The 144,179-nt window shown below is 39.0% G+C and overlaps 5 protein-coding genes across 9 annotated transcripts; 3 read left to right on the forward strand and 2 right to left on the reverse strand.

Moving 5' to 3' along the window:
• Window positions 1-5,455: 5,455 nt before the first annotated feature.
• On the forward strand, window positions 5,456-30,755 carry cry2 (cryptochrome circadian regulator 2). 3 transcript variants are annotated; one of them, XM_053318686.1, is made up of 13 exons: window positions 5,456-5,724; window positions 12,355-12,463; window positions 16,924-17,066; window positions 20,821-21,005; window positions 21,452-21,540; window positions 22,053-22,193; window positions 22,319-22,444; window positions 23,836-24,021; window positions 24,131-24,282; window positions 24,399-24,601; window positions 25,766-25,846; window positions 25,984-26,573; window positions 28,054-30,755. In XM_053318686.1, the coding sequence occupies exons 1-12, from the start codon at window positions 5,567-5,569 to the stop codon at window positions 26,553-26,555; spliced, it is 2,145 nt and encodes a 714-aa protein (XP_053174661.1). In that variant the 5' UTR covers window positions 5,456-5,566; the 3' UTR covers window positions 26,556-26,573; window positions 28,054-30,755. The 3 variants fall into 3 exon arrangements, with proteins under 3 accessions (XP_053174661.1, XP_053174659.1, XP_053174660.1); XM_053318684.1 differs by having other exon boundaries at window positions 25,984-26,561; window positions 28,040-30,755; XM_053318685.1 differs by having other exon boundaries at window positions 25,984-26,561; window positions 28,043-30,755.
• A 7,997-nt stretch (window positions 30,756-38,752) lies between these two features.
• Window positions 38,753-64,387, forward strand: LOC128359023 (C-Jun-amino-terminal kinase-interacting protein 1-like). The gene is made up of 12 exons (XM_053319437.1): window positions 38,753-38,824; window positions 51,341-51,416; window positions 53,002-53,598; window positions 54,771-55,355; window positions 57,988-58,245; window positions 59,950-60,025; window positions 60,122-60,288; window positions 60,372-60,475; window positions 62,017-62,127; window positions 62,461-62,531; window positions 62,738-62,836; window positions 64,244-64,387. Exons 1-12 carry the CDS (start codon window positions 38,753-38,755, stop codon window positions 64,314-64,316), a joined length of 2,289 nt encoding a protein of 762 aa, XP_053175412.1. The 3' UTR covers window positions 64,317-64,387.
• Window positions 64,388-69,966: 5,579 nt separating this feature from the next.
• Window positions 69,967-77,354, reverse strand: cstpp1 (centriolar satellite-associated tubulin polyglutamylase complex regulator 1). The gene is given in 10 exon segments (XM_053319269.1): window positions 69,967-70,645; window positions 70,918-70,981; window positions 71,802-71,902; window positions 71,904-71,909; window positions 72,216-72,423; window positions 72,671-72,756; window positions 73,418-73,502; window positions 74,815-74,945; window positions 76,215-76,317; window positions 77,138-77,354. Coding segments are annotated over 10 exon segments (1,029 nt in total). The 5' UTR covers window positions 77,214-77,354; the 3' UTR covers window positions 69,967-70,476.
• A 1,864-nt stretch (window positions 77,355-79,218) lies between these two features.
• On the forward strand, window positions 79,219-115,280 carry ckap5 (cytoskeleton associated protein 5). Of its 3 annotated transcripts, none has more exons than XM_053319141.1 (44): window positions 79,219-79,291; window positions 82,230-82,326; window positions 83,822-84,015; window positions 88,484-88,690; window positions 89,077-89,248; window positions 89,340-89,469; window positions 89,666-89,766; window positions 89,856-89,969; window positions 90,122-90,226; window positions 91,102-91,191; window positions 91,887-92,051; window positions 92,192-92,320; window positions 92,424-92,594; window positions 92,688-92,783; window positions 94,081-94,191; window positions 94,458-94,550; window positions 94,718-94,903; window positions 95,010-95,104; window positions 95,194-95,377; window positions 95,477-95,631; window positions 95,995-96,169; window positions 96,570-96,683; window positions 97,472-97,600; window positions 97,767-97,961; window positions 98,056-98,182; window positions 99,188-99,273; window positions 100,362-100,472; window positions 101,642-101,764; window positions 103,120-103,269; window positions 103,387-103,590; window positions 103,671-103,806; window positions 104,366-104,559; window positions 104,668-104,840; window positions 108,722-108,895; window positions 108,998-109,118; window positions 110,597-110,776; window positions 110,890-111,077; window positions 111,372-111,447; window positions 112,396-112,584; window positions 112,698-112,835; window positions 113,026-113,109; window positions 113,252-113,411; window positions 113,573-113,694; window positions 114,986-115,280. In XM_053319141.1, exons 2-44 carry the CDS (start codon window positions 82,270-82,272, stop codon window positions 115,247-115,249), a joined length of 6,168 nt encoding a protein of 2,055 aa, XP_053175116.1. In that variant the 5' UTR covers window positions 79,219-79,291; window positions 82,230-82,269; the 3' UTR covers window positions 115,250-115,280. The 3 variants fall into 3 exon arrangements, with proteins under 3 accessions (XP_053175116.1, XP_053175117.1, XP_053175118.1); XM_053319142.1 differs by having other exon boundaries at window positions 114,989-115,280; XM_053319143.1 differs by lacking the exon at window positions 100,362-100,472.
• A 3,032-nt stretch (window positions 115,281-118,312) lies between these two features.
• On the reverse strand, window positions 118,313-124,284 carry LOC128358794 (homeobox protein DBX1-B-like). Its single transcript, XM_053319179.1, has 4 exons — window positions 123,789-124,284; window positions 123,140-123,241; window positions 119,658-119,860; window positions 118,313-118,934 (listed from the first exon to the last, which is right to left on the reverse strand). The coding sequence occupies exons 1-4, from the start codon at window positions 124,159-124,161 to the stop codon at window positions 118,599-118,601; spliced, it is 1,014 nt and encodes a 337-aa protein (XP_053175154.1). The 5' UTR covers window positions 124,162-124,284; the 3' UTR covers window positions 118,313-118,598.
• Window positions 124,285-144,179: the final 19,895 nt, after the last annotated feature.

Consider the following 144,179-nt stretch of genomic DNA (forward strand, 5'->3'; position numbering starts at 1 on the left):
TTAAAATATCTAAATGAACAATAATTGATTTACTATTGTGTATCAAAGCTTGACATCTTATTCATCTCTGCTTTACACCTCCATTGTTGTCCATTAAACTATTAAACACATCTATGAGCCTGAATGTTGCACTCTGTGACATATTTCTTTATTTTAATGAACACATGATTTGTTTTGACTCAACCACACACCCAAAACAACTCACTGGACCTGTAGTTGCTGACGTTTTCTGTCAGACATTCTCTCACATAGCCTCTCCATCGACACAAGCCAAATGTTCCATACTGTATGTGTCTGAATTAGCTTTGATCCTTTTTCAGTTGTTGTAATACTTATTTCGGCCACAAGAGGCCGAAGTGCAACTACCTCATGTTTTAAATGGGACTAAATGTGTTCATACTGTCTTCCAGATTAGTTGTAAAGTTATAATTTCTCAATGTAATCTAAACGCGAGGTACATATATTGTGTGTTGGCAATTTATGTAGCCTACCACTACTGTTCTGTATTGTACTATATACACAAAACATTCCTGTGTTAAGTCATGGGGTGTTAGGATTGTGAAACCTACAGTGTATTCAGAATCACAGACACTCTTGTTTAGGATCAAGTGAGGCCTGAAAGATGGATCAAGTACTGTTATGGACTATAGTTTACTCTCAAATAAATAGATAATTACGGGTGGTTTTTGAGATATTTTAATCTTCTCTTAAATCAACTATGAGGATGGAGAGTAACCACAGATTGTGTGACAGTCAGACACCATAGGGTACTCCATACATAAATGCTGAACTGAGTGTAAACATTTTTCTATCAAAGAAATGTATTTGTAACAAAAATTGACTTAGATACTGATGATAGGAGTCTTGTAGGTCTTTAGCTTACTGCCTGTCTGGCATTACCAATGTGGAGCCGACTTGTCATTAAAACAACTTTGATTTCATTAGGTAATATCTCATCTACAAGAGATTGCATACAGTGAAATTAATCAGGGTGTGTAAATGTCTAATTATGTCCTCTAGAATTATAGGTAGCCTGACACAATACTGAAAATCTGGAAACTTGTCATGTCCTCATTGGACTAGGTTCAAGTACTTGGCCAACAATGAAACCTTCAGGTGTAACTGGACCCTTGAGTTGTGCACATTGTATTTGTCCTATAGATTTTATCAAGAGAACGGTGATTCATTCAAATGAAATGACTCTAATCCACTTTGATTATTGTCAGCTCCCTAGTGAGAAAAGTGACGTTAGTTACACACCAGTGGCCATTGTCAAATGCACCATCACATCTTAAAGAGCTCATAGTATGCCATTATCCCACTACACTGTGCTCCCAGACTGCAGGCTTACTTGTGATTCCTGGAGTCACCAAAAATAAAATATGATCAGGATCCTCTCCTGTAGAACCATCTTCAAGTATGGGTCAAGGGGACAGACACCCTCGCTACATTTAAAAGTAGGCTTAAAACTTTCCACAGCACAGGCTCGTTTTGGACCAGCCCATAGTCATACTGCTATAGGCCAAGACAGCTCTTCTCTCCTTCTCACCCTTTCCACTTGCACACATTCATGCACCACTTCTTTCCCAGAGTTTTTGTGCCCTCTCATCTCACAGGTTTCTTTGGATTATGGATGTGGACAGTGAGGTCATGCATCATGAGCTTCTATGGGTCATGACTGTAGACCCTGTGTTGCTGTGGTCCTGCTTGATGTCCATGCCTGGTAATATTATTGGTCATATTTCTATTGTCATTGTTATTATTATCATTGCTTGTATGTCGTTCTCTCTCAACCCAACCAGTTAAGGCAGATGGCTGCCCACTCACAGCCCGGTTCTGCTTGAGGTATTGTTGGAACCATAATATCATTTTTGTTTATTCTTTTATTTTTGTTTCTAATTTTTGTTTCTTTATTATACTGAGGACCATATCTGACGTTTTTTGTATTTGAGTGGTTGGTGCAGCACCGGAAATGCATATAGGTAACCCCAGGTAATGAGCACAGTGTGTGAAGGGGAGGGCAAACAGTTTTTGACCGTGTCAGTGTGGCAGCATGACGTCTCTTTTCCTTGTTGAATGAATGACGAAGGAAACTGATGAATGGAAAACTTATCTGTGATGTCATATGGACTCAAAAGTTATACCTGTGTTCAGGTGAGAAAAATAATTGAATGGCTGAATTATATGGTCTCCTGTATTTATCTGTCAGACACTCATCACAAGTTCCTGGAAGTCTGGGGACCCTTCATTGAGTATATCAGAAACGACAGGCATCATCCTCCGGACTAGCTACACTAGACACTATTACTCTGTCTCATTCTTTTTTGTACTGTCTGCATTGTGCTTTTCACAGCCAAGCCACTTATCTCCTTGACTTTGCCTGTTCCTGGCTCTTTGGACTCTTTCTCGGACTTTAAAATCCATCTCTGTACCTTTGATTTGTATGCACTGATATGTGTGGGCTGACAGTTTGGGTTTTTTGTATACTGTTTGTGTTTTATCTGTGGTTTAAACTTGAAAAACTTTATAAAGTGTTAAAAAAAAAATATTATAATTAAATGAAAATAAATGGGTCACTGCACTCAAAGACACCGTATTGAACATGTTTTTTTATTGTTGCCCAGAACACGCATCTGAACAAGTTCTCCCTATTCACCCCTCAGAGGCCAAATGTTATTAAATTAGCAACGGGGCATTTCAATAAGTATGATTTAAAGGGTATGGAGCCGATGGTTGTGGTCAGTTGTGTCTCATTGCTCACTACCATATCAAACCTGGCCCTAACCCTAAACCTGGCAATTGGCATTTACAGGAACGAGACACTTCCATTTTGTAGGGACCTCTAGTGTTGTCTCAGTCCAGGAGGAGCTTCAGTGGATATCTAAGTCCTGCAACATTCAGTTATCCTTGATGTTAACACTTGCAAACTGCAATGAAGAATGTTTTTACATGCTTTGTACCTAACGGTCAGTCCAGTGTTGCTGTTGGGAAATAGTTGTGACCAGTACTGTTCTCCATGTTTGATGGAATTTGACATTTCAAATGAACACCCAACACATGGGATGATAACATATTTTCTAGAATAGGAAAGATGTTGTCCAAGTTTTAAGAGACCGTTCCTGTCAGTTGTGAAACCTTCCCATTGTCAGAAGTTGTCCTTTAACCCTAATGGAATGCATTCAATACAGGAGGACTCAGATTTGTTACAAGGTCAGTTTATTAGTGTTTGATGTAAAAGTCATGAGCAGCATGGAGACCTGCAAGGTAAGAAACTCAGTAAATAAAGTGCACTGAAAATAATGAGAATATGCATTAGTGAGTTGTACCTTACCACAAGTGACTCAGTAGCCACCTTTGGCTGGTGCTCTAGCAGGATAGTTCTGGTTTGAGGTGTCACTGGTGGCTCCTGATCCCAGCATGCCTACAGAACCAGGCTCTCCTGGGGTGTAGCGAGTTTTAGTATACATTGCTCTTCCTTGCTGGTACCTTGAGCGAGAGCTGAAGGTGTAGACTGGCTCCAGATCAGACACATCACTGAAGACCGGCTCTGCATTTTCATCACCAGCATCAGAGCTGGCAACAAAGTCATAAGAGGCGCCCCCTGCAGAACTACTACCTGAGCTAGCATAGCCACCATATCCATAGCCCCCATGTGGAGCACCACTGTCATACCCACTGGGCTGAGAAGCAGGATAAGGTGTCCGATATCCCCTTACATAGCCTGGAAGAGTCAGGATGTTGATGTAGCAATTTGATTCATGAAATTGGAACAGAATTCGAGCATGTAATTTCTTACCTTTTTGTGCAAGGGTAAGAGTCATGCTTCCAATCAGAAGGCAAAAAACCGACAACATCCTGCCAACATACAGTTGTGTCAATTAAGTCAGATGATAATCGTTATCGTTACTTCTACTTCACTATTACTTACATCATTTTGGTTCAGTCAATGTCTTCAGGATATGCCTGCTCTTACTTCTCAAGAGACCACAAAAGCAAAGCACAAAGAGCAGTCCAACTAACAATTAGGTAACTATAAACATGAAATAGATGATACTGTACATCAGTCCAAACAGAATCACTCCATACCTGCTACTGGAACAACAGGTGTCTTCCACAGGAGCCCTTCTGCAATACTTTCATAAGCCTCAAGAGCTTATTTTAAAGGGTTCTCAGAGTTATATTAATTGATTGGTAAGTAGCAACAGCTGATGGGAAGAAAACCTGAAGTGCGTTCAAAATGAAAAAAAGCGCAATGTTTTTTGCTGGTTAAACAATGGTTCTCCATATTTTCCAGCAGCCACTGAGATGGGTTTGTTCTCATTTGCTACATGCTGTGTGGATGTTATTCATTTTGTGATGCATTATTATGATGATTGACCATGTTCGTGGGGGAATGAACAGAAGCCAAAAAAATGGTATTGTGGCTGCTTTGTCTGCCAAGGAGTGGAAGGTTTTGATTAGTCAACGTTTGCATTAGGTAGAACAATTGCAAAGACTTCAAACCTAAACAGTAACCACCACAACAAATAAATAAATCTAAATAATTAAATACATAAATAAATTAAAAAGGGATGGATTTATGTGCCAAAGGACTCATTTCAAGGAGCAGCATTAGTTAGTGAGCATGCAATATAAAATGATGTTAACCTGCATTTAGTGATTAGATTTCTTATATTTGTAGGCACACATAGATTTTTCAGCCTAGCCTACATGAGGTTGATTTTTTTTCTTCTTTTTTTTCTTTTTTTCCTGTAAACCATACATCCTCAAGGGGGAATGTGGTCAAAATGGGTTAAGTATATCATCACACAGAGACCTGACCTGCTTTAATGGACGTGGTCATCTCCAGTGGACTAATGCAAAAGACTGTGATATAAGAAGGAGGACTAATGAGTATGTGTGACATTGTTTTGTTCAAATGTTCAGTTAGCTACTCAAAAATAAAATGAAAGGGAGAGCAATAGAAGAATACACATTTTTCAAGGCTTAATGCAAATATTTGAATCAATACGATATTATTGTGTATTTTTGTAAATGTGATGTATGTCTTATCCATGTTTGCTATGGAAAGTGAATAAGCTCCCTAATAAAATAAAATAAACAAAATTTTAAAAATGAGATCCAGCATGTTTAAGGCATTTTAAATATGAATCTAAATCTGCATTCTACTTTGCATAAATATGCACCATGTGAAAACTGAAATGATATATAGATTTGTGATCATTTCATAAGATAAGAGTCTTGCTTGAATCTTTATCAGCAGCGTGACACAGCTCTTCACCACAGCTCTGGGCAATATGCCAATCAACCAATCATAGCTCTTCTGTTTTGTAATTCATGTTGACGTTTTACCGTCTGTCCAATCAGAGAAAAGATACAGGGACACCAACGTGTAACCTCTGAGCGTTGTCCACGCCCCCTTCAGTGTTATTTGTCGTTTGACAGCCAGCAAAGTTTCCCGGGAGTCTCCTGAACTCTCACTGTTTTAGCCTTTGAAACTGCATTTTTAGTCTTCATTTCGACCGATTCCTCTGGATTTACTCTAATGATGGAATAAGAAGTAATCATGGTGGTGAATTCAGTGCACTGGTTTCGCAAATGTATGCGTTTGCACGATAATCCTGCGTTGCAAGAGGCCCTGACTGGAGCAGACACAGTGCGTTGTGTTTATATCCTGGACCCGTGGTTCGCTGGCGCAGCTAACGTGGGAATCAACCGATGGAGGTTTGTAGCTAAACTCTATCTTTGACAAGTTCCTTAAGTGACTGTTGAACATAGCTTATTATGTGAACACGATTTATGAGGTCGCCATTTGTATGATTCATTGCCTTGTGACTGTGCTGCGTTTGGAGTTTAGGCTTGGGCCTCCACCCACGTCAGTTAGCTAGCGTTAGCTTACATTGGAGAGACTGCCATGCCAAGCTACATAGAAGAAACGAATAATTTAATGTTGTCCTTATTTATTGATACGTTTTGTATATTTTGAATATCTGTATAGAGTCAGTACTGTTTACTTTAATGTTCGGCGTATAAGTGAAGTGTTCAGTAACTGTTGAATGTTATTATAATGTGTCGCTGCTCACAGACAGCACGTTCACAATATTTACTGACGTAGAAAGGAGGTCATGAGAATAACAAGCTGAGACCTGCTCCACACACGTTTAACGTATTTATACAGTACTTTACTTAGCACAATAACTATCTCATATGGTTTTTCAGCAAAAATGTAATAAAAAATAAAAATAAAAATATAAATGATAAACTTACATTTCGCCTTTCTACCTCATTAAACGGCCCATAATATGAAAAACTCACTTTTTATTATAATATTTGGCTCTCTGATGTGCCTACTAACACACAAACTGTCAAATACAAACCCTCTCTCAGTTTGGTGCAGTCTGGCTTTGAGTAATGTTACTCATGTGATTCAGATTTGGTAACCCCTCTTACTTCAATTGGGGCTTCATTGAAATGGTCCCCTCCCACCCCCCATCCATGCATATGTCAGCATTAGTCTCCTACTCCCATTAAATGTCCTGAGGTCTGCCATATATTTCTGTCAGTCTCGCACCCTATAAAATGAAACCAAGCTAAACTAAGGGTGAACATTTAGCATAGTGAGGGTCTGGAGCAGGGGACAGAGAGAAACACTGCTGGCCCACAGAAAGCTGCTGAGGGCTGGCTGTCTCTGGATACCAGCTGGAGATTCCTGTGCAGAGCTCAGTCTGTTTCTTGTCTTTCATTTCATACAGTACAGACAATATCTTTTAATTATTCCTGACAGAGGAAGTGATTGTTTTTCCATAGATGATCGGACCCCTTTTTTACCTCCCCTCCAAGGGGCATGATGCTGGCCAGTAAGGGTGGAGGAGTATTTGATTCTAAGATGCATCATGATGCCAATGTGGATGATTATGCATCACTTTGCAAAAGTCCAAAATAGATTGTCTACATGTGTAACAAATGAAAGCAGCATTAAACAACTTAAACCAACTCTGAGGTAAAGAACATCACTCTGTGTTCAGTCTGGTTCACCCCCAACAATCCTGCGCACGTTCAGTGTGTTGGACACTAACACTGTCCTGGAGCTAACAGAGCAGGCTGCTCTCCACTGCTGGAGACATGACGCTAATCATAACAGAGTGGAGCATACAGACCGGAGACTGTAAGATCATTTCAAATTAATTCATTAATTCACTAATGCAGTTAACTTTTTTAAAATGAAAAGGATTGTGTTGATCTGTTAGGTATGTTTGTAGGAGTAGTCGATGCCTGCCGGCCAATCTGAACAGGGCTGTTCAGACATGATGAGAGGGCTGCTGTGCTGCTTTATCCTTGTAGTATTTTGACCAAATCTCAACAGATATATTTTATTAGGACCTCAGGGAAGTGTGTTTACCTGTGGGAAAGAGAGACACCATCATTTATGAATATGTAAATATGTATATTTCATCTCAGAAGTTTAACAACTGGACACAAGATGTCTCCTCCTTCACTGTAAAGTCCATTCTCAGTGTTTGTGCACTGGAGACTTCATGTTTCCACATCACACTTTTTATAAGTTGACTATTGGACCACAGTTAGTTCCAGAGCAGTGAAGTCAGAAATCATGCTTGTAGGCTCATCCCTTAAAATTAGGCGTTATGTGAGCTCAGAGAAACTTTCCATTCCCAGCAGATAGATATGTAAACAGCTTCTAAACATCCAGCTGCAGGAACAAGAACAAAAACAGGACCTGGATAGTGGGTTATTTACACCCTGAACGGGGTCTGTCAATTCAGACAAGATGTGTTTTGCTTGGCCAATGTTCAACAAAATGAAGTTACACAGTGAGAAAAGAAAGTAATGGTGATAGTTAGCTGAATGCTTACAGTGACAGTATGTTGTTTTGACATTTTACTGTTAAAATATTATTTTACCTTATTTTCAGTTTAACATGAAATGAGCTTAATCAAGAGCAGATGAAAATACAGTTGACCCAGTTTTGCTTTAAACCACTAAGGTCAAAATGTATCAGTGTATGCAGATTTTATGCTTTCAGTTTTGCTTTTATTTTCTGCTGTCAACACATCTGTCTCTATACCTGCTTTACAGTTACAGTTATAGTTTGTATTGAAATGTCTTCCAATCAAAAGTCCCAAACCCAAGGCAAACTATTCACACAAGCCCAGACATGTTCTTGTAAAGACATATTGTTGAATTTTTCACATGTAGTTTTTTAATTAACATTGATTGTATTGTAGTGACAGCACTGCTCTCAGAAATGAATGTCTTTTTAAACATGGGCAAATAAATGCACCTCTGTCTGCACGGCTACATAATGGATCATGAGAAAAGTTTTTTTGTGTGATTTGGTTGACTGGTCGATGATTTCCATCTGTATCAACACTGTTCTCACTTAGTTTTTGCATTAGTTTAACAGTTGAATGAGAGAAGCAGCAGCCATCAAGAGGACTGGAGACATGCTCAGTTCATTAAGTTTGATATCATTTTGTGTAAACTGCAGGTGAATGACATATTCTAAAAGCCCAGCTGGTGTCAACATGTTACCTAACCTTGATGTTTGAAGTATTTTCATAGATAACATTCCCTGTATTATTTTCAGTGGGTCAAAAAACAAACAGGATTAAGCAGGTTTTTTCTCTGACTCAGAATGATCACTAGCTTACGTGTATTGAACTAAGTAAACACAGTTTTTGTCCAGTGTATCAATAGCTTCCTGTATAACCATGACACTCCTGAACAGGGATTTCATTGTCCATTATACAAATGAAATTAGCTGTATAAGCAGCCAGAGCCTGAGTCCACTTTCAACCACTGACAGCCAGCCAAATCTCTTCTAGTGCAACTTCTGCTTTTGATTTTTGACATTTTCTGACTGCAGGTTACAGTTCTATTGTTGTTGTTGTTAGAAGATAACATGCAGAAAATGTCAGAAAACAGTCCCAAATGTCAGAAAACAGTCCCAAATGTCAGTCGCTGCCCGAGGTGACGTCCTCAAATGTCTTGTTTTGCTCTGACCCAGAAAATGTTCACATTAGAAAAGCTCAGAGAATTTTCTTTTCTTAAAAAAATGACCCCAAACCCTTTTAATCTGAAAGGATTATCAAAATAGTTGGTGATTGATTTTAATAGTTAGTTATAAAGACTGTGGTGGCCCACCATAGTCTAATTTGTGACACCACAGTTTCATAGTGAGCCAAACATGTCTTTACTAAAGCGCCAAATTGTTTAGAGTACAAAGATATATCCTCTTAATTTTGTAAAAATTAAACATGTAGTCAATCCTTTTATCCATTAATCTGACCAGTTTTTGTTTTTAACCCTTACATACTTACATATTTTGACCACTCATATTCATGTTTAGAAAGCATCAATAGTTGATCATCTACTATTACACAATATCATGTCCTATTTGACCTAAGACATGAAAATATAACGTATAATGTATTTAACTGAAAGTGATAATGACTTATTAAAGGAGTTTATGGAATCTGGATCATAAAAAGAAACCCTCATAACTACTATCTTATTAAAACTATGAACTATTCATTCCACTAAAACACATGTTAATAGATACAGAGATAATTTGACCCAGAACAGCCTCAATGGACAAACTTTTGTAGCAACATTTTAAAATATTTTCACTTTAGGAGTAAAAGACATTTGGGGTGTTTTTACAGCTGTTAAATATCAAAATGGGTCAAATTTGACCCAAACAGTATGTAAGGGTTAAATAATAATTTGGTCTATACCATTAACAATTTGCTTTTGTCCAACCAGAAGTCTAAGATAAGATATTCCTTTATTAACCACGGGTCTAAACCCTAAAATCACTATAATGTAAAACAGGGAAAAGAAATAAAGGTAGAGTTTCTCTCTCTCTATCTCTCTCTCTCTCTCTCTCTGGTGCAGTGTGTTTTGTGTTCAGGGAATAAGGAAACATTGGAACAGTTTTTAACAGATGTTTGACTGGAAACGGGGAAACAACACTGAAACATCTGTTTGAATTATTGACAGCTCTGATGATATCTGATGATGTCGCTCAAAATTTAGCCACAATCTGGTATAAACTACATTTATATTGCTGGAAGGCTGGTAAGTTAGTTTCTGTTCATCAAGGCTAAAAAATATTGAGATTTGTAATGGTTCTATAAGTGGACGGAGCGTTGATATTATGCCTCATTACCATCACTGAATGCTTCTTTTCCTCTAATCTCATCCACATGCTCACTATCTCCATCAATAGTTCCTGGTAGAAAGTTGTGTTTCCTCATGTGTGGGAGAAGCTGGGAGCAGCAGTCTGTTAATGCAAAACACTACCAGCCAATCACTGTCAGGCTTTCACAGTGAAGCAGCAACAGCTTTAGGGCTACAGATGACTTTGATTATTGAGAAAGTTGTCCATTATAGTTTTCAGTTAGTCAATTTATAAAATGATTTGCTCTACAATTTAAATTCTTCAGATTAGTGGTTGTGTCCCGCTCACAATATGATGGAAAAAACCAGCAAATCTAATCAATCAATCAATCAATCAATCAATCAATCAATCAATCAAACTTTATTCATATAGCAGCTTTCATACAAGTGATTGACAAGCTGATAATAAGACAGAACAAGTGACGACATAAAGAAAAGGAAGAAAAATAAAGAACAAATTAAAAGACAAAAATTGAGATCAATGCAGGCAAGAGAAAATAAGAACATTTAAATAAAGTAAAATAAATAAGAGGAAAAAGTTAAATAGATTAAAAAGTTAAAACAAAAGTAAAATGTCATGAAAGAGATCAAGTATAATAAAAGCACGACTGAAACTAGGTTTAAAAAGACATTAAAAGACAAAACAAACAGATAGAAAGAGATAAAACTCATAGAATAATAATATAAAATAAAGTACAACATCATTTTAAAACAAAACAAATATAATGAAAATAGAAATGCAGCAAATGTTTGGCAGTTTTGCTTGAAAATAATCATCCAAAAGCTTCTGAGTGTCAGACTAGATGCTAGTCACTGATGTTAAGAACCGCTGTACGCTTGCTTTATAGAAGTACATCTGTGATATACTGTAGCTGCTTTTGTCAGATTTCACAGATCAGTTTTAGATATTACAGGGAGAGATGAATTTAGAAGTGCAGCAGGTACTACAATGTGAGTCAACCTGCTGTGTTCAAGCTGCTCATTGTGCAGTTATGATGTAATGTTCAGTACTTCACCCCCAAAATCCTGACTCACCTAATCCTGGTTAATTCACCAACAAACTGTACTCGTGTCTATCCATGTATCGTACAATAACGTAATTATCAACATCATCATGTCTATATATGCACTTCATTTATTTAAAATATTACCCTTACACTTCACATTAGCAGCTAAAAGACAATGTGACACGAATAGTCTAAGCTAGTAGTGTCCTCCATCCTCCACTGTGTACGTCCTGAGTGGAGACTGTAGAAGAATTAAAGGGAAATAACTCTGTCCCCAACCATAATGACACTCTGTGTTTTTACAGTCCAATCCATCATTATATCAGTGGTAGAAAATCTTCAAATGACAATAATATATTGTCTAGGGCTGGGCAGTATAATAATATTATATGGATATCGTGATATGAGACTAGATATGGTCTTAGATTTAGGATATGGTAATATCATGATATGTCATCAGTGTTGTCTTTTCCTGCTTCCTGCTTTGAAATGTTGCATTACTGTAAAAATGTGTCATTTTCTGTACTTACCAAACGGTTCTAGCTGTTCTGTTATTTACCTTTTACCCACTTTGTCATTATATCCACATTACCGATGATTATTTATCAAACATTTCATCGTGGAAATATTCAGTGAAAGCATCAAGAGTCATCTCTACATTATCGTTGCAGTATTGATATCGAGGTATTTGGTCAAATATATCATGATACTTGATTTTGTCCATATCGCCCAGCTCTAATATCGTCCAATAAAAGTAGCTATCATGACAGGTTTACTGGTGTCTACTCTGATTGTACTGTGTACCATGTTTTACTTTGCTTATCTTCTATCCTGTGCTGTATTGTATTTATTAGGGCCTGACTGATACTGGATTTTTAGAGCTGATACTACAATGCTGATATTGATATATTGGCTGGCAATCTCACATATACATAAACACACGCTTTCTTTTTCTTTTTCTTTTTTAAACAAATGTGGCTATCAAACACTTGTAATAAAGATATGTAGTGATCATTTTCTTTTTCTTTTTTACTATTTCAAACTTGCATCAGACACTTGTTTTAGCCTGTCTATCACTGTATCCGTCTCTATTAATAAACCATAATAAAGACATAATTACATGTGTGCTTTATGTGTGTGTCTGCAGGTTTCTGCTGGAGGCTCTGAAGGACTTGGACAGCAGTTTGAAGAAGCTCAACTCCAGGTTGTTTGTAGTCAGAGGGCAGCCCACTGATGTTTTCCCCAGGCTTTTTAAGGTGTGTACTCCTGGCTGTTACCTGTCCACACACACACACACACACACACCACCATCACGCAAACACCAAAGACCCCGCATCAAAAAGTCCACACAACATAGACTGAGGACTTTTCCAACCAAAGCCTTCAGTGTATTTCCACTGGCTGTGTGCCTGGTGCCAGAAGGTGCTTTTATTTCAGATGTTAGGCCAATCTGGAATGTCAGCTGTTGGTTGGCATTGCTTATTGTTTTTCCCACATGTACATCACATTACACACTACCTGGTGCAGGCCACATCATTCCAAACTCAGTACACACAGACAATAAAAAACAACTGACCAAAGTTTACAAGACACATGCTTATTTAATAAAGGGCTGGCCTGGATACAACAAGCCTGATCACTTTTCAAAATCTATTTAGACATTTATTAATGATGTGTAACATCTCTGGAATGCAAATACATGACTGTGCTTCTTCTTTCATGGTGTGTTGGAGTCAGGCAGTAGGCCAGTGCATAGTTGAAGCAGTGCCAGGCTGCAGCTCTGCCAGCAGGTCAGGCTCCACTGTTGTTGTTATAGTCCTTTTTCGTCAGTGCCAAACTACTAGCTTTCATTCCACTAATTAAACTGTTCATTTTAATCATTAACACAGCCACTGGGATTTTATCAGATGGAACTTAACAAGCAGTCAAAACATGTTGTTGCTAAATATGAAGAACCACTGTATCTCTCATCTACAGAAACTATGTTACTGTGTATATTAAACTCAATTAGAATGTAACTCAAATGAATGAAGTTGTAGATTGTTGTGATTTTTAAATGATCTGCCACCAATGTTAAATACAAGCAGCCATATACAGTAAGACCTTTCCTACATAAAAAAAGCCTAATTAGAAAATATCTGAAAATATCTGATCAGAGCAAAAAAGTTGTGTGGGACTGATCAAACTGTAGTTTAATGAACAGCTCTATGTATGTGATGGTAAGGCTGGGTATCATTTAAAAAGTACCCTTAAAGTGATACTGATACCAACTGAGTACTACTTACTAACTCTAATTCACCTCGACTTCAACACCACAGACGGTCTTTAGCTGCTGTGGCAGTGGGCCAATCACATGTCACATTATATCGAAGAACGCTTGTGTTTATTGGCTGTGAGCAAGTCCATACAAAGAGTCTAGCTCTGGGTGCAAAAAGAATGGATTGCCGGTCTGTTTGACGGGAGACATTTCGAAACTATAGATTTATTTTGGTCAATACCTTTTTTAAATGTATCAGTAAAGATACCCAGCAATAATGAATGCATCCATGGTCTATGGAGGACTAGGCAGTCTTTTTATCTTCAACATAGACATGTGAGCCTGGCTAGCTGATCATTTTAGATTTGCTTTGCTCATTTTATGTTCAAAACAATATAAATCAAGGAATATAAATGTACTATAGGAATATATATATAGGTGTATATATATATACATACACATACACATACATACATACATACATACAGAGCATTTAAAGCACAAGTATTTAAAAGTGTTCTCTGTGGAGTTCAAACTGTAATAAAGCAGCCACAGAGAGAGCTGGAGGAAGCCATGAGCCTTACTGCATGTTGCTGATACTGCACCATTTCATTTACTGTCAACCACAATCAGATTATAAGAAGAGATTTGTCTTTTTAGTTGTTTTGATGGCTCAGTTTGTGCTCAAATCTGTCCTCGATCTTTGAAATGTTGAGCGTGGACAGAAATGGACTGTAACCAGCAACCACAGATTGTGCCGAATACACCTGTGTGTGTGTGTGTGTGTGTGTGTGTGTGTGTGTGTGTGTGTGTCTTATGTTACATGATGGCTGTGAAGTGGACTGAGAATCCCTGCAGCCCAGTTGTGGAAAAAAACCAAAAAAAACACGTTTGTTGTTTTCACTGTTATCTAACGAGCCGTCATGGCGACATCAGATAAATTCACACTTTGCAGACTCGCCGCGGTTCTCGTGTTCCCGCCACTCTGAGCCATGTTACTAGAACAGCTGCAGACGGTGTTAACATTTTATGAGGAGATTCCTTGTCGGGTTCCAGGCAGGGAGGAGCCGTGCTGCTGCTGGTGCTGCTACTCTCCATCTCTATACAACAACCCTTACATAACCATAACACACTGCTGCTGCTGCTGCTGCTGCTGCTGCTGCAGCATTATGTACTGTGGAGAGCACACAGTCTGCAGAAGAAACCACAGGCAGTGAACAACCATACACCACACACTGAAAACTGGCTTTGTGTAGTGTTTGAATAAAAACACTTCTTATACAAGCCTGATTATATTTATAAAAAAAAAGGGGAAAGGAAGTCTAGCTAGAAAACTATCTGTAGAAGAGGAATGATGTTTTCATGTATGCCCCCCCCCCCTCCATCAATATAAATAGATGGAGGAATGAATAAAAAACAGCAAAAAACTAATCCACATGCATTATAGACATTAGAGCTGACCCCTAAACCTGATGATTCACAGCCTCACAGCTCCTCCAACCTCATTTTGTCAGCTGCATCATTGTACACAGCAGTGTAGAGTCACAACATGACAGGCTCAAAGCAACACAGTCAGTAAAACAAGCTCCTCTACTTCTAATGCCGTACAGTGAGCCTGAGTGTTTAGCTTTTTATGCACTAATACCAGTCTAGTCATTTACCATCACATTAAAGCACAAGTCTTACTGTACAGATACAATATGAGACTTATTATAGGCTGTCACAAGAGGTCAGTGTGGGCCAGCTGTAGTGTAATGTAGAGGCTGTGAATGATATATTACTCATAATCTTAAATAGTTAGCAATTTGTCTTTCTTTTATTCATTATTCGGCCTGTTTTACTATGTTAGTCTATCCTTTTTATTCTAGTGTTATTTTCCTCTTCATAACCACACATCACATCTCCTCTTGTTTTTAGTATTTTATCTTTATTTTCCTTTTTAATACCCCACCTTACACTTCTGGTTTTACATTTACATTACATTTAATTTAATTTAATTTAATATTGATTTATTATATTTTCTGAATCTCATATCTTTTGTTTTATTTCATTCGGCTATTCAGAATTTTTACATTTACATTACAATTGTTACACACGTGCAGTAGATTGTTTTAGTGTTTTTATTAGGGCTGGATGATACTGGATTTTTGGGCTGATGCCAATGCCTGTATTAAAGAGTAAAACAATCAGTATATAGTATAGTAGTATCAGCTGACTGATATATCAGTGGGCTCTAGTCTTTAAGATGTAAAGCACTTTCTGATACATTGCCATGTATAAAAAGTGCTATACAAGTAAAGTTTCGTTGATTGATTTATTGAACTTAGAAAATTCTGCCATGGATAAAATCCTAATAGATATATGACAGAAATATAACCAAAGCAGTTTTCTGATCATGTCCTGTATCTAAGGGTGCTTTCACATGTTATTGCTTAGTCTGATTCATTTGGTCTTGTGTGAAAGCTGTCAATAGAAACTATGTAATCTGTTATCCTCATCATCTGAGTCCACATGGAGTTTATTTAAGTGTGGAACCAAAATGAACCGTCACAGGGCTGAGTGATAGCAGACGTGTGATTTGAACTTGAATGCTGCACTACTAGTAGCCTAAATCTATCTGCCCATCATGAACTGTGCAGAAGCAGACTCAGTGGGTAACCATGGTAACTTGTGAGTGTGTGGACTTTTTTTTCCTGATTCATCAGAAAGTGAGAAAGAGTTCATACAGACAGTGTGTGTCCCACTCTGTGTTTTAGCTGTTCTTTAATAAAAAGCAGCTAACATGGTGATCACACAGTAACTCCCATTGTTATATATCTCAGTTATATTCATCATTGATTAATATGCAGTTTATGATTAATACGTTGTTTCATGTATAAAATGTATTATTTCCTACAGTCCAACATGATATTTGGAATGTTATCCTGTAATGAACTGGGAGCCAGTGTAAAGATGTAAGGATGCAAGGATGGGGGTGATGTGGTCTTGTCTCTTGGACCTTGTTAATAACCAGGCAGCAGCATTCTGGATCAGCTGTAAGCAGGAAACCTGAAAAAAGCAGCATATCATCACCTTTAAGAAACTGGAAGCTCTCAGTTTGGTATTTTTGCTTGAAAATCAACTAAAAATGATGAATTGATGATCAAAACAGCTGCTGATCAACGTATCACCACAGCTGTAGGTACAACATGATCTGTGATGATTTCATGAACAGGACTGGAACAAAACAAAAAAAAATGAACCAAACATCCTCAGAGCAACCTCTCTGTCCAAACTGCTTCTGTGTCCAAAAACAGCAGCTTGATTGGACACATGGAACAAACCGTGACCTAATTCTGTTACACTGTTGAACCCAAACACTTGAATGATGAGTTTTTACCCATGATGATTTGTCTTCTATCCATCTGCACTTGCACTCGTTTCCTGGCTAAGTCAGTCTCTCTCTGTGTCTCTCTGCAGGAGTGGAAAGTGACCCGGCTCTCATTTGAATACGACCCAGAGCCTTACGGGAAGGAGAGGGATGGAGCCATCATCAAGATGGCCCAGGAGTTTGGAGTGGAGACCATTATCAGAAACTCACACACCCTCTACAACCTGGATAGGTTCGTAGCACGTTAAAACACACACACACACACACACACACACACTTACGTACAAAGTAATGACCTCAGGGAAGTGGTTAAGACAACAGTTACTTGCTGTGTCATTCTTTCCAAGGAGGGGACCCTTGATCATTACATTTGGAAGCGTATCAACTTTTCTCCTTTACCACATACACAAGAAGCCATCCTCTTTATATTGACCTCTATGAAAGAAATAACCAGCTAATAAACAGCAACTGTGTGCTTGAGGTTGAGCTTTCTGTAGGTTTCTGTAGGTTTCTGTAGGTTTCTGTAGGTCAGAGCGTAACTATTTTATCTTGTGCAGTCAGGTACAGCATTCTGCTAAATTTGATATTTAGCAATTTTACATGCATTGTTCTTGATCTTCTAAATGTCTGTATGCAATGTAACACAGGAACTCAGTCTCATAGAAACAGATAGTGGATGTTGAGGAAGGTCAGCACTGGGTTGGAACACTAGTGCCTGCTTCTTCATCAACTCATTTTAGCTTTTAAATTCAGCTCAAGTAAATGTCTTCATGTTATAAACTGTGGTAAATTGATGAATTCTCAAACTTACTAAGAATGAATCTTTTAAAAAATGCTGTTATTTTTTTCACCATAAGGCTAAATATAGCACTTACACATAAACATATCCATAAATATATTACCATATAATGTCATCAAAACCACAGGCTCAAAAGTCAGGCTTCAAGTTGTGTGATCTGGGCTCAAAAGTGTGGTCCAGAACTGTAGAAATCATCTGTGCATGTGATGGAGGAATGCACAGTGCATGTAGGGGGCGTGGTCTCAGTAGCCCTGCAGTAAACAGTGTGCTATGTGAGCATGTGATAGCAAAGATATTCAACTGTACTGCATGATATCTGGTTGTTTTAGTCAGGATTATGCTAAAATATTATTTTACACAACTATATTTAAGTTCCCTAATAAGAACATACCTTCAGTTTAGTAAATTTCCGGTTTATTCCCGTTTATTCCCGTTAATTCCCATGGAAAGTTTCCAAGTTTGAAAATTCCCGGAATTTTGCAACCCTAGTTATTATGCAGTGGTTTTACTAGTCTGGCCCATTTGACATCAAATTATTTTTTAAATGTTTTAATTTTCCACTTGCTGCTGCAGTTTGTACACAGTAGTGAAGGACTCAATGTGGATTTCTCAAATGTTGCAGCTGTCTTTGATAGCAAACATCCTCCTGTCACCAGCTGTGTAGTTTGGAATGTCGTGTTTCTAGTCAGTACAGTTGAAACACTCCACACACACACACACACACACACACACACACACACACACACACACACACACACACACTGAGAGCAGTGTCACAGGTTGTGGTTGTTTTGGAAAATCTACAAAAACAGATACACAGAGGATGCTCCACAATCTGTATTTAGATCCATCCTGGAGCCCTCTGGTGGTCACATAATGCTATTGCATGTCACACCCCTGTCCATGTGCTGAGACCAGGTGGCAGAGTGGATCAGAGTGGAGAGGGGAGGAAAGGAGTTTCCCCTGTATACAAGCCTGTGCCTGTGTGTGTACACTGAGAGCCTTTGGTGGAGCACAGTATTACAGCACTGCATTATATAATCAATTAGAATATGACTGGCCTGTGTGTGTAATAATACTGTGTGTGTGCATGAGGCAGGGGGGAGCTTAGCTTTGTGCGTGTTCTTATGTTGGTGGTTGTGCACATGTGCTCAGCTTACTGTGCTCATTCATAGTAGTCACAATGAACTGACCAATAGGAGGCTATCCCTGCTGCAAATCCACCAACCAAGGATCCAGAGCGTCCTCACAGATATAGACAGGTTGTATAAGATAGCAACTATAAATACAGAGCTTCATGTTAGCACTGCTGGTAAACCACTTGAGAAGAAGTCATTTAAGGTGAAATATAAATACTAATTACTCTTGAAGGGTTCATGGATGACTTTTAGTAAATAATAGTTTCCTGCTATTTTTGGATGCGTTTAAAGACAGTTCAGTGCACATTCTGAGAAATCCTGTCATCCAAGTTCATGATTTCAAGCAAACAGTTACAACAAACTAACTAATAAAATGTGTTTTTTGCTTAAGTGTGCCATAAAGACAAAAATAATTTTCAAATATAATGATACTGCTCAAACTGTATTACCTGGGCAACCTGTAATAGGTTATCTATGACAAGACACTGTGAAAACTAAGGCCAGATATGAAACAAAATTCAAAAAGTCAAATTTGCTGTGGATATTTTTGCAAGTCATATCTGTGTTCTAAGCCAGGGTTGAAAAGAGTATACCACTCTTTTTTTTTTTTACCATGGATTTCTCATTATGAATGGAGTTTGATTGAAAAACGGAGCTATGGAATATTATTCATGAACCATCGTTTATTCTGTTTTTAGTGTGATTAAGTGGTGAAATTTGTAGTGGAACAGTAGTCATGTTAAAAGTACACCATCTTTATGCCCACCGTCATACAGATGTGGACACATTTGTTGGTACCCTTCCATGAAAATTAGGGCAGGGTGATACCAGTACCAATGCAAGTACCGTTAAAGTGATACTGATACCAGTTGAGTACTTCATTCAATACCCATTCTACTGTTTAGGTGGCATCTTGGCTGCTGAGCTGTTAAGTGTGCTAACTCAAATTCAGCACCACAGACGGGTCGTAGCTGCTGTGGCAGTGGACCAATTACATGTGGCATTAAATCGAAGAATGCTTTTGTTGATCGGCTGTGAGCAAGTCAATACAAATAGTCATATTTTTTAGATCTGGGTGCAAAAATCGATCGATTGCAGGTATCATTTGACGGGAGACATTTCAATACTACTTGGTATCGATTTATTTTGGTTGATCACGATGGCTCAGTGGTTAGCACTGTAGCCTCACATCAAGAAGGTCTTGGGTTTAGTACCCAGCTGCTTTCTGTGTGGAATTGGCATGTCCCCCCGTGTTTGCATGGGTCTCCTCTTGGTTGCACAATGGCTGCCCCCTGCTTCTAGTACTTACGATAGGTTAGATACAGACACTGAATTTCATTGTACAACTGTTTGTGTGACAAATAAAGTACGCAGCCCGAACGAAAATAGAAGAACCCACAATTTTCTCTGGAATAACTTGACAAAGTAATCGGCATCCACCATTGTTTATTCTATATACATACACATATTCTATATTCTATATAGTTGCACAACCTTTGGAGGCAATCACTGCAAACCAACGAATTCTGTAGCCCTCAATAAGACTTTGCCATTTGTCCGCTGGTAGTTTGGCCATCCATAGATGTTCCATAGGATTCAGATCATTTGAAATATCACTATAATCCAATTATTTAGAATCTTTTCTGGGGGTACCAACAAATCTGTCCAGGTGATTTTAGAATTTCTTTTATAGAATAAGCAAAAAATCATCTCTTTTCACACTTTCTTTGCTTTTCTCTATGACTTACCACTTACTGCTTTTAACTTGATCATTTTTCAGGTGAATTGAAGCATTGTTTCGATGAGCGGTGAGAGTACCAACACATTTGTCCACATCTGTATATGTAGCCAAATGATTATGTTGTTTCAGTGGTGTAAAGCATTGGAGCATTATTCATGAATATTTAGTTGTATATTATTACAGCTTAATTTAGACATTTCTTAGAGAGATCTTTGAACAGATGTCTGACACTCATTAAAACTTGTTACATCATTTCTGCGATGTATTTTTTCTTTTAAACCTTGTATCTTTTCTGTTTTGCTTGCAGGATAATCGAGATGAACAACAACAGTCCTCCGCTCACCTTTAAGCGTTTTCAGACCATTGTCAGCAGAATGGAGTTGCCCAGGAGACCCCTGCCTCCCATCACCCAGCAGCAGATGGACAAATGTCACACCAAAATAGCTGACAACCATGACCAGCTATACAGTATACCTTCACTGGAAGAACTAGGTACACTCAACTGTTATTATTACATTTGTAGAGTTTAGTGTAAGACATCTTTAAGACTATGCTGTTACAGTTACACTCATCTATTCTCTGGGTATGTGATTAGCTTTATTGATTACTGCTGTTTGATTACAAAGAAAAGTTAAACTACTGTGTGAAACAGCAGTCATCTTAAATGGAGATGGAATCATGCCAGACTTCATTCAGAAACCTGGCAATTAAAGCGTCCTTGCTTATTTGTTAGTTAGCATGTAACTCCAAAAGTCCTGAGTCATACTTTACTCACTATACAACTGTTAGTAGTCACATTGTCATACCACATCACTAACTGGACTTTAGCTTGATATCCCTGAATACAGAGGAGAGCAGTGGGCACGTAGGCTTGGTTTGTATCATTAGACGATGGCTGCTTTGTATTTGACCTTGTCTCTGTGTAAATATGTCTACAGGTTTCAGGACGCAGGGTTTACCTCCAGCTGTGTGGAGAGGAGGAGAGTCAGAGGCCTTGGACAGACTCAACAAACATCTGGACAAAAAGGTAAACCAGAAGCTCATACAGAAGAAGCTTTCTTTGCAAACATGTTGTCTGTTATATTGAGGAAGGAGTAATATACCATAAATCCTTGAATAAAATTTTGATGGAGTTTTGAATGACAGCTCAACAATGTGAACAAATAAACTTTGCTGTCTTTTTTTACCAGTCAAACCTTGACACATCCTGGAGATCTTTCAAACTAAAAGCTGTCAGGAAAGTGTAGCACTATATGAACCCCTGGAAGGTTTTTAATGTGAAACATCTGGGCACCAAGTGTTTTTTCATTGACAGAATATATTGATCAAAAAATGTCAAAGGGGAAGCAACTGAACATAAGTAAATAAAAGAATAGAGAAACTTGTAACAACAGACTCATTTTTGAATGAAGTTTGGTAGAGAGCAAAAATAGAGCAAAAATAGAGCGAATATTGGCCTTACTTAAACTAAGAACTATTAAATGTTTGACACTATCCCAGATGACTGCTTGAGTATCCTCACTGTGTTTGTCTTTGTAGGTGTGGGTGGCAAACTTTGAGCATCCTCGGGGCAGCACGTGCTCTCTGTACGCCAGTCCTACCGGCCTCAGCCCGTACCTGCGCTTCGGCTGTCTGTCCTGTAGGGTTCTCTACTACAACCTGAGAGAACTCTACATGAAGGTACTGTCAACATCTGTTACTCAACCTTCACAGATGTCCACTCAGGCTACACTGGTCGTTATTAAAACTAGAATACTTGGAATAACTTTTTATTTACAGTTGCTCTTTCTTGCATTCTCTGGCAGCTCCGTAAGCGCTGCAGTCCACCTCTGTCTCTGTTCGGCCAGCTGTTATGGAGGGAGTTCTTCTACACCGCCGCCACCAACAACCCAAACTTTGACCGCATGGAAGCAAACCCCATCTGTGTCCAGGTGAGCCGATGCAGCACTCTGTTATATTGTGACAGGGAGGAAACTTGTAATCCATCAGTATTTTCAGACATGAGGTTGTCAACACAATCTAAGTAAGTCAATTATTCACATTCATGATTTACCACAGCAGTATTAAAATTATGCTTGTATTTTTAAAAAAAAACAAGCATTGATTCCAAAACTATACAAACTTATCACTCATCACAAGCTTCAACATTGTTGAAATAATGAAATTCAATCTTTTACTGGCTCGCTATCATTGCCAGAACCCACCACAAACTGCATTTCCCTCTGCAAACGTCATGACTAACAGCAGAGCAACACTTGATTTATTTCAATAGCAGAACACCACAATAACATAACTCACAAGTTTGAATTCAAAGTTGAAAGCTTGAATCCTCAAAAGCAGAAAATCAGTGTTCAAGTTAAACAGTTTAACCATGCACACACTCCTCTGTGTTCCACATCTGGGTTAGGGTGCACTGTACTAGACTAGAAAAGTGTTATATAAGTACAGTTCATTTAACATTTAATATGTACAGACATATATTTTTTATATACATATAAATAAATACATATATAATATATTTATATTTGGTTGTATTTTATGTTCAAATAAAGTGTCTATCTATCTCTCTATCTATCTATCTATCTATCTATCTATCTATCTATCTAAAGCTAAATTGATAATTACAATAAAAGTATAGGCAATTAAAATTATAAAACATCAAATCATAAAACGGTAAAATCAACAATGGAAAAACATGAATTAGAGATAGAATATATAATTAGGAACACCAAAATGATGAGGAATACATTGAGTAGATACATTGAGTCCAATAGGATGTGTTCTCTTAAAAGAAAAGAGGCTCAACAAAAAAAACGATAGTGCTCAGATAATAATAGTAATAATAATTGAAAATCTTATACGCCTGTTACACCTCCATTTTTTTTGCCAACATGTAGGATGATTCAGCAAAATGAGATGACCATTCAGGTAGAGAAGAATCCAGGATTTGTTTTTCAAGCAGTAAACCTCCTGACATAACCTGAACTTACACCTCTGGATACAATCTGGTTAAACAGATCTTTAAAAAGTCTCCTCTCAGGTGTTTTTTTTTTTTTTGGGCCTTTTGAGTCCACAACTCAAAAGCAGCTTTTCACAGTTGGTTTGATAAGACAGGAGAGGAGAGCTTTCCTCCCATGTGCATCTGTTTCTATCAGAGCTCCCACGCTCACTTGTGATTATCATGGCCTTGAGTGAGCTGTTGTCATCAGTCCAAAATACACTATTGCCATTTTGCCTGAAACATCTGTGCAGGAATAAACTGTTGAATCTGAGTCTTGTTGATATTACATATTGACCGTCACCCTAACCCGTTCAACTCCAGATCCCATGGGACCAGAACCCCGAGGCGCTGGCCAAGTGGGCTGAGGGTCGGACCGGTTTCCCCTGGATCGACGCTATCATGACCCAGCTGAGACAGGAGGGCTGGATCCACCACCTGGCCAGACACGCTGTGGCCTGTTTCCTCACCAGGGGAGACCTGTGGATCAGCTGGGAGAGCGGCATGAGGGTAGGACACAGTCTCAAACACACAGAGCTCTGTCTGACATGTGATTAGTGCGAGACAAATAATAGTATACATCAGGCAGTCAGCATTGTGTGTGTGTGTGTTCCTGTAGGTATTTGAGGAGCTGCTGCTGGATGCTGATTGGAGTGTAAATGCTGGCAGCTGGATGTGGCTGTCCTGCAGTGCCTTCTTCCAACAGTTCTTCCACTGCTACTGTCCTGTCGGCTTTGGAAGGAGAACTGACCCTTCAGGAGACTACATCAGGTATGTTCTAACCCTGACATCAACCATCATCTCCCATATTAAATCTCTGTTGGCAGCAAAGAGGATTAATGTTGATTCAAATGTCTTTTTTTCTTTTTTTTTCATGTTTCCTGCAGGCGTTACATCCCCATCTTGAAAGACTACCCAAACCGCTACATCTATGAGCCCTGGAATGCACCAGAGGCAGTCCAGAAGGCAGCCAACTGTGTGGTGGGAGTGGATTATCCCAAACCAATGATCAACCACGCTGAGGGCAGCAGGCTCAACATTGAGAGGATGAAACAAGTTTACCAGCAACTCTCTCATTACAGAGGACTCAGTAAGTCAACTCACTGCAGGGTACCAGCATTGTATGTTGGTGGTTTATCACAGTTTGTGTTTCACTTATGGGTTAGTGAACTATACATGAGTTGTGTGTATATTGTTTATTAATGGAGTTATTAATGGCCATGACCTTCCTAGCTCTACTCCACTGTAAACAATGGGGGACAAAGCCTTGTTTTGTACAAAAATGCCAGAGTGACAGTTTCTCATTTGAGAAGGAAATTCCCTTTTTGTGTTTTCCCTCAGCGTGTCCTTGCTGAGCTGCATTGCGGGGACAGTAACACAAAAAGAGGATGTTGTAATAAAAACACTGAAAGTTTCATGGATGTGTGAAAATTGAGTATAGGTCATCCAGATTTTAGCAGGAAGCTGTATTGATTCAGATAGAATCAGCTGCACTACATATATTCAGCCAGATGTGCACAAGCAAACATCTGGAAAACATGACTTTAAAGAGAGCGTTATAAGAGCTACAGATCAGCTTTAAAATGCTTTTTTTGCACTGAACAAGCACTGTTCATTTAATCGGCCGCCTGTTACAGTGTGGTTGTGCTATAATGGGATCACTTTACAATCAGTACGGAGAGGAGGAATTATTACAGCAATAATTAACTGTAAACTTATGTGTGAGTATTGTATTAAAATCATTTATCCATTTAATCCCTGGAAAAAGTCTGCTCCTAGACATCAGTGGACAAAATGGTTTGAAGTAACAAAAATAACACCTGTAGCAGCTTTGTAGATGCACAATTTCTTAGGTACTTATCTTTCTTTTAAGCATCCATATTACACAATATAAGTCACATATTTAACTTAAAATAAGTAATAATAATAATAATAAATTAATTTTAAATAACTTCTTTTCCTTCTTCCTGTACCAGTCTCTCAAATATTTTCTTCCCTTTGTCTCTTTGGAACCTGGCTGTGTCATTCAATGCTCCATCTGCTTTCTCTTCTCTGTCTTCTACTCTCTTATGATTTTTTTTATAAAATCATGAAGAGATCTGTTGGCAAAAAACAAATGATTGATAAGGATTGGAAGTGCGTGACTGTGATAATAGATTTTTTTTTTTTGAGTCTATGAAGACTTTTCTATAGACACACACAGTGCTGGTTAGAAAATTACTTTACAATGTGTGTGTGTGTGTGTGTGTGTCAGGTCTACTTGCGTCAGTACCAACGATCCAGGAGGAAGCAGAGCCACCAATGACTGATGAGTCCCAGACTAGCAGTGGACCTGGTAGGAGAAAAATATGCAAAAGATTCCCATTCCCATTCTCATTAAGGATGAATGAAATTTCATGATAATTAAAACCCAGGTTCATGTGTAAAACTGTACAAAATTTGTATTCATAATTTTTTTTCATCTTTTCTCAGACTCTCCTTGCAGAGGTGCAGCAGACAGTGAAGACATTGGCTGCTATACTGCTCCTGATTCATCCACAGTCTGTGCATCCTCCAACACTGCCCCACATCCAGGTCTGGAGGATGCAGCAAGCAGTCACACACCCCAAACAGCCTGCACCTCCTCAGGCTCACACACACATCACCCTGCAGCTATAACCTCTACGTCTGCAGGCCACCCACCAGTCGCAGCAGCTCTTCCCTCCCCAGCCTCGACACCAGCCCAGAGCCCTCTGTCCAGATCCAAGCCCTCTTCCCCTTCCTCCTCATGTCCCACCATGTCATCCTCCTCCAGTCCAGCCACGAGCCTGACTCAGACCTGTCTGGGGCCGAGGAGGAAAAGCCTCACCCGCAAGGCGCGGCGAAGCCAGAGGCAGCGAGGGCGACAGAGCTGCACTTCAGCTGCCAGGGAAGGAGAGAGGAGAGCCGAGGAGGAGGAGAGGGAGGAAGCAGGAGGGGAGGAGAGAATGGAGGAGGACGTTGAGCAAGATGAGGAGAGGATGGAGGAGGAGACTTGTGGAGACTTGGCAAGACATCAGCAGTGATAAGAGGTATGATATACAGTAGTTTGATGAAAAGTATATAGAAAGAGGCATGATTGTTACTCATGGCAACATTGTCTGATCTTTGAACATGACTGCAGATATAAATATGTCACAGCCCGGGTAATAAGTTTACTTTTTGCTTTTGGAACAGCATGGTGTTATAAGAAAAATTCAGCATTTTGGGAACTGTTAGAAGATACCAGTCTCATGTCTGTGTTCAGTACAGAACTGGGATCAGGACATATTTATCTTAGCTTAGCATTTAAACTGTTTTACTCTGGAGGCAGTGTTAAACAGCTAGCCTGGCTCTCTCCAAAGTGAAAAATCAGCCTACCAGCAACCAAAGCTCACACGTAATAGCTTGTTTGGTTAAGCATATAAAAATAATTGTGCTATAAAAAAGAAAATATAATAAGCAAAGTTTGGCCAGAAAAAGACTTGGAGCTGAGCTACTGTTTGCCAATAAAGAATATACAGGTAACACGTTAGCAAGCAGATTCACTTTTCCCACTGTTGGCCAACTGCAAACAGTCTTGACAGGACTAACCTTTGAGAGAGCTGGAGGGTTTAAAATGGAGAAGGCTATCATATTAGCTGTAGCACCCCATCTCATTTTATATAAACCTGCTTTGGTATAACCTCCTCAAAAGACATGAGGCAGGTCAGCTGTTGGACAAAGATGTCTCTTGAATAATTTGCGTTAACATATTATTGTCTGAATAGCAGCTGAGCTAGCTTATTTGCTAACTTTTTCTCTCATGAAACAGTTGAAAAAGCTAGCTAGCTGACATATGTTCTTACCATAGAACAGTTCAAAAAGCTAACTAGCTGACATTTTTTTTTAAATAACTAAAATAGTTCAAAAAACCAGCCAGCTGACATATTTTCTTAATAACAAACTCTTGCTCATTTTTATAATTGGGAAGCACAGTTTTAAAAAAGCTATCTTTTTGAACTTTTAATTGAAACAGATAAAAAAGCTGCTAGCATGTTAAACATTTGCCAGCTGTCTTAGCCACAGTGGCTGGCTAATGCTAGCATGTTTCCATGCATTAATCTGGATCCCACTGCTGGCTAGTGCTTGTTGCCTTCATTGCTTTGTTGGGTGAGGTTTAGGCCTGAGGAGTGAGATGGGTTAGGGTAAGAATATCATAGTAAGCCCGTAAGAGAAAGAGTAGGGTGGGTCTTGTCAAAAAAAAAGCAGTGGGATCCATAATAACACTGTTTCTGCATAGCTGACCAGCTATATTATCTAGCCAACTAACTAAGGAGACTGCCACTGTGTCACCAAGCTTCTAGCACCATCTATTTTACATGGATGTTAACAAGCAATAAGTCGCCTCTCCAGCAAATAACTGACTATAATTCCTAAACTCTAAAGTATCACAATAAAGGAAGTTCACACATCAGAAACATGAGAGCACACTGTTCCAGTACCTTCATAGTGTCTAAAACAGTGTTTTCTGCTCTGGTTTGTCTTTCAGGAGGAGTTGGAGAGAACGCTTTTCTAACATCCATCCTGGACTACTAGACACATAAAGGAACAGAGTTCTGGATATGTGGACAACATAAATATATATATATATAGAAGCATGTATACAACACATGTGGAAGCAGTACAAAAGCCTTTTACTCACATTTACTCAAATCAGAAAAAATGGGAAATAGACAGGCATTATAAGAGTAATTCAATGCAAATAAATTAACCAGTCTGACATTTTATCACAGAAGCAGTCCAGATAGACTAAATGATTCAAAATCATCTTCATTTTTGAAAATATTTAAGACGAGTAATTCTCTCATGTACCGTTCCACCTCTTAGGCGCGCACACACATACACACACACTGCTACTAAAGAGCAACATAATACACTGTAGCTCTTACACACCTTACCCACATTGAATCCATACAGCATAGTGTGGCTGTTAGCAATAGCACGTCTCTGCTTGTCCTCCTGCTTCTACGACTATGGTGTCCATAGAAACAAGGTACTACAGGGAGCCTTAACGTCACCTGCCAAAACACACTGTCCTGTCTCCACACACAGACTCTCACTATCATCTGTCACTCTTTGTTCCAGGGAAGGGAACTCTTCAGAAAGTCCTTTGATAAAGCAGTGTATTTTGACTTTTTGTAGTAATGATTTTGTATACCTGTGGTTTATGACTTTGGATATGTTTTGAGTGACAACAGAATAGAGTGACCGACTGACCAACTCAGTGTGGACCCTGATCAGGCCAAAGACTGACTTTCACCCTGATTTTGAGGTGGGCAAGAGCACTACTAGAGCTTTAGACAGATTAACTTACCTTCAGAGAACTGTGTTAAACTTCACTTTATGGTGTAGCTCTTTTCAATGTACAGCTTTAGGAGGAACTCATTTATATTGAGATGGGAGAATTCTCTTGTTTATGACTTCTGAAAAAAAAAAGGAAGTGGAGGGTTTTACTGTCCTTATGACCCTGATGTTTTTGTTAGACGTTTCCCTGATGTAACCAAGTTACAACATAAAAGAACACTACGATCGAAACTGTACATGTTAATATGTAAATGCCCAATATGAATGTTTTTGGAAATGATCTGATATTTTTGCTAGGAGCAAGGATAATAATTAGTGGAACATTTTTATAGTCCAAACCCCTGTCTGTTTGAGGATCACACATCTATGGAGGTATAGCCAATTACTAATGGAAACCATGTCAATGAGGAGGCCAAGAATAGCTTTTATCTGAACATTTTCACATATGTGTTTGTATGTGAACATATATGAGACAAATGGATTTAGATACTGTAGATGTGGCACAGGGGGGTGGGGGTAAATGAAGAAAAGTCCACGAGACTGAAATTTGTGCATTTGCCATATTTTTTGTGTGGCTATTAAAAATGCTGCTTTTGTGGAATGAATGTAGAGAAAAAACTGGCGTGTTGTTCTCCCCATATATTTATCAGAGTTTGTATATAAAATATGTAAAACCATAACCTGTCTGTTTTACTAATGGTCTGATAGGGGAGGGGGAGGGGGGGGTTTCACAAAAGGCTTGTTTTTCTGCCTGGATGTTTCTTACCCAAGGCAGCCACTAGAGGGCAGCAGATACAGCAAAAACTATTAAGTTGGTAAGTTTGTTGGAAATATTCCACTTTCATAAAACTCTAAACTCTGTTAAATTGAAATAAGCACCTTATTATTTCTTAGAGTCAAAGATGACATCTTCAGTGTCCAACCAACAGTACAAAAAACAAAGATATTCAGTTTACTATCATATAAAAGAGAAAAGCTGGAACCAGTAATTTTTCAGAGGCATTATTACCTGAAAAATTCCCTAAACAATTGTTTGATTATCAAAATAGTTGCAGATGAATTTTCTGTTGACATCATTATTCCATGGTGTCATTTCAGAAGTTCTACCAATGAATTTAACGATTACTGTTACGTAAATTCAAATAAAACTGTCTTAATTCAACAATATTTATATTCTTTATTAAACCAATAGTCAGAAACATTAGCTGGCAGTAGATTATAGTGATTTCATACTTTTGGAATACAAGTAGTTGCTCGAATTCCTATTAAGGTTCCAAACATGAATCAAACCAGCGAGGTCAGATTATTCCTGGAGTAAACACATTTTACTTTGAAAGTGTTCTAATAATAGAATTCAGATCAGAGGCTTGTTATAGTGACAATCACTGAGGCAGTTTCATCCTCTCAACTTTTGTTTCAACCTCAACCTTTGACTCGCTTCAAACCAAAAGCAAACGCCAAGAAACAACAGAAATCAGATTTTTATAGCCTGGTTTTGTGAAACCCCCTGAGTGTGGATGGGTTGGAGTTTCCGAGGAGAGGGATGATAGATTGTTATGAGACAAACTTCACAGCCTGAGCAGGTGTCATACTGTTAGTGGTCAAGACGAGTGGGAACTATGAAGTGTGCATCCTCAAAGGTAAAACTACAAATCTGAGATGATTTGCTGACCACTGAGCTTGTATTCAGCTACTCCTCAGTCAAAGTTCACAGTTCCCACTTACTCTGAACACAACACAATGCTTGTATTTTGCTGTACATTCCAACTAACACCAGTGTAATGCTCTTCAGGGCTGGAGGTCTGTCTAAGGACTGTGGGCTACATGGCTATTTATTTGTTTTGTATTGTACAAAAAGAGTTTATTTTCATTAAAATTGCTGATGGAATTGTGATTGACAGGAGTTCATGGTGTATTTTTTCTTTGTGCTACGTTAACTTATAGAGATTCAGTTAATGAGATGTGGGAAGTACTGTATGTAGGATACCCCAACATAAGAACCCCCATCACCCACCCCTGATGTGCAAGCATGGATCACACATGTAAGCTACACATTCTCAAAAACACACCCAGTTATAGCATCTGTTCCTGGTGATTGGGTTTCTCCCACTTTTTTCATGTTATTGCATGTGAGGTTTCCTCAAGGTGTAAAAAATGAATTTTATCGATATAAGGCCAAATCACAACAAAAGTTATCTTCATGCACTTTTCATACAAAGTATATAAAGCAGTCTTAAATATAATAATCATTTAATGGCTTCTACCATAGAAATGACATGGCAGGTTCAAGTTTTTCCTCTCTGTAATCATTCCTCCTGTTCATACTGACTATTAAAATATTTCCTTCAAATGTGCTTTCAATGGAAGTGATGGAGGACTAAATCCACAGTGTGTCCACACAGTCATTTAAAAGTAGATGATCAGTTTCTATTGAGCTTCATCAGTGTGAGTTAGTCATATCAAGTGATATCTGACACATTTACAGTCTTTTTACCATCAGATTCCCTCTTAGTGTTTCCTGTTGAGCTGTGGTGGAAGTATAGTAACAAAAAGACTTTGCTACTAAAAACACTGTAACGTTGAAACATAGAAGATGAAGATTTGACTCATTTCAGCTTCATATCAGCTTCACATCAACTTTTAAATCCATGTTTACACAGAAGGAGGACTGTGGATTTAGTCCTCCATCACTTCCATTATAAGTGTATTTTGAAGGGAACTTCTAATGGTCAGTATGAACAGGAGGAATCATTACAGCAAGAGGAGCACACTTAATTTTCATTTGAGCTCCTGACTGATTTCAGAAATAAATCAAATTTGAACCTTTCCTTTAACTAGAAATAGGGCTGCAGGCTGTGAATAGACTCACTCAACATCTCCCTGTTACCAAAGCAGGTCAGCATCCCTGCATCTGCATCCCAAACCCTGCCACGTACAGGACAGGGATGAGAGGGACCATGTCCATCACAAGCAGCTGGCTTTCATGTGAGCACCTACAGAAAAGGTAACGACTGTGCTCGTAACACCAAGTCCTGAGCAGAAAGTACACTGGCTCTGACATGCTACACATGGTTTTAGAGGTGACATCACTGAGTTAGTTACTGCCATATTGGCTGTGGTACATAAACAACAGATGCACTTGTAGGGATGTGCACTTGCCAGTTTATGAGATAGACATGCAGTATAATAAACTGTGAAGCAGCCTGTCTATTAAGATCAGACAGGCAACATCTTTACTGTCTTTTAAATGTCTTCTTAAAGCATTCTTTTATTGAAAAGCTTTTATGAATGTTTGATATGTTGCTGTGCTTTATTTTTGCACTTTTGATGGTTTATATTTTAATGAAACTTCATTTCATTTTTTTTTTTTGGTTTTTAATTTTATATAGCTCAACAGCCCTGCAATTAATCCTACCTTCATTAAGGCTGTACTGAGAGATGTTAATATGATGATAATAATAACAATAATAATAAAAGAACCATAAAAGGAATCAGCACCTCTCTAAAACATACTCATTTATCTGTGGTTGTGTCAGTCTCTACTTCTGATGTTCTACAATACACGTACATCTTGAATCCTTTAATGTGAACAACATGGAGTCAGAACATACTAGATATAAAGACATCACAGTCAGAAACTGCACAGCAGCAGAGTTATTGATCTGATATTGATCGCTGACTACAGTGTAATAAATGAGAGAAAATCACTAAATATGTGAAGTTATCATCATGGAAAGATATTCTAATGAAAGATAAATGATGATAATAACAATAATATATAGTTTTGTTAGATTTTGTCTTTGACAATAATCTGCGTGTAAAGCATCACATTTGAATTCAAATACAGTGTTACAGTGATATTCTTCCCTCCTTCCAGAGCTCCATTTCTGCATATATCCATCCATTCAGCATCTTTGCACAATGTTTCAGTGTCCATCAGGACTTTGTGGCTGCATCCTTCTCTGATTATCTGTAAAGGATATCAGGACTCTGCAGACTGATCCAGTGTTACTTGATACTTTACCGTCAGAGCAGGACAGTGTTGAGACAGGAGGGGGTGGTGTGTGCGCGTGTGTGTGCGTGCGTGGTAATAACCATTTTTATGGACAGATGGGAATACGAAAATAGACCTCGTTTTAAATTTCACCCTGCACCAACCTGAACTTGGAGCACACTGATCCTCAATGTTAACATCTTCATAACAAATACATGTTGTATGTGTTTTCTCTGTGAGATCAGATTAGATTCTGATGGTCACTCCATATTAAACTCAACATCCCCTCCAGCAGTCCTAATGCACCAGAGTGGGGGGTTGTCTTCATAGCAGGGACCTGCTGATGCTGACTGGACTCTGGATGGACAGATACATAAAGAAGGAACTGGATGAAAGAAGATAAGGATAAAAAAGAACAATGTATCTATGTGAAAGACAGGAAATAAAGAGGTAGTAAGGGATAGAGGAGAATACTTAAGTGAGTGTCGTAGTCGTGTGTTGACTCTAAATGATATAATGGTTCCCTGTATAATAAAAAATGAAGAATTTAACAATGTGAAGATAATCTCCTTATTCATAGGAGAAAACAAAGGCCATCAATTAATTACCACTCAAACTGCACGTTGTAAATATCCATTATGGTTTACAGACCAACTTTGTGGTTATATGTTTGACCTACTGTAGTCCACACTATTCTGGGTAATGAGGGATTATTAGAGACATTTCTGGTATGTAAATGGACCAAGTTAACAACCAGCAATAACAAAAAGACCCTTTAATCCTGATGAAACAGTCTATAATTTTTAATGACTACAGTACAATTTACAGTCAATATCTACTGCTTTAATAACAGTATTTGCTTTAGGTGGCAAATATGACCTTATCCTGTGGCCCTGTCCTGACCTGTAGAGGGGGCCCTGTTATGTCAGTTGATATTATGCTTACATGCTACATATTTCTTAATTTACACCTTGTTTAATTAATTGATCACAAACTAATTTGAGGGCACAGGTAAAGTATAGGTTGCTATGTGTGACAACAGGGAAAATGTAATGAAACTGCCATAAACACTATAATAGGCACTCAGAGGTAAGGCCACATACACAATGTACAAAGGTTGGGAGGAAACAGAGTGCTCTTAGTTTTTTCTCTCAGGCTTCTTGATGAGTCATTCCAACCAAATAGCATTAACCTCCGTTTTTGTGTTTTAAAGGTAAATTACACCTTTAATATTTAGATTTAAAAGAATAATATGATAGTTACACACATACAATAAACCCTAAAGTAACCATATATCTGTTGTGATATGTTAAATAACTAAACTTTCTGAGTTATATTATTGGATTTCTGCAGGGCAGGGCTGTTTTTGGACAGTCGTGTAAATAACCTCTAAAGAATTGTGATTATTGATGTGAGTACCAGTGATAAAATTTTAAAAAAGAAACTACGAGAACAAAACTAACACAGACACCAGTAAGAGGATTGAACAGACAGAGAGACAGAAAGAAATGTGCAGTGTTGCTGTGTTGAGAGGAGAGGAAGTGGCTGTTAATGGCAGTTTGATCGATCAGAGGAGCAGCTGGACCTATCCTGAAACAGAAAGAGAGAGAGAAAGGGAGAGCGAGAGAGAGGGGGGCAGCAAGGGCATTCACTAAATGTCTCTGAGAGAGAAGCGTGCTCCTGTCTGTTTGTGCTGAGGTCGGCGAGACTGGACACAAGAGTTTTTCTTCATCTAACGACAGATCAGACCGTTGTATTCTCTTCTCCCTGTTTCATCAGAAGGAAGGATTTGCTCTTGTTGAAACTGTACTGGTACACTAAGGATCACCTATTCAGTAGTGGTCTGCTCCTCCAGTATATCCAGGATCACTTCTTCAGAAGATCCAGAACCACCGCTTCAGAAGATCCAAGAACACTGCTCTGGTAGATCATGTTTCGGTAGACCCAGAACCACCTCGTCAGTAGACCCAGGATCACTTTTTTATTAGATCCAGGAATGCTTAGTCACTAAACCCAGGACTACCTCTTTAGTAGACCCATGACTAAATCATAGTAGACAGAGGACTGCTAGTCTAGAAGAATCAGGGCTTAGGAACGCCTCTTCAATTGACCCAGGTTTGCTGCTGTCTTCAGTAGACCTAGAGCGTCTATGCCAGTAAACCAGCAGTAGCTGCAGCACTAGCTTCCACTGACCCAAACACCCAACACTAGAAGTTGGAGTACAGGGACACAGTAGTACCAGGACTAGCCCATTGAAGAACCCGGACAATCTCCAGTGGACTTGCATTAGCCCCAGTAACCCCTGATTTTGACAAACAAGCTTGAGTGAACATAAATCTAGGAACTGATCCATAGCTTCAGTAGATGCAGAGGCATTTAACGTGGGCCTAGTCCCCTAAAACCAGCCAGGACCACTCTCACAAGACCCAGGAATGGCTCAGACCTAGAACTCTCCAGTCACCAAAAGACATAAAACAATAGAGAGAACTCAATATTTATTTAGCACTATCCAGAGAGGCTGCTGTGCCCCCACATCTGCCCAGTCCATGCTGCTGTTCCTGGTGATGGACCCCGCTGAGGATGGGGAGAAGTTGGAGGATCAGTGGGAGAAATGGTATGCAGCAACACTCACAATTGTCTCAGTTTTTGTACATTTCCTCTGGCTTCTAATTTCTGCCAAGAGACAGAATTCATCCTTAAAGACAAGTGTTTGTTTCACAGTTTGCATTAATACAGTAGTCATTACACAAAAGCTGGAACTGAGTGCTGAAGGCCAGAGACTTAAATCAAACATGACCTGCAGCAGCACTGTGGAGCAGACTTGGATTCAAGTTTTAGTGAATCAGACAGTCAGGCAGTAACTTGGCAGCACATTGTAGTTAAGACATTATTATTCCCAGAAACAACTTCTTTCTTGGAAACAATGCTGTATAATGTTCAAACATTATGACTGTTGTTTCCAGTTATACAATTAGTATTTTATTTTCTGTAATATAAGTACCATGTGTGTTTAATTAAAGCTTGCTTCCATGTGATCCCAATTTAGAAGGCAGAATAATAAGATGATGATTTTAAAAAAGAGGTGCAACTGTTCTGTTTTTCTTTTAGAAATAAAAAGTGTGACTTATCAGTGTTGCATATCTGATTAAGATGACACAATAGAAAGTCCTGCTTTTTATCTTTGAATTTTCCACTTTGGCCTTTGGAGCTTCACATCTTTTTCTTTAATCTGAGTTTATTGGCTGCACTTTGACCAAACAGTTTTGAGCAGAATTATTTAGTTTGGAATGAGGAATTGTAGACATTTTGGTATTCCTCATAAGGAACTACTGAATTGTGATTAGAGCAAAAGAATGAAAAGAACGCCCACACCTCCAAACTGTGACTCTTCACCAGGTAGCCTACTGATTTTTCCTGACTTTTAAAGGGAGATGACGATATATCTATCAATAACAGCACTGAACTATTGCTACATGATTATTATACCTCTTTGAACCAGGCTTCTCTGACTAGAGCATCTATCCAGTTGGCTGTGCCTTGTCATGAGATGAAGAATCTTAGGTCAGACTATTTAAAATAAAACTGTCCATGCATATTTTAATACCTATTGCAGTGTTGAAATGAAAAGATTTAGAATTGCCCAGTAGCAAGCACAGTCCCAGTCCAAACATGTATACCTAGAGTCTAGAATCCATTGAAAGACAGAGTCTGGTGGTCTGAATTCTGTTTCATTTTATGTTAAATGATGTTTTTTACATCCATTGTTGCTCCTCAGGTTGACCAGTGACTTCAGTTTGAATGAGTTTGAAGATGAAGACCTGTCTGAACTCACTGAGATCACAGACCAATACCATGACCAGGTAGAAGAGATGCACCAATCAAGATGTTTAACACTCATGATGTAGATGATTATTTATCTAGTATACAGCTCTGTATGTGTGGATATAGATTTGTTATTGTATTTTTAAATGTTTCATGAAATATTGGAAATGCCCTGATGGTTTAACTAAGTGGTTGGACTGATGGGTAGACTGGTTCTTCGTTGGCTGAATGACCATTTGACTAATGGATTTGTTGACTAAATGATGTTTGTTAGTTGCTGGCTGGCTAAATAATTGTTTATTAATTGACATGTTTGCTGGCTGGTGACTTGAATGAGTCATTTGATTTGATCAGTATCAAGGATTTGAAAGAGTGAGCTGCTGGCTGGCTGACTAACTGGTTTGTTGGTAGGCTGGTGGCTTGAAAGATTAACCGGCTGTCTATCTGAGTATCTTGTTGCTATTGTAAGTGCTTGGTTGACTGTCTAAGTGACTGGTGGTTTGCTGGCTGCTATATTGTCTAACTGAATGACTGACTGCACTGCTGTTTAATCAAGTGAAACAGTTGACAGTCTTATTGATGTACTGAATTAATGATCAATATGTTAGCTAATATAACGGGCTGGCTGACCAAGTGACTGACTAGCTTTGGTTTTGACTGGTGGGTTTCCTGGATGGCTGACATAAGGGTTTGTTGATTGGTTGAATGAAAGCCTTATTTGTTAGCTGCTGAGGGGCTGAATGACTGGTTTGCAGACTGATTTATTGACTTAATGACAAGCTGGTTTGCAGGTTTACTGAATAGGGGATGTGACTTTCATTGGTTGACTGACTGGTTTACTAAATGACTTGATTTATGGACTGGAATGTTTGCTAATATTACTGAGTGGATGACTGTCTGACTGGACTAGACTGACTGAATGACTACATGTTTGCCAGTTGCTGGCTGGCTGAATAATTGTAGATTAAATGTTGGCTGGCAGGTGGACTGAAAGAGTGACTAACTGATTTGTGTGTTAGCGAAGCAGGCTAGGTGAAGGACAGTTGGGTGAATGGCTAAATGACTGGTTTGCTGGCTGGTTTATTGGCTCACAACATTACTTACTGGATTGTTGGATCATTGGATGAAACATTGACTGTTTTAATGACTTACTGACTGACTGACTGACTGGTATGTCAGCTAATATAACTGGCTGGAGGATGAAGTTGGTGACTGGTTCGTGGTTTGCTGGGTGATCTTTTACTGACTAGTTTGCTGACTAACTGACTGATTGACATAGGGCTTCGTTAACTGGTTAAATGACTGACTTGTTTGTTTTATGCTGCTCGGCTAAATGACTGTGTTGCTGGATAAAAGGCTATATGTGTGGTTTGTTTACCCAGCTTACAGACTGGTATGTAGCCTTTGTCTCTCCATGGGATCACTGTTACTGTGTAATCTTATTTGGGACACAAACACACTCACACACACATACACACACACACACACAGACAGACAGACAACACAGGCTCACTGGCAGTGTTTATTAGCCTTACTCACAGAATACGCCACAGGCAGAGAAGCTGATGTCATGCCTCGCTCTGATTGGTGGGCCCTGATTTCCTCTCCTCCCCCCCCCCTCTCTCTCTCTCTCGCTCTCTGCATCTTTCTCTCTCTCACTCACTCCTCCCTGTGCCTTCTTCTCTCTGTCAATCCTCGTTCACCCATCTCTCGTCAACACCACCCACCCACCTCTCCCTTCGTCTCTCTGCCTCTCCTCTTCCCTCTGCTCTGCTCTGCTCCTGCCAGGAAGATGATGGTGATGATGATGATGTGACACTATGGCCAGCCAATGATCAAGCAGGGAGGGAGTGGAAGGGGTGTGTCCAGAGTCCAAGCTTGGAGCTGATCGATGCTGAGGAGACCGAGGAGGAAGAAGGGGAAGAGAGGGAGGTAGAGGAGGGTGGGGGAGGCCTTGTCCAAGCAGAGGAGCGCCTACACCGGCTTAATAAAGGAGAAGAAGAAGAGGAGGAGGAGGAGGAGGAAGAGGAGGAGGGAGGGAGGAAGCTGTCGCCTGTCAGAGGGGAATCAACCTGTGCTGTCATGGACAAATATCGACCAAAGAGACCAACCACCCTGGCTCTGTTCCCACAGCTGCCACAAGCCGGCACCCAGGTAGGCAGACTGGGAGGGTCTGCTGTTTTTAACATGAGCTGTGGAAATGGGTTACAGTAGAGTGTGTGTGTGTGTGTGTGTGTGTGTGTGTGTGTGTGTGTGTGTGTGTGTGTGTGAGTGTGTGAGTGCGTGTGTGTGTGTATGGGTGGATCCTGTGTTTAGCATGAGGCAGCAGTGAGATCAAGCTGAATAAATGGGTTACTGTGTGTGTATGTGTGTGTATGTGTGTGTGTGTGTGTGTGCTGGGAGGATCCTGTATCCTTCAGAATGAGACAGCATTGGATAGCTGTGTATTTGTGTTTGTGTGAGTGTGTGTGTGTGTGTGTGCGTGCGTGTGTGTGTGCTGGCAGTGGGTCAGCTCTGAAAATGGTTCATCTGACTGTCGCTATACAATATCTTACAGTGCTTCGATGAATAAATTCCTGTTTGGTGTATTGGTGCTGATATTCTTGCCAGATTCCTATATTTAGAAAATCATTAATAATAATTCTATATCATGCGGCTGGCTTGTGTTGTTTTTTCGATCAGACACACTGTAGGTGAGCAGCTAGGGCTTCAGAGTCTTGCTCAAGGACACTTTGATAGGACGCACTGGCTTGATGGTGTTGACCCTGATTGTGCTGTTAACACAAAATCCTCCAGGCTCATGAAATACATACATTTATGCATAAGATGGATTAGCAGCACATTCTAATAAGAGCACAGAAAAGGGGAGGGAACCATGCCAAGTCAAAAGATTAATAATTCCATAAAAAAACAAGTCCAGAAAATGCAAGGCGATAGTGAAACAGCTAGCCTTGGCTCCGTTGTTCAGTAATGAATGCTCTCTGGAGGGAGCCAGCGGTAGCAGCAGTAGTAGTATCCTGGTGTATCCCTTTAAATGAGCTGCATCCTGTTTACTGTGTCAGTTCAGATCAGAGCAGAGTCATTTCAGCCTAACCTGGGTTTCCCCTCAGCATCAGCATCCAAATCATTCAAGCATCAGTTTAAATCATTTTTGCAAGAACCTGGAGTAGTAAAAAAAAACTGTAGGCTAATCATTTTTTGTTGGCTGAGAAAGCAGAATCGTTACAGTTTTTAGTGGCAGCTTAATTAACGGTCACAACCTGAATTAACAACCTGAAAACGAGGTGAACAGCAAGCACGTTTCATATGACACACTGAAATAACAGGTGTAGACTTTTACATCTTATTTTTCACAAGCTGCTTGATCCAAATACTGAAGATCCCAATGAAAAAAATTAAACATTTCATGTTTTCTTGTGTAATAATTTCTTAGCGTTGAGCCTTTCGAATGCAGATATTTTGCCAACCAGGAATCTAATCCAAAAAGTGAAACTGGAACAAGTAGGAAAAGCTATTTGGCACATTTGTTAACACACTTCATTTTTCACCCAGATGAAAGAAATGCTGAATGAGAGATTTAACGGCAAATTATACTAAATTTCTCAAAATTTGAATCAATTTAACACATTTTTCAAGAAACCTGTAGTCCCTGTAGCTTGAACTTGTTGCAGCTTCAAGGCTTGATAAGCTTTAATGACAACTGACGTGGGTTTGTTAGAAGATTGATGTTTGACTTGACACAGGTTGTCAGCTAAGCTAGCTAGCCAGCTAACACATTTCGCTGCAAAACGAAATTAGTCAGCTAACATTATGTTAGCTTTTTGTTGTTGCTTATTCTTGGTGATTTGAGACTGATTTCAAACACAAGTCTGCAGCCATTTATTAAGAAACAGGCTTTAGCTCGCTAACAATTTTATCTTCAGGCTATAACAAGCCACGTTGTGATGCCACGTCTGGGCTACTGTTCCACTAGCTTGAGGGTTTTCTCTAACTGAGGGTTTTCTCATTGTTTTGTCTTAAAAAGTTCACTGACTATCTCACTGCAGAGCCTGCTACTATAACTATAAGATGTTGGATTGCACCTGGTTTAAGATAAACAACCATTCATTTGTTAGCTCACAAAGAACTACAGCTCCCATGAAGTTTCTCCAGCTTTTAATGTCATCTTTTCACCTTTTTAGCTTTCTAACCATTTTTATATCACAAGATGGTGATCTATCTATCTATCTATCTATCTATCTATCTATCTATCTATCTATCTATCTGTCTAACCTATAAACTTTTGGTGTTAACTGTATGCTGTGTATGCCATACTGTTGATCACCTATGGTCATGTGTCATGTGCTAACATGCTAAATTGTTGACTCTAGTGACAGAGATGATTTTGCTGCTATTCTTTTTGCTGATATGTGACCAATGACCAAACACACTCACATTTACAGTCTTTTAAGGGAAACAAATATGATCAAAGGAAGGGACATGATCATTTTAATGTGCATAATTTCCAGTGGTGATGAAATCAGCTAAATCATGTGAAAATCAAAGTCCAGATGTGAAATGTATATTCTTTTTGGAGAGAACTGTAGTAGTTCAGCTGTAATGCTATTATCTGAAGATCTCCCTTTGGTTTTATCACTAAGGATCATTAAACAGTTAATGATCCACTGTATCCTGACATGAAATACGACGGTGATGTGCTGACAGGCAGATATAGGAGGTGACTTTAGTTTCAGCTCTCTTCATGCTGAGAATGCCTGCTGACTCTATAGCTGCGCTGTAAAGAACTGAGCACTGATCTCAGTGGATTAAAGGCACGTACAGAGCGGCTGTACATATTCACCACACATTGCTGCTTCAAAGGATTTGTCACTATAGGTGTGAATGAGGCTTGACTTATATAGGTTTTGCATACTTAGGGCTTAATTCCATCTGGGATATAGTAGGAAATACTTCAGATGTGTCTATAGTACTAATACTGATGACTTCTACAAGTTTTTATGCCACATTTTTAGAGACATAACTGCTAGAAATGATTCCAGCAGAGGGGAACACTGCAGGATGAATGTTTGGATACTGTAGGTATTTCAGCAGTAATGCAGACTGTTGTAAGGATAAGGAGAAGATAGTGTTAGTGCATCTTGAACAATAGAATTCCCACTGAGCAGCAAATGTTCTACCCCCTGGTTCAGCCTCTAATGAAATATTGTCCTGTCCTCAGTCTGAATCTTATTGGTTAGGATACATAGACATTTTCTCCAATATTTGCTATTAACATTAATATATGGATATAGTCTTTCCTAAAAAGAAACAAATAATACCCATAACAAAATATTAGGAACACTTTTAAATATACTGCACTCCATTTCCACTACCTACTATGGCCTCAGTAATAAACATATAGTATAATGATCACCTTTCTGACAATGCCAGCAAAAAATTAAAATGAAAAAGCTTAATTAAAGTAGAATTTATGGCCGTTCTCTTGGATTGCATTAGACTGCATCAGTGTTCCTAATAAAGTGCTCAGTGTATCGTGTATAATGTTAAACTGGTCAGGGTAAAGAAGACTCAGAGTTACCACATTCTACATGTAATTACTATTGATCAAACATATTCATGTTTAGTTGTGAAACCAAAAGAAGGGCTTCAGGCCACAGACAGCCAGTGCAGTAGTCTACTGTCCACATCAGTCACACAGCATATTAATGGAACATGTATGGTGATCATCATCATGTGATCAGCTGCTGTGAGCTGTGTCCTCACTAACCTGTCCTGTTTGCCAGCTGGACTCACCGCAGGACCTGGATTAGACTGATCACACTCACTACCACTTAACATGAATGACTGTAAGCCCTGCGTAAACACGTGTGTATTTGTGTGTGTGTGTGTGTGTGTGTGTGTGTGTGTGTGTGTGTGTGTGTGTGTGTGTGTGTGTGTGTGTGTGTGTGTATGAGTGAGAGCAGATATTGACTCTTGGCTGCAAATTAATCAGCTAATTGTAAGTTCTAAAATTAGCAGGCGTGTCAGTGCAGGAACACCAAGCTGTTTCTGAGTGCTGCTGTTTGTGTTGTTCCAGTGTTCCAAGATGCAAATCCAACTACAATGAATAGGCAGTTATTAGTTATTATGAATTATTAGTGTTTAATACTACACGTTGCAGTGACCATTTGGTCATCAAATCAGATTAAGACTCATATCTTACTCTTCCTACTCCATGCCAAAAACTTTCATTATAGTATTATAGTATTTTTGGTTTGTGATCATTATAGTTGTCACAGGTCACATGTGTCTATTGTTCTAACTGAAATGACTTACATACCATATTTTTGCAGGTGTGAAAATTACAGCCATGCAGCACTATATCTGTCAGTGATTACACAAAATGATGATGATTCATGAGTGTCTGCATTTACTGCTCACTGTAGAGTAATTTACTGTGTGTCTAACAGGAGAGAATTATGAGCAGTTCAAACACCTTTGTTTTGTAGAAGCTTCAAGAGGCAAATTTTCAGGTCTGGTTCCAGTCCCCTGAATCGCTGTCCACATCTCAGATTTTTCTCAGTGATTTAATAGATCTGGTGTTGTGCTCATTGACAGGTTTCCCTTGTAGGAAAAGGAGAATTGTTGGCTGGATTAAGACTGTTAAAGTGACAAGCAATGATGAGATGGATGCAGTCATGCAGGTTGTTGTTGACTTATAGAAACACTGTTATTAAATTAAAGTTAACTGCTCCGAGCAACTGTTACTGCTAAATTATGTTGGCGGAACAAATATGTCAATCCCTGTTGATTGGTTTTGGCAAAGTGACCCCATGCAAACAACAACCAGCCAACACTAACTTGATGTTAGACTGAATAATAAAGAAAAATAAATACAGTCTGATGATCAGGAATGGCACTGTTTCATAATAACTTACAGAAATGTCCAACTTCCTGTGGTTGATTATGTTTATTTTCTTATTTTCTTAATTATCTTGCAACTGCTCAGATTAATCTTGGGACCCCCAGAGTGATCACAGCCCCATATTTGGAACAACTGGTGTAGTCATGCGAGTTGCAGTTAATTGCTAATTACTAGCAGGGAAAATAATTGATCTTAAAGCAATATAACAAAGCACCAATAATGCATTTTATACAAGTACTTATTTTTTTATAGATGAGCTCTGTATTATTTGTATTGGAAAGCCTAAATGGGAAAATCTTGTTTTTCAAAGCTGGTGCCTCATAAATCATGTAAATCTTCACATTTCCAAAGCATTCAGAAATGTTCCAGATTGTTAACTACCTTGCAGGCATTCATTAGTCTCCTTTTATTTCAGTACATTATGAAAATTACCTTACACATGCTTGAAACCTGAGCTAGAACACACAATCCACCACGTTTTAGTCTCGTCACAGTTGTCTCACCTCTAGGTGGTAACGCAGCTGTAAGTGCAGACTCATTTGAGCAATGGTGCATTCACATGGCTGCGGTGCATTGACATTTCTCTGCAGTGGAAAACTCAAAGCCTGTAGACAAAAAAACTGAGTGAACATGGACGTGGTGAAAATTCATTCCATGTACAGTGTGGTGGGATGCTTTTTTTTATGTTTCTCTTATCCCTCTGGTGGGCATGGAGCTTTGAGCGCATGTGGTGAATTTAAGGGGGGGTTCAACAGCTGAGAGGGTGCACCACTAAGGCCCAGGAAGGGAACCGCTTTGAAAAAAGTAATTTAATAATAAATAAAGCAGCACTCTGCAGCCTCTGGGGGACAGGCTGCCTCCACACTGTTTACTGCAGTTAAGAGAGCAAGATTCAGCATTACAGGCAGCTACATTGATCTGTTATGTCTGTCCGAAAGTCATTTTAAGTTCACTTTGAATTGGAGGGGTCAGGTGTCTGGACAGGGTTGATGACAGATTTCTATATGCCAGGAAATGAGTTAAACCTGTTCCTGGGCAGATGGATTTGTCACCAACCTCTTAATCCACTGGGGATCCCCAGTTTGTTTTAGGGAAACGGTGGCAACAGTTAGACCTGTGAGCTGCAGTGTACACTATACTGCAGTGGTAGACACACACACTCACACACACACACACACAGCCATGCAGTCAATTAAGAGATTAATTTAAGCACTCTGTCAGTGACAGAGTTGTTCCAAATGTATTTATTTAAACTGCAGCTACTGATGATACAATGATTAGCTTGGTTAGGTTAATACCATGTAGAGTGGCAGGAATGTTTCAACTGTTTAAATACATTACTATTAGATAACTATTTCAACCATTTAGCCTATACATTACTGTATGTTTAGCTAAACACTTTCAACTGTTTACCTGTTACTTTTAGCTAACTATTTAACCTGTTTATCCATTACTTTTAGCTAACTCATTGAACTATTTGTTACCTTTAGCTAACTATTTCAACTGTTTATCCATTACTTTAGGGTAACTAATTTGAACTATTTGTTACCTTTAGCTAACTATTTCAACTGCTTATTCGTTACTTTTAGCTAACTATTTCAACTGTTTATCCATTACTTTTAGCTAACTAATTTGATCTATTTGTTACCTTTAGCTAACTATTTCAACTGTTTATCCGTTACTTTTAGATAACTAATTTGATCTATTTGTTACCTTTAGCTAACTATTTCAACTGTTAATCCATTACTTTTAGATAACTAATTTGATCTATTTGTTACCTTTATCTAACTATTTCAACTGTTTATTCGTTACTTTTAGCTAACTATTTCAACTGTTTATCCATTACTTTTAGCTAACTATTTCAACTGTTTATCCATTACTTTTAGCTAACTATTTCAACTGTTAATCCATTACTTTTAGATAACTAATTTGATCTATTTGTTACCTTTAGCTAACTATTTCAACTGTTTATCCGTTACTTTGAGCTAACTAATTAGAACTATTCGTTGCTTGTAGCTAACTATTTCAACTGTTAGCTCTTACCAAATATTCATTACGTTTAGCATTTTAGCTATTTATCCATTACTATTAGAGCTATCTATTTGAACTATTCAACCATTAATATTAGCAAACTGTATTTTACACTCCCTAAGTTGCAACATGTGGTGTTACAGTTAAGTCAATATGTGGATTTACCTTTATTATTATTCCAACCATTATTTCTACTTCATCAAATCCTCTCCACAATCTCTGTACGTGCCGCTTGACCACTGCACAAGTAGGCCTGGTTGGGAGTCACTGCTATACTGCATTATTCAAGCATCACAAGAATACCCGGCCCTCCACCCAGAGGTGATTTAATCTTGTCATTAGCCTTGGATTTGGCTCTTTGACTCCCTGCAACCATCCATTTGCTACCACAATCACCCAATTTAACTCTTCACACACTGATACTATTAAGCCAAGTCTCATGACAGCAAACAAATATATAAATTCTTTATACTTAATTTAAGAATGTCTTTAAAACGAGCCCAGTCCTCCCCTCTCCTCTTCTTTCCTCTCCTTCTGCAGTCAAACACAAAAAGAGCAAGAGCTTGATGTCATCAAAAACTGCTGTGTGGTGCAACTGCTCGCACAAAAACAGCTAAGAGCGGGTTAGAGCGACATCACAAGCTTTTTTTTTTATAAAGAAGTGACACTAAATTCAACTAAATTCTTTCTTTTTTTTCAATCAAGGGGCCAGCTAAGCAGCTCATAACTTTCATTACATCAAGGTATGGAGCATCACGGCAAGTACCAAATTAGAAATTTAAAAATGTATATTACATTCACTATTCAGAGGTTGGGTTATTCCAGACCCATGAAAACATCTATACTGCTTCCTCTTCCTCTCAGTCAGTTTATGTGTGTCTCTCTCTTCCTCCACGTTCTCTACACTCCATTCACTCTCTCCAATCTCTCATCCTTTTAAGAGCTTCTTATCATGTCTCGTTATCATCTCTCTCTGTCTCAGCTCAGTTAAATCCAGTGGCTCCTTTGCTTGCCTGACGTGATGATTCCTTCTAGTGCCAAAGCATGAAGTGATAACTCCAATCACTGCAGAAGCACAGATCAACCATCTACAGCATTACAGCTCATATCCTCCACTGTGTGGGACAAAGGTCAACACATTCACAGCTGCATTTGCGCACTACATGATCAAAAGTGTGTGGACAGCCCTGTCTAATGCTAGTCAGTGTGCTGCATTTAAAGCCTTATGCCTTTATAGAACTGGGTATATTTTAATCCATTTTTCACATCTTTATCAAACCAAGCTGAAATTTCATTGTGATACATATAATAATAAAACTTACATCAGCTTTTTCCCTCCAATTGCAGTAGCCAGAGTTTGTGATCTTTTTATAGCGAACAAACTTTGCTCTTTGAGCTCTTGCATTGTGGTAAAGCATCCTGTGAAATGTATAATCAATATAAACAGGTTTTTACTGTGTTCACTTACTGTCCTTCCAGGCCTGGCTGTGCTTACTGAGAACTGACAGTTCAAGATTTTGCTTTTTTGTCGATAAATTGCACAGTGTGTTGAAGCTGACTTGTAAAACCTGTGCGGAGGGAAAAAGAGCAACAAAGCTATACCAGACAGCTGACCTGAGTGTCCTGCAGGGTGACAGCTGGGATCGTGTGCTTGGGTATAAGCTGCAGCTCAGACTCCACAGTGAGGCAGAGAGGAAGTGACAACTCAGCCTGTTTCCCATTTGACCTTTTCTGATGCGTCGTGTTAATTGAATGATGGTTTCTTGCCTCTTTGAATCAAATCTTCTCTTAAATCTGCAGAGAACAAGTTGTCATTCCCTAAATGACAACATAGGTCTCTTGTCAGTTTATTCTAAGACAACCAAAGGGTTTTACATTTCATTTGAGCTCTATGTTATCTGCCACAGATCTACAGGGTGTTTGTTGAATCCCTAAGTATTTATATATTAAAGTTATAGTATTTAAGGCATTGGATCATAGAACATAGAACATCTGATGTGGTGCACACTTAAACACAGGATTTAGGAAAGCTGTTGCAACAATTTGTTACTGCAGTCAGGAGTGGACTGAATGGATGAACAGTTGAATGGTGGATGAGGTTTTTCATACAAAGGAAATATTGAAAAGAAAAGATTACACATCTGAACAATAGCACACAAATAATTGACTAACATCAATAATTCATCTACAATCTGGCATTTTCATCATCTTAGTATAGGACTAAACACAGGAATCTAGTATTATACAATGAACAACCATCTGCCACACATTCCATATACATTACGAGGGTGTGAAGTCCATATTTTACATCAGTTCTTTCTTTTTTCTGCATGCAATTATTTGGAGGGAAATTTTGCAGTCACAGGCCTGAAGGATGGAGTTATATAACCTTCTGTTAAGGTCTAGTCAGGAGTGGCAGTCTGTGCTTTGAGGAGGAGGATTATGATTTAACATGAATGTATAAAGTGCACAAATTAAACGTTGCTGGGATGTTATGTGTCAGACTATATTTTGGCGAGGAGAGGTGACCTCATAGATCCCTGTGGCCGTTGTGGGATTACCAGCAGAGACTTTAGAGAGTCAATACTCAAGAGTATCCTTTGTCTAAATAACCTCTGGATGATTTAGTGTGAAAGTGTTCTTTTTATGGCATAGAATTTATTAAGAAGGAGATTTGGAAGACGGGACTATATTTAGAGGTGTCCAACCATATAATGTACATAAAAGGACATAGCACAGTGTAATCCAATACAATAACAACACTAAATCTAAAACTCAGAAAATAAATGTTTTGCCAAGGTGGTAACGCAGTGTGTGTCCTGCTCAAATTACCAAGATAACCTAATAGCTCTGTCTCCTGATGTCACAAGAATTTTGGGATGTGTTTATGAGCCAGAAAAGGTTTGGAAAGTTATTATGTAAATTAGCCAAAAGGCCAATTTTTTCCCCTTAAACTGGCTGCATCATTCTTCTTTCTGCACATTCAGTCTGTAAATGTCAGACATGAAGGAAAGTAAAGATATCATCGGAAAAGGATGAGCTTCATACAGAGATACTCCGACGCTCCCTTTCTCCCTGTCTCTCTCTCTCACACACACACACACACACACACACACACACACACACACACACACACTCTCTCTCTCTCTCCTTCTTTCTTTCTCTCTTTCTCTCAGAGTAACCATAGTAACAGAATCGGGTGTGCAGCAGGGAGAGCAGATGTATGATGGGATGTTAGTAAGTGAGTCAGCGCTCTGCGTGGTTCCCATGACGTTGAGGCTGTACTGTCACGCACTTCCTGGTTGATGCTCCTTCCTCTTCCTGACAATGTCATCAGAGAGAGAGAGACAGATTCAGGATACAGATTATTATAGTCATTTTAAGGGAGATAAATGTGTTTGTCTTTTATGTTACTGGTGTCTAATTCCTAGTTAATAGTTATTTATTCCAAATGTAAAGACTTATAAGAGAAATTTCAATTGTTACATTAATAAACTGAGTATGTTTGTCATTTAACTGCAAAAGCATGTAAAGTGCACTGTAAAACACCACAGTGGAATATAGTGGAGTCAGTTCATCTCATCATTTACTAATATTTAATTCAATCACGAGGTAAGAAAATGTAGCACTGAGAGTTTACTAAACTCATTAAAGACCGTGTAAAGTGAATTCAGACATTTTCTTCTAAACACATTAAGTAGGTCATAAATGTCTATTTCTAAAAAAGGTGTAAAAAGCATTTCAACCAGTGACGTGCGGTGAGGTTCATGTCTGGTGAGGCACTGACTTCATCCAGAGACATTATAATAAGAGCCTTAGAAGGACTTTGCTTCATCACAATCAGATTTACAAACATATGAACCCTACAGAGTAACTTATTCACCGTTTGATTGGCAGCAGTTAACAGGTTATGTTTAAAATCTCATATCAGCTTTCTTTACACATACAAACTGTAGCACACAAAAAAACACATTTAATTTAAAAAACGTTATTATGGTCTTACCTTTACTTATTCTGCAGCTAATGAGTCGTAATAAGAATCACTGGGATCAGGAGCGCCCCCTGCCATGAGGCCGGAGAACTGCGTGCCTCACTTAGTGACTTTTTGCAGCCGTTTTATGCTGCTCAGCACACGAAACACGCTACAAACACTGTACATTATATCATCAGCTAAACTATGGAAATTTAGTTCATATAGTAAAAGTGTTTGAACATGTTAATAGCGACATACAGAGAGACAGCTGTACAGCTGTACTGTCTCACTGCATAGCATGCCAGCGCAGTAAGCCGAGTCATTGCGCAATCCATGGTGAGGCTCGTCTCGCTGCTGCCTCACTGCGCGTCTCTTTTCAGTGTTTGATCAGTACATGTGAAAATTCAGCGATTTTCAATTAAAAATAATCCGAAACTGGTAGAGTTAGATAGAAAATGACGTTATAGTGCAAATCACTGGACAAATATAACCATTTATTATTTTTTTCATTTTTAAGTCTTTTTCCATGATAACAGGTGAGGCACGGCTTCACCTGCCTCCCCTGACCGCACGTCACTGATTTCAACCATTTGAATTGTGGAGCGAGGCTTCACAAACTGTGTTTCAAGATTTCTGTGTTCAAGATTTAGTGGGCAGGTCTGAAAATCACCGCCGAGCTAGCAGCTGAGTTAGCAGCAGAAAGCTCTCAGACGTAGCGTCCATGTTTCGGGTAGAGGTGGTGACTTTGATTGACAGGTGACACTTGGTAGGGGCGGGGTTTCAGCAAACTCGGCGGCCACTCCCACAGCGTTTGGGAGCAGAGAAAGAGACTGATTTTTACACAACTTTGAAGCTCAATTTCATATATTTGGCGATTTTTTTAATCATTCAAATTTGGCAGGGTGGTTAACAACACACTTTTCTGTGGTATGTCAAACTCAGAACACATATTTATATATTATACACACGGACATATTTACACACGGACTTTAAATGTAGTTTCTATAGATGTACAATTAGCATATTAGTAGATTTCTCAGTATGAATCAGAATCTGTCTAGTGCACTGGTGTATATTTAGGGCTTCTCAAATGGTTGATCATATCCAGAGACCCTATAGGTGATTGAAACACCTGACATGTGTCACGTGTAATACATGTTAAGATGAGTCATTGTTGTTTCTTTCCCATATTAAAAACAATGCTCATCATGATGAGGGCTAGTATTGAATTCAATCCATAGCCCGTTTCATTTAACAAGGTTACAGGGAGAAGCCTCTCATCATGTCTTTGTTACTTTTTTTTGCCTCTAAATTGAGCTAATTGACTTTGAGCAGTTTGCATATGTATTTGAATACACCTGTAATTTTGGTATTGCCATTTCAATTTCAATGGTGATTAATTAAAAAAAAAAATGAAATCAGGTATTCAGTTGTTTATAAGATTAAAATCTTGATGGTCATAGTTTGCTTCCATAGAAGAGTCTTTTAAATAATCTGCTGGAACCTCAGTGACCCTGCAGGATCAGATTTGGATGAGAATTGATGAAAGCAGCCCTCCATGTGTATCACTTTCTTTAGTAAGGCAAGATTTTATAGTTTAACTGTACCTCAGGCTAAACTGTGCACCAGACCTCTAGTGTGTGTGTGTGTGTGTGTGTGTGTGTGTGTGTGTGTGTGTGTGTATGTGTGTGTGTGTGTGAGTGTGTGATAACCCAGTTAAATCATGTGTTGGTTTTTGCTCTGTTTCATTGACTCTTACCAGGACTCCATCAACAACAACTCTTTAGGCAAGAAGGACAGCTGGAAAGACTCCCGCTCTTCCTCCCCACACATTACAGGTATGGACATTAAATAGGTCTGGATAAAACTCAGGTAGAATAAACCTATCTAATACTCCAGGAACAGACAGTTACCAGAGATGGAGGGCTTATGCTGCAATTCATTTTACTCAGAACTCGGAATAAATTGACCTCCGACAGGGAAAAAGTGCAATGAAATGGTCATTCAAGTTGGAATTCAAAGTTGGAAACTCAGGCAAGATCCATCTAGCTCGAGTTCACAGACAGAAACACACCTGCCCACACAGTGCGAAAGCAGAATGATCTTTTTATAAATTTTTTATTTATGTAATGTTTGTGTAGTTGCCATTTCCATTCAGCTGCATCTGCTCTGGAAAACCTGAACACCCACAGCAAACTGATAATTGTATGGCAAGTCTCTGAACTTCACAAGCATCTACTGAGGACCTTCAGATTAGCAATAGGAGGAGTAGGATAGTGTCTACTCCACTAGGAAGAGTAGGCTAATTCAGAGAGTTGTCACACAAATATCAGTTTGCTGTGTCCATTTTTTCCCGAGCAGAAGCACTGCAATGCATTGAGATTGAAAGTCAGGAATACCGACTTGGAACTATCAACTTCCGACTTGCAAAGGATTGCACCTGTAATGATAAAATATAGAGTTGCATTATGGGAAATGTAGGATCTGGCTTGAGCCATGCTATGGACACAAAGTTAGAATATTTAATCCTTTGATTATGATTAATTTTTATTTAAGGAATCTATTATGAGTCCACCACCTTCCCAGCCAGCATATTCATGTGGGCCCCATAAGGGTTACATTTGGACTGCAAATATGGGTCCTAAGTGGGTTTGTCCGCCATTTCCATGGTGCCCCCGCCTGTGTTTGCCTATATGGGCTTCAAGTGGGTTCTTACTGGGTTTCAGGTGGGGCCCAACTGGATGAGTTACACAAGACCCATGTAGGCCCCATATGTTTGCCCATATGAGGTCTAATTGGGATCAGAATGAACAATAAATGGGGCCCATTTAGCCAGCTCACATGGGCTTCATATGTGGGGCCAATGTGTCTGAAACAATAAGGGGTCCATATAATTTGCACTGTGTATGCCCATGCCCGCTTAGCCCACTTACATCCCTAATGAGGCTCATACAGTCAGCCCACACGGGCTTCACATGTGAGGCCCATGTTACTGAAACCATGTGGGTCCCGCAAGATTTGCCCAGTTCAAGCCCATGCCCAACTCAATACCCACGTAGCTCACATTTAACCCATGTGCGGCCCACATGGACATGCTGGCTGGGTTATCACCTTATCACTGAGTGGCCCTTAAACCTCCATCTTTATCTACACAGTAACATCAATAAATATGGACAATTTAAGCCACTACAGTTATGTGCGTGTGAGAAATAAAGAAATGTGGGAAATGCATCATAGTACAAGAATGACAACAAAACCAAACTGAAGTGAAAACGTGTGTACAGGATAAACTGCTTACAACAGGCTACTTTAATAATCCCTCTGTCTACATCTGGTTGCCTAATACTTAATCTGATTGTTTGTGTGTGTGTGTGTGTGTGTGTGTGTGTGTGTGTGTGTGTGTGTGTGCATGTGTGTGTAAAGGGGATCTAGCACCACAGGATGTTCAACCAAAAGCAGAGGACAAAGTCCGGCAGGGCACCCGCCGCCCGGCCCCCAAACCACCAACAGCCAATGCAGCCAACAGCAGAGCCAACACTCAGGCTGCTGCCACCACTGCAGACACACGAGCTCGTCCACGGGAAAGACAGCTGTCAGGAGTCACGCACACACAGTCTTTCAGCTCACCAAGGAGTCAACGGAGAGGAGGAGGAGCAGGAGGAGGAAGAGGCAGAGGTGGAGGCAGAGGAGCAGCAGCAGCAATGAGAGAGAAGAGCCTTGGTGATATCAGAGGGAGGGATGGAATGACAGCAGGGAAGGACGAAAGAAGAGGAGGAAGACTGTGTGAGGAGTCCAAGGGGAAGGAGAAAGAGAGGCCCGGACATCAGAGGCCAAGAGAAGTAAATGGACTGAAAAACAGGGGGGCTGATGGGAAAGGAAAAGTAGGTACTAAAGTTGATAACAAAGCAGGGAAAGTCAAGCTGAACAACGTGCTTTCTAGCCAGGAAGTTTATCTGACAGCCATGGTCGTCCCACGCACGCCTGTAGCATCAAGAACCCAGGACAAGACCCAAGACCAAGGTAACCCACCGCCTCCCCCCTTCAGAGCACAGGGTGGTGTACTGCACAGAGACTGTCCTTCGATTAAAGCATCTTTTCTGCTGAAGTGTCCTTGAGCAAGACACTTAATACTGTAGCTCTATTATTATCCATATCAACCAAATAAGTGATTTCCAATATGATGTACTGTACATGATTCAGTTTGTTTGACTGTAATTACTGTTCAATAGATCAATAATTAAGTGGTTAAGTACATAAAATGTAATTGGTCTGTCATGGTCTAAAAGCGAAGACATTTACACCTTGACAAATTAGAAATTGACAGTATTGTCAAAATGACAGTACATTTGAAAAGAGATAAACGTAATTGATATGTTGAATTAACAAAAAAATAATGACGTATGTGGTATCATTATAAAATAAGCAAGCAAAAATAGGAGTGCAAACCTCAGAGTAAGTGCTAAACTGTGTGGAGCTAGAGGAAATGTCATAGTTAATTCATTGAAATTAACAAAAGAAGTTACCATCTAAGGGCAAATGTGAAATCACTAAAAATCGTCTTAATGCATCAAGTTGTTACGGGGAATATATTTGGTTTACTGTAAACATCCAGTAGACATCGATAACATTCACACTGTAAAGAAAACAAAACAAAAACAATAAAACTAAAAGTTGAGAAAGTTTGAAATGTCAAACCATCAAATTTAAGTAACATTTTGAGTCAGGTAATTTAAATGAATCTCTTTTGTTTAGCTGTCAAGATCATCCAACTTCGAACTTTGACTTGTAACTTTACTTTGTGTTAAGGAAACTCATATCTATGTGCTGTACACACTAAAGGTTCCCAGCTTCCAAATGAGCTTGAATTCCCCTATGAATGGCACTTGGCATATTACATATCGTCATTTGATATTTTCAATTTGCTACTTTATATATCTGATGCTCATATACACACAAACAAATTGCTTGGCAGAGGTCAATCAGTTTCCACATTGGTGTAAAAAAGTTAAAAATAAAGAAACTGGAAAGTATTGTGCTGGTTAAATCAATAGTTTGCTCTTACTTTAAAATATATAATCCTCTATTTTTGCTATCAAATGACTTAATTCCCATTTTCTTTAATCTGATTAAGTCTGTTCAGATATTTATGTAACAAACCCTGCATACCAACTGTCTGTATTTTGTGTTCCTAGGCCAAAACCATGACAGGACCCAGGAAAATCCTCCTGCCCTTTCCCGGTCCAGCAGCGAGGGGGGGTCAAACAGAATGTCCCTCAGCTCAGACACAGAGGGCCCCCCACCAGGGCCCCTGAATCCTTCTCTGTCCCACCCGACCAACCCTATCATCAGTGAAGAAGAGGGGGAGGGAACTCCAACTCCTTGCGCGAATGTCCAGAATGGTCCAACCCACTGCCATGAAGGTAATGAAAAATCAAAGGTGGACTATACCAAGTCAGAGGTTCACCCAGGGGGAGGAAAATGTGACAATAACACTGAGGTGGATAGTGCCAACTCTGTCACTCAGGGAGATCCTGCAGCTGCTCGGACTGTACCAAAGAGCGAAACTTCAGCAGGGTTAAATTATGACTCTGTTAAATACACTCTGGTGGTCGATGAACACGCTCAATTGGAGCTGGTCAGCCTCAAGGACTGCTTTCACAGTTACAACGAGCACAATGATGACAGCGATGCAGAGACGGTCTATCAGTCAGCCAATGAGGAGGAAGACCCAGAGTATGAGGAGGAAAGGAAGAGAAGAGAGGAAACAAGGAAGCAAGGTAATGAGAAAGAGTCATTTCGTTGCAGGGCACATTTTTGTCACAAAGCAGTATCATGAGTTGGTACAACAGTGGCTGAAAGTCTAAAAGGAGGATTTGTAGTCTGTCCCCGCGTGGGCATCTGTGGGAAGTTCATAGTCTGATTTCATAAAATGAAACGGGTTATCCCTTTGGGATCATGAATATTCTCAGCAAATGAAAAGGAAAATGCAGACCATTTGCCAAACTTCATGGTTATTGCTCTAGTTTATAAGACATCTGATTTACCACCAAGGGATGGTGGGAGCTAGAGGTAAGGTCAAGGGGACACTAAAATCAGTGGATTCTTCCTCTAATGTCCCTGAATGTCCATGGATTTAATGGCTTCCCAATAGTTGCTGCAATAGCCTGCCCTGGATCCAAGTGTCCACTGACAGGCCAAGTGACCAAGAAACCAGCCCTTTCAGTGAGCGGGGGAAACATTCTGCCCAGCATCACAATCAGAATCAGGTTTATTGCCAAGTAGGTTTGCACATATATTGAATTTGCCACAGTTTTGTGGTGCATAACAGTAAAAATATACATCAAATTAAGTAATCCTAAATAATATCAAAAGAAATAAAATAAACAATAATTTAAATATATATATATATATATATATATATATATTGTAAGTAAGAAGAAATGCTACAGGTTTACATTTTAAACTGAAGAGAAACAAAATATTGGCCAGAATTGTTGTAAATGTAGTATATGCAGTGTGCAATTAAGAATAAAAATAATCATCATCATCATCAACATCGTCATCATCAACACCATAATAATGCAAGTTGAGTTAATGTAACATACCATGGTGGATCAAAGATCACAGATGTACAATATAAGATTATGAGATTTCACATATATATATATACAATATAACATGTGATGTCCATGGGTCAGATAGATTTGTGTCAGTGGAGGTCCAACGCCTTGTTGATAAGGCCGGCTGCAGCGAAGCAATGGCCTGGTTGCAGGCAATAACCGTCTCAGCACAGCAGATGATACACTGCAGTCTGCCCTTGTCCTTGGCAGCTGCCAACAGTGTACCAGATGGTGATGGAAGAGGTGAGAATGGACGCTGATGGCTGTGAAGAAGTGCACCATCATTGCTTTGGCAGCCTCTGCTGAGCCTTCTTGGCGAGGGTGCTGATATTCAGCTTCCAATTGAGATCCTGGCTGATGATGGTGCCCAGGATTCAGAAGTACTCCACAGTGTAGATTGGGGAGTCACATCGGGGAGTGATTGGGGTGGGTTGGGCTGCATTCCTTCTAAAATCTACCATCTTCACTGTCTTTAGAGAGTTGAGTTCCAAAATGTTTTGTCCACACCAAGACACCAGATGGTCAGTCTCTCACCTGTGGGGAGTTTCATTCCCACCAGAGATGAGCCCAATGAGGGTGGTGTCCTCCACCAGCAGCAGAACCGTGACAGACTGATGCCTGGAGGTGCAACTGTTGGTGTACAGGGAGAAGTGGAGAAAGGAACAGCAGCCTTGCGGGGAATTGGTGCTGATGGTCAGTGAATCAGTGACATGCGTCCCCAGTTTCATATGCTGACTCCTGTCAGAAAAGAAGTCTATGATCCACCTGCAGGTGGAGTCAAGTGCATTCTGATCCTGCAGGAGAACCAGGATGATCGTGTAGAATGCAAAGCTGAAGTCCACAAAAAGTCCTGGCATAGGTTTCTGAATAGTCCAGGTGCTGGAGGATGTAGTGAAAGGCCACATTGACTGTGTTGTGTACAGACCTGTTTGTCTAAATATGAACTGCAGGGGGTCCAGGAGTGGGCCTGTGATGGATTTGAGGTGGTAAAGCACAAGGTGCTCAAGTACTTCATGACCACAGAGGTCAGGGTGACAGGCCTTTAGGCAGTCCTGTGGTCCTTGTTGTTTTGGGGATGGGGATGATGGTGGAGGATTTGAGGAGACTGGCATATACGGTATGCCAAGATGTATGTGAACACCAGAGACAGCTGGTCAGCAAAATGCTTCAGGGTGGATGAGAGATTCTGAGAGTCTGGTCTGGCTGCTTTGCAGGGGTTCTGTCGCTTAAACAGCCTATTAACATATTTTTCCAGGATGGATTGTTGTGTTTGGGGAGTAAGAGGCCTCTAAAGTGGCCGATTGAGCAGCATCACAGCCCCCCTGCTGAGGTGGGTGAGCTGGCATGCATCACATTTGCCTCATTCAAGTTGGACCTCAGCTACAAATTTCAAGACTGTTACAATATAAAGAAGCAATTGAGAGAGATACTGGAATTCACACTGTGACTAATCCTTCATCCTGATCCTGAGTACCTCACATCTGCAGAAAGAAAAATAATTTGGGGAACGGGCTTGGAGATATTTAAGTGAAGGGTTTGTGATTTGTACATATAGCTGAGTGTCATCTGCATAGCAACATATCATACATCTGTATCATGCATTAAGTTGGAGCAAAAAAAGAGTAGAGGGCCCAATACTAAGCCTCGCATCTTTACTAAATGAGAGTGCAGGTATGGCCTCAGAAGAGTAGATTCATTGAAACACAATTCAAATCCACCCTGCTTTTTCTCACTAGCCTTAGTTTCTTGCTGTTAACAGTCTACCCTTTTCTGTGCTTCCTGCTCCAAGACAGGAGGAAAGAGGAAGAAAAACGAAGAAAGGAGGAGGAGGAGAAGAAGAGGCAGAGGGAGGAGGATGTGAAGCGGAGAAGGGAGGAGGAGGTGAAGAGGAGGAGGGAAGTGGTGACGAGGGTCTACAAGCCGTCCAAGGTAACGTCAACCACCACTTCCGAGGAAGAGGAGTCTAACGGTGGAAGAGCCAGCGCTCCCAGAACCAGGAAGTTTCTTAACCTGTTTGCCAACAATAGCAGCCACTACAGTGCCACTGGTAAGTTAATTGTTTAAATATTATGTTTGAATTAAAATAAATAAGGTCTCTTAATGCAGTCACAATGTCACATTTTTGAGGTTGTGGTTGAGGTGAAAAATTGTTTGGATATCAAATATTTTGAAAGACAAGTCACAAACCCCTGTGCTCATATCAGATGGTTTAATAGCAGGTTCAGCCATCTTTCTCTTCATTTAAGCTAGAAGGATATATAGTCTCTTTGTTTCTGTAGACTGCTATGACTAGACATTTTTAAGCATGGGTTTATTGCTAGCTGCAAGTTATCTTGGTTAGTTACTAAAGCCAGAGAACCTAAAGAGGAAGGAGCCAAGGTGGGAGCTCTTGTGATAACCACACCCCAGTGACTTGAATAGGTCTCTAGTGCCAGTGATGCTTTTGGCAGTGTTGGGAAAGTTCACGTTCTACATGAACTAGTTCAGTTCATAGTTCACACATTTTAAAATGAACTAGTTCAGTTCATAGTTCATAATTCCAAATTATGAACTAAGTTCACAGCTCCAAAAAATGAACTAGTTCAATTCTTTTTTTCAATACGTTGCGAACTATACTCATTTAAAATTGTTGCTACAGCCAGCAATTATTTCATTAGTTTAACACTGAAACTATGTGTCAGATTTCATCCAGTTCTATGTACCGTTTTAGATTAGCAAACGATGTAACTGAAATTCGGATTTTATTTTTCAAAGCCGGTGGGCAGAGTTTGCACATAAACGTTAGATTGTTCCCTTCCTTGTCGATTTTCTCATAAAAATCGCTAAGATAATTATATGATACCTCCTTATGTCCACATGCTGCTGTCGCCTCCATGCTGTTTTTTGTTTTGTTTTGATGACGGCAGTGCGACACTGGCTGCCGTTGCCTTTGGTTGCCAGATCCACTCAAGTTGAGCTCTACTCAATTGTGGCGCTCTCGCACTTGTTAGAATCTGGCACAGACAAAGAAGCACACGCAACGGTTGGGCAACACTTTAGTGCGGTGTGTTTTTTGCCTGAACCTTATTGAACGAAATTAAAGAAGAGTGAACGTGACGTTCACAGACACCAGAATGAACGCGTTCATAGTATCGTTCATCAGGCAGAAATACCGTTCGTTCGTTCAAGTTCACCAAAATGATGAACGAGTTCATGAACTTTCGTTCAATGAATGCGTTCATGCACAACACTGGCTTTTGGAGCCACCATCTGGTGTCTATTAGTCAAACTGAATTTCAAGGCACTTAAGGGTTCACTCACACAAGTTTTTGTTTGGAGCAAAATTAGAAAATCCCAGTAAAATTTGGTACAAGCAAAGTTGGCAGATCACCAGTTTCCCCAAACCCTTGAAAGCTGTAAATAGTTACTGTTAATTTATTTATTCCAATGTTGTCATTGTCATTACACTACAAAAGTAGAGCTAAGGGAGGTTCTTTATTTTTCCTTAGTATTGAGGCAGGATCTTGTAGAATAGTTAGCCACTAGTACGGCTGATAAAATTAACTATCACTTCATATTTAAGACAATTGTTTCCTCTTAGTTGTTACTTTGGTGTCCTGCATTAATCACATTTGCCAAATAATAATAATAATGATGTATTTTTGTCAGTTGTTAGTCAGTAATGCATTTTGTTCCCAAGCTTTAGAAACCTGGTTCTGTAGTTTCTTATTAATTGTTAATTGTGTGTATAATATTGATCTTTATGATTCAGGTGCTGGCTCATTTGGTCTGTTCTCCTGTGTTTTGGATGGTGTGGAAAGACAACAGAGTCACAGAGCTGTTTACAGGTTAACACATATTAACATACACAAACTAATTGTTGAAATGTGGGAATGAACACACTAGACTGAACATTAGAGTTACACTTTTATGTCTCTTTTAAGGTTTGTTCCCCGTCATGCTGATGAGCTGTTCTTAGAGAATGATGACCCACTGCTAATTCTGAACGAGTCTGAGGACCTCTGGTGTCAGGGTTACAACATGAGGACCGGATCCACTGGCATCTTTCCTGCCTTCTATGCTGTCAGGTTGGACAAAGATAACAACAAAGGTAAACACAAAGAATTGGAGTATATTAAGTGAATATCATGTATAATAGCATGTGATCATTTCCGATGTTCCTTTGTTCTCCAGTTCAAAGAGATGGCTGCATAGATCAGTTCATGGTGCGATTCCTGGGTTCAGTTCAGGTCCCCATCCACAAAGGCAATGATGTGCTGTGTGCTGCGATGCAGAAGGTAAGCAACAATAGACATGGTACAATAAAACACCATGAAAGCTGATTATGATTTATGAATAAACAACAACCTCCAGCTGGTGTTCATCACAGCATAACAACCAAATAAAAGCTAATAGCCAGTAGCAAAGTAGGCTTGCTATAATTATAGCCTGTCCTGGTTTTACATTAAAAAATTAGTAAGTCATTTATTTACAATACCTTTAAAGCACCTCAAAGCACCAATTAATATTTATCTATTAAGAATCAAAGAATGAAATGGATTGCTCACAGTGACAAAACCAGAGAATTGTCACTCAACTCTCCATCTTTACAGCATCTCTTTTACATCTTTAGCCTCTTTTAGCTTATTGTTTTAGTTTTAGTGCACATTTATTGTTTGTTCTGTCTCTGTGCTATCAACTTAATGTCTAGCAGTAGAAGACAGTGTTTTCATACACTCAAAAATCAAACAATGATAAAGGCACTGTATGCTGGCTTCTTACATAAATCTTACATATTGTACCTTTAAACGTTACACCTCCTATTCACACAAATTAATAGGCTGGACTACTAGGGCAATGGGACCAATTGTGCTGAATGAGTGATGAATCACCAGCTCACCCTGTCAGCCTAACCATGTAGATATTTTTAATATGTAGATAAACTTTAATAGTGGAAACTGGTCACAGTGAAAGGATTAAATGAATGGAAGGAAAGACCCGTTGAGCAAATGTAATTCTTGGTGGAATTCTATTCAGCTCCATTTCATTGACGTGGGGAGACAAAATAAAACCAAAACAATGTGTGATTTGGTTGGACTGACCTTTTAAGAGACTCATATACAGTGTGTTACATAAGTGGAAAGCTGAACTTGTTGCAGATGTAAGCACTGTATTTTCCCTAAATCCTTCAGCGGGGTCTAAATCCTTATTAAGAACATTACAGCACAGAGCTGCCTACTTTAGCTTCAGGCTTAGTTTGGAAACCACCACAGACAACAAGAACAACAATCCCACGTTAGTTTTCCTGCTGCTTCTTATCTAACTTACAAACATATGTCTCGTACTGCATCTCTGCTTGTTGAATGAGCCACCAAGCAAACATTCACCAGTGAAAAGTGCACGTCTAATATCAGTTAGCAGGCTTGTTAGCTTATTAATTACAGCTGCAGCACATTAAACAGCATGTAAACATACCTGTACATCTCTTCAGACCTGTTAGATGCTGTCTGTCCATAGCAGGTTTACAGATGTGTTTATTGTTACATGTAATGCTAGTCTGCCAGCTGCTGTCAATCAAACACAGACACCTACATCCCCCTCTTTTTGAGAAAAAAGGCAGCATTTCTGATATTTCCCAAACACCTTCTTTCTTCACTTTTAAAAATGCAAAACTATTACTAATACATTTTAAAAAACCAACATAGTTACATTATTTCTGACTGCAAAGTGGGATGACTAAATATGATTTCAGTTGTACTTTAAGATAAAGAGGAGTGTGATGCTGCTGTTCATTGATTGACTGACTAATCATTTAACTTGTTTACTTATGTTTTTACAGGTAGCGTGTAACCGGCGGTTAGCAGGGCAGCCTCCCTCAGCCTGTGTGCTGGAAGTCAGTGTGAGGGGTGTGAAGATCAGCGTCCAGGACCAATGTCACTCTGCTAACAGGGTACGTGTAGGACTATATCTACACACACCCCTTCTCTCCATCTGACCTTCTTCTTTCAGTGCCACACCTTTCAAAATCAGCAAAATCCAGCAGCTGGTAAACATGGCGCTGACAACATGTGACTTCCACATAGCCAGCTGTACAGCACCCTACAGTGGCATACAGCAGTAACTACAAGCTACACGAAAAAACGTGATAGTGGTTTTAACTGGTCTGCCAATGTGGAAAAGTATGCCAGGATTGTTTCAGAAGTATTTAGCTGCCTCACACACAACTAGACACACTATGAATGTAATGTCTTACATTTTCTCTCTCTCTCCCTCCCTCTCTTAGGGAGACCAGTGTTTCCATTTCTTCCAGCTGAAGAACATCTCATTCTGTGGCTGCCACCCAAAATACAGCAAGTGAGTTAATCTACTTAAGAGTCTAATGAATTTCCCACACGTGTATGAGAAAATGTATGAAACTGTACCTTTTCACACAATCTATTTAGTGGCATATTTTGATCATCATGATGTAATGCTTAGTGACTGTGTGATTTCATTCACACTGTATATGTTCAAAAACTACACTGTAAGTCACCTGTGTAATGCTTATTATTGCACTACAGGTATTTTGGTTTCATCACCAAACATCCTGACCAACAGCGCTTTGCCTGTCACGTGATGGTGGCAGAGACAACATTACATCCTCTGGCTGAGTCTGTAGGGTAAGCCATATTCTACTCTATTCCATTAAGTCTAGTTAGTAGTGAAATATTTATTAACACTTAATTTGCAGGTGTGTAGTTTCCTAATAATTACTCAGGACTTTACCTGGAAATAATTTTGTGATTTGGTACTAACTATGGGGGGAAATGAATTCCTTTGCAAGAAATGCTCAATTTAAAGCAACATAAATATTAACTATATATTCATTAATTATAGAAAAATCCTCTCTATTTTCAATTACACTGTATGCTTACACTGCATTCCCCATAATTTGCAATGAATTACATATCTGTCCTTTGGAAATGTCTAAATTATTAGGCATACAAAATGAAGTGTTACCAAAACTTGAAACCGTTTCAACATAATGGTACTCATCTGCATACAGCTCTTCAGTTAATTTCATAAGTAATGCTGCATGACGGCTAATTCATGGGTGAGATCTCCTAAATTACACAAAAACATGTCTAGTCATGCACAGGTTTCATAGGGACCATTTCTTCATTAGAAAGCAATTCCACTGAAAACTGCTCACAGTGAGGTCAGGTGGATTTTCTCAGAGTAATGCGAAAAGATGTTGCTGCTTTCAACCACTTTCACATTGAGATGGAAGCTAAAAACAACAGATATCTCAAAACTATGTGCATGGCTAGAACCAGTAAAAATGTTTTGTTAAAAAATGTTATTCTCTTTCATCACCATTTAACCATTTAACTTGAAATACATTATAGAAAATGAGAAACATTTGGAACAATTGGCAGAAATAAGTACCCTTAAAAATGAACAATAAATATGCCCCACTCGTAGCCCCTACTGGCTGAAAAGTTCATTACACCACAACAGATGGACAGAGCACAGTGTCTGATGGCCTGATGGTGTGTTAAATAAAAGACTAGTTGATCACAAAACCATTAGCATACTTTCTCTAGGGACACTGAATGGTTTTCTACAACATTTCATTGAAACCTGGCCATTAGTTTTTGATAGTGTGAACAAAGTTAACATTTTGTCTTGAGAGTGGCACTAGAAGATAGTTCATGGAGCATCTGGAACTGGAAAGGGGTTCATTTTCTGGAAAGCATTAATGTGCTCTATGACTCTCCCATGTGTAATCTGTCCATTAGATTTGATGTATCTTACTTATGAGGAACGTTGACCTGTAGGTGGTGTTAGAGGAAAGGTCAGAGTAGCCAAAAATAATAAGATTTCAGTAGATTTCATCCACTGAGAACCATGGATATTTACTACTAAGTCAGTCAGTCTCAGCAGTTCTGAGCAGTAGTGAATCCTCCTCTTGACCAAAGAGCTGTCTTTTTATGAGAATACTTTTTGTTTCTGGTTATCATCTTGTCTGTCACATGCTTTCCTAAATCATTATCCTCTGTATTCTCTTCTCTCATGTCTCACAGGAGGGCCTTCCAGCAGTATTACAAAGAACATATTGGCTACTCCTGTCCCACTGAAGACATCTTCATTGAATAACACCTCTCTTCAATCCACACTATGTACTAAATAGTCACTATGTGCATGTAAGCCTGGTCTTACACCACAAACTGGACCATTGCTATTATCTTCGTCAGACTACTTGCATGGTGGATTTCTTTTCATTTTAGCTGCTACAGCCAGCTTTTCCTTCCTTTGGCCATGTCAAATAGAAATACCTCTATGGATGGATGGGATCACATGAGATCTCCATGCAGTAGGAACATGAACCTGCCCAAACTCAAACACAAATATCTGATACTGATGTATTTTATCGGCTACAATTACTTGCCTTACCACCTATGTAACTACATGTAGATATGGGATGTTAACCCTCATATACATCTGGTACGTTGAAGCCTTCAGGACGATGGAGTCAATTTAGTGATAGAAGGTATATCATCAGTTTGTGAACCTGAAACTAGTGCTGAAATGAATTTATTAAATGATTAAACATCAAAAAACAATAATAGTCTTCAGCCATGCTAGCAGCTTTGTGGGGCTGTAACAGGCTCAGAGGTGCTTTGAGCTAATGCTAATGTCAGTATGCTAACATGTTCACACTGACAATGTTTACCAGGTAATATTTACCACATCCAGCATTTTGGTTTAGCATGTCAGCAGATAACATTTTCAAATCAAGCAGTGAAGACAAAGTACAGCCAAGGCTGCTGGAAATATTATATTATTATATATATAAACAAATTGAAAATTCCAGTTAATGATAGTGCTAATTGAAAAGTCACAAAATCACTAATCTTATTACCTTTGGAGAGTTTGAATGACAATTGTTCCAATATTTTTCAAGATATTGCAGTCTTGACCAAAGTGACATATAGACGCTAGTCATATATCAAAGTGATATATGACTAGCGTGACTGCTAAAAATGCTAATTAATTTCCTAGTTGCAGTTTCAAAATGATATGCCTTTTTTTCTTTCACATCATTGTAAATAGAATATGCTTGCATTCATATTTTATGTCACATGGCTGGAAACAAGCTTCATGTACTTGGATGAAAAGGATTTGTACCTTCAGTTGCAGTGAGCTTTACGTATTAGGGCCACATGAGGTAAAAAAAAAGTTTTTTTCCTCAACGAGATTAAACTCGATATGTTGAGAATAAAGTTGAAATATCATGCCGACTTTAATCTCAGCGTGTGGATATTTAAGTCGAAATTTCGACAATAAAGTTGGCATGTCAGGCCAACTTTAGTCTCGATATGTCGACTTTAGTCTCGATGTGTCGACTTTATTCTCGACAAAACTATGAGAGAGTGCGAGCGCTCCTCAGATGCTGAATCCGGACAGTCAGACTCAGACACAATCGGTTGGCCCACGAAAATGCCATGCTGGACATGTCGAGTTAAATGTCGGCACGCTGAGATTAAAGTCGGCATGATATTTCAACTTTATTCTCAACATTATGTTGTGGTTAATGTCGAAGTTTCCACATGTGGCCCTAATACTCTGTCGTAGAGCTTACATCAATTTTGTAGAAGTTTAGCAACTGGTTTGTAAATCAGCTTCTAAAAATCTGTACTTCCAGCATTTTATTTTTACAGATGAAAAGTGGCCTGGAATCAGACACAGCTAGGTCAACTGCTCGGTAGCTAGTCATTTTATCTACCAAGAGTTTAAAATCAGAGCACAAAGCTAAACTGCAAGTTCATTAAAGAAAGTGAATCTTCTGTCGTTAAATTAACTTCATCCTTGGCTCCATGCACTACAAAATGGCTTCTTAATATCAACAATTTACCCCTACAGTTTAAAAGGCAGAGCTTTGAAGATATATACATTAGGAAATGGACCTGCTTGTTTCTTTGCACAGATGAGGACATATGGATTTTTCAAATTAATATATATAAAAATATAATTCTGTATCTTATAACCCTAAGACTTGACAATCTACTGTTGAAGACTTTTGGAGTTGCTGTTAAGGTGCCTAATTTCTCTTTTTTGCTGCTTGATGTTCCTTTTCTTCCAAATGTGGTTCCAACTACAAACCTGCCGTCCAGTGTTTCTCTGGTCGGGCAGTAACACATACTCTTCTTTTTCACTCTGTGTGATAACAAGGCCCAAACGATGCTGTGCAATAGTATATGTGTGCAACAGAGCAGTCTGGTGGAATGATGGATCACTGTGCAGTCCAAGTCTGTCCACGTCACTCTCAACTCAGACTTCGTTTGCATTGCCTGCTCAAATCTGGGACCAAATTTATGGATCAAGTCATGAAGCACTCATACAGTTTAACATGGAACAATGTACTTTTTACATAACATCAAGTATGAGTCCAGTTTTTTAGTTTGATTAGTTTCAAAATTAATGCTGACTCAGTTGTCTAGACATGAAGAAAAGCATAATCATCGAACTCTGCAGTTGCCCTCTGCTCCACCAAACCTTTTAGCTTGTTTTAGCCTGTTGTTTGGGGTTTTTCAGCCCACAAACTCTGCTGGTCAACCTTATTTCTAGCAGCAGCAGGTATCCATTTTCAGCTGTGATTAATCTCACTGACTGCTACCAGCACAGCACCAAACAAGTTAGAGAGCAGCTGGTTAACACAGGGGAGCAGTTAGCAGCTAAAAGGGCCTGATATTTTCCTTTGGTGGAGCAGGTGAAGCAGAGATAGAGTAAATATTGGACTTTCGTTCATCAGAGCATCAATGTCGGCGTGTCTGCTGGGTGTGTAAAGAGGCAAATGTTTACCCTACACACTCACTGTAACAACTTTTACAACGTGATAATATGGCGATGTTGTGTTTTCAGCTTGTTCTGCTTTCCCAAAGTGGCCAAAAAAAAACAAAACATGTAATGCAGCTTTATAGTCCAGAATATCACATTTTGGATTTACTACATCTGCATAAACAGTTGGATTATATGATATAATCAGATTTGAGCTGGTACAGTCAATGGAAATGAAGCTTGAAATGTTTTGTGTTCTAAAAACAGTGCCTATTTTTTTTGGTGTAGTGATGATGACTGTCCTCGGTATTAACTGTTGACTTCAGATGTCTCCAATCACAGAATCTACAACAGCCAATCTCATTCAGATGAGGATTCTTGTAGCTGGATATGGCCTGGTACACCTAAGATGGCTACCATGGAGTGTTGAAAATGTCACTGAGACTCAGAAAGCGGAGGTTAGTTTGTCCAGGGATATTATAATTTTATTTAAAGAAGGAGACAAGTCTGTTATTGTGGTTTTATGCTGTTTGATTGATTGCATATTTACTGTAGAACTGATCAATATTACACCTGTTGTATTGGAAGACCTTAGCCTGAACTGATTGGAATCGATGAATTTGATTTCACTTGTGTGACTTGTGTGAATACAATTAAATATTGGGATTATAATTAGCATTAAAACTAGTTGTAGTTTTATTAGTGTTAGCTGAGATTTTTGTGGAGAATTTGTCCCATGATCTCGCTGCCTTCGTAGCTTAGGGAGGATAAAATTTCAGGGCAAAATGCTGAATACATGTACATTTCTGGCATGAAAATGGTTAAAGGTAATGAATATCTATGCAAAGCATGCAGCTTCTGCCTGAGAATAATGGTATTGGTCCCTAAAAGCTGTATCAGCTGAAGCCTTTATAGAAGTTAAACCACTGAAAAACCCTCTTCCCTGCCTTTCAGACACCCATTGTCTTCCATTCATTTCAAAACCATATGACAAATTCTACTTTGTCATAAAATATAAGCAGAGAATAACTATGATGGACTACACATTTACAAAATTTCAAGTCTATTTGATCTTCATATAGGAGCACACAAGTGAATGAAAGTCAATGGTAATCTGGAAGGAAAGAAAACATGTTTAAATGTAAAAAACTATGGAAAGCATTGGGAAGTAGTTAAGGGACTAAACATGCACACTACTGGAATTGTTTTTAAATGGTAATATCACTGGCAGTCAAATCTGAGCTTTCTGAGACCTCGTTCATCTCCACGCCAGCCATTCTAGATGTACCACAGAGGGTTGTTCTGATCCACCAGAAAGTGTCCTTTCTATTCCACTTCTGTGATTCTAACACCGTGGGGATCAACTGTACATAACTCATCAATATAGATATATCCTGTATAGATACTGTATGTATGTATGTTTGTATAGGAGTTATTATTGTATGCTGTCAGTTTGACCAAAACCTGGGTTTAACACCGCATGACATCGATGTTGTAAAATGAAGACAAGACGCACAGACTGGTGAAGATGATGATGATGATAGTTATTCTTGTCAATAAATCACGTTTACAACTGCAGATTGAGTACGTTTTTTAGTATGAATCAAAAAATTTACCACATTCCCATCAATGTTTCTTAACATTCTGCTACTTTTTCTAGACCATACTGTCATGTATGAATCTGTTGGAAGACTAAAACTGAGATATGGCAGTCATGACATCACCTTATTTGAATAACTACTTCCATAACTTTACTGACACTTGTTAGAAAATAAAAGCATAGATTTGAACACTTCAACCCAAAAAAATCAGATGCATTAATGAAATCAGAAAGAACAGTATGTTTTAAAGTACTGCTGGAATCATCAGGTCATTTACATCAGAGGGGTGTTTCATGAGGCAAGATTACCAGTTAAACACAGTTATATTCAGTATGTCAGGCTTATTTTAAGGAAATTGATTCATAAATTAGGTTTAAATGAGCCTGACTTAACCTTGGACATGAGTCAGTTTGAGGTTCATGTTAAGTTAATCACATTGACATGGTTGACTTTTAAAATCTGAGGTCATAGCTTTTTAGTCTTTTAGTCAAATATGTGATTTTGAATACACTGAAATCAAAGTAAAGCTTAACTATGACTGTAGTCTCATAGTTAAATAAAATTAATGAAACACACCCAGCAAGTGATTAAATATACAATCTGGGCTGATGGTCAGTCTTGAGTTATTTATTTAAACTGTATTACCAACTGCCAGTCACATAATATTCAGCACGTTTTATGCAATGCAAGTTCACAATATTCACAGGTCTGTAGTTCAAAGTCATGAATTAAAGGACCAATATGTCAAATTTGGTGGCATCTAGCAGAACAGACTTGGCAGAAATGGAGTATAATATTCATACGTATAAATTAATTAGTGCATCACCTGAAAATAACAATTGTTTTGTTTTAGTTATCTTAGAATGTGCCCTTTGTATCTACATAGGGAGCCGGTCCTCTTCCATGTTGCACTACTTTGTTTCTACAGTAGCCCACAATGGACAAACCAGACACACTCAGTTTTACTATCAGCATACGTTCTCCTACATGTTTTAAAGGGGAGGGGGAGGGAATATGCATTAATTTTGCTTGCAATCTGCAACCTCACCACTAGGTGCCACTAAATCTTACACACTGGTCCTTTAAGTCAGTCTTGACTCACATTAGCTCAGAGATGGCTTTATGTATTAGTACTACTCAGTCTGTGACAACATTTGGATTACCCCAAACATGTCATCATGGTACTCCAATGATACCATCAGAGTGAGATTATAAATGATCAGAAACGGGCATGACAGTTAGATCTTTATTATTCACAGTGTTAGTGATGATCTTCATACATGTCATATCACATTCACATTTTAAGCTTCACATTATTTTCACCAATAAATTAGTAATAAATTAAGCAAGAAGGAAAATGTCCAGTCACTATGTTCAAAGTCTGTGTTCTTTCACATGCTCAACATAACAGATTATTATTCATACATTTTACTGTAATGAACTTAATGTGCGGTATTGTTGTCATCTTTTAGAGACATTTAAAACAGTGGGAATACATCCACCCACACGGTGTAATAGACTGATAGGGAAGGTTGGTTTGCTAACATAAAGTGCTGCTTTTAATACTAAATCAAATATTTTCAGTCAATACTTCCACCTCAAATATGAAAGAGGTTCCTAACTGTCAACAAAGGAATTTTAGAAAAAGTGTGAATACGTGCCATTGGGTGTTAACTGTCCTGTTATACCTGATATCTACCTTGATCAGGCTATTTATTACTAGCTAAATACATAAGGTTACTACCAACTAATAGTGGTTAGAAATGCTAATAAAAACGTTTCATGTGGAGAGGTTACAGTTTTCATGTATATCATATGACCAGTGTGTGTTTTGAACTGAATGAAAGGTAATGGGTCAGAGGTCAATGGTTTAAAAGTTAGTTTTCAGAGGAGTCTGTCTCCTCAGTGGAGCCGTCACTCTCCACCTCCATCTTCCTCCTGTGATGAATGTTCCTTCTGGGTGAGGCCTTCCTCTGCACCTCCTTCAGCCCCCCCACTGCACTACCGCTGCTGTTGCTGCTGGGGCTGACTGAGATCTGAGCAATCCTGGAGAGAACATGACAGCATAAGAGATGTGTAAACAATGAAAGAGGTGAGAGCACAGGCAAGAAAAGGACAAGCTTTAAAAAACCCCATCTTGGCTTGTTATGATACAGTCGGCCTATGTTTTATACAGTATACAGTGTATGTCGATTCAGGTGTGTATGTCGATTCAGAGGTGTGTGTGTGTGTGTGTGTGTGTGTGTGTGTGTGTGTGTGTGTGTGTGTGTGTGTGTGTGTGTGTGTGTGTGTGTGTGTGTTAGTGTATGTGCTCTCACAGTTTGTCCAGTTCTTGGTCCATCTCTGGGTCAATAAGTAACTCTGCCTTGCTGGGTAACGCTCCTGTTAAGAATGAGAGAACAAAGAGAGAATGTAAGTTTTCAAAGCTGTATTAATTCATATAACCTACATTTACTTACATGGACTAATCTAATTTACTTACTATGACTAATCTAATTAGTCAGTCAATTTATACAGTACAATGTATGCCCTAAGAAAATACAGCTTAGCATTTAGTAATTAATGTATCAACTCTATATGAAAGTGGGTACTATCTAGATATGCTCTGTGTGAACAGTTTCCTGAGATAACATCTGTTGTGATGTGGTGTTACATAAATAAAATTGATTTGACTAGTAGTAAGGCAGCAGCAACAGTGGTAGCAGCATTAGTATTAAAGTAATAGTAGCATCAGTAGTAAAGTAGCATTAGCATTTAAGTAGTAGTAGTAGCAGCAGCAGTAGTAGTAGTCGTAGTTGCAGTAGCAGCAGTAGCATTTATTTAGTATTAATAGCAATAGTCGCAGTAGCATTTAAGCAGCAGCAATTGCAGTAGTAGTACTAGCATTAAAGTAGTATTAATAGCAGTAGTAGCAGTAGCATTAAAGTAGTATTAATAGCAGTAGTAGCAGTAGCATTAAAGTAGTATTAATAGCAGTAGCATTAAAGTAGTATTAATAGCAGTAGGAGCAGTAGCATTTAAGCAGCAGCAATAGCAGCAGTAGCAGTAGCATTAAAGTAGGAGTAGTAATAGCAGTAGTAGCACTAGCATTAAAGTAGTATTAATAGCAGTAGAAGCAGTAGCATTTAAGTAGTAGTAAAAGCAGTAGTAGCGGCAGCAGCAGTAGTAGTAGTATTGTGGTGTAGTGTAATGTTTAACTTACCAATGGTTTGGTTAGTAGTCTCATCTTTAGCCAGGCTGATTAGTAAACTGAAGTAAGATACTTTGTCAGTCTGTTCCAAAATTTCTCTTATACAGGACCGGAGGATGACTACACACACACACACACACACACACACACACACACACACACACACACACACACACACACACACACACACACACACACACACACACACACGAACACACACACACACACACACACACAAAAATAAATTGTGACAACACTGTATTTGGATGAGCCACTGCAGAGTAATCGGATAATCTACTCAGGGAAGTAAACACCAGAAATCACATTAAAACACAGTTTCCACTTTCTGACAATCAAGTCTTGTAAGCCTTACATATACTATCATTTTAAAGAGCAGGATTCTAGAGAGTGGTCTGGTTGTTGTACCTGTGTTTGAACCTGTCACAGAGGGCATCTATACACTGAGCCAGAGTGGATGTCTCCACTCCATCCTGCTGATTCTCCTCCTTGTCGTTCTCCTCTGCAGCCACAGAGGGGAGCTGCTCAACGGAGGTGGACGTGGGGACGATGACAGTGTTGGGACTCTTCCCTGCTAACAGATCCTGGTAGATCACCAGAACACTATCCAGGAACTCTAGAGACAGGATATGGCAGATAGGCAGTTGGGAGGCATACATTCATTTACATGAACTCAGTAAACATTGGAATAAAGCATCTGTTTTTAGCTGACTGTTTTCAAAGTATTAGTATGATAAAAATAATATAATATAAACATAAATAATCTAATTTTAACTATTTCTAGATTCTGTTGACATACTGAGGGTTATAGTCAGGCTGATATTAATGAAGTCCTGATATAAACTGACAGTATGAAACAGTACCTTGGTAGTAGAACTGCAGCTGGAAGGCGTAGAGGAAGTCAGAGAAAGACATCAGACAGTCTATGGCGTCATCCATCAGAACAATTCTACAGAAAAACAAGAGAAGCAGTTAACACCAGTTTATAACACTAGTGTCCACCTGTTGTGTCGGTGGGTTTTCCCCTTCAGGACTTCTACACATGATCATGATCATGAATCCTTTGACGCGGGGGGGGGGGGCAAAAAAGACCAAAAACTTCACAGGAGAGCTACTGTACTGCAATCATAGTTCAATCAGTTTCAACTTTGACCTTGTTTATCACTACTGACAAACAGGTCAGTGCAACACATAGGAGGAACAAGAGGGCAGTTGTGGAGTGCAGTAAAGTGATAAAAGTTAATGTGCTAAAACTCCAATGTGTGTCAAATCTTCCCACTTGTCTGCATTCAATGACTCATCCCTTCTTTTCTTTTCGTAACTTGAAAGTGAAAGTGATGGACAAAAAAACTCAACACAACGTTACCTTAAAATCACATGTATGCTAGTCAAGTAATATGCATGACACTCCTTCTGTTAGTGTAGCACTGTAACTCTAGCACAGTAAGTACTAGTAACTAGTAACTCTAATTTTACAGTTGTGGCAAACAAACACACAATAGGTGTGACCTATTTGCAGTTGTGATCCAGGTCACAGGGTAGTAGTAAGGTAGTAAAGTGTACTGAATAGAGGGTGGAGTCTGGTGAGTGTGGTGCTTCAGTGTACTGACCTGGCTGCACTCTGCACCATCTCCATTGGGAAGTCTGGACACAGTAACTGCAGCAGAGACCTGTACTCCAACATGGACAGTAAGTCTGGAATATAACAGCACATATGTTAGGAACAGGTAACATGAGATTACAATGACTCTTATTATGAAAGTCTGGACTCCAGGATGTGTTATAAGTAGGTGCAAATAAAATCAGGACCAACAAAGCCACATGGTGCATGTTGCTATGGAAGCACACAAACATGGCACACAGTGTCAAAGTAACAAAGGAATCTAACAGCTATGAACTGTATGTTTGACTCAGATCATTTCTCTAAAACCTAGGACTGAAGATAGAGCAGCTCAATACTTCCAACCTAACAAAAATGTGAAGTTTTAGATCCAAAATTACACACAAATATCCTTTTTCTTTGTCACTTGAAAAAATGAAAAAATGCCATAATGTACAACACTAAACACTAATTAGACTGGTGATTGTTTCATGTTTGGACCAAAAAACTGCTGCATGTTTTAAAAACCCAGCGTCACAAAAGCTAAGGGTGAGATAACATACATAATTAACACTTTTTAGCATTTTGAATTACCTGCACCTTTATCACATAGATTTATTTCAAAGTGGTAACAACCTATGAGCTACACGAGCCATGAAGCAGCTGCTAATGATACACTGTGAGATGGTTAGCTAAGTGGCACACTGAAAACAAATAGAGATTTCGCCAGTTAAGCTGACGAAAGAAGAAAGGCAGTTTTCACTAGTCAATCAAATAATTGGCAATAGGTCCTCTTATCTAATCTAATCTAATCTAATTCTATCGGTTTGCAAGTAAGGCTTGCAGTGAGAGTCCTACTTTTCACCTGTAACCTGACAAAGTGTAGAGACTGAACTGCCTCTCATGGTTCATGGTTCATGATGGTTGCCTTCATTAAGTTGTCAACATTGTCTCAAGAAGTTTGATCAACTTTGGGTCACCTAGCTTCTGTGTTAACCTTTACTATCCTGGAAAACTAGTCCTAAATTGGTTACGGGATTGAAAAGAATCCGGTTCAGAGGAAGCTATTTAACAATATACGATTGTATTACGGATTCCAGCTGGAAAATGTATGGATTGTAGCAGCACATGTTTCAGGGATGAAGACCAAGACTTAAGCCAAGCACTGAAAGCAGAAATGGAGGCACGTAGAAATAATAATACAACAACAAAATATAAGCAGTTATAAATTAGTGTGAATATATTTGAAAGTTTAACAGGACAGACTGATACAGTTTTTCCAACTTCTTCACCACATTCTTACATCCCAGCAATTACTCTGTTGTCAGACCTGATATAATTCATAGTCAGAGTTACAAAAATAAAGTCCAAGTTGTAATAAACTGTCATTTAACTGCTCTCACTCACCTCCACTCTTGCCGATCTGTCTGTAGCATCTCCAGAAGACTCTGATGAAGGAGGCTCTGTTATAAGGAGTGGCTCTGATGTAGTTATACTCTCTGAAGAGGACGTGGTTACTGTTCTTCACACTGCTGAAACTACAGACACATGCACAAATTATTTAAAAAAAGAAAGAAAAAAAGCTCATTTCCTTCACACCTGAAAATGAATGAAATTAGTGAGCTAGAAGATACACTGAGTTGTATTTACTATAACCAATGTATTTGGCCAGCCAGCATGTCAGTATTACTGTACATAAGAAACAGAAATGTGTGTTTTTGTAGAGTCTTCTAATTGTTGATGATGTTACCACACAAGCATCACAGGATTTCTACTTCAGTTTCACAATGGCAGTGTACAAGTATGAATTGGTCATTTATCAGTTTTTCATAATATTTTTTTTTCAGTTTGAAAAAAGAGCCACTATGTATTATTTAAAAAAATGACTAATCAGACATTTGTTTTCCTGATCAACAGACTGTTTGTTCTGTAAAATGTTATAAATATAATAAATAATGACAGGAGTTGTCTAGTGACATCTTCCACAGTCTAAAACACAAAAATATTAATCATACTATAATATGTGACAAAGACAAGCATTAAATCTTGACATTTGAGAGCTGAAACCTGAAAAATGTTGACAGTTTTACACTAAAGATTACTAAAACTATCTATTATCTTAATAGATTAGATTTTTTTATATATATATTTTTTAATTCTTAAATAAATGTTTTACTTTATATATGGAAATGTGTCCAGATATATAAACATGTATTGCTATTCTTCAAAAGGAACCCTGACAACACTGTACAGTGTGGAGAGGCTTTCTGGGCGTTCACATAGAGGATGAGCTGACCTGGAGCATCAACACCACCGCTATCATCAAGAAGGCACAGCAGAGACTGCACTTCCTGAGAGTACTCAGGAATAACCACCTCACACAAAAACTGCTTGTGTCACTCGAACACTTTTTAAATACTCACTGTGCAATATCCATATGAATTGTGCAATACCTGCAGAATGTGAATGTGTGTATGTTTTTTGTTTTATTTTTCCTTTTAGAAGCAATTATTATTATTATTATTGTTTTGTTGCACTTTTAAGGACTATATTTTAATGTCATTGTACTTGTACAATCACAATAAAGACATTCTATTCTATTCTATACATAGTATTAGACAAGTGGGATTAAATGGTTTACAATACTGTGGAAGTGTGATTTTGTTGTGTGTCAATCTTTTCTTGTAATTTCATGTAATTCAAAAAATGTTTGTATTAGCTGTCCAAGCCTACATCCATGTAAACCTCCTATCTACTATCTGAACAGTGTCTTATCAGCTACTGACTGTGTATCCAGTGTTACATACTATTCAGCAAAGTAGCGGATCACCCCAAACTGAGTGTATTCTTCTTTATGTTCCAGCAGCTGCGTCACAGCATCACTCAGGTAGAATAACACGTTACTGTCCGCTGAGGAAATACACACACACACACACACACACACACACACACACACACACACGAAAAATATAACATTTGACTGGTTGATAGTTACAATTCATGCTCATTGACAATATATTGATATTAAATAAGATAGGGTGGATCAGGGTAATGTGGGACACGTTTTGCCTATGAATCCAGTAGATCCAGTAGATTATATCAACACCCAATATCATTATGAAATCCCTGAGATGGCACATATTTATATATTGGTGTTCCTTGTGCCAAATGGTTTCACAATTTGTGGACTTTGTAATGTTGGACACTATTTTTTAGGCCATGAAATACTTTGATTTATACAAAGCAGCCTTATCTGTCAAAACTTTATGAAATGTGCGCACCATATTTGGTCATTTAATTTTTAATTTGTTTTCTTTCTCTGTTAAAAAACTAGTAGCCTGTATGTTGACAGTTAGCTTTAAAATAACTGAATTGAAAAAGGGATAAATGCCCTGGAGCTTAGTTGTCCCAATGTCCCACATTGCCCTAATCCACCCTAGCAATGAACCCATAACTCACTGAACGCTAAGCTAGGATAACATTCTTGCCGTGTTTCTGCATTTCTGTTGCTAGCTGCAGCACCACACGTTGTTAAATCCTCATTATATTCATTCCTTTGACTTATTTAAATTCGCACTTCATTGGCCGAGGCTGGTGACTGACACCTGAACGTGACTATACTCCAGACTGATACATAAGTATGTTGTTTAAAAGCACAAACATACAGTAAACACCGGAGTTAGCAATACTTAACTAAACGGTTGAAATGTAAAGCTAACACACAACCTACCGAGGTATTCATCCACGGTCACAGTGGAATTAAACCGGTTCATTCTGGTCGTCATTTCAGGAGATAACGCCGACATGTATAAGCTTGAGACGAAATTAACTGTAAACAGAAAGCTGCTTTACTTGCTAAGTACACATTAAATCATTTTATTCATGTAGTCCTGGGATAATGCTAGCTATCATTGCAGTGACTGTCCTGACATGGTGGCTTCCATGGAAACAGCTATGATGTTGTGAGCTACATGAATTAAATGCCCCCGAATATCAGAGCGCACAAAGGTTCCTCTGCTGTTTGGTTGTTTCCCACAGTATAAGAATAAGAATATAGCTACATTTACTCGAATACTCTATTTATGTACAGTTTTGAGGTACTTGAGGTACGGTTTCCAACCTTTTTATCTTTTGACGTCTTACAAAAAGCAGTGTAGTCAGGCTCACATTTGAGATGTCTATGAGTTGTTAACAGCTCCACCAAACAGTGATTTTTCCCTCCAAACTTCTCACATAGTTTCATTTCAATAAATGTTCAAATGATCCAATATTTCAGCAAAAATCAAAGATTAGAGAAAAAGTCCAAAAACTGAAAACATTTGTGTATCAGAACTTCTTTTCTTCTTTCCTCACCCATTAATCATCTCACCACCCCTCACATTTATCTGCTGACCCTTTGGAGGGCCCCGACCCCTAGGTTGGGAACCACTGGACTAAACTAGCTAACTGTATAAAGTAGTGTAAACTAGCTGCACGTCTAGCAGCTACAATAGTAACATACTGCAACAAGATTGTAGGGCACAGTGTAGCAGCAATAGATTAATTTAAAGATGGAAAAGTACATTATGTTATGGTATCTGTTGAATATATAGGCTATTGTGTTTTTATGCCTATTACTATATTAGTATCACATCTGTGATGGAGCCATTGTTATAATAAAGCCTTAATTGATAGGCTATTTATGTTGGTCCTGGACAATTAAAATAACAGTCAGTGTCAGTTCTCCCCCTGTATCAGTTTTCTTGTGTTGGGTAAACTATAGTACCTCAAACTGATATGAAGTTAACCTCACATTTTCTGTCTTGCACAAGAACAATCCCATAAATAAGATCTACTAACTGAATTGCATTATTGTCTATTTACGCCTCCTGCATGGTGTAAGGGTATTTGTACTTCCCTCTATGTGCTGTTTCCTTTTCCCAAACATAATTAACATTAAAAACGATGAGAGTGTGTGAATCTAAAATGTTACCACAGAATTGTCCACGGTTTTTTTGTGAGGGTGTATAAATACTTATGTAGCTACGAATAACATAAGAAGTGATCATAAATGAATAACATTAATGTATAATCATAAATAATATGAAGCCAATCAAATTGAATATCTGTAAAGCCAATACATTAAATGGACCAATAGGAAATCGTTTATCATAGATAGAGGGAGGGCATAATTTCAATGCAGCCAATCAAATCTGTTCTGTGGAGGAAACGGCCCAATCACCAAAGGATAGTCACACCTTGGGGGCGGACCTTAGTTTAAATTCAACCAATCAACATTTAAAACAGTGACAAATAAGGATGCCATTAGACTATCGCTAACGGGTAGAAAATAAACATCTGAGGGGTGAAGTCCATAGTTTGGTGTGTGCTGGCGTTTCCTCGCCCAGATTTAATTCATCGTGCAGTAAAACGGTATATAAGGTATATGATTCAACATAACAGTGATGTAGTCAGGGTGTCGCCCCTGTCTCCGCCCCTCCCGCTGTCTCTCCGCCCTTGGAGGAATTTCAAAAAGCTGAGACAAGTTACACATCAGCAGAAGTGACGCGACCGGAAAGGGTGTTCATTTTCTGTAGAATAAAAGCACACAATGTCTAAATTGTGCTGAAAGAAACATAAACTAATTAAAACGAATTATGTAATGTTGTATCACTTAAGATTCTTATTAATACACAATATTTGTTGATTAATTCGAAGGCTTGTATTAACCGGGTGTTGCGTTGTAGCTGTAGTTTTTATTTTGAAGCGGAAGTTGTGTTTTGTGTTCTGGGTGTTACTTGCAACGCTTGTATAAAGCTCGTCTGGGCTTCTCCGTAGTGATCGCATTATCACCTCCATCTCACTGGACAGCCAGCATCGTATTGTCTCTCAGAGACGCAAACAGGTATGGTAGCTTTATACAATTATTTCCATATATCATTTAAAACTCGTATTTGACTCTAAGCTTGCATGTTAGGTCGTTGTGTTTCTGGTGCTGCCGCTGTGAAGTGCGTTGTTAGGCCTGGTTGTGTTGGCGCGGATGGAAGCTTAGCACATAGCCGTTTCTTAGCAGCTAGCGGCTGCCACTGTCCGCTAGCAAACAATAAGCTCTCTGGTATTTGCTGGCTGGCATAGTTCACACATAATGTAACAGGCAATATATATTGTCCGGTAATGTTAACTGAAAATGCGTGCATGTTTGTGCTGAAGCGGTTCGGATCACAATGAGCGGGTTAACGGGCTAACCTAGCAACTGTCACTGTTGTTGCTAAGTTAGCTGGTTAATGGCGTTCATCTGACTAGTAACTAACTTGACATGCTTAACCACTCCCAGTTTGATTAACTTGTAATGCTAGGGGCTACAACCAGTGAAATGGTTATATGACAGCGTAGCATGCATACGGGTGTTAACGGTAACCTAATTATGACGAGATGCGAGGGTGCTGTCCAATTTCAGAGTGTACGTAGGTGGCTGTGTTAACGCTGTGCACAGCTGTCTGAAACGTATTGAAGTATTCACGTTACAGTGTGTGTTAGTACAAGCCTTCATGTGTTCATTCTTGTATTTACATGAACACTGCTGCCACTGTCATTGCACACGTTCATAGCAGTGATAAAACGTATGATTGGGATTTAAGCTGGGTGATATGTTAATATTGGGTTAACAGGCTCATGACATCTGATCAGTTGTCTGTGGTTTTGTTTTAATATTTTAGACGTAAATCATGTGTGTTATCATACTTAAGTGATAAGCATCTCTGAACTATACTGATGTGTCTGTATGGAGTTTATATTGAGTGCTTCTGTCTGATTCTCCATCTTATCCACATGTAATACTGATATTATGGTATAGTGTATTATTTGAGTTTGGTCAGCAATGCTTTGCTTTACAGTTAACACACATCAAAATACCACATCACTTTGTTTAGAAGAGTATCAACTTTTGGTCTCTTTTTGGACTGGCTGGGTGTTAGTAATTACTGACATGGTGGCTCACAATGAGAAGCATTTCTTTAATTGAATTTTTATAATGAAGTGCTGCTCGGTGGATCAGGTGCATGCAGAATCTGCCACTGTGACCAGATGACTCTTGGAAGGCTATCAAGTCACATTCTATCACCTGGCTTTTATGAACAATCAAGGTCATATTAAATTAGCAGTTTTAAAAATGGAGTTTGGTATTCCTTTCTTCCAGATGTGTAGTTTAGTTTGCCAAGTTTTATTTTTTATGTATAATAACACAACCAACCAACCCTTAATGTCTTTAGCCTGTTTACCCGACTTGATTGGATCATTATGAAATATGAACCAGGGTGGGAAATTAACTTTTTAAATTGGGAACATTTACCATCCACTGACAGATAAATGTTCAAATATTAAATCATTGCTTTGTGTCTGAAATCTACCAGCCACTTTCATATTGTTACAAGCATTTGGTTGGTGGTTGGTGTTAATTTCAAACACCCATAGCCCCTCCCTCAAAGTGCATTACACAATCACATGCTCATGTAGTCAAGCAGAGGTGAACACATGTGAGTGAGATTGAAACTTTCCAGTAGCTGCTGTCTCTTTTATGGCAGGGCCTGAAATTCATTTTTTAAAATAGGGGGGAATTCATAGGGGGGATTTTACTTTGTTTGGGGGGACTGTAGGTTAGTTATTTAGTATACACGTTAGTAGTCCCCCCCCCCCCCGCATTATAAGTGTTGGATTTGTGGGAATCATTTAAATTGTGTGCAATCCCACGCTGAAATTCAGACGAACCAGTATCTTTTTAATGAAGCACTTTTACTCAACTTGTCATTGAACAGACTGTGGCAGCCAGTCAACCTGAGCCCTTTAAATTAGGGGACAGTCTGTGGAGCCATGAGGTCACTCTGCCACCCATATGTTGCACAACACCGTCTGTCTTTCAGTGCTTAATCAGTGTATAATGACATGTTGGTAGCCAGAGTGTATGATGATGGGTTCTTTCATCTGCTGATGGAGGAACTTAATTACATGATTTGTGACATCACTACTAGTTTAAATGACAATCCTGCCATCTTGTGTCCTGCAGTTAAACATTTAAAATGAACAATATGTGCATATTCTGAAATGACATACATACACCTTTTGTGAGCTCTACATATTAAAGCAAGGTTTAAATGTAAACATTTCTGACCTTTATGGAAATATTATTATTATTATTATTATTATTATTATTATTAGCTTTATGGTGGAATAGTTTTTTTAATTTCAGGGTGTCTGCACTACAGAACAACAACATTGTAAAGTTATGAAATTGTATTTAAATGGAGTGTATAAAGTAGAACAGAGTGATACATTGGCAGCTGATGTTATCAGCTTTTGACTGTTTTATATATATATGGTGACAGATATGCAAAGAAAACATTTTTATGCATATTTGACTGTGGCTGCAGATTACTTTAGATATAAAAATGATCTCTTAGAAACCTTTTTTTCATTTAACCAATGAGCCAGCTTTTAGGGCTGTTACTGACTCTGTGCTACACACGTGTTCCACTTTGTCTTTGGGTTACTAAACCCTCTAACATACATGATATACTGTAGATGGATTCATATTTACTGCAGTGAAATATATAGTGTGTATGAAGTTGCACAGATGTTGCACCAGGTGTGTGTGTGTGTGTGTGTGTGTTTTATCTCAACAAACAGTCATAAATATCAGTGTAATGTCTCCTGTGCAGTCTTGTTGAATGTTAAAGTCATTTTTTCTGCTCTGCTGACACCAGAATGTCTGATTTTCAGGTTTCACTTGTTCCTCCAGCACTAAACTGCAGCTGCTGTTTTGTATTGATCATGTTGTTGTTATTTTCTAGTTGAGTACCTTTGGGGAAGCCCACCCCCCGAGTGGCCACCATGGGGGACGATAGCGAGTGGATGAAACTTCCCATCGACCAGAAATGTGAACACAAGGTGAGCAACTCACTCAGTTTTAAAAGTCAAATGATAACAGGAGCTGTTTGTCAGAGACTCTCTCCTCCACAGACTAACCTGAGTGCCTTATGATCAGAGTACGATTACACAAAGTGGTTCCCTTTTGCGGTCTCTTAGAGTCCATGTGGAGCCGTATAGATTGCCAGACCAGCTAATGGTTCCTCCTCATCATCAGCAGGAATTTACTGGAAATGCACAGTGTAATAAAATCATCTTCTCTTCATAGGTTTCACAATAAAATCCAGCCTCTGCCCGCTGATCCTTTCTACAGACTTGCTTACTTCATATTTATTTGTATTTGGATCTTTATCTCCAAAAGGCTTAAAGTTTGGGATTAAACTAATAGACACATTTAATCCATGTATTACAGGCACCCTGCAAGTCAACCAAGCTGTGACTGCACTGTATAATTACACTAAACAGGAAAGAAGAGTAAGCCATGTGCTGCTTTAGTGATTATACTGATTTAATTTAGCCTCTTTTTTCAAACCATGTCCCAAAACACAGCAGCTTTGCATCAAATTAACTCCTGATTGGCTTCATACAGTGTCTGTCTGGATGGTTAACAGATAAACTCCACTGTTGTCCACACACATACACAGAGTTAATATTATTAGTAACACCTGTGCTTTTCTTATTATGACAAGTCAACATCCTATAGGGAAGTCAAAAAGTGAGACAACCCAAAAAGTGTGTGTGTGTGTGTGTGTGTGTCAAAAATATATCAAGTATATATGATGAATTTGACTAGGTAGGGAACCACATGGAATTCTTTCTTCTAATGACAATTGTATAGAAATAGAAAAAAGAGTTATGGTTTTAGCAGGTATTGTTTTTTCCTTCCTGAGTCTGACAGTTAATTTTAGCCTCTGTATCAAAATACAAATCATTGTCGAGGTGGAACTAGAGAAAGAAAAACAAGCTGACAGTCTGCCTGCTTAGCTCAGCATCCTGCTGTGCTTCTATATAACATCACTGCATTTCCTCTTTATATCATACACCCAGGCTTCTGTTGGTCCGTACATTATAAAACTACCATCTTAAGCTTTTAACATGGGTGGAAATGTCTGAGCGAAGATGTATGACCCCCTTTTTTTTTTTTTTATGTCCGAGCAGTCTTGTTTTCTAATCGTGAGTCTAAGCTCACAAATGAGCCTGGAAGAGAAGCCAGCAAACAAACATGTTTATCCTACAGTATAATCAAGAGGGCAAACATAGGAGAAGATGACATGTAACAGAGATGTTCATCCATTATGAATGTAGGTCACATCATCAGTCTGCTATTAAGACTGTCATTTTCCCACTATGAACTGGAAAGACTCTTTATATTTGTGTGTATTAGTCTAGTTTTGCTTTCTTTTCTCTTCAAGGAGGAAGAGAAGCCTGACAGAATGGGTTTAACAAATCCCACTTGATGTCTATTTAACTTTTCTTCTCTCTCTCTCTGTGTGTGTGTGCACTTGCTGTTGTCTAGGTGTGGAAAGCCCGTCTGAACGGATACGAAGAAGCTCTGAAGTTGTTCCAGAGGATAGGAGACGAGAAGAGTCCAGAGTGGGGGAAGTACCTGGGACTCATCAAGAAGTTTGTCACCGACTCAAATGCAGTGGCTCAGCTTAAAGGCCTGGAGGCTGCTCTGGCCTTCATCGAGAACGCTCATGTTGCTGGGAAGTAAGTCATGGTTACGATTTATAAAAAAAAAAAAAAAAAAAAAAGTCTGGAATGAGTTTGAATAGAAATCTTTCCCTCTGTCTTGTTTTGTTCTGAGGCTTTGTGTAGAGCGCTCCTCTGTAAGTGAGTAACTTGATGCCTGGCTGATGGTTATTTATGGTCAGAGGTTTTAATCCAGTATGCAGCAGCTCCAGCTGGAGGCTTTCAGGACAGCGCATGGATTTGTTTTTGGGCGTCAGCTGATTGAGCTCTGAAACATTCTCTGTTCACTCTATAAATGATCAAAGAATGATACATATTCTAGTTTTTTTTTTTTTTTTTTTTGCCACAGGGTAGAAGAATGGTCTCATAGACTACAGTGGAATAATAAGAGGCTCAGATGATATGTTTAAATTGTATTACTAAACACACAAGTGCCTCAAAGAGAGATGACTGTGGTGTGACTGTGCTGTACAGCAGCAGGACAAAGACACAAGAATACAGCATGGTCAGAGTCTCAGAGAGAAGAGATGTGATTGGGCTCAGTGACGTCATCACAGCTCCACCTAACATTTACCCACACAACAATAAACTCTTTTCACTGCTTTCATTTGAATGTCTCATAGCAGATGTAAGCAGGTGTAACCATTAGTTTCAATGAAGACTGTTGTATTTAATAGTATTAGTACGTCATGCTAGTGTGAACAATATCTGAGCTCTGGAACTGTACAGTGTTGAGTGATATCAGTGGGATCACTTTCAGAGCCATTTGATGAATGATAGACACCGACAGCCAATCAGCTCAACATTACAGTACCTGATGATGATCATTTGTGACGTTTGAACCCAGAATGTCTTGAATATAAACCCGTTGTTGCGTAATAATCCAGCTGATCCAGCAGGTCTTCTGGGGAATCAGTTTGGTGCCAGATAAAGTTCACTGTTGTCATGAACTGGCTCAAAGTTCATGACAAAACAAAGGAGGAGAGCACACCATTAAGTTAAACCAAACCAAAATAATTTATTCAATCAACATATCTAGATAAATTAATCAAAGTTATGTGTTAGATCTGTAAATCAGTGGTGTCTGGAAATGTATGGATGCAGGGGTATGTTGAGTGCTAAAAAATAATCAAAGAAAGCAACCAAAGAAAAAGGATTCTGCTGCTGGTAGGGAGAGAGACCAGACTGAGTAGGCCAGCTGATTTTATAAAGGTGGCCCAACCCCCAGCCCAGGTGAACAGAGTCAGCCTGATGACCTTGATCTGCCTGGATACTTCCTGGAAAGAAAAAACACAAGGACAAGCAGACCAACCAGGCAGAGCAATCACAGGAAGTGTTTGTGAATGGTGGTGTCTAGTGGCACTTTTCCACTGCAAAGTTCCAGCACTACTCGGCTCGACTCAACACGGTTCCAGGACAGACCTTTTCCATTACAAAAAGGTACCTACTCAACATGGGCGGGGTCGTCATAGCATGGCTCTGCGATACTGCTGTGACTTCGTTTTATACGCGACACAAACACATAAACAGTGGAGGACATGGAGGCAGTGGTGTACTTGCTGCTGTATGTGGCATTCTGTCACACACAAAGCTAGAAAGTTGAGCCGTATGACTGTAACGCAGTTGTTGGTATTTAAAAATGCCAGGTTTGATTCTTGTGTGGGACGGCTCATGACTCTTCCAGCGACAACTCTTCTGACCAATCAGTGGCCGGTAGACTGTCGACGTCACATTTAGTATCGGCTCGGCTCACTTGGAACCTCAGCAGAGCAGGTACTAAAGAAGTAGCAGGTACCAGGTACTATCCCTAGTGGAAACGCACAAAAAAAAAACTGAGTCGAGTCGTGCTGGAACTGTGTAGTGGAAAAGCACCATATGTCATGGAGACGGCTTTTTAGGCCTGCATGCTGGTGACAGTATGAATTCAGGTTGTCTGTCCATCTGTCCATCCATTCTCATGAAGGTGGCATCTCAGGAAGGACTTGAGGAGAATTTGGGCAATATGACCAAAATATTATATCCTGATAACGATATCTATCTCAATACAGCACATCTTAGTACAATGAATAAAGAGATGGTCCGTGCTCAGTAGATCAGTTGTAATGAATTCATGGATGCTCACAGCTGTTTTTGATTGTTTTCTAAAGTGAGTAGGGCTGTGTAATTTATCGAAACTGACATTTAGAAACTCTAATGGACTTAATCTTGCTCATGTCAATTAATCATGGTGTTCACTGTTGCCATGACAGCAAAGGTTGCATATCTTTAAGGAATTTGAATCTTTTCATAGTTCTAAGCAAATAAACTAGACATTAAACCACAGCGTCACACCTTAAAACATCTTTATTTTCACTCCCTAAAGATCCTCATGTGTGAGGGCAGCAGTGTAAAATACTAAACTAAAGAAACTGTGAAAATACATCATTGTTCATCAAGGGTGGAGATAATCCTTCATTAATCGTAATCGAGGTTAAAAGTTCAATTAATCGTGATTTTGATTTTTGCCACAATGGCCCAGCCCTAAAAGTGAGGAACATTCTTGATAACATCAGCTTGCACATCATTAAAACAACAATTAATATATCATTGTAGACAATATATAGCACACTCCCCTATGCCCACCTGGTCTCATGGATGACCTGATAAGACTTTAATGGTCAAAGGTACTTTCCTAGCTCATGAATTCCTATTCTAATGTGTGTGTCAAAGGTTCACTCAGTGATGACATCCCTTCTGTGGATGACAGCTATGATGGAGGGCTTCCTGTTCCTCTGCTAGCTCATTGCTTTTGCTGAATAGGACATACATTTCATTTCATTTTTCTTTATTTAGAAAGTTTACAATGTTTCAATCCCAAATTGGCTCTTCATCAGTGCCAGAGGTATCAAAGTTTCTCAGATGTTCATCATAGAATAAGCGTTAATGTGGGTGTGTCTGCAACCACACATTAACTGCACATCTGCAAGCCAGACACTATAAAATACAAAGTACCACACAGACCAAAATGGAAGCATATCTGCATCTTTATTCAAATGGCAGTTCAATGTGCAATTTAGTCATGCAATTTGAAAATGTGTTCAGCAATTGACAGTTTAATTGTGCAATCCCCACATCACTTTGTGTGCTTTTTTTTTTGGTTAAAAAATACAATGAAGTACAATAGCACCTCACTTATTGGGTTGCATTTTGCCACAGCTTTATCTGCACCAAAATACAATCTGAAAACATGAATGTACTGACTGGAATCAAGCCACTGGACTTGAAACCATTAGCACTTAAAGCTCATGGTGTGCCACTGGGGGCTAAGCTTCCCATACTCCCTCTGATAGACTGGATACACTCTCTTACCTCCAAGGGCTTTGTATCGTAAGCCTACTCCAAACTATCTGGACAACCAGAGACTCTATGGATGCTCAGAGCACGGCAGAGAGACTTTTAATCTGAAGGATGATGACATTTCCTGGGACAATGTGTGGAAGAACATCTTTCTCACCTCCAAGAATCCCAATCACCAACTTATTCATTTTAAAGTGTGTCACAGATTGTATTATACACCTGTCCCTAGGTTTTCTAGGGCTTATGTTTATAAAACTTGTATGGATGCAACTGCATATTTCTCCTGCAGTGTTTCAATAAAAAAGGTCCAGGTATTGGGTAATACAGGTAGACAGATACCAATGTAGCCAATCAGGGACCTAGAATAGGGAGCTGCTGCAGGTAAAGCACACACAGCTTGATGGTCATTACTGATTAAAAAGCAGCTGTCAGGTTCATGTATGAGCTTGGTAATAAATCTGCTGCAGCCTCAAAATGAAGCGTTTCTCACATTCCTGCTGTGACTGCTGTGCAAGTTAAAGCCTGTGGTACAACATGAGGAACGGTTGAGTAACCTGTCAATCAATCATCCCTGGTTATTCACTTGTAGTGGGGATCAGAGCCTTATCTTTAGCTTGCTCAGGTTAAAAGACATGACTCCTGTAGTCATAGTCTATTTTTTTTCTTCCTTTTTTAAAACTGCTGTCGATGTTTTCTTTTTTTTCGGACCTTTTTGTAACGACTTTGTAATGACTTTACATTACAATAAAATAATATGGTTCCACATAGCAGACTATATGCAACAATGTTTTTTTTTTTAACAACTGAGGATGGATGGGTTAATGTTTTTCTGCACTGTGGCTAGGTTTAATGCTTTAAATCAGGGATGACAAACATGCGGCCCGTGGACCAGAACTGGCCCTCCAAGGCGTCTTGTCTTATCCTTCCTTCCTTCCTTCCTTCCTTCCTTCCTTCCTTCCTTCCACTTTTTCCTTCTTTCCAGCCCACATGATTTGGCTGTATGTGACCCTTGAACGAAAATGAGTTTGACACCGCTGCTTTAAATATTCACATGAAAGTAGTTGCTGTTTTTTTTTTTTTTTTTTTTTGTACATCAGTATATCCAGTGTGTTCTGACAGCCCGATTTGTATCTGCGCCTCTTTCCTACAGGACAACGGGCGAGGTGGTGTCAGGCGTGGTGACCAAAGTGTTCAACCAGCCGAAGGCCCGGGCCAAGGAGCTGGGAGCCGACATCTGTCTGATGTACATAGAGATAGAGAAGGCCGAGGTGGTGCAAGACGAGCTGCTCAAAGGACTGGACAACAAGAACCCCAAGATAGTAGTGACCTGCCTCGAAGCACTCAGGAAGGCTCTCAGGTCAGTGCTGCTTCACTGATATAAACACACATGGCTGCTTACTTCCTAACCATATGAGCTTTTATTATTTATGACTGAACACAAAAAAATCAATATGCACCAAACCTCAACATCTCTTCTGTCAGTCTAATTATGATTGGGTATTTGTGTACCCCATCTGAGATGCTGGGTCATATCTATTAGAAATTCTAACAAATATCTAAAACACTATAAAACTTGTTCCAGAGTCAAATAATAAAGTAAAAATACCAATAAAACACTCACACTGAGCAGATCAGTAGCATTTAGATCATATCAGTCAATCTGCTTCTTCATTCTGTCTCTAGATTGCAGCACACTATCTATCTGTTGACACCTTTTTTTGGTCTGTTTTTATCTTCCCTCAGTGAGTTCGGATCAAAGATAGTGACTCTGAAGCCGGTAGTGAAGATTTTACCCAAACAGTTTGAGTCCAGAGAGAAAGCGGTGAGAGACGAAGCCAAGCAGCTCGCCATAGAGATCTACAAATGGATCCGAGACGCTCTGAGACCTCCGCTGCAGAACATCAACTCTGTGCAGGTGTGACACAAGCACGCACACGCACACACACACATAAACATAGACTTTAAAGTTCAGCTTAACACTGTCTTTCTGTCTTGTGTCCCTCCAGCTGAAGGAACTGGAGGAGGAGTGGGTGAAGCTACCTACAGCTCCTCCCAAGCAGAGCAGGTTCCTGCGCTCCCAGCAGGACCTGAAGGCAAAGTTTGAACAACAGCAAGCACAAGGAGAACCGTCTGATGGTATGTTTAACCAGGTCATAAACTACTGAATTACATGTACGGTATATACACCTCTGATATCAGGCTTTAAACATGGATAAGACTGCTGAATTGATGTTACTGATTCCATGATAGAATTGGAATTGTACATTACAGTAAAATGTCAACTTAATATACTTTGTTGTTGAGGATGTTGATGTCTTCTCCTCTACTTTAGGAGAGGATGAGGAGGAAACGGTGGCAGCAGTAGATCCTTATGAACTGCTGGAAGCTGTTGAGATTCTCTCCAAGATGCCCAAAGACTTCTATGACAAAATAGTAAGTGAATTGAACCACAGTATATACCAATGTAAAGGTATATGTGATGTTGGCGTGTGTATGACCCGGCTCTTGTCTTGTCTTTCCAGGAAGCTAAAAAGTGGCAGGAGAGGAAAGAAGCTCTGGAAGCTATAGAAACTCTGGCTAAGAACCCCAAACTAGAGAATGGAGACTATGGAGACCTGGTCAGAGCCCTGAAGAAGGTACTGAGTGGTGTCATCTGGAAGTTACTGTGGACATTAAAGACAAAGAAATGATCAAATATGTATTGTCCTAACTCCAAATATGGCCATCCCTGAATTAAGATAGGGCCAATCTAGTAACACCTCACTGTTCTGTGATGGTTATGTTGTAGGTTGTGGGGAAAGATGCAAACGTGATGCTGGTGACACTGGCAGCCAAATGTCTAGCTGGACTGGCTGCTGGTCTCAGGAAGAAGTTTGGAACATATGCAGGACAAGTAAGTTAAAGGAATCTCTTTAATAGTTCACAGCAATGTTATGAAGTTTAATGACCAGTATCGAAAACAGATTTTTTTTTAACCATACCTTCTGCATTCTACATTCATGTATGTGTGAAGATAAAGGAGCTGTGTATGATTTTGGGAAATTATTATTTGGTGATTTCTTTTTTTTTTTTCTTTTCTTTTTTTTTAAATACGTTTAAAAAAATCTTCTGCCATTTTTTTAAGTCAGTCAGTTACTAACAAAGAAATATTTTAACTTTGTTTATATAGCACTTTAAACACAACATAGTTGATCCAAAGTGCTTCACATAGAGGAAAAAACACACAATTAAAAAAAATAATTCATAATAATAATAATAATAATAATAATAATAATAATAATAATAATAATAATAATAATAATAATTATTATTATTATTATTATTATTATTATTATTATTATTATAGTTCTTGGGCACAGCACCATTTGCTTCATTCTCTGTCCTTGACATTGCATTTGAATATTTAGTTCATAATTTAGATATGTATTTATAAGCATTGCATATAAAACACAACGAAATTTCATTTGTAGCACCAAAAATAAAATCAGCATAAAAGGGGGCATAAATAAAGGTTAAAGTAATAGATAATGCACAGATAAGTAACACAATAATAAATAAATAATAAAAATAAAAGTTAATATATAAGGATAATAATAATGTTCAGGTAATTTGCATTTGTCCATCTAACTCTAGCACGATTATCCAACATTAGAACCACAAAGAGTTAAACAACCCTTCACTCGTGGAACAACAATAGGATTAAAGGATTAAACCATTGATTGAAAATCATTGATGGCCACTAAATGAAAGCTGTGTGTGTATCTGCAGGTGGTTCCAACCATTCTGGAGAAGTTCAAAGAGAAGAAGCCTCAGGTTGTCCAGGCTCTGCAGGAAGCCATCGACGCCATCTTCCTCACTGTAAGTGTACAGTCATCAAATGAAAAATGAAACAGCAGCAGAGTAATGAAAGAATGATTTGGCATACACAAGGAAATGAAAGGCAGAGTCTGAAAATATCTTTCATGCTCACCACTGGGGGCTTCTATATACGTCTGAAAAGCTGCACACCAAGTACATTACAGAGATGTTTGTTTTTCTACTGTTATTTTCAGTATGTTGGGATGTTCTTCTTACTTGTTATACTGGTACAGGAATACATGCTGGTTTTTAGTTTTAGCCACATCTTGTTCTCTGTATTTGTCATCTTAGTCTAATCTAATAATAGTTTCTGAGCAACAGTGGAACTCTATCATACAGATAATAAGATACATCAAGCTTTGAAACACAGTAGGATCACTCTCCATTGTTACAACATTGTGACTTCATATAACATCTTGGTCAAAGCTTCACCAAAGCTGTTGATGATGTAATTATATTTCCATCAGTAGGCTTTCAAAAAGCCTTTTTTTCAGTTCACTCTGCACAGCTGCTGCAAACCCTCCTGTATCTATTGTAAACTTAATGACTGATATTTATAGAGCACTCTACTGACTCCCTATACTTCCTTCTAATGCATAACAGATGATAAGCTAATAGAAACTGGACAGATTGATGGATTGTTGATGTTTTTTAGGTTATGTAATATCATATTTGATCATCTTTTCCTCCTCCAGACTACTCTACAGAACCTGTCAGAGGACATTCTGGGTGTGATGGACAATAAGAACCCTTCCATTAAACAGCAAGCCTCTCTGTTTCTGGCCCGCTCCATCAGACACTGCACCCAGGCCACACTGCCCAAGAGTGTCCTCAAACCCCTCTGTGCTGCCCTCATAAAGGTACACACATGATAGAATGATGTCATTATTCTTGTTTGGTAATTAAGAAATGTGTCATTATATCAAAGTCAGCAGAATGGTGGAAAAGGAAGCATCAAATTTGTCATGTTTTTTATCTCCTTTCTCTGTAACTCCATCAGCAAGTGAACGACTCGGCCCCAGAGGTGCGAGATGCCGCTTTCGAAGCTTTGGGGACGGCCATGAAAGTGGTGGGAGAGAAAGCCGTGAACCCTTTCCTCACCGATTTGGATAAACTCAAACTGGACAAGGTGAGGCTCGGCGGATCAACAAGGATGAAAAGTAGGATCAGAAGAAAGCTCCTCTGTTTCGAATAACTCCTTCTCTGCTAACCTCTCTCCAATGTGTTAACAGATAAAGGAGAGTGCCGATAAAGTGGAGCTCGCAGGAGGGAAGAAGGGTGCAGGAGGAGGAAGTGGAAGTGCAGCTGGAGACAAGAAGCCTGCAGCTAGAGCTCCTCCTGCTGCTGAAGCTCCAACCAAATCCACAGCCCCACCCAAGAAGACCCCAGCTGCTGGCGGCAAGGTAAGTCCCAGCTGTACCCCGAATTTACTGACTCATGGAATTTAATAACCAATGGCTGTTTGTACCTGAAGCTCTTTTCTTGTCTCTTTTTAGTCGTCAGGTCCACCTAAGAAAGGCAAACCTGCTGCACCCGGTGGGAAAGCCAAAAAGGGCACTGATAATAAAGAGGTGGCAGAGACTGAATTGTCGGTAAGTGGTTAGGGTTAGGGTCCATACACAGACAACTTTCTTGTAAACAAAAGACTAAAAAAATTTGTTAGAAATCCACATTACATCCATGGTTACTAGCTAGCTAGTTTCTTCTTCTTTTCCTTATGCTGGCATTTTGCAGCATTTTTTGGTGCATTAGCCACCTGTAGATCAGTAGAACAATGTGTACAAAACAACATGGATATAAATACATTCAGCACACACTACTACTACTACTACTACTACTACTACTACTACTACTACTACTACTACTACTACAGCCTACAGTTAGCCAGTTAGCTGAGTTAGCCGCCGAGCTAGCCGCTGAGTTAGCAGCATACAGTCTATGGTTAGCAGCAGAAAGCTCTCAGACGTAGCGTCCATGTTTTGGGTAGAGGTGGTGACTTTGATTGACAGGTGACACTTGGTAGAGGGCGGGGTTTCAGTGAACTCGGCTGGCACTCCCACAGCGTTTGGGAGCAGAGAAAGAGACTGATTTTTACACAACTAGCTTAATTTCATATATTTGGCGATTTTTTATTTTATTTATTTATTTATTTTTATATCATTCAAATTTGGCAGGGTGGTTAACAACACACTTTTCTGTGGTATGTCAAACTCAGAACACATATTTATTCTTACTTTACACAGACTTTAATGTTCAGCTCTCACATGAAGCTTTAGTCAAGGGGTGTGTTACATCACCATTGCTGGAAACTGCTTATCATTGTCCAGGTCACATTAATTCAATTCTATTTCCATCAATTATTGTTAAAAAATAAAAATCACTTTTAAAAGGACACATCATAATTTCCACTGGTTTCCACCCTACTTTCATACTTTGATCATTATAAAACAAGTATTTAATTACTTCCTTTTTTTAAGTATATTTTTTGGGGCTTTTTGCCTTTTTAATGTACAGGTAAGTGGAGAGAGACAGGAAACTGGAGGCAGAGAGGGGGGGAATGACATGCAGGATAGGACCACTCGGTGCGGGACTTGAACCGGGGTCGCCTGCAGCGAGGACTATAGCCTCAACACATGGGGCGGGTGCTCTACCCACTGAGCTATGCTCCACCCTTAATTACTTTCTTACTTTCTTTCGTAAAAGGATGTAGTGAATTAAGTCTTGAGAAACAAGACACTGTGATTATTCTTAATATCAATAATCATTTCAGTGTCATTTGTGTCCCACAGCGCTATGGCTCTGACTCTGATTGAGATTCTGCATTATGTTGTTGTTGTTTTTTCACATCATTAAAGTGTGTGTGTTTGTGTGTGTGTTTTGTCATATCAGGTTGAGGTGTGTGAGGATCTGGCAGCAGGTGTCCTTCCTGCCTCCTGTCTACAGCAACTGGACTCATCTAACTGGAAGGAGAGACTGGCCAGTATGGAGGAGTTCCAGAGGGTAACATCTTTTTATTTCATTAATAACTGACTGACTATGGCACTATTAAATAACTCTCACAAAACACATATCGACATACTTTATACTACAGTAAATATTAAAGGCTTTTGTCACAGAAATATCAATGTTGAAGAAACACACACACTAGTTGGACTCTGAAATACGTCAAACTCTGCATTGCATGTTGAAGGCTGTTTAAAGCTGTCACTACCTTCCACATGGTAGCATATAGGAATGTTAATCCGTGACTTGATATTTGTTTGCAGGCTGTTGAAACCATGGATAAGGCGCAGATGCCCTGTCAGGCTTTAGTCAGGATGTTGGCCAAGAAACCGGGCTGGAAGGAGACCAACTTCCAGGTAACTGTTCAAGCATTTTATAACAGATTGATCAGCTGTTATCTGGCAGCTGCTGTTTGAATGTAACACCGCCTCCAGATAAAAAAAAGTAGTGCCTTCATTTGTCTCAAATCTAATTTATTGAATCAGAATTCCTAACAATGCTATATTCTCTTCTCCTTGTGTAGGTGATGCAGATGAAGCTCCACATCGTCGCTCTCATCGCAGAGAGGGGACAGTTTTCCAAGACGTCAGCCACCGTGGTTTTGGACGGCTTGGTGGATAAAGTCGGAGATGTTAAATGTGGCGGAAATGCCAAAGAGGGACTGACTGCTATTGGACAGGCTTGTTCACTGCCATGGACTGCAGAACAGGTTGGCTCATTTCTCTCTCACTCTCACTCTCACTCTGTTTCTGTCTCTGTCTAACACTCCAAAGACAGATCAACTGTATTTACACTGTGTGTCTCTCTTTTGTTAGGCTATGTCTATGGTGTTTGCACAGAAGAACCCCAAGAACCAGGCAGAGACTCTCAACTGGCTGGCTAATGCTATGAAGGAGTTTGGCTTCGCTGGGTAACTTGCAGCCCTCATTATAACTCTCCCTAATGTGTTACTATCACTTTTTAAACATACCTGTTGACCTTTGTACCTCTTGTCTTTAGTATCAATGTGAAGGCTTTCATCAACAATGTGAAGACAGCTCTGGGAGCGACTAACCCGGCTATTCGAACGGCAGCCATCACCCTGCTGGGAGTCATGTACCTCTACATGGGAGCTCCCCTCCGCATGTTCTTTGAGGATGAGAAGCCGGCTCTCCTCGCACAGATAGACGCTGAGTTTGAGAAGGTATAGACAGAGATAATAAGTGTTAGTTTTCAGTTATGTACAGGCCAGGGTAAAAGAAAATAAAGATGTTTTTTCCCTGTATGTGTTTCTCCATCACAGATGCAGGGTCAGTCTCCACCAGCTCCAATCAGATTAACCAAGAAGGCAGCAGCAGCAGCAGAGGAGGAGGGTGATGATGGAGAGGAGGGGGAAGAAGACGGAGGTGGAGGAGGAGGACAGGATATCATGGACCTGCTTCCCAGAACAGATATCAGGTAAACAAACTCAGTTTTTAGAGAATCATTAAAGTGTAGAAAGACAGAAAAAGCTAATCTTATCTAATCTGGTTAAAAAGCTGAAACTAGTACGAGTGTGACTTTTGTTTTACAAATGGCTTAAACTGAATACATTTGTGAAATCCATTTCAACCCATTAATCAGTCAAGATTCTGTTTTAATTTGCTTAATCCACTAATTAGTTTCAGTATTGAATCAAAGTGAATGAAGTGTCATTGGTTTATGATGAGGATGCAGCATAGTGCCTCTGATTTAAATGTACTGTCTCATATCTCTGTTCTCTTTGTACTTTGTCAAACTTATCGCTCTCGCTCTCGCTCTCTCCTTTGTCTCGTCCATCAGCGACAAGATCACATCTGACCTGGTGTCTAAAATCGGAGATAAGAACTGGAAGATCAGGAAGGAGGGTCTGGACGAGGTTGCGGCCATCATCTCAGAGGCCAAATTCATCACAGCCAACATAGGAGAGCTGTCTCTGGCCCTGAAAGGACGACTGGGAGATTCTAACAAGATCCTGGTCAGTAAGAGAGCTGGCCTGTGCTCCTGCATTATGGGTCCTTAACAAGCCTAGTGTGGGATCTAGGAACAGTTCTAAATTAGTAAGAACCAGGAGTATGATTTAAGTCATTTAACTTCATGTAATCTGAAGAAATTCCCCATAAAAATGAAAACCAACATGGTATCACATACTAAATGAACTACCAAGCTAGCAGAAGATGGATAGATCCCTCCTGCTTTAGATTTAAGCGAGATTTATGAAAAGTATAATAGATTTCACTCAGCTGAGTGGTTTAATGATTTAAAACCCTAATTTTAATGAAATTTGATGTGTATTTTCAATGTGTAACCCACGGTACATCACCCTGTCAGGAGTCACCACGAGGTAGTAAAAACGCGTGTGTGTGTGTGTTTTCCAGGTCCAGCAGAGCCTGACTATCCTGCAGCAGCTGGCTACAGCAATGGGACCTGGACTAAAGCAGCATGTTAAAGCACTGGGAATCCCTGTAATCACTGTACTGGGAGACAGTAAGGTACAATGACACTCACGTCTTATACACATATCCCTGCTAGTGTTTGGCTTGTAAAGGCTGATTTATACTTCTGCGTCGGAACGACAGCATACCTACGCAGAGCTCTCTGCGTCGACGCGGGCCCCTACGCCGTAGCCTGACGTGCACCTCCAAAAAATCCTAATTACGCGTCACGGCAACGCGGACCGCAAGGGCTGTGATTGGTCCGCTCAAAGCGTCAGTTTCTCCGGCAGTTGCTTTATTTATTAATAATGAACAAAAGGTATGTGCTTTCTGTTATTAGAGCACATAGCGCAATGCTACATGCTACTGTGACTGGAAGATAAACAAGCATACAGATAGAGACTCTTCTGAAACCACACACACACACACACACACACCCTTAGCAACATGTTCCCTTCACGCAGAACTTCGAAAGGACAACGACGGCGTCGCTCCGACGGTGTAGCAACGCCGTCGCTCCGACGCAGAAGTATAAATCAGCCTCAAGACTTCCTGTGTTGAAAGCTCATTTGTTTACATATTTTATCCATATATTTATTAAAGCTACAATCACATTTCAATAAACCACATAGTTACCACATACCACATTTGAGTTATTGCAACATTACAAACTGTTGAACTCATTAAAATGAAGTATACAAAAATTGTATTAAAGAATGAGGAATAACAGGAAAAAAATAGAAAAAACCTGCTTATTTCAAGTAAAATGTTGAATACAGAGATGTAGTCTTGGCTGTTTGATGATGATGATGATGATGGACATGTCTCTATCTTTTGCTCTGTAGGCTAATGTCAGGGCGGCTGCTCTGGCCACGCTGCAGGCCTGGGTGGAGCAGACTGGGATGAAGGAGTGGCTGGAGGGAGAAGATCTGTCAGAGGAGCTGAAGAGAGAGAATCCCTACCTACGACAGGAGGTACACACACACACACACACACACACTCCACTCTCTTAACCAGGAGAATTAATATTCAGCTGTTCAGGAGAGAGGAATCATTTTCTTGCACCCTCAGGCTATAAATGAGACTTGTAGGTTCCTAATATTCCTGAAGTGAAACATGTTCTCTCTCTCTATCTTGCAGGTGTTAGGATGGTTAGCAGAGAAGCTGCCAACTATGAGGACAGTACCTGGGGATCTGATGCTGTGCATCCCCCAACTCTACGCCTGCCTGGAGGACAGGAATGGAGACGTGAGGAAGAAAGCCCAGGATGCCCTGCCCACCTTCATGATGCACCTGGGTTATGAGAAGATGACTAAGGCTACTGGGAAACTCAAGGTTACAACATGTGACACTCTCAGTGTACTGTTTCATATATTTAACTGTGCCTGATAGCTGACAGCTGAACCTCTCTCTCCTCGTCCCCCCCCAGCCTGCCTCTAAGGACCAGGTGGTAGCCATGTTGGAAAAAGCCAGAGCAGTGATGCCAGCTAAACCTGCTGCTCCTGCCAAAGCTGGAGGAGGAAAAGGCTCCGCAGAGCCAAGCAGAGCTGCCTCAGGTCTGTGTCACATCACAACGATTATGTTTGGATTGATCACAAACACAGTTTCACCTCACATGGCTGCTTCTCTGTGCCGTCAAATCCAGATGAGGTCATCAATATTATTTTAGACATTTAGAAAAAATCTCCAGTAACAAAGTAGCAACAGCTGACAGCTGGTCTAGTTTGGTAGATTAAGAAATACAGGAAATGTGGAGAGAGAAAAACAAGCACACTCATTCTTTTTTTCTTTTCTTTCTTTTTTTTTTTTTTTTACATTCTGTAGTTTAAATGTTAATCAAGAAGAGGGATGTTTCACTATATTTTGATGTTATTTGACCCCAAGAAATATTAGGTATTGATTACCTAAATTTAAAAGCAAGACATGGGAAACAATGGACTCTATTTGTTACCTTTTTAAATTAAATTTTGGCACTCATCAGCTTTCTTCTTGCAATTTATTTTCTTAAAATGTCTTAAACCAGCAATCAGGTGTCCATCAATCAATCTTTATTTGTATAGCGCCAAATCACAACAAAGTTATCATAAAGCACTTTACACATACAGCAGGTTCTAAACCAAACTCTTCAGGTTTTAACTTTAAAGAGACCCAACATTCCCACATGAGCAACAGTGTCCATATGAAGTTTTCCTCTCTGTAATCATTCCTCCTGTTCATACTGAATATTAAAAGATCTCCTTCAAATATGCTTTCAATGGAAGTGATGGAGGACTAAATCCACAGTGTGTCCACACAGTCATTTAAAAATAGAGGATCAGCTTCTATTGAGCTTCAGCAGTCTGAGTCATAATAAGTGGATATCTGAAATATTTACAGTCCCAGTCACTCATTTTTATAGTCTGGATAATGAGTGGAGTTCTCCTTGAAGTCCAACTGATTACCAGCTGTGTTCCTCAGAACAGAGAATCAGTCTGCATGTGCTCTTTGATAGATCTTTCTAAAAATCCCAACAGTCTGCTGAGATATATTCACATCATTTGATAAGTTCCTCTCCTTTGCAGCCTCCAGGTCTCAGCCAGCCAATGAGGACTTCCCTGACAGTAAACCTGAAGCTAAGAAAGTGAGAGGAGGAGGAGCCGCTAAGAAGGTGTGTGTGTGTGTGTGTGTGTGTGTGTGTGTTACAAAGTAACTTACTGTAAATTCTCAAATAATTGCTGAGTCTTAAAGTAGCTGTGGCTGACATAAACAAAGGCAGCCTGTTAATAAAATACTATAGAATATATATAAAATACCATCAGCACAGCAAGAGAGTCCTGACAGACTCACCACTCTGAGACAAACTCAACAGTTGATGCCTCCTGGTAGGTTTTCAATGTGAGGCAGTTAACCCTTACTTACTGTTCAGGGTCAAATTTGACCTGTTTTGACCTAAAATTACCTGGATTTTGATGACTTCCCCTAATGTGACCCAGAACATACATGAAAGGACTTTAAAAAAATGTGTTCATTCTTTCCATTCAATATAATTCATTGAAATAGTTTTGTCCTCATGTTTGTTTTTATGTGACATTGGCCAAACTAGAAAATAAAGTCTTTCTCCTCTCTGAAAGCTCAATTAAGGATTAATCATGTTTATTTATGACTGATGAGGTCTTAATGAATGAGCTGTAGTTCAGAAGTTGTTATAGAGACTAAATATGAGGAAATACTGTGACTGTGGGTCAGAATATGAACAGTATGTGAGGGTTAAATGTCTAGCTGGAAAGTGACGGAATCTACCTTTTTTTTTTTTTTAAAAAGAGTAGCTGGGAGGCTATTACAGTGAAACAAACTCAGTGCCATAGAGGTTAAACAAGGAGTTTGTAATTATTGTTGCAAATAGGATAATGATAACATATTAATAAAACTTGCTTCTAATAACTGTCAGTTCTCTCTGCAGGTCAGGTAAATAAAAGCTATAGCCACCATTGTTTTCTAACTGTTTGTGCAACTGAATAAATATGAGAGATTCAGTGCAGGTTTCCATTTTTAGACTGTCATGAGAAGAGTATTTATTCACACATCACCATTTGTATTTGACTCTATCAGTCCTGTCAGTTGTGCGCATCAGTCATTCACATTTATTACAATTCATATTTATTTTCTATTTTTGTCTGTGTACTTCATTTAATTTTCATCTGTCATTCCTTTCGACTGTGAAGTGTGAACATGATGTGGTTTTTCTTATTCGCTCAGCTCCCCTCTCCTCAAGAAGAACCCACCCCTCCCCCTCCCTCCAAGGACAAGGACAGTAATGCTAGTAAAAAGCCCCCCGGCAAAGGGAAGGCTGCTGCTGGCAGTCAACAGGTAGATTGTGGAACGGGTGTCCCGCTGTTGAAACTCTAGAGTTTCCTCACAGGACACTTGTTAGCCCCGACAGATCTTAACCTTCCGCCCAGTTTTTCTCCTCCTCTTCCTCGGCCCAGTCTCGGCCCAGTCTCCGTCTCTCGAATGAATTACTAATACCGGCACTGTGAATCTCCAGCTGTATCATCAAATTCACACGGACTCACATGTGTTAGGTGGAGTCACATCAGCGCGAATAAGACGTCTGTTTTTAAAGACCGTGTAAAGTGAATTCAGGCTAGGCTTCACAAACTGTGTTTCAAGATTTCTGTGTTAGCATAAACCCGCCCCTGCTGCTGTAGAGGTATAAATACATTCAGCACACACACTACTACTACAGACTACAGTCTACAGTTAGCCAGTTAGCTGAGTTAGCCGCCGAGCTAGCAGCTGAGTTAGCCGCCGAGCTAGCAGCTGAGTTAGCAGCAGAGAGCTCTCAGATGTAGCGTCCATGTTTCTGGTAGAGGTGGTGACTTTGATTGACAGGTGACACTTGGTAGGGGCGGGGTTTCAGCGGACTCGGTGGGCACTCCCACAGCGTTTGGCTGATTTTTTTAAAGTCTAATTTCATATATTTGGCGATTTAAAAAAAAAAAAAAAAAAATTAATCATTTAAATTTGGCAGGGTGGTTAACAACACACTTTTCTGTTGTATGTCAAACTCAAAACACATATTTATTCTTACTTTACACGGACTTTAAGCTTTTTAACAAGTAACAACATGCTGACTTAGGATGAACTAAAGAGCACATGTGCATGCTCACAGAGATGTAGGGTCACGTAAAGGTTCCAGGTCACTCCACTGCATGAGTGTGGTTTTTTTTTTGGATGTGTTTTTGCATGTTTTGAAATAATATCACATTAATGTTCCTGCACTGTTTATATGTGTTTAACCTCACTGAGATCTTTTCAGAATAATGGCGCCGTATCTCCTGTTTCTATTCTTACTGTCTGTCACCGTCCAAAACAAACACACACACACACACACACACACTGTTAACCTACACTAACACTTGCTTATTTCATGTTACGATTATAATATGTACTCAGCCAATGAAAAAACATACACATACACAGTGTTTCACTCTCTCCTACTTGGTCTCACATTGTGATGTTGGTTCTTCTCTCAGGGTGCAGCTGCTAAGAAGCCCACAGCTAAAGGCGTGAAGGATGATGAAGATAGGTCTGGGCCAATCTTCGTCCTCATCCCCAACGCTAAGGAGCAGAGGATCAAAGAGGAGAAGCAGCTGAAGGTAACTGCCTGGCTTCATAACATTTTGACTGATTTTCATTTGGTCTATCAATCGATCAATTAAGCTTTATTTATATAGCGTTAAAACACAAAAGTCATCTCAAGGCAGTGTACACATAGAGCAGATCTAGACCGTACTCTTTAATGTAATTTCTATATTATTAATAGAGCATGATTGCTATATGAGCAAGTTGATATTATCGGTTGGTATTGGCCTATCACAGATATATCGGTATCAACCTATATGTTGTCCAAAATGCACAGATATATTTATTTTTAAACTTTATGTAGGCAGCATTTTCTGTGTGTTTGATGCTTTTTCTTAACTCAAGTTTTATACTTGCATAATTCATAAGTTAATATGAATAATTTTTTAAAGTGTAGTTATTTATACTTATTACATTTAAGTGAAGTTGCACTGATGTCGAGTTTATAGTATGTGCACCAGTCAAAAGTTTGGACACACTTTCTCATTGATGTGAATGGGAAAGTATGTCCAAACTTTTGACTGGTACTGTCTATATTTAGTGTTCATATGAGATTATCAGCCAATACAGTATCAGATTTTTTCCCCCCTCCCAAATATCTGTATTGGCATCGGCTCCAAAAATCCATTATCAGTCGGGTCTTAGTTTTTAATCACTGTATAGCAGGGCTGGAATCTCTTCCTAAACTTGAGTTCATTTACTATTTTAATCAAAGACATGCACCATCTACAGGGCTGTCATCACACACAGCTATTGACCATGTGCTTCAACTAAGTAGAACACAAGTATCCACTTTAATAATCAGTTTGAGCACAGATGGAGCAGAAAGCCTCTGCACACTCATCCACATGCTGCTGCTCTGTGTGTGTCTTGATCAAACCTAGAGAATCTGCACACTTTTCTCTTCACTCAGTTTACCTTATGTTGACAAGGTTATGAGAGTTGAAGCAGTCGACACAGCTATTTCCAGTCGGTCTCTCTCGCCACTGTTTAAATTTAGATTGTCACATCAAATTGACTAGTATTAACCTTTTTGTGCATGTTGTAATAACTAGATTTGATCAATTTAATTTTACCATACTTGCACTAGGTCTGAGCACTATGCATTTTAATACATCTACAATACATTGATATATACAATGTTGTGTAATACAGTCATATCACGTAAATATTAAGTTTTAGATGAAAACATGATGCAGCTGTACATCATGTCATCTACATCAGTTGGTTTCATTGACCCGTTTGCTGCCATTGTATTTCAGCTGTGGACTGCCTTCTTACTGAAGCTGTTTGACACCAAACTGAGCAGAAATGCTGCTTGAAACGAGCTTGAGTTTGATTGTCCTCTCTCTTTTCCTCTTTTACGTAGATCTTGAAGTGGAACTTCACCACCCCACGAGACGAATATGTGGAGCAGCTGAAAACTCAGATGTCCACCTGCTTTGCCAAGTGGCTCCAGGACGAGCTCTTCCACTTTGACTTCCAGAGACATGTTAAAGCTATCGGAGTCATGATGGAGGTACGAACTACTGTCTGTGTGTTCTTTTGAAAGATGACTCATTATCTTCTCATTTCTGCAACCCTAACCCTTTTTTTTTTTTTTTTAATGACCTGTGTCTGTGTTTGTACTTGACAGAGGTTAGAGAGCGAGAGCGACGCCACCATCAGCTGTCTGGATCTGATCATGAAGTGGTTCACCCTGCGATTCTTCGACACCAACACCACAGTCCTGATGAAGGTGCTGGAGTATCTGAAGCTGCTGTTCGCCATGCTCAACAGAGAGAACTACCACCTCACTGAATACGAGGCCAACTCCTTCGTCCCTTACCTCATACTGAAGGTCCGCACGCGTCACGCTCACACTCAGAATGACACACACACATCTGTAAAGCTTTTCACACTATGTTTTCTTTCTTTTAGGTCGGAGAGTCAAAGGATGTAGTTCGTAAAGATGTTCGAGCCATTCTGACCATGCTGTGTAAAGTTTACCCAGCATCCAAGGTCTTCCCTTTCCTCATGGATGGAACCAAGTCCAAGAACTCCAAACAAAGAGCTGGTAAGTCTCTACCAGAGACTGTATAGAAGAAATGGACGCAACATCCATGATGTCATCCATTGGTTTGTGGACTGCTGCTCGGAAACCAATAGTTTCAAATCTAGGCAGCGCCATCTTGAAAATTTCAGGTGCATGCTGGGTAAAATAAAATCACGGATTCTACTTATATGGGACGCATGAGGCAGGGCCATGGGCAGAGCTTTATCATCAAATATAATAAATAAAATCGGGGAGGGCAAAATTTCACAAATGAACTTCATACTGCATTGAAGAAGGCTTTAAACTAGCGATTGAGACCATAAACACATTTTGAAAAAGTTTACTGAGGTTAGAAATCAAGTGAGAAGTTGGTGAATTCTCCATTGACTTGTATAGAGACGGTCGCCCCCTGGTGGCCTTTTTTTTTTGCTAGAATGCAGTTCTAAGTTACTTCCGTGTTGGCTTCATTTCAGAGGACCGGAACTCCCCACCTGGTCTCTACAGAAGAATAGTTGCACCAAACTCTGTGAAAAAGGACTGGAAGCGAACTCTTCTAACATTCTTTCTTTATCCGTCTCAGAATGTCTGGAGGAGTTGGGTTGTTTGATAGAAAGCTACGGGATGAATGTATGCCAGCCCACTCCAGCTAAGTGTCTGAAGGAGATCGCTGTCCACATCGGAGACAGAGACACATCAGTCCGTAATGCCGCCCTGAACACCGTGGTGGCCGTCTACAACGTCTGCGGAGAACAAGTCTACAAACTAATAGGAAATGTAAGATTGATGATTACAATGCAGGATGTCATAAAACTCACTTTGTACACTTTTTTTTTTTTTTTTTTTTTTTTTTACATAACCCTTTCCCTCCCTTGTCCTCTCCAGCTGTCAGAGAAAGACATGAGCATGCTGGAGGAGAGGATCAAACGCTCGGCTAAGAAGGCACCCGCACCTCCGGCCAAGCAGACCACAGCAGAGAGAACTCAGAGGGAGCACCCGACCAACCCCAATGCCACATTCCTCCGCAAGCCTGCGCAGGAAGACCCCAACAAACTCAAGTAGGTCACCTCTGAGAAACAGCGGCTCTGCAGGGAGAAGTGAAATTCAGTCTAGGCACCTCAAATAAGAAACCCCTGAGGACGCACATAGAAATGCAGCTCTGCTGCACTTGCATGGAATTATACTCAAGTCTGTTTTTGTCTTTTGATGTGTCCACCATGACATAAGACGACAGAAGAGGATAAACAATGAGAAATTAGTCACTGTCTAATAAAAGTACTTTAAAGCAGCAAAATGATCATTTCTAAAATCACTAAAAATAAGGTGGATAGTCTATTCAAATGATCAGACATATATAAACTGTTTTTAAAATGTCAAATGCACGATCATACAGAAGTCTTAGAAACGTGTATGTTACCTCACAATTTCTTAAGTTGCCAGAGTAGGAGGAACAATCAAAAGACTCTTGTCTGAGGATCTCAGGCAGTGTTGTACAGAAGAGGATTATGGCCACTGTGAATTCTGACTTTTTTTCTCAGAAAGTCAGAATTCTGCAAGTCAGAACTCCCTTTTTTTTTCCACAGTGGCCCTTCCGTAGTGTTGAGTCTCACAGGCCACCAGCAGATCCATAATGTAGCTAGGAGTCTGACTTTGTAAGGCCATCTAAAACTAATAAAAATCAATGGAGAGAAGTGAGGATTGATGAAAGAAACTCTTTTTTTTTTTAATTAGTCAAGGCCCAAGCAGCTTACATTACAAACATTCTGAATCTCAAATATTACAAACCAGGTAGAGGCGGTGTAAATTGAAGCTATCTGTAATGTGATTTAGATACATAGCAGTTGATGGAAGATTGTAAAATAGTAGTTAAAAAAAAAAAAAAAAAGCTGTGTTTCCTGTTTGAAATAGTTAAATACACCACTTGTGCCTTCAGTATTACTCAGTGATTATAATATGTTTTAGTCTTGAAATAATAACACAACACTGGATTCAATCAACAAGCCTCTGAATTGAGTGAAAATGCAACTGATGGCTCATTCTTTGCTGGAGTAGAGAGCACTACTGTCTATAGTCAACTATCTGTCCCTATTCAAATAATGGAGTTACATCCCAAGCAGTCTTTATGAATGTACAGATGTTATAAACAATAGTTGCAAACAGTAAAAGAGTAAATATGCAAGAGGTAAAGATAATGGGTATTGTGAAAAATAAAAGTAGGAAACCTCATGAAATCAGTGTTAATTAGCATTTGGAGCTCAATGTGTTGGATGTCCCAAAATCCCAAATGAGTGACTTCAGGGTGACATCTCTAACTGTCTATCATGAGCATGTTTTTCATTCTATCAGCCAGCCACCTCTTCAGTCATCTCAGCCTACAAGCTGTGGATTAACTGCTGTCATTTGACTGTAGTGGAATGTCACATCAATCTTGTGTTTGTTTTTCTGCTCTTTACTAATCTGTCCTTCCTCTCGTCCTGTTATTACTCAGTCATTGCATGTTGGGTTGCTCTCACACATCCAGAGAATTGGCACATTCAAATTCTCTCATGAGCTGGGTCTGTGAAAGCAACCTGTGTGTTTTGTCTTTGGCTGGCTGATGGGCTGCCTGCCCGTCTCTTAACCCTTCATCTTTCTTCCTGTGTGATTCTTTCCTCCTGTTTCTGCTCTGCCTGCCTTCCTCTTCGGAGCAGGATAATGTATCGCACGTATAGAATGTGAGTACCTCCTCCTCCTCCTCCTTCCCTCTCTTCTGTTTCCATCGGAACAACTTTCTCTGAATGTGATCTACTACTAATCATCCTTAACATCAATGAACATATTGTGATATTTGAGTTTTAGTCGTGTTTCTTTACATGGTGGAGAATAAGAGTCTATTCTTATTCCCTGCTCTGAAGCACCAGACTAAAGTTCAAAATGTCCCACCGTCACTTTAAAATATCTCATTCTTACTGCCTCCTCCGCCCTCTTCCTCCTGTATATGTTGTGTAAATGAATTGTCCTTTACTTACTCTTATTCAGCTCTGCCAGCTACAAAAAGTATATGGATTAAATATCCTCAAAAAGTCAAGTAGAAAACCGGTTAATATTATGGGCTGCTGATGCCTATTTTCATTTTTTCCATTCCAGTTCTCATAGTTTTGGTTGATCATGATGTTTTGGAACGTATCCTTGGAAAAATAGATGAATTATATATATATATATATATATATATATATATATATATATATATATATATATATATATATATATATATATATATATATATATATATATATATATATATATATATATATATATATATATATATATATATATATATATATATATATATATATATATATATATATATATATATATATATATATATATATATATATATATATATATATATATATATATATATATATATATATATATATATATGGTTTCTGATTGGTTAAACGTACACCATGGCTGCTTCAGGCATGAAACAAAAACACTTTAGTATTGATATTAGAATGAGGGGGAGACATTTCTTGTAAGACTTTGCTGTAAAGTTTGGTGAGTCATTTTCAGACAGTGAATGAGGGAGAGGGAGCTGCAGTAGAGAGAACAAAGCAAAAGGAGATAAAACTGAATTTTCTGATAGATTCATGGTGCTTATGTTCTGAAGCATAAAATAAATAGGCATCAAACACTCAATAGATGTATCTACTGTGGAGACTGTTGTCCTTTTCATTCCTTCATCACATCAGTCATCAAACATCAGTCACACAACAGTTAATACAAAGAACATTATTGTTTCCTCAAGTCTGAAAACTGCTGTTCAAATGTCACTTTTGTTTTTTTTATTCTGCCGTCCATCTTATTAATATGATCTACACGATTCCTGAGAGTGCAAACTGGAACGCACACCACAGACATTAGGATGCTAGTTTTGGTAGAAAGTGTGAGTGTGAGTGTGTGTGTGTGTAAAGGTAGCGGAAGGTCGGAGGTGACGGCAAAGAGAAGAAATGAGATGCAGTGTTTCTTGGTGTAATGTGAGTGTTAGTAGTACACAGTATAGTATACACATTAGGTTTAAGAGCTGAGTCTCATTATCATGTGGTTAGATTGTATTGTGGACTGTGGTTGTAAAGGCTTTATTTGGGCTCTACATAGACTGTGTGTTGCATTAGGAGACATTTTGAAGTTTTGTTTTCCATCACAAGACAGAACATGTCACATTTTAAATAGAACCAGTGAACAATATGCACAGGCATCAGCAGTTTGGAGTGATTGTATATCACTTCATATATCTAATCTACTCAGTAAATGTACTACTTACTTGTGGAAATGGCTTATGTCAGTTAGTTTAGTCATTAGGTGTAAATGTGCATCTTTAGAGGTAATAATGGTGATTATTAATCATTAATGTGGCCAACAATCTTTTAAAGAGAATGTTTGTTCTTTATTCCAGTTGTCAAGGTCTGTTTTCTGTGTATTTACCTCTTTTCAAAGGATTCACTTCATGTTGGTTTTAGATCAGTGCTGATGAGCTCCAGTCCTGACACACTATTCACACATTTAAGGTTCTCCTAAACAGACAACATCAGACTCAAAGCAGGGATGTACAGGAGGATAAACCTACTAACCCAGCTCTTCATCTAAATGTTTTACTGTTTCAAAGTTACTACTTAATGGGCATAAATATAAAAACAAATAAATGCATAATGATGTGTGTTAGAGGTGAAAAACATAAATTATGCTTTTTGGGATCCTTTTTATTGACCTCCTCGCTCTGAATATATTCACTTTGACAGTCTGTGGATTTATCTGCAAAGTAATATAAGTAAAAGCTTGTGTCAGTCAGGAGTGGAGCTCAAAGGCACTGATTGATCATACATAGACTAATTCTACTGTCCTCTCCATTCTTCTCCATCTCCAACCATCTCTCCTCCGAATCCCTGTGTCCATCCAGCCAAGCCCGTCAGAACGCCCAGCACAGCGAGTCCTCCCACCCATCCATCCCCAAGGAGTTCCAGTTAGACCTGGACATGATCGAGATGGACCAGAGCAGAGTGTGTGAGCTGCCAGACCTCGTCCAACACAAGCTGGATGAGCTGCTGGAGCCCATCATGATCCCCGAACCCAAGTATGTCAGACAGGCTGAAGCAGTGGATCATGGGAGAGAGGAAGGTTTAGAGCGATATGATGTTGTGATTAATGATGGATGCTGTGTTTTATCTTTTTAAAGGATGAGAGCTGTCTCGCCTCACTTTGATGACCTCCACAACAGCACAGCCTCCACCATCAACTTTGTCATCTCTCAGGTGGCGAGTGGTGACATCAACACCAGCATACAGGCACTGGCACAGGTATAATGCATGCAGACACACACACACACACCATTTATGTATCTACAACTCTCACATGTTGAAAAATGAAATGCAGATGTGAATATACAGTCAAGCCCGAAATTATTCATACCCCTTTTGGACATGCCACGTTTTGTTCAAATGTAAATAAAAGCTGACTGAAATATTTTTTTTACCACAATGATGCCTTTTGTACATCGTCTTTTTATCTTCTTGGAGAAGTTTAAGTCAAAATTTGCCAGGGGTATGAATAATTTCGGGCTTGACTGTACTTATAAACCTGCATAGTCTACATATACATACAAGTATACACACTGTACGCACAAATCGACAAACATCAAACACTATCATACTATATGTACTTTATACTGTACACAAACATCTGGACAAACACTATATGTACTTTATACTGTACACAAACATCTGGACAAACACTATGTACTTTATACTGTACACAAACATATGTACTTTATACTGTACACAAACATCTGGACAAACACTATATGTACTGTATACTATACACAAACACTATGTACTTTATACTGTACACAAACATCTGGACAAACACTATGTACTTTGATGAGCTGTACACAGATGTTTGTGTACAGACACAAACATCTGGACAAACACTATGTACTTTATACTGTACACAAACATCTGGACAAACACTATATGTACTGTATACTGTACACAAACATCTGGACAAACACTATGTACTTTATACTGTACACAAACATCTGGACAAACACTATGTACTTTATACTGTACACAAACATCTGGACAAACACTATGTACTTTATACTGTACACAAACATCTGGACAAACACTATGTACTGTATACTGTACACAAACATCTGGACAAACACTATGTACTGCTGTTTTTTTGGACATTTTTCATCAGTAATGTCCACAGACTTTATAAAAAAATGACACTGACATTTCAGATGAAGGGACATTTTTAAAGGGGATTACCACACAGTATCATCTTTGGCTCCTGGCACCAGTAACTGTCATTGTGGAACCTAAACATCTGCATCTTACTGTGATTGGCTGAATTGATAAATGAGAAGAGAGAGAGAGAGTACTTTATTAATCCCAAATGGACTGACACATCACTTTGATCCCGCCATATTTCTCTTTTGGTCGTCACCATGGCAATACGCGTCCATGAATTTGGCAGGGTGGAGCATCTGAGGGAGCAGGAAGGGAGGGCTGTATTTACTTTGGTGTTTTGTCCATTTTTCTCCAGAATGACTGACTCTAACTGCTCTCCTTGGAAAATATCACACCAAACAAAAGAAATACGACATTAATAATTCCTTACATGTCCACAAATACACATAACTCTAGAAACACAAGAGAAAAGGTGTCATATGTCGACAGTCTTCTCATCAATCCTTTTTTATTTTTAAATTCTTGTGCCGTCCTGCCACAGCGAAATGTTCCCTGCTATAAGACATGTGTCTTGTCCCCCACAGATTGATGAAGTGTTGCGTCAGGAAGACAAAGCAGAGGTCATGTCAGGTCATATCGACCAGTTCCTCATCGCCACCTTCATGCAGCTGAGGCTCCTCTACAACACACACATGGCTGACGACCGGCTGGACAAGAGGGACATCTTTAAACTGTACAGCTGCATCATAGGAAACATGCTGTCTGTGAGTCACACACACTCACACACTCACCTGATCTGTCTGTAGCCTGTTGATTCTTACTGAGGATGAGGAGATGCTAATGTCTTAACAAGCTCTTCTGTCCTGGGTGTCACCAGCTGTTCTCTATGGAGCCTCTGGCCAGAGAAGCATCTATGGGTGTGTTAAAGGACCTGATGCACGGTCTGATCACACTGCTACTGGACCCCAGAGTGGAGGACATAGAAGAGGGACAGCAGCTCATCAGATCTGTCAACCTGCTGGTAATTAAAGTCATGGAAAGGTCTGACCAGACCAACATACTCAGGTGAGCACCGCCAGATTTGACCAAATGGATCCCATCAAAATAAAAATAACACAAATTGTTCAGGAGCAGAGAATAATGCATCATATTCTAAAACCCCAACATTTATTTATTTATGTAACACTGTTGGACATTTTTAAATAACCCTGACTTCATGATCAGAGTCCAGAAAGAGCTGTTTAATCCTAATGATATGTTCTGTAAATATAAAGCTACGTAATACTAATTAAGTTATATTTAATAAGACTCACAGCATCAGGGTTTGTGTTTTATTTTGTTGACTTCCTGTCTCTGCAGTGCTCTGCTGGTTTTGCTTCAGGAGAGTTTAGTCACAACAGCTGGGTCTCCCATGTTACCTGAACTAGTCATGAAGGTGAGTCCTGTCACAGCTGAGGACACATACTGAGGTTCATTAACCAATGTCGTTATTAACTGTGCTTTAAAAGTAACAGTGTTTCTATTCTCAAAATACATACATTATGATAATATACAGCAGCAAGTGGATAGTAAAACTAGAAAGAGCATCAACAAAAAATAAGTAAGTACACAAGCAATAAAAACAATTGTAGTGAGAAAAAAAAAGTTACTTATGAACATTGTTAATTGTAAGTGAAACGTTTCCATTTAATTCTCTACCAGTTCAAAGTAGCAGTGAGTTAAGAGATGAGCTTTCAGTGCAATGTTAACCAACAGCAATAAAGCAGGAAAAGGAGCATTACACCATTTATTAAGGAACACTCCCCAAAACATCATTTAATCCCTGCAAAAAGGGTTCAGTGTGGTCATTTCCATCCTGCTGCTTCCTCTTCTCTGTGTTGAGTAAACACTGGTACGGAAGGTAGAATGGCAGCTGTAAAAGATTACATATCATTTGATTAATAACACCTCTATACAAGATGTTATCAATTTCTTGCATTGTTTTTTATTATAATAGACAAGATTTTTTCAACTCGCATGAAAAATTAGATTACATAAGTAATATTTTACCACATGGCATCAATAAAATTAATAATCTTATAATAATAAGAAGAAGAAACTGTGAAAAGCCTACATATGTGAGGGGAAAATTACAATAAAACCTCTTTATTAAAAATGCTCATGTGACTTTTATCCATCTGTAATATGAAATAAATGTATGAAAGATAATTGTGAAACTGTGACTATAATTTTACCGTTATCTAGGTATAAACTATACTATAGTCATTACATCCATATATCACATAGGAAACTTAATGTGAAGTGTTGTGATCAGACCACAGGGTTGGTAATAGCAGGATGTGTGTGGTTGTGTGTGTGTGTGTGTGTGTGTGTGTGTGTTCAGTGTCTGTGGAGGATGATCCGCTTCCTCCCAGAGACCATCAACAACATCAATCTGGACCGGATCTTACTGGACGTCCACAACTTCATGAAGGTTTTCCCCAAAGAGAAACTCAAGCAGCTCAAGAGTGACGTCCCACACAGAACCCTGAAGACCCTGTTACACACACTGTGCAAGCTCACCGGGGCCAAGGTAACACACACACACACACACACACACACACACACACACAGGAGTTAATAGTACTATATAGCATTATAGTATAATTTACTCATCTTTTACTGTCTTCATGTATTGATGCACAGATCCTGGATCACCTGTCAATGATAGAGAATCGTAATGAGTCAGAGTTGGAGGCTCATCTGAGGCGAGTGGTCAAACACTCTGGAAACCTGTCTGGATACAAATCTGACAGAGGCAACGAGAAGACTGGTCTGCGCACGGTGAGCACACACACACACACACACACACACACACACACACACACACACACACACACACACACACATACATAATAAATACACAACAATACACACCTCAAGTCAAGAAAAGGTCAGAAATATTCAAATGTATTCAGTAGGTTTTGTAGATATGAAAAGAGTGTTTGTGTGTGTGTTGTGTTTTCGTTCTCAGGAGGATCGCATGTCAAAGGCAAAGGTCAGTGATATCCTGACTGAAATCTTCAAGAAGATCGGCTCCAAAGAGAACACGAAAGAGGTCACTGCAGCTCCATTCTTCCAATCCTCCTTACTTCACTAGTTGTTGCATTTGAAAGTTTGTTTGACTTTTTTAAACTCTACAGACAGCTGGAAAACATCACAATGTCGTATTAATGTGTGTGTAATCTCTCTCTCTCCAGGGTTTGACAGAGCTGTACGAGTACAAGCAGAAGTACTCAGATGTAGATTTGGAGCCTTTCCTCAAGAACACCTCCCAGTTCTTCCAGAGCTACGTGGAGCGAGGACTCCGTATGATCGAGTCTGACAGAGAGGGAAAAGCTCGCATCCAGACCTCAACAGGTAATAACCATCATCACTTCTGAGCTCAGGTGACCTATGATGACAGGACTGTGGGGGTAACGTGTGTGTGTGTGTGTGTGTGTGTGTGTGTGTGTGTGTGTGTGTGTGTGTGTGTGTGTGTGTGTGTGTGTGTGTGTGTGTGTGTGTGTGTGTGCATGCAGTGATCCCTCAGCACAGCGCTGACTCCAACCTGACCAGCAACAACGAAGAGCTGAAACCAGCCGTTTACTACGAGAGACTGAAGATCCTGAGACAGAGACAAGGCCTGGAAAACACCTCCAGAGTGAGTTCACACACTGACTTCACAGCTGTTACAACCAAACAACCAGATAGAAAATCAAGCTTTCACACATTTTCACCAAATTTTAAGCACCTTTTTAAAACTTGCCTTGATGGAAACATCTAATAGTTATTTATAATATACTGGTGTCATAAGCTCATTAGCAGCAGAGCCTCATAAATCCAGCTGTTTTGCTGGCTCACAGCTGGATCCAAATTGTAACCAGCTGTCTGATGATGAATGTATCAGTGAATTCATGATGCTCTTTAACCCTTACATACGGTTCAGGATCATATTTGACCCATTTTTACATTTGAGAGTTGTAAAAACACCCTATACATATTTCTTTTAGCTGGACTTTTCCTAAAATAGAAATTAAAATGCATCATTTTTGTGCAACTGATAACACATTTTTATATTATGTAAATGTTTGACCTGTTTTGATTAAATACTCATCATAATCTATGAAATGGACCATAAGATAGTGATTGTGAATCCATAATCTTTTTTTCTCTAAGATTAATTTCTGAATGTGAATTGGTGTAGAGACTAATTATGAGTCAGAATATGTGAATATTAAACAAAGCTTCAGCTGCAAAAAAACACAATAAAAATACGTAAAATATATCATAATAAAAATGAACAACACATAAAATGAGACGTACCTCTTTTTTAACCTTCATGTCGTCCTCCCGGGTCAAATTGACCCCGTCTGTTTTGACTGTTGCTCCTTTCCTCCCATCCTTCCTTCCGTCTGTCCTTCCTTCCCCCCTTCCTTTTTTCCTTCCTCCCTCCTTCTCTTTCGTTCCTTCCTCTCTCTTTCCTCCCTTCCCACGTCCCTCCTCCTTACTTCCTTCCTTCCTTTCCTTCCTCCCTTCCTCTGTCCTACCTTCCTCTTTTCCTTTCTCCCTCCCTCCTACCTTCCTTCTTCCTCCCTTCCTTCCTCCTTTCCTTCTTTCTTCCTCCATTCCTTCCTTCCCCCCTTCCTTCTTTCCTTCCTCCCTCCTTCTCTTTCATTTCTTCCTCTCTTTCCTCCCTTCCTTCTCTCCTCATTTCCTCCGTCCCTCCTTCTTTCCTTCCTTCCTTTCCTTCCTCCCTTCCTTCTTTCCTCTGTCCTTCCTTCCTCTTTTCGTTTCTCCCTCCCTCCTTTCCTTCCTTCTTCCTGCCGTCCTTCCTCCCTCCCTCCTTTCCTTTCTTCCTTCTTCCTCCCTCCTGTCCTTCCTTGACTCGAGGACAACAGGAGGGTTAAATATATTGTGTATTAATAACACACATCACTGTCCTCCCCCTGCAGCAGGGTCTGGGTGGAGGCGAGGACGAGCCCCAGCAGCGACCAGCCATCTCCTCCCTGCTGTCGTCCAAGCCGTCGGTGGCGTCCTCCACAGACATGCTCCACAGCAAGCTGTCCCAGCTCAAAGAGTCCAGAGAGCTGTACCAGCAGGAACACAACGTGCACTCCCACTCCCCCACCCACGGCCACACCCGCTCCGCCTCGCCCGCAGCCAACCTGGACGACCTGAAGAAACGTCTGGAGAGGATAAAGAGCAACAGGCAGTAGGAGTGCCGCCCCCAAAAACCCACCCGCCCCCCTCCTCCCATCCGCTACACACACACCTGTGGAGTTCAGCTGGTAGTTCAGAATCAACCCACAACCACAACCCCCACCTCCCCTCCTCTACCCCCCTACACCCCCTCCTCAATTTTAACTCACTCTGTGTTTCTATTCATGCTCTGGTAGATGAACCTCCACCCCCCCCCCTACCCTCACTCCTCACCCTTAAACCCGCCCTCTGTATCAACAAATCAGGTAGCAACTCAGATTTGAACCTGACTCCACCCACTGTGCCTGTATGTTATTAGAAATCAAACACACCCCTAACCTGATTGTAGTAATCTTGAACTTAAGGCTGTGACACACACACAAACACTGCATCCATGTGTTTTTAGCTCTCATTCAACCTTAAAAAAAACAATCAAAAAATAAATAAATAAAGTGTTTTGTTTTTTTTTTGGTTTGTTTGTTTCGCTCATCAGGACAAAAAAAGACGCAGAAGTTGAGTTTAGGTGTGTGTGTGTGTGTGTGTGTGTGTGTGTGCAGGATCACAGACTCACCTGTAGTTCTCTATCTGTACAGTTTCATCTTAACAACCTACTCCTCTCTCTCTGTGTATGTTCTCTTTCAGGGTGCTCCCCACCCACCCACCCAAACCTTCATCTCACTGTATAATAATAATCAAATAGTGGACTCCCTTTCCCTTTCTCTCTCTCTCTCTCTGTTTTGAAGTATCACAGCACAACATGTTTGTACATATTTAAAGGTTGTTAACCACTTTACTGTCGTGAGGCGCTTCTCTAACAGTGTTTGGATGGAAGAAACACTGCTGTACAGAGCTGGTGTAGCTGTGTAAATGCAGCCTGTGACTGCCTCCTTGTGGTTGAACACTATCATACACCTGCTTAGCATCAGTATTACAATTTCTTAATCCTGGACGTTAAAAAAAAACCCTCAAATGTTCTGACTGTAGTTTGGTGAAGACAAACAACTCTTGTATAAAATCTTTATTACTAGCACAGTGCTGACAAGGCTTCATGCTCCAGCACTTCATTTAATCGACTGAAACATGTGACTTTTCTCTCTCCACGTCACACAAAATAAGCGAAAGTGCATTTCCACAGCGACATCAGCGTGTCTGAGTGTGTTTTTTCCTCTGATATGATTCAAACTTGATGAGGCTCTACGGAGCAGCTGGTCAGGTGTTATTTGGGGGAGGGGGGGGGGGGGGGTCTGAAAGCGTTTGTGTAAAGTCAGCGGTTTCCAATCCTCTTTTCTTTTTTTTCTTTTTTAATTAAATTAATGACAGCTAAAAGTTCTCAGATTTTACATCCTGACCAATTTTATTTGGCTGTGATGAAAACCTGCAGACTCTTTTAAAAAAATAAATAAAAAACCCCGCTGCTTTCAGTCTGGAGGAGCATTTGCTTTCTTCTTCGTTGGAGCGGAGTGTGTCAGACTGTGCTGCTTGGGGGTGACACTCGGCTGTAAATAGTGTACGTACTAATGCACTCCATTAACATCCCCCCCTCCATCCGTTATTTAACAGATCTCACTGTAAAGCACTTCTTCGACCAAACTCTTGTTTATTTATGTGCGGCTCAGTCCAGCTGAAGGAGGTTCGGCTCTGTTCTGTGTGTACGGTTACAGAGCATGGAGCATGAAGTCACTGATTGTTTTTATTTTCTTCCTGTAAATAAAGTTTGCATTACTAAAAACTGCTGCTTAAAGACGTCATTGTTTTTCTGATGAAGACGATGGCCGTGATGATGATGATGGTGGTGGTGATGATGATGTCAGTCATCTGTTCTGTAGCCGAATGTTGAGTAAAAGGAAAAAATAAATAACATTCTTTTTTTTTTTGTATTTAATTCAAACATCAGTAGTCTTACATTGTTGCTCTCCAGTTTCCTTGTATAATCCATAGTGGAAGATGGCAATAAAGTCTTGTTTTTTTTTAACAATACATCTTTGACTTTGTGGTTTGTTTCATTTTTCTTTAATGGGTCACATTGTTCCTACTGATGTTTCGTCACATTTTCATTCTTTGACCGACAGGTGGTGAAAGTGCATTAAAACATCTTTAAATTCAACTTGGTGAACACTGCAGGAACACTCACAGTTCTCAAAACATTAAAGGACAAGTTCACAATTTATCAAGTCTCTTAAAACAACAGTCAGGAGCCCAAATGAACATGTAAACCTGTTTTTCTTGCTGTAATGATTCCTCCTGTTCATACTGACCATTAGAAGATCCCTTCATAATACACTTACAATGGAAGTGATGGAGGACTAAATCCACAGTCCTCCTTCTGTGTAAACATGGATTTAAACGTTAATGTGAAGTTAATATGAAGCTTCAGTGTCCAAATGAGTCAAATCTTCATCTTCTATGTTTCAACGTTACAGTGTTTTTAGTAGCAAAGTCTTTTTGTTACTATACTTCCACCACAGCTCAACAGGAAACACTAAGAGGGAATTTGATGGTAAAAAGACTGTAAATGTGTCAGATATCACTTGATATGACTAACTCACACTGCTGAAGCTCAATAGAAGCTGATCATCTACTTTTAAATGACTGTGTGGATTGTGTCCTCCATCACTTCCATTGAAAGCACATTTGAAGGAAATATTTTAATAGTTCATATGGACACCTGACTGCTGCTTTAACACACTTGAACAATTGTAAACCTGTCCTTTAAGAGCAATTAACAAATGAATGTATGCTGATAACTTCTATTAAACTAAAATTTGATGATGGATCATGTTACTAAATATAAAGATGACTGATCACTGAAGAGTTGTGACAGGTGGTTCAAATCAAAGGTGTTGCTGCTGATGAACACATCTGACAGTGAAACATTATTAGAAGGGCAGTTTCATCTATTTTCATCATGGAGCCTTACAGCATCATTTAAAGATATTTCTAATTATATGTTATTATATATTATATGTTTGACTTCAGTGTGAAAGCATCAAGTTCACATCACATGACAACAAAGTAAACTCATCATTCCAGTAGTTTGATATGAGGTGAAAGTCAGACATCAACACTTTTTTTTCACTTCGTTTTTTTACAACATTTATTTGAGAAAATAAAGAATACAAATATGCATTGAAAGAGTCATTATATATTTAAAAGTATTAAACATTTCAAATCTACAAATATTCAAATCTAAACCAGCTCAGTATATGTTTTATACTGTGTACATAATATACCGAACTACATATAAAAGTCATATACACACACACACACACACACACACACTGTACACATTTATGGCACTGAGGAGCGATGCTGATAAAACACAGCTGTTTACAGAGCAGAGTGACCATCTGCTGTTTAACAAAGCTCTTACGAAACCGTGATCTCTTCTCCGTCTGACTCTGACAACTCCGACTGTTTGCTGGATTCTGATGGAGAGGAAGGACTGTGATGGTGATGATGATGATGATGGTGATGGTGTTGGTGGTGATTGTGAATATGTGACTCTGGGCTGTCTGGTTGTTCTTGGCTGCCTGGTGCGGTCGTGTCCAGCGTGTGGCAGTAGGCGCTGCCCACGTCGGTGAGGTCAGGGTGGGGGTTGGTTTTGGTGGGGAGGGTCTGCTGGCGGCAGCCCCCTGTGGACAGCAGCTCTCTCTCCTTACAGTTCCTCCACTTCATCCTGCGGTTCTGAAACCAGATCTTCACCTTCACACACAGAGAACCAGTCAGTATCATACATCTTAGTTCTAAATACACTATATTAAAGTCTGTGTAAAGTAAGAATAAATATGTGTACTGAGTTTGACATACCACAGAAAAGTGTGTTGTTAACCACCCTGCCAAATTTGAATGATTAAAAAAATCACCAAATATATGAAATTAGGCTTCAAAGTTGTGTAAAACTCAGTCTCTTTCTCTGCTCCCAAACGCTGTGGGAGTGCCCGCCAAGTTCACTGAAACCCCGCCCCCTATCAAGTGTCACCTGTCAATCAAAGTCACCACCTCTACCCGAAACATGGACGCTACGTCTGAGAGCTTTCTGCTGCTAACTCAGCTGCTAGCTCGGCGGGTAAGTCGGCTGCTAGCTCAGCGGCTAACTCGGTGGCTAGCTCAGTGGCTAATTCAGCTAACTGGCTAACTGTAGACTGTAGTAGTAGTAGTGTGTGCTGAATGTATTTATACCTCTACAGCAGCAGGGGCGGGTTTATGCTAATCACTAAATCCTGAACACAGAAATCTTGAAACACAGTTTGTGAAGCCTAGCTCCACAATTCAAATCTAAATGGTTGAAATGCTTTTTACACATTTTTTAGAAATACATTTATGACCTATTTAATGTGTTTAGAAGAAAATGTCTGAATTCACTTTACACGGTCTTTAAAACAATGGAGTATGAAATATAGTTGTAATAAAGTCTTTGTTGTGTACCTGTGAGTCTTTGAGTCCCAGCTTACTGGCCAGCTTCTTCCTGTCTGGTTTGCTGATGTATTTCTGCTTCTGGAAGGTTCTCTCCAGAGCTTTCCTCTGCAGGTCAGAGAACACGGCCCGTCGCAGCATGCCCCTCCTGGGCTTGCCTCTGGGGGCCAGGGGCCACGAAAACGTCCCCGGGACAGGAACCACGGTAGAGGAGGCTAGAGAGGGACACAACGAAACAGAAAGGGTTAATGTCCTGCAGGTATCACACTGTTTCTACACATGTTGTCCTCGTTTTTTTCTCTCAAACTTTATTGTTCAAATATTGAAATACACACAAATAACTCACAAATATTAAAAAAAACATCACAAAAAACAAACAGTTCCAGAACAACATCAAATGGGCAAAGGACCAAACAATAAAAACTTTTTTTTAAGCAACTATAAAAAATAAGAGGACTGAGGAAAATATAATATTAACAATATACTGAAAAAACTGTTCTCATGTTAGAAAACATATACAATTCCATCATATAAACATGTGATCCTACACATGTTGTGACATCACATCATTAATGTTAGTGTGGCAATGTTTTACAACTCTAATAAAATCACCCACTGTCTCTATGCACTGTCACACTGTCATATTCATGCTAAAAAAAAATTATAATAATTTAAACCCTCCCATTAAAGTCCTGATTTACAGTCATTTTACTACATGTCTCATATTCCCTGGAAGGTGTTACTATGGCTACGGAACTGAATAAACAATTCATTATAATTAGAGCTGCAACTAAGTCTTGTTTTCATCAATCGATTAGTCTACATGTAATGTCAAAAAATATATCCATGACCATTTTTCACAGAAGACAAGAAAATATTTTTACATGTAAGAAGCAAGAACCATTTTTATTTATTTATTTTTTGGCTTTTTCACTTTAAAAATGTTTTTAATGGCAATTGCCTATTAATGAATTTTCTTTAACTGACTCATTATTTAATCTAATTATAATTTTAGCTTCCTGACCTAATAAATGTATGTGTGTGTGTGTGTGTGTGTGTGTGTGTGTGTGTGTGTGTGTGTGTGCGTGTGTGTGTGTGTGCAGCTGTATTAGTAGTTATAAGTCAGTAAAACACATAAGTTAGTTGAAGTTCCTCTGTTACAAATAATAATGTTCATATTTAATCAATAACTGTCTCCAGTGATGACACATTATATGACTTATGTGCTCATATACTGACAGCAGCATTGAATTGTTCTGTTACACTGATTTAAAAAAAGTAGATTCATGTGTTTTATTTCAGTTTAATGAATAAACTGAGCTTCTTTCTAGTTCTGCCCCAAATCTGATCACTAGTAGAAGAATGACTGTGTGCAGAGCTTTCTGGTTTGTTGATTTAATTTTGGAATCATTGACCGTCTCCCTCCCTCACCGTCGATTCTACACCTCCTCCAACTTCTATCAGTGCTCTCGCTTCATCAGTGTCTCCCACGATGTCCTGCTTGAAATCTCACGTTAAAAAGCCCAATTTGTCCGGCAGTGGAAACAGAGCCTATGCTAATGAGACAGGCTCTCCAAAGCTGAGCTCACACTGCCTCTAATGAAGCATGAAGAGGGGGGGTGGAGGGGGGTTGTATAGGCTGCAAATGCATAGAGAAAGCTGATTGTGTTGTAATGAATTGAGTGGAAAAGGCCGTGGACAGGCCAGTATATTACAGGCCCATTAAAGACAGCTCAGTATAATAAACACAGAAGAGCTTAGACATGAGCTCAATCTAATATACATTACATCTGATCTGCTTCCTGTTGCTAGATCAATATGACTCAGAACTTTTTAAAAGTATTTTAACTTTATGTAGAATTGATCATTAAGCTGGTGCATGTTTGATGTTAGTGTGTAAAGAGATTCAAGTTTGCTAAGTTACATTTTAAATTGAAATTTTGCTTTAAAATCAGTGAATTGAGCAAAATTTGGGAGCAGCACAGCTATGTCAAAAATTCTAATTGTGTGTGTGTGTGAGAGAGAGAGAGTGTGTGTGTGTGTGTGTGTGTGTGTGTGTGTGTGTGTGTGGTTTTGGCTCCTATTGGTCACGGTGCTGGGAGCTTTGTGGGCAGGCAGAGGGGGCTTGGTGGGAAAACGACGGCGCGTGAAGAGGCTCTGCAGTTCCTGAGCTGGGAAGATACCCGCCTCACATTTAGACCATGACAAACGCCACTAATATATTTAGAAGCGTGACAAACTGGACTAATTTGTAGATTAGGACAACTGGTGCTAATGTCAGCAGTCAGCGCGTCGCCTAAATAGGCCTTCAAATTGGCGGAGCTGATTCCGGGCTTGTTCCGGGGGTATTCCCATGCGAAAAGCTGACAAACGAGGTCTAAACAGCCTCGGCTCAGACCTCTACGTGCACACACCGGCTGGTAAAATGTTCTCTGTGGGGAATTCACATTGTTTTACATTGCACGCTTCTGAAACTGTGTGTGCTGTGAACTAACTGTGGACACTATAAATAAAGGGCTGTGACACCCAAATCATATTTAATTAAAGAGCAGTATAGATGAATATGTCTCACCTATTAAATAAGAGAAAGTCATTTTAATTGGTGCTTGGATGATCTGTCTATTGTAAGGTGAAGCTATAAATGCATAGAAACAATATGAATCCTTTACATTTACTTAAAAGTCATTCTATATTAACTTCTACATGAAGCCACATGTGTGACAGGAAACAGTACACAGAAGTATAAAGTGTGTTGGAAATACAATTTATACAACTTTTTTTAATTATTATTAAATAAAAATTTTTTTTTTTTTTTTTTTTTTTAGCCTGCATGGTCACAAAGTGCTACAATGTTTGCTGCTCATCCATCACAGTCAGCAGTAGGTGGATGAGATTTCAATGGGAGCAAAGTGCAGAGCAGAGAGTGAGAGAGTCTTTGAATAGCATCATTATTGATTGTTGAAATATTGATTTTAAAAAAAAGAGCATCCCTATAAACATTTGCATTGTGACTGAAATCATTCCTGTTTTTATTACACCTTTTAAAAATGGACAGACTAGAAAACTATTGCTCTGCATATCATCTTATTTCTCTTTTTTATTACTGATTAAAAAAGAGGGATGTTGGTCTGAACTTGCAGTTATAAAATTACAAATTAAGAAACTATTATTTTTCTTATTCTTATTATTACTGACTCCTGATCTGTATGAGTATATATTTAAATGTAAAAGATGATGCATTATATTCAGACCTACAGCTGACCTGCAGCCTCACTTAATAAGAAGATGCTGATTTCTACAGTTTGTGCATAACAGGTGTGAATAAATGTAGATGAGTAACTGAGCAAGAGATGCAGTAAATCCAAATCACTTTAAAATTCACTCTAAATAAATCTGTCATATAATCATAATCATATAATCTGTCTATATAATGAAGAGTTAATGAGGTCCAGATGTTGTTAGTGTTCATTTCTAGAAGTGGCGAGTCCACCTACCTGTGAAACATGAAGCTCTGATGAAAGGATGGAGACTTCCATCAAAGAAAGGTAGAGGCAAAGCTTTAGTGTGCAGACTGTGGACTGGAGTAGAGGAGCAAGCTGAAAAATAAACACAGACTGACTTCACAATGATGTTTCACTCATGGAAAAAATACAACAGCAGATATGTATGAAAATGGATCAATATCATTAACTCCTTATAACTTATAACACAATCTAACCACATATATGCACCTGATACATTTAAATTGAATGGTAGTAATTCTACAGATCATTCACTAATGCAACAGGTGCATTTTTACAAAGGCTCAACAGAGTAAACACATTTACTGTATTTGCTACATTTAACACTGTATGTGCCAATTTATGAACATTAATAAAAGACTAGCAACAATTTACAGTGGTGACAGCCTCAGTGGGAAAATGCTTTGGAGCTGATAAGATGATATGCACATATGCAATAATACTAATAATAATAAATAATAATATATATTTTTTAATATATATATTAAAAAATATATATATTATTATTTATATATATTTATATCTTTTTGTCATTTTCTTTCATTAAGATAATTATGATATATCTATACAGTATATAGCCTGAGACATAATTAATAATAATACATATTTTGAGTCATCTCACCGCTCCGTGTGGACGGGGCCAGAATGGCACTGACGCCGAACTTGAGGTAGCTGGAGTCCGGGCAGGAGGTGTGCGGTGAGCCGGAGCTGCTGCGGCTCTGCTGGCCGGAGCTCTGGAGCACTGACCGCTCTGTGCTGAGCCCTGACGCCCGGGGAGAGGCACCCGGCCCCGGGCTGAGCGACAGGATGTCCCCGGGGCTTCTGGAGGAGAAAGTCCTGTGTATGTAGCTGTATGTAGGCTGGCTGATGCGGAGAAGATCTTCCACTAAGAACCCCGAGGGGATTGACCGGGTCAGAGGCGAGGAGAGAGCCGCCTGGGGACGCAGTAAACCCGGGTAGAGAGGAGGCGGCAGAGCGCTGCAGGGAAACATCATGGCTGGTCCAAAAAAAAAAGTTTCTCTCTTTACTTTTTCTTACTTTTCTGTCAGAAATGTGTTCAGAAAAAAAGTGACGGACAAAATGATGAACACACACTCACACACACCGACTGTGCTCTGTGTCTCTGTGCCCTCTCCGAAAGGTTTTATACAACCAACTCACTCCTTCACACACACACACACACACACACACACTTGGCACGCACACACGCACACGCACACACACACACACACACACGTGCACACACATGCACATTCGCGTGCACACGTACGCAAGTTCAACCCCCAGCCCATCTCTCTGCGTGAGGCTCATTGAACACAAAGTTCAGGGCCAGAGGATTGGTCAACGGCTCTCTGCTGCATTTCTGATTGGACTTTAGTCAAAAACAGTCAAAAAGCTGCTGCTGCTTTCATCCTGTCACTGAGCCATTATTGGCTCTTTAACATGCAGCTGATCCAGAAATTGATTAAAAAAATGGATGCATGTAGATTCCTCCAACCAACTAGTGCATATTCACAAACAGCGTTAACAAGGTGTAATAATGATAATGATATAAATAGCATTTACAGTATCCGCCCACAAAAACCAAAGAACTTTCCAGAGAGAGGAAAAAATGACTGTTCACACATACACAAGCCTATTTTAGACACTTTCACACTCATTTAGTCACATATTCACCTTGATGAGCGTTCTAGTAATTATTGTTGTTGTTGTTACATGTTTGCATTTAACAACAGTGAAAATATAATAGATTCATTAATAATAATAGTAATAATACTGACGTTATTTTTTATTATCATTATTATTATCAACACATACATTACATTATGATGTTTTTTTCAATCTTAATTATTCTTCTCATTATTATTATTATCTTTATGCTGTGTGATATGTTATTAATACTGCTCACAATTATGATTTTTAGCTCAATAGTTTAGCCAATAACCTTGTCCTCCGTTTACATGATAGTAGTATATCTGAGGACTTGACACTCTCCAGTCTGGTTATCTCCACGTTGCGTCATCACCTTACTACGTCACACGTCTGCTATCCACTCTACACGTCAGAGAGACGTGAGGTGGCCTTTCCGCTTAAAATGATTTAAAGAGAGAGAGACTTCTAGTCAGCTTTGTTCTGCTGCTCTTTGATCACGCTGACGGCTCCAATGTCTCCTGGTGACTGAATGAATGATGAGAAGTTCACACTCACACTGACAGCACACCTACAGCTCATAGTACACAAACTGTTTACAAAATGATGTGTATTTCATTAAGTTTTGACAGATAAGGCTACTTTGTATAAATCAAAGTATTTCTAAGCCTAAAAAATAGTGTCCCACATTAAAAAATCTACTAATTATGAAACCATTTGACACAAGGAACATTAATATATGTGCCATTTTCCACGTCTGAGGGATTTCATATTGACATTAGGTGTTGATATAATGTATTGTAAATATGTTGAACAAGTCGGAATTGCAAAAAAGTGTCCCACATTATCCTGATCCTTATATAAACGACTGTATTAGCATACAAATGAGCAAGTCTTGATTAAGAATGCTGAAAATATTAAACTAGTTTATACACGGTAACATCTTCTGAAAAAATATATAAAATGATGCTTTTTCTGAGTGAAGTTTGGGTGAATGGCCTGACAACAGACAGGTCTGTCTACAGAGACACTGCTACCTGCAGTGGACACTTGACATAGACAGACAGACAGACAGACAGACAGACAGGCAGGCAGGCAGACAGGTAGACAGACAGACAGGCAGGCAGGCAGGCAGGTAGACAGACAGACAGGCAGGCAGGCAGGCAGGCAGGCAGGCAGGTAGGCAGGCAGGCAGACAGACAGACAGACAGACAGGCAGACAGGCAGACAGACAGGCAGGCAGGCAGGCAGACAGGCAGGCAGGCAGACAGACAGACAGACAGGCAGGCAGACAGACAGGCAGACAGGCAGGCAGGCAGGCCGGTAGGCAGACAGACAGACAGACAGACAGGCAGGGAGGTAGGCAGACAGACAGGCAGGCAGGCTGGTAGACAGACAGACAGACAGACAGACAGGCAGGCAGACAGGTAGGCAGACAGACAGGCAGGCAGGTAGACAGACAGACAGACAGACAGACAGGCAGGCAGGCAGGCAGGTAGGCAGACAGACAGGCAGGCAGGCACGTAGACAGACAGACAGGCAGGCAGGCAGGCACGTAGACAGACAGGCAGGCAGACAGACAGACAGACAGACAGACAGACAGACAGACCAACAGATAGACAGACAGACAGGCAGGCAGACAGACAGACAGACAGACAGACAGACAGACAGACAGACCAACAGATAGACAGACAGAGGTCAAAGAAGAACAAAGCAGCTTTTAAAGAGACTTGAGGGGCGTTAGAGGTGAGTCCCTCAGGGTGCATGATAAGACCTGTGACTAATGGCATTTGAGCACGTGCTCAGTGTGTTATCATCCCTTCATTCACTTATTTCATTTCATCTGCAAAACAAACAAGAAACACATACAAATGGTGTGAATGTGTGTATTTTTCTTTTACAAGTATTACAAAATTATTTGATAATCAATTAATCATTTTTTAGGGGAAAAAATTGCAATTCTCTGATTCCAGCTTCTCAAATGCAAATATATTTCTGGTCTCTTTAGTCCTCTATGAAAACTGAATATCTTTGGGAAGGAAATCATCTTGGACTTTGGGAAACAGTGATTCATCATTTTCTGACATTTTATTGACCAAACTACTAATCAATATAATCAACAGATTAATTGATAATGAAAGTAATCAGTAGTTGCAGCCTTAGAAAAAAATACTTTCACCTTGAAGTTGATAATTGCATCAACAAGAAAACCCAAACGTCCTGTTTCTGTTAAGTGGATTTTTGTCTTAACCGATAAAGTCTAAACTATCAAACATTTAAAGTTATAACCCTTAAAGTTTTCTCTGAACATATGTTTTCTGTTCTATGTTTATTTACATACAAAAAAGCTACTCTGTCTTAATTAACCACAGTTACTTTTCCCATCAGTGACCACAGGTGTCGCCCAATATTTAGATTATAATTTTAAAGGTGCAGTGTGTAAGATTTAGTGATTTAGTAAAGCTGGAAATTGCAACCAACTGAACACTGCAGCATTTTCCAAATATGTAGAACTTATGGTGGCCGTGAAACTTGAGATAAATGTCTGAGGTGAATTAGACATTAACTTTCACTGTTGGGTTCACCAGTGATGACAGACAGCCTGAAGTCTGAGTCTGAAACATTTAGACAGTGTCAGGCCTGAAACATCTGGACTATCAGCCTACAGTAGGCCAAGCATTATACTATGCTAACTATAATGACTGCATATACAGGCTGTTAAAGCATCAAAGTTAAACACATCACACACTATCACTTTTTTAGGAGGAGTGTGTTATATTCCTCGTATGAAGCTTAAAGTGTGATGTCTGTATGTGACTGTGACATTTAGTAAGGGTTTACGCCTGCTTACTAACTCATGTGAGTAACACTGCAATGATTAGTTTATTAATGGGTTAATCAATTGACAAAGTATTAATTATTACTAATAATCAATCATATTTTTTGTAATGTTTTAAATAAAAATGCCCCAAATTCTCTAGTTTCAGCTTTTCACATTTGCTGCTTTTATGTGTCATATATGACAGTAAACCCAATATGTTTTTTTTTTTTTTTTTACAGATTCAGACAAAACAAGGCATTTTGAGCTATGGGAATTTTAACACATGTACATTATTTTCTGACAGCTCATTGAATAAAGGTTGCTTTAATATTTATGATTATACCTTTTTTATTATTGGCCTATGCAGTACCTGCAACCTTCCTCATTCACAGTAAATGGGTTTACATAGTAGCCTCTGTAATCAAAAACATCTGTCATCAACTACAGTACAATAAACAGTCATTTTGAATTCGATCAAATGATTTGATTTGCCTTCATATTCCCATTGTCCGTCCCAGAAGATTTAGAACTGTATCTTCTTTAAAGAGCTATTTCACCAAAAATACATGAAAATGAAAAAAACCCAAACAAAACAGATGGAAATTAGCTGTTGGTTAAATCTGGTGCAGAGCATCTTTTTTTCTTTTTTCTTTTTTTTTTTAGATGAATGTTTTTTTCTACATGGTCCCTGATGTTAAAATAAAAATTAAAAATAAAAATTAAATAATAAACATAATTTACTCAGCATGTCCTGTGATGATAATCCATAAGGCCTCAAGCAATAATGAACAGTACCACACTCATTATCAAGAAATGTCATTCACTGAACTGAGCAACTGCTTTTATTGTACACTGGACTGAATCTATATGCATTTAAATACATCTCGTTTCGGTATAATCTTGTAAACTACTTCATTATGAAAGCATTATGATGAAATGATCCGCCCTTCAACAAAAGGAACCAATCATTAAATGTGCTGCAGATTTGCTGAGTGGCAGCCCTGCCGGGAAATACGACACCTTAACCAAAACCCCTCTCAAAAAGAGAGAGAGAGAAATTGTTACGTTCAAAGCATTTTATTCCTTCAGAAAATCCCTCTATTGTATTGAAGTGGAGCAGATGGTTCTCTGGGAGGGAATATGGGCATCAGCAGAACTAATTTCTCCTCCTGGTCCGACAGACAGACCGGCCTGCTGCTCGATTCTTAACCAACACAACAGCTGTTAGTGAATTAAACAGCAGTTAAGACTCATTTTAAAGCTATTAGCCTCTAGAAGTCTTACAACATGAACCCTCCCCACCTAACTCCCTCAATTGATAACACATGCAAAGAGGAGGAAACAACTACGGCTGTGTCTATGGAGAAGTAATAACTAGTTAACACTTGTGTCACAGCTCTAAGCCCGGCGAGGTCTTAATGAACATGGATCAAACAAATAAAATGACAAATGATCTGAATGATATGATACATATAAAAACTGTGTAATCCAAATGTAACTGGAGTCCAGCTAAATCTTTTTAAAATGATGGTGATAACTATTCAACAAGAAACTGTGTGCTGTATTTATGTGAAAGCTGTCTTTCATATATGCAACAGCAACATTTATAATATTTCCCACTGAAAATAATAAACACACTAAACACTATTGTAGTGGAAATGATCCATGGTAATTTTAAATAGACTAGTTGATCACATTATGACAAAGTTAAAATTCAGATATTCAGATATATTATATTGATTATTCTATTTAAAACATAAGGAAAAGAAAAGAAAAACTAAAGAGCCTAGTAATTGCATGTATTATTTAAACTTTATACTGAACTTGTACATTTAACCTACATACTGTTCATGTTCTGACCCATGACAGTGTGACCTGCAAGTATTTCCAGTAACAAAAATTTGAACCACAGATGTATTTTGCGTCCACAAACATCTTGTCAGTTATCAATAAATTAATGAATGATCCTTCAATAATGTTTAATAGAAAGAGTGTTTTCTTTAGGTTTGACGCTATTCATTTATAGAAAAACTATATTCACAGTTACACTATATTTTGATCTCATGTTATCTAAAATGAGAACATAACAGCTATAATTATTTCTACTAGTTTATTGGAAGTGAATGATGCAACATCATTTGAATGGTAGGTTTCATTATAACCATTAAAACAATTAAGCAAAAATGTTTACCAGCTCCACAAAAATAAATATAAATATGTATATAAAAATACAATTTCCATTTTATTGTATATTTTGAGCCACTTTGGGAAGAGTCATACAATTTCAGGCTTACAAAATGTAATTTAGGGTGATTTGATGATTATGTCACAAGAAAAAAAATGGAATGGAATATGTATTTGTGTTGGCAGAAGTCTGATTTTTATCTGTATGTTAACTTTTGTTTTATTAAATTTGTATGAAATTAAATTTCATCAGTTAACATTGGTCACAGTAGCTGGGCTTGTATGTCTGGTTAGCTAGCATAGTTCATCAAATATTGTAATTTAAACATATGTCATCACAACTACTGTTTTATTCACTAGAGTCATTGTTTTCATTTTTAGGGTCTAACAGTAACTGTAGCATGGCAGGTAAATAGGTGATAAATATTGCTTTGAATTAATCATTACTGTTCACAAATGAGTAAATGTTCCTCTCAAACTAACAACCTTTTAGTACAAGATACTATTTTGTGCAGTAAAAATTACTTAATTTATGCTCTGAAATTAATGTTTGCATGAATGGACAGAAGATCGTTTTAAACTATTGATAACAGTTTGACATAATGGTTAAAGGATGACAAAAATACACAATACGATATGATACAATACGATATGATATGATACAATACGATACAGTACGATACGATGCAATACAATACAGTACGATATGATACAATACGATATATGATACAATATGATATGATACAATATGATACAGTACGATACGATACGATACAATACAATACAATACAGTACGATATGATATGATACAATACGATATGATATGATACAATACAATACAATACAATACGATACGATATGATACGATATGATACAATATGATACGATACAATACGATACAGTACGATACAGTACGATATGATATGATACAATATGACACAATATGATACGATACAATACAATACAATACAATACGATACGATACGATATGATACGATATGATACAATATGATACGATACAATACGATACAGTACGATACAGTACGATATGATATGATACAATACGATACAATATGATACGATACAATACAATACAATACAATACGATATGATATGATATGATACAATATGATATGATATGATACAATACGATACAATATGATATGATACGATACAATACGATACGATACATTACGATATGATATGATACAATACGATACAATATGATACAATACAATATGATATGATACGATACGATGCAATACGATACAGTACGATTTTATATGATATAATACGATATGATGTGATACAATACAATACATTACAATACGATATGATACAATATGATACGATACAATATGATACGATACAGTACGATATGATATGATACAATATGATATAATACAATATGATATCATATGATACAATAAGATGCAATACAATACGATACGATATGATATAATATATGATGTGATACAATGCGATATACCATATGATACGATACCATATGATATGATACAATACGATACAATACGATATGATACAATACAATACGATACACTACAATACACTACGATACAATACGATACAATACGATACACTACAATACACTACGATACAATACGATACAATACGATACAACACAATACAATACGATACACTACAATACACTACGATACAATACGATACAATACGATACAACACAATACAATACGATACACTACGATACAATACGATACAACACGATACAATACGATACACTACGATACAATACGATACAACACGATACAATACGATACACTACGATACAATACGATACAATACGATACAACACGATACAATACGATACAATACGATACACTACGATACAATACGATACAATACGATACAACACGATACAATACGATACAATACGATACAATACGATACACTACGATACAATACGATACAACACGATACAATACGATACAATACGATACAATACGATACAATACGATACAACACGATACAATACGATACAATACGATACACTACGATACAATACGATACAATACGATACAATACGATACAATACGATACAACACGATACAATACGATACACTACGATACAATACAATACACTACGATACAATACGATACAATACGATACAACACGATACAATACGATACACTACGATACAATACGATACACTACGATACAATACGATACAATACGATACAATACGATACACTACGCAAATAATAATAGACCAAAAGTAAATCTATATCCATCCAAAACAAAACTGTTCAGTCTCATTTACAACTTTCACTGTTTATTTTGTGCCACATTAGGCTACAGGGCTTTGCTGTTAACCAACACTGCTGAAACAATGTCCAGTTTAGTATCTATATAAAATAAAGAAGAAGGGACAAGGATAATGTAAAGAATGTGATAATTGAACAATATTAATATGAAGGAAGAACACTCAACAATCTTTAACATCAGTTATGGCTGCTATGGCTATTTATTCTTTTTTGCACACTTTTTCCTCTGTGACACCTGCTGGGTAGTTACAAAAGAATACGTTTAAAAGATTTTTAGCAGAAAAACGTAGACTTATATTCTACACGTTGCATCACACCCTGTTGAAACAGACATCACAGTTCTGCAGTAATGTATCAATTTGATCAGTGTTTGAATGGGAGCAAGATAGACAGGCTTTACCACAGTTTACATTAAAATACAACAGTCCCATGAAATACACACAGTCCCAATACTGGATTCTGACTCAATACTTAGCTCAGTAAATCAATAGTCAATATTATCTTCTCGCACTCTCTCTCTCTCTCTCTCTCTCTCTCTCTCTCTCTCTCTTGCTCATTGTCTCTCTCACTCTCTCAGTGTCTCTGGGCCGGAGCATCTGTTTCCAGGCAGTGTGGAACAGAGTGGATTAGTGGGGCCCTGGGTGTCGAAGTGCGGCGACAAGCATTAAAACCATATTAACTTTCCATTAAACATCACCTCGCTCTGTCGAGGGAGAGAGAGACACAAGCCCTGGGATAAAGCTCCTTGAGAGAGAGAGAGAGCAAGAGGGAGAGAGAGAGAGAGAGAGAGAGAGAGAGAGAGAGAGAGAGAGAGAGAGAGTGAGAGAGTGTGTGTGTGTGTGTGTGTGTGTCTCCCTCAATGCACCTGTTCCCTCAATGTACTTTTTTGCATTGTAAAAGAAAATTTAGGACAATGTGTTTGTCAGTGTGTGAGGACTGAATGTAGATTATGTAATGTCGTTTTACTCATGCCATACCGTTTGTGAAGTATTTGCAAATTCAGGTATTATGAGAATATTCAAGATGTACGTATGTATGTATCGACATATTTATATTACTTTTATTTTACATATTTTATGTTAATGTTTCTGAAAATTATGAACAGTAAACAGATTTAACATCTCAGTGAATAGAAAGAACTGTCTTGATTTTTTTGCAATCACTTGTTACATAATTGCCTTCAATACATTTACTTGAATGTAAACTGACTCTCAAAATTGACAAAGTAAAAATATTTTTTTCCAAAGTTGAACTGTTGAAGTCTCCTACCTCACTGTAAAGTCAATTTTCAGTGTTTGTTCACTGAAGGCTTTACATTTCCACATCACACTTGTGCACACAGTAGCATACTGGATCATGATTGGCTCTAAACTAGTTGTGACATCACAAATCATATTCGTAGGTATACGTGTTAAATTCAGATTTAAGGCGAGCCCTGAGAAACTTTCCTCCTTCAGCAGATGGATGTGACACCGAACTCTGCACATTCTGTACATCCAGCTGAAGAAAAAAGAAGAAATGGAGGAGGGCATAATGAGTTTAATCTACATCTTTGGTTACCTAGCAGTCTGGTGTTATGGTGTTTCCATGGTGCTATCAATATCTGGTATTGTGACTTTGTTTTCACTTTGCTTTTATCTCTGTACATATTGTCTACACCATTTCTTAAATGCTCAGCCGAAAAGTTCTGCATTGGCTATATAACCTTGTTAAAAAAATAGTTACAGATTAAGCTACAAATTAAACCACATATCTAAAAAGCAAGGCCTCAGATTAATTTTAAATTTTGAGTTTGTAAAATGTAATTTAAAGGATGTAAAGTGAGTACTAGTAGCATTGAATCTGGTACTCTAAAAACTTTAGAAACCGAATCGCTGGATTAAATAAACATCTCACTATGAAATACTCACTTGCCAAGGACCAACCCCATGAATTTTCATCAAGCAGTGTGAGAGTGTGAGAACGTCCTCCGCATATTCAATTCATACAATAAAAGTAAAACTTGACCGAAGCGATTAGCCCGTGTTGCTGACAAATATGAGAAATGGCTCGCCTCAGTGTCCCCATCATAGCCTTGGGACACTTGTGACATAGAGCACGCTCATTGAATGCTCATTAGTTGTAGATTGGTCATGGGAGCTCAGAGCAACACATCACTGTGCTAACAATCTTTCCCATTATAAGAGCTTCCATTCTTCCATTCACAGGCCTTTCTGCTCTAATCTTATTGGAGTCTCATAACGTTCTACAGCCCTTCAGCGGGAGGCTTAAAGCACCTGGCAGGTTGTTTAGAGGGGAGCTTGTAAATGCCTGTGGTTAAAAAGGGCTCCGGGGCCCAAACACAAGCCAAGCACTGCCGGGGAAGAGGGGAGGGGGATCGATTTGGTTGTCAAGTCTGGTTTACATTTTGGTTTGTCAGTGGAGTGGGCAAAGAGAAAGTGACCCAGTTGTCACACCAACCTGTTGCTTCGGTTCACTTGCTCATGGTTTTTTTCTTGTGCTGTTCAAGAAGGGCTTCAAATCGAGCATCGTGTCAGAGAAACAGGAAACACTGTGGAACACTAGCGGAACACAAGCATATTTAAATTTTGTCACCAATAAGTTTCAACAGCACACAAACAACACTGAATCTCCATATACCATTCATTCCTTGAGTATAATGTCACTTTCACTACTCAGTCCCGCTCCACTAAAGGTGCTTTTATACATCTTCTATGTTGAACACAGAGTTGGGAATAATGTCACACCTGAGTTTGAAATGTTCCAATTAAAAGTCATAAAACCAGTTCTAGCCAGGTTAGCCATTGTTAGCAATACCAGATGATAAAAATGACTGGGAACTCGGAAATTCCGACTTCAAGTCCAAATGGAGCGCACCGTTGATGTTAGCTGCGGTGTATACATTAAGTTCTTTGCTCTCAGTGAAGCTGCTTTGTTCTCACAGCCTTCAACTCTGAACTAAACTAGCGGATTCCTGAATGTAGCCTTACTAGTGGCGAATGTTAGCAAGCTAGCTAAAAAGGCTCAACATTCACAACAACTTTAGAGTTACCTGGACTCACGTTTCTACTCCTTTGGTTGTAGCTAATCACACCAAGCTAGTATGTATCAGACCATTGTGTCCACTAAAAGCTAATAATGGAGCGTAATGCTACCATTGTAGTAATATTTTAAATACAACCATAGACAAGACATGGAACACATTTATGTATGGTTTGAGAAAGACCACTTTTATTGATACATAGTTAAACATCTTTGCTGGGCAATAAAGACACCCACAATATTAACGTATTCACCTTTTTGTGATCCATTCACACCGACAGGTATGACATTGATGTTTCACAAATAATTAAATTAATTTTTCCAGCCCACTTTGACATGCTAATTTGCGCCGTCTACCACCACCATAGCAAAGGTACCCACTCACAGACCGAGATGAGTCCACAGTAATGTGCTCGCTTAAGGTTGTTTTGAGTCAAACTGAAAAAAACCCTTGTTGGCAGTGAAGGTGCCCCCCTTATTCATGTTGTCCAATGGGCATACATTTTTGGGGAATCTTGACTGATGATGTGTTGATACTGCACTTTGATTGGTGCGGACGTTCAATATAGTTTGTTATGTTGACTTCAGTTCCAACATCCTGACTGGCTGTGAAGTCTGTCTGAATCAGCAGGGGTCCCATTTGCAAAGCTCATCATTCACCGTGATGTGACTCACATGGTAATATAAGAATGCACAGTTTTTACAGTCTGGTCTATTGTCATCACCACAACGCAGGACAGACACAGCAATGAAGGGGAAGTAAACATTTTTGTTTCATAGATGTTTATAGGCTTTACTGTATGATATCCATTAAGTTCATCATGGATGTTGACAGCACATCTCCTAGCAACGAGCACTCTGGGATGTCATTCAATGGATTTCATATGACACGCCCATCAAGAGGCTTGAGGCCGAGATGTAGTTTCCACAAATATGTAATAATAATAATAATCCAAAAACACTTCCATATTTAATTGAAAGATGGAAAAATATGCACAGTGCTCAGTATAGTATCATTATTTCCTAACACAAAAGAGTAGAGAATTCAGATTTCTGTTGGACTTTAAGGGGTCATTCCCTTAAAGTTATAGAAATCATTCCATTTTCAATAAACAGAATGATGCATGATCCTAGGGTCCCATGCAGCTATTCCTACATTTAGCATAGAGAGTTACACAGTTCAATACTAAATCATCCAAGACTAAAACTTAACTTAATGAGGTGACATGTAAAAACATTGGAGAATGATCCAGAAATCGGTGTGCATGAGAGTTTAGACAGAGCAGAGACACATAACCCTGAATTTCTCTACACAGAGACTTTCTTTCTCAGTGCTGTGTGTATATTATTATATCAAAAGCTATTTATTTCCACTGGCTTGGGCCCTTTGGTTACTTCAGAGGGGACTTTGTTTTAGCCCGGGGGTTTCAGAGAGCCTGGGGAAGCACCTTGTCCAAAGGCCTGTATTAAGCTGGGCTGACGGGTTGAGCGTAGGGTTGAGGGCAAAGACTCAGAGCTAGCTGAGGTGAAGAGACTGAGGTTAGTGCTAGGCTTGGACCTGAATACAGCCAGTCTTATTTCTGAGGCGGGCTGAATACAAGGACGCCAGCGCAGCACTGCATGGCTAGCAGGTATTGAGGCGGGCCACGCCACATAATTGGATTGAGCGCCGGCCACGGTATTTATGTCACTTCTCGTCTTGTCAATCCCATAACAGGCATGGCAACGGCGTGGGGATCTCCCATGGTGACGGGGCTTTGCCTTATTCAGATAGAATGGAGAGAAAAGAGCCAAGCCTCATTTAATTCACATTTAATTCTCACTCAAACCGTTTTAAGGGCTGATGTTATTTGCATAACAGGGAAAAAAGGACTCTGCCTTTTCAGTGTCCCCATGTGTGTGTGCGTGTGTGTGAGAGAGAACAGGAACAGTGTTGTAATTGAAAGTGTATAGTAGGCTTATATATGCATATGCTGAAGGACAAGCGTTCTCACACGGATCAGCAGACAGAGAGATTCTGTTGCAGTACACTCATGCGTATTGCTGTTTATCTACTGATTCAAATTGTTGATGTGATGGCATTTCTATAAAGCGTGACACAGTTAGATCTCAGACAGAATCACATGTAGACTAAGATGGACATTAATTGAATCTTTGAACAAATACAATACTTTCATGGCACAGAGGCTCTGTCTTCAACTATCTTAAGGAATGTGACACTCACATAGGAACACATTTCTCTTTATTTTCACATTTAGTAGCAGAAGTGTATGATTTGCTGTATAATAATCAGTTCCTGTAATTCCAGAGATCACATATGGGACTAATGTAATGTGAATGTAATAACTGATGTCACTTACAAGTTTGTGTCGAATAAGATTACACTTTCATGATCTCAGTGGGCCAAGAACAGCAATCAATTATACAATGCAAGGCTGATCAGTTGTATCAGAATCAGCTCTGCATATTTAGATGAATAAGATGAATGAAAATAATGAATAAAAAGGATGCAGATATATAAAACTCATTAAGCATGACGAATGACAGAAATATTGCAGTATCTAAGAATAGAAGTCCTCTTCAGAGATGGACAGATGAACCAACAGCCAGAGACATAAAGACTGAGGGGAGGAGACAGATTAGGCCAGGGAAAGGTTAGAGGTTCAAATCCCCAACAGAGACTCAGCAGAAAAAATGTAACCTTAAAAACTCCTCCCTGGATGGAGCACTAAAACCTTACAGCCATTTTACTCAGAGAGAGAGAGAGAGTACTTAGTATATTGCACAAAATTAGGTGACTCTGCCTTTTCCTCCACCAGTTGCCTAGATTTAGCCAAATTTAAAAGTTGAAAACAAAGTCCAAACTAATCAACACATTCTGTATTGTGTCTATAAAGACAATCTTTCCATTAACAAGTGTACCACAATTTAAGACTGAAGCCAATTGACTCCCAATCACCAATCACAATGTTTGGTTACAATAACCTCCAGGTAGAAAACTTGCAAAAATAAATGTCAGTTTAAGGAAGTAAAAAAACAAAAACACAAAGAAGCACAGTCAGTCTCAAAATGATTAAAAGGAAGCACAGTATGTATAAATGAGTAAAGCAGTGGTAAGGTGGTTTCACACAGTTAGTCCAACCAATGGTGAGATGTCACTGTTGGATAGATTTGGTTTATTGAAGACACTAGAAAAGCAACCCAGTACATGAAATAAGCACTCTGTGTTTAACTATGTATGGTTAAATGTTACAGCTAAGACTGCAAATGACAAAAACATGCTAGTTTGTTGACTTCACATATCTCCAATTCAAATAAACTGCCAATTGTCTACCTGAAAGTGATTGTTGTTATTAGTGACATCACAGTCATTTCAGCCTATATTTCACTACATTTAATTCTACTTGATTACGATACCTTTCTTGTTAGCACAATTTAGCTAACGTAGCTAGTGTTAGACGAAATATCTGGAAGGTCCTGGCTCCAAAAGGAAAAGATGGCACCAATCATAAACTGCAACTCTGGGCTTCAAATCAGCTCCAATCCAAACCAACGGTAGACATCACACCTTTGCTAGTTAGTTAAACTTTTAATGTTATGAGAATGACTGGTCTGACAGCTCTTTATTAATGTCTAGACTATGATCATTCTCTAACATAGCCTAATGTGTACACGTGAATGTGTATGTGAATAAGTGGCTAGCTATCAGTTGTTTGGAATTTACCTCAAGTTAGCATTAGTGGCTAGAGAAGAGGCAGAATGAGTGGCCAACAGTATTTATTGAAGACTTTCTTGTTCAAGTTTTTGGTTTTGGTTAGAAACAAATTCAGGGTTGGTTGGCTTTAAGCAACGTTCATACCACAAAATTACAGTCTTTTGTTCACAAAAAAAGTTGGGTCTTGAAGCTAAGCGATGAAGCCACCACTCACAGGGCTAGTTGGTAGATCGCTGTAGCTTGAATTGACCGTTAAGTTTCTAATATGCTAGCTCACTAGCCAGCTCACACTAATCTCTTTGACAGAATTTGTCTGGTGGTTTACTTTGGCTTAGTTGTAAGTTAAAAAAAAGAAAGAAAAAAAAGGTGTCATTTCCCTGCAAGTGTTTGTGCACAGCCTAGGAAATAAATGTCCCAATTGCATCACAGTAGTTCCTATTGCTTCTTTCCATTTCCTCTCTACTGTTGTGTTTACTTCCCCTGAAATGTTTGATCACCATTTCCATGAAAAGTTATTGAGGAGAGAACAAGCTTGCTTATTGTAAGTTAGCAAATCAGTTTATGACATTATTTATCATTAAACTGAAAATGAAAATGAGGGGGGAAAATTACCAGAAAATTACCAGAGAAAAAGAGACCTCTTAGAAATGTATGTTGTTACGGTTGTTACACATGTACTTCCTTGTTTCTGGGAACATTTCAGAGCATTTTCTCAGCAGTTATCAGCAACCTGATATCATAGGACATTCACACCTGTAAACAACCTCAGATTTGTTGGAAGCCAGAAATCAAAGCTATTTAAAATAAAAAATTAACTAGGGCAATGGATTTATATTTAAACATCAACTAAAAACTGCAAAACATAAAAACAATAATGACACGATAATAAAGGCTGGGGTAACCAGCACAAAATAAAAGGTAATTTATTTGTTACTTGAGTCATTGTATGAGAGGCACACAGACTGAGAAGCAGACAGACAATCTAATCTGGTCTGCATTGAAAATCATCCCTTCTCTGGCTCTACGGCTCTCTTTAAACCTGAACCTCCCTCTAGCTACACCCCACCCTTCTCCACCCAGGACTAATCCCTGGTTCAACCTTTGATTTTAACTTCAACTTTCTCCCTTCATCCCGCCGTCTGCCCAAGCAGTGAGAGAGGGAGAGAGTGAGCAGGGATAAAGTGACTAGTCAGCTTCCTGCTGCTTCTCTCTTCTTGTTCTTTGTTGGCTTTCGGCCCTTTAGCCTGCCTCTTTGCTCGCTGTGTGCGCACACACACGTTATGATATGCACAGTCTACACGTATATGCGTGTGTGTGGTTTGATCTGGTTTCCTGGTGGACTCTATTGTGTCGGGGCAGGAAACAGCTAATCCAGTCAGATCCAACCCAGTCAGGGATCTGCTGGTTATTTAATCTGGCTGGCAGGAGCTCTGCTTTGGGAGAGCTTTACTTTAGAAATAAATAAAAATCTATCTGATTTACACAGGGTTCGGTGTCTGTTGATGATAAGATAGATATCATTCCTATCCCTCAGGTTGAAATGAAAAAAAAGGCTTGAAATTGCAGTGTTGGTATGAAGTCATGCCTGTGAAACTGAATGTTACTTCTTGTGTTTGTGGGTCAAGTGAGGCCAGTTAAGATCTGCCCAGTGTAAAAGCTGTTTATGCAGTTATCAGTGCTATAACAGCTGAACATTCATCATGGATACTGCATTTTTATTTTTCCAATAAGTTAAGTTCAATTCAGGCCTTTCCACCTGAAATTACATTTACATACAACAAATCTGCAATTTGAGAGAAATGTAATGTTGCACTCTTTACACAGAGCAGGTGTAGACTGTCCTCCTTAATTTAAAGAGACTCAGCATTTGTCCATGGGCTGCATGAAACAGCAAGCAGCAAGGAACTGCTTGAGGATGACTGAATGAACCTGGTCTGCTCCATTGCGGTAAAAAAACAAACAAAAAAACACACACCAATGAGTCACATTGTTGCATTGTTGAGTGACATGAACACACTCAATCCCACACACACCATCTTGCTGCCAGATATACTCACTAGAGCATGAAGTGTGGATTCATCCGCAGCTGAAAATAGTCCCCAACAAGTGCAAATGGTTTTGGTCTTTTCATGGGATTAATGATGTACTGTGATTAATGGTCCAAGTGTAGGTCAGCTGATAATTATTATTGACTATTATTGATTATATACATCAATGTTTGGCTGTAATAGCATTGTATTTTGTCTAGTCTCTCAGTACAGTTCACTTGATCACATAATTATAAAAATTGTATCCAACAAATATTTGGTGTTCCAGTAGAAAATACTGTGAAATATTATCTAGCTGTAATGTTTTGTAAACTTGTTTTTTTAATGATTTACAGTACATGTAGGAGAGCTAATAAAACACATTTTTAGAATTTAAAAATCTTTTCTTTAACAACATACATAATATGATGAGATTATGCAATAAATTGACCTATACATATACACTGTGGTTCAAGTTACCTTTGTACTGTAGGTTTAAAATGATCTACACAGTGACATCATTCATTAGATAACAATGGGGATGCATGTTGCTATAAAACAATCCATCACAATCCTATTAATTATTTTTAAATTTGACATGTGATGTCTGTTTCCTGTGGGTCAGTATGTGAGTGTCTGCTGTGCTGATGACATCACTGCCACCACATTCATGCCACACACAGTGCAGCAGCAACACTGTGGCTCAACTTAATAATGGCTAAGAAACTGAACTGTGGGTCCCCCAAATTAAGACGGTTGGAGATGGTACTGAAACAGTCATATGCAAATGAAGTGAATGGGAGACGGAGTGAATTTGGGCAGGATGGAAGTGCAATATGACTCTACCTCAAATTTCCACCAGAGGTCTTCACAATGAACTTGAGATGTGTCATGCTGTAAAAGTAAAATGGACTTTTTTAGATGCTGACAACCCAAAAATAGTTTTAAATAATGGCTTATGATTCATTTAAAGCAGCTAAAATGGCTATTTTTTAAATAGGGTGAATATTGGACTGGACCAGAAACATGACTCCAAATGAATGTTAATGATGCATTTAACATGAAAGGTGATGATATGTCAGTGTTGTGTTCACAACTTTTTTCTGCTGCCCCATTAGGATATACAAATAAGTAAAAAGTACTGTATGTAAGTACAATTTTGAGGTACTTGTACTTTACTGTAGTATTTGTGTAATGCTACTTGATACTTCCACTCCATTTATTTGACAGCTTTACAGATGTCTATGAGTTGTTAACAGCTCCACCAAATAGAGATTTTTCCCTCTAAACTTCTCACATGCTTTCATTTCAATAAATGTTCACACACATTTCAAACACATTTGTGTATCAGAACTTAGTTTTTTCTTCTTTCCTCTCCCATTAATCATCTCACCAGCCCTCACATTTATCTGCTGACCCTTTGGAGGGGCCCGACCCCTAGGTTGGGAACCACTGGAGTAAACTAGCTAACTGTATATAAAGTAGTGTAAACTAGCTAAAGTATATAAAGTAGTATAAACTAGCTAACTGTATATAAAGTAGTGTAAACTAGCTAACTGTATAAAGTAGTATAAAGTAGCTTACTGTATATAAAGTAGTGTAAACTAGCTAACTGTATATAAAGTAGTGTAAACTAGCTAACTGTATAAAGTAGTATAAACTAGCTAACTGTAAGTAGTGTAAACTAGCTAACTGTATGTAAAGTAGCGTAAACTAGCTAACTGTATAAAGTAGTATAAACTAGCTAACTGTTTATAAAGTAGTGTAAACTAGCTAACTGTATATAAAGTAGTATAAACTAGCTAACTGTAAAGTAGTATAAACTAGCTAACTGTATATAAAGTAGTATAAACTAGCTAACTGTATAAAGTAGTATAAACTAGCTAACTGTATATAAAGTAGTGTAAACTAGCTAACTGTATATAAAGTAGTAAACCAGCCAACTGTATATAAAGTAGTGTAAACTAGCTCCACCGCCAGCAGCTACAACAGTAACATGCTGCTCTAACACTGATGCTTCACTATATATATTATACTATAATCTAATGATGTCATATATAATAATATATCACTACTTTTACTGTAATACTGCATACTACACCACTCATAATATTGCAGTACTTTTACTGTAATACTGCATACTACATCACTCATAATACTGCAGTACTTTTACTGTAGTACTGCTTACTACATCACTCATAATACTGCAGTACTTTTACTGTAATACTACATACTTCATCACTCATAATACTGCAGTACTTTTACTGTAATACTGCATACTACATCACTATAATACTGCAGTACTTTTACTGTAATACTGCATACTACATCATTCATAATACTGCAGTACTTTTACTGTAATACTGCATACTACATCACTCATAATACTGCAGTACCTTTACTGTAATACTACATACTTGTAGGATCTTTAATGCAGGACTTTTACAGGAGTATTTGTATACTTCAAACGGATTGATACCCAGTGAACACATACATATATAATTCATTCATTCATTTAAACACCATAGGAGCTAAAGTGAGTCAGAATAAGAACAGAATTTTTCTTGTCAGGATCATAATTGCCTCACTGGGACTTGTGGGCAGAACATAATGTGCATTTCCACAGTGGAAATATTCAAATGGCTCAAATGACTCATTTAAATATCCATTCTGAGAAAAACAAACACTTTTCATATAACAAGCAGACTGACAGTCTCACAGAAAATCACTTGATCTTACAAGCAGAGCATCATGTCATATCATTGAAGAAAAAATCACAGGGCTGAATGATTTGCTAAAGGCTGAATTCAAAGCTGCACATAAAGAAAAGATAAAACATTTTCATTTCCTGTTGGAAAACTGTGTCAAGTCATTCTTTCTCCTATAGCGAGCGTGCACAGAGACACACGTGCACACACACCAGATTATGGTCATGGCGCCCAGCGTGAGTGCCATTCATCGAACTTCCTATTTCAGCTTTGTTTGATAATTTCACATGGACTAAAGTCAGCATCCTCACACAAAACAACCTGCATGTGCACACACGCACACACACACACTGACTGACACACACTACAATAAAGGAACAGCCAGGAGGATATCCCCATTTCTTCCATATCAGGGCTCCTTTGAAAGCTTTGACTCTGAGAGCTGAATGAGAGGTTTCACTGAAGCCATTCACCTCAATGATCTGCTCTGATCTACTCACAATCAACCATATCTGTCATACATGGCTAGGCCTGAATCCCAGAAGAGAGAGAGAGAGAGACA

Source organism: Scomber japonicus, chromosome 5 (assembly GCF_027409825.1).
Source record: "Scomber japonicus isolate fScoJap1 chromosome 5, fScoJap1.pri, whole genome shotgun sequence".
Lineage (NCBI taxonomy): Eukaryota > Metazoa > Chordata > Actinopteri > Scombriformes > Scombridae > Scomber > Scomber japonicus.

Excerpts from the sequence above, each read along its gene's own strand:
- cry2 (XM_053318686.1), top strand. The coding sequence starts at position 5,567 with ATGGTGGTGAATTCAGTGCACTGGTTTCGCAAATGTATGCGTTTGCAC. Across the intron at positions 17,067-20,820 it reads ACCCTCTACAACCTGGATAG|GATAATCGAGATGAACAACA; the intron begins GTTCGTAGCACG and ends TTTTGCTTGCAG. Across the intron at positions 24,602-25,765 it reads CTCTCATTACAGAGGACTCA|GTCTACTTGCGTCAGTACCA; the intron begins GTAAGTCAACTC and ends TGTGTGTGTCAG.
- LOC128358794 (XM_053319179.1), bottom strand. The coding sequence starts at position 124,161 with ATGATGTTTCCCTGCAGCGCTCTGCCGCCTCCTCTCTACCCGGGTTTA. Across the intron at positions 123,242-123,788 it reads GGCCCCGTCCACACGGAGCG|CTTGCTCCTCTACTCCAGTC; the intron begins GTGAGATGACTC and ends TTTATTTTTCAG. Across the intron at positions 118,935-119,657 it reads TGGGACTCAAAGACTCACAG|GTGAAGATCTGGTTTCAGAA; the intron begins GTACACAACAAA and ends CTGTGTGTGAAG.
- ckap5 (XM_053319141.1), top strand. The coding sequence starts at position 82,270 with ATGGGGGACGATAGCGAGTGGATGAAACTTCCCATCGACCAGAAATGT. Across the intron at positions 84,016-88,483 it reads AACGCTCATGTTGCTGGGAA|GACAACGGGCGAGGTGGTGT; the intron begins GTAAGTCATGGT and ends TCTTTCCTACAG. Across the intron at positions 89,470-89,665 it reads ACAAGGAGAACCGTCTGATG|GAGAGGATGAGGAGGAAACG; the intron begins GTATGTTTAACC and ends CCTCTACTTTAG.
- LOC128359023 (XM_053319437.1), top strand. The coding sequence starts at position 38,753 with ATGGACAAATATCGACCAAAGAGACCAACCACCCTGGCTCTGTTCCCA. Across the intron at positions 51,417-53,001 it reads TTCCTCCCCACACATTACAG|GGGATCTAGCACCACAGGAT; the intron begins GTATGGACATTA and ends GTGTGTGTAAAG. Across the intron at positions 62,532-62,737 it reads TGCCACCCAAAATACAGCAA|GTATTTTGGTTTCATCACCA; the intron begins GTGAGTTAATCT and ends ATTGCACTACAG.